The sequence below is a fragment of the Onychostruthus taczanowskii genome, unplaced genomic scaffold, assembly GCF_017590055.1.
Source record: "Onychostruthus taczanowskii isolate IOZ18803 unplaced genomic scaffold, ASM1759005v1 scaffold121, whole genome shotgun sequence".
Classification (NCBI taxonomy): Eukaryota; Metazoa; Chordata; class Aves; order Passeriformes; family Passeridae; genus Onychostruthus; species Onychostruthus taczanowskii.
The window spans coordinates 171,193-315,371 of record NW_024498363.1 but is presented as its reverse complement, the minus strand read 5'-3'; the positions used below and the strand labels follow the sequence as shown (position 1 = coordinate 315,371).

Here is a 144,179-nt window from a genome sequence, read left to right as displayed (position 1 = left end):
TAACTCTCAGTCTTAGAACTAATAACATAGAGAAAAAGAAATCTTTGACTTGCAAAAAGAAAAAGGCTCAGTTGAAATGCTCATTCACTTCCTGAATAATGCATGTGGGACCAAATACTACTTTTTCCTAGCTAATACAGTACCAGTAATGAAGTAAACAAAAACAAGTAGGGAAATAATTCTCCTGACAAGAAGTACAGGAATAACTGCTTTGGAATTTGAGTAATTATCCCACATAACCCTTATGGGTTCTTCCAATTTGTGATACTCTAAGATTCTACTATTTGTGTCACAAAAACTACATTGGTGGGTCCTAAGTTGTTCACAGGCTTTGCACAGGTCTAAGCATAGGAGCAACTTGGAGACTAATTTCACCATTGTCAATATTAAAAACAACCAACCAAACTACAGTGAATGGAGTGAGGAAAAAGAGGAAAACATATTTTCAGATAAAATTAGGCCTTTTCGTGTTTGGACTCATAACTGCTCCTTTCATCAAGAGCAACCTGATTTCTCAAACTGATTTCAACAAACTTGGGGATATTGAAATACTGTCAATTCCTGTGGAATCTTTCTCAAAATTCAGTTAAATCCATCTTTTCCTAAAAAACAAGAGGAATGGAAGCTCAGGATATATTCAAAAACTAGATTTCAGCTCCGAGTAGGGGCTCCAGAAAAGAGTTAAAGCTATTAAGCAGCAGGAGCAACTCAAGGAGCAACTGACATCAAGATGAAAGAGAAAAAGGCTATGTAAAAACAGGCCTTAGCCAAAACTATTTGTTTTGAGATGCAGGTGGGCTAACTGGTCTCCCTTTTCTGTTTGCTCTTACATCCTAAGTTAGTGCAGCAATTGCATTCACTTTTCTTCAGTTTATGCAACATGGTGGTCATTTCACATAACCTTCTATATTACCACAACTACTTCTGATGCAAAAGACACTAACATAGAGTTTAGAAGACCTGCTTAAAACAAACAAAAAAAGCAGTCATAGCAAGAAATATTTTAGCAGAATATTCTTTTTCCACTACACAAACTCATGGATCAAGTTGCAGGTTGGTACATGTGAATAAATACATTCAATGCAAAAAACAACACCCTAGAACTAGCAATTGAGAAAGTGTGCATAATTAACACAGACATCACTATTTTCATACACAGTCCTAAAGACAGCTAATACAATCTGCTGCATCAAAGTTTTCTGTTAACTGAGAGAACTTACCAAAGGAATAAAGAAAAAAGAAAAGATGGCTGCTAAAAAGCATAAAATTGGTCCTCTTAGGATAATCTTTAAGATATGATGTTTATAGAAATTCTGATTTTCAGACTCCTGTATCTGTTGATTAAGTAAGTGTGGGTGACAGAATCCATACGCTACTATCACAGCCTGCAAGGAAAAGAGCATTACTGAACTTATTACATATAAATATATGAAGGATTTCAAACATAACACATAGAACTATAAATCAACATATTTTGAAACACTTTCAAGCTTATTCTTCACTCCCATATGGAAAGTCGGTCCTAGAAACTCTGAGATTTGACAATGCACTGCATGTGAAGATTTTAGTCTCCTCTGCAGTCTGTCATGACCTTTGATCCTTGATGAAGAGGAATGAAGACCTCTGTAATGAGGAATTAAAGCAACAAAGCACTGCACCAGGAGGAAAAGTGCTGCTGGACTTGAGACTGAAAGCCTGTATTCCCTCACCCACTGCTGCATGGCTCAGAAAGACATCAGTGGGAAAACTCAGTTGTTCTCTCCCCAAGACATTTTTACAAAGAGTGGGAAAGGAATTCAGTGAACATTGAGATCAGCTGATTTAGATGAATAAAACAGTTTCACGGGACAGTAAACTTTTGTCTTACATACAGGTACTGTATTATCATAATGGGCACAACTTTGAAAAAGAATGCTATACAAATAACATATTTAGCAATTTATGCCACTCACTAAGAAGCTTAATTTCAGTTCTACATAAGAAAGTCTATGTAAAAGTGAAAAGTAAATGGATAGCTCCAATACCTGTATAAGGCCAATGACAACAGCACAGACACTGAACAGGAAGATGCCAAAAGGTACCCCTGGAAAGGAGGCCATTAAGGAAAACTGGAAAAAATCAACAAGATCATGTACTTAATTAAGAAACAATGCAAGAATAACAGTAGAGAAATAGAAGCAGTCTTCATTCTGTATTGAAAATATTCATAAATCTACATAATAATTTGCATTTCATCATAATTCCATTAAATGCTATTTCTAGCCACAAATAATGCAGGCATCCCAACCAAAGGCATCTGGAGAGATGGTTTTGCTCTGACACTGACATTGCTCTGACTCTGGCACTGTGCTTCCATAATAATTACAGAGTGGCTTGTACCTGAGCATAAAGCTTAACTGGTTTTGGTTGACATGATGTCATAGTTGTGAAAATTCTTGATATTAGAATACCTTTTTGAATCTTTTATTTTGTCAACCTCCACGGCTCCCTGTTGTATTAATTTCTGCAGCTTCTTTAGGGGAGGATAAAAAAGGGAAAAAAAAAAGAAAAGTAGGGTGTAGTGTTAAGGTAGCATGGTCAGCTTTCCAAAAATAATTTCAGCTTTAAGGCAGAATGAAAAGTATGTTCTCTTGCTGATAAAGACTGTCTTACTGACCACAGCTTATTTTTTGCAGACTAAATGTAAGACATATATACCCACAGAGAAACAGGTGCCTGTCTTACACATACAACAGTCAAGATGCATTGTAAGCAACTGTTTTGTTCTGTTAATATAGTATTCACTTGCAAATATTCTTTTGAGGTCATTTGACCAAAACTTGTGCAGATTTTAAACATAAACCCTCAGCTGCCAGAATCAACCTTGCAGAGCAAGTAAGAAATGATACTACAAACTTGGTCTAAATTACAAAAGGAAGACGTCCTACCATATAAGGAGGAGTTTGAAACACAATTTATCTTACCAAAATTCTTATCAGATAACTTGAACCTTCTTTAATACATGTGCTTTTTTAAAAGAAATCATGGGAAGTTTTTTACCATGAGGGTGGTAAAACATTGGCATGGTTGCCCAGTCCCTGGAGACACACAAGGTGAGGCTGCATGAGGCTTTGAGAAATTTCAACTAGTTGAAGATGCTCCTAATCTTTGCAGGGGCTGGACTATAGGACCTTTAATGGCCCCTTCCAATGCAAACTATTCTACGATACTATGACTTTCCATAACTCTAATTTTTGTTTCTAGAATACCCATTTTCTGCCAGGTCTAAAACATGAAGTACTTGAACGTTATAAAATAGCTTCATGAGTTTTAAAGAAGCAACACTTAACTACCATAATAGATTCAGGGTTTATACTGTAAGAACATTTTCCTGGGTTTCTGAATACTTCGTTAAAGTCTTTCCAAATAAATGAAGAAACAAACAATTCAATTTAAACAAATGTCAGATTTTAGAAAATTACTTACTGTATATGGCAAGAAGGTTATGATCATCATACAAGCCTAAAACAGAAAAAAGCATTTTGAAACACTATGTATTTTCTGGACACATCTTCAATGAGGGCATTGCTCGCTTTGTATTTTACAAGGAAATCAAATGCTTGTGCTGCATAATGAAAAATACCCACATTTCTGAAGTTGCTCAGTTTTGACTACAACAAATGGCTGCTTTTGTACAAATCTTCCATGTTCTCTATTCAAATTGTACAAGCTTATTGCAGAAAACCCTACAGTCTTCTGTGTCTACCAATACCCCATGTAAAAGTTTTACTACGGTTTTTAAGACTTCTTTCTAAAGTAGCAATGCTAAATATACCACACCTTCTAAACAGTTGTTTCTGATTTGTCAAGAACATTAACAGCTGATTGTAAATATTTTGCATCTGAAAAAGCAAAATTAAAAAACCCAATCCAACAAACAAAAACATAAAGAAACAAATCGCTGTGAAAGCTACATTACGTAAGAATAAGATGCCTTAGGCTGTTCTTCTAAAATAATTTCCTTTAGTTTTATCTCATGGAGCTCCAACAGTGCTTTTATTAACAAAATTAGAATAACTGTGTGGTTGCATACCTTCAGAGAACAGAGTTTAAAACAACATTGCAAAATACTCAGTTCCCTCAGATGAACTTCAGACTAACCTGATGCAGTTTCTTCTGGTTTACAGTAAAACATTTGCAAGTTAAAAGCAAGTTATCTATCAATCAGTCACAGTGAAACTAAAGATCTTTGTATTTTCCTGACTTGGAAATATGTCAGAGTTATGCTATTTAATGTAGAAACTTTTGGATATTTAGAGACACACTTAAGTGACTGTATCTGCTTGTTAGCCATCCAGCTTGTCTGACAAGACTCACCAGATTTAGAAGAGCCAGGACATCATCTATATGTTCTATCACCTGAAACAACCTGTCAAGGTAAGGCAAAGTAAGGTTATCTTGAACAAGCCAACTCACAAAATATATTTTACAACACTACATATAAATTATACATTTATGATAGTATGGGGAAACCCAATTTCCTTTGCCACAGAATTAATACAAATATTCCAGGTGCCACCAAAACTCATGTAGCTCAAACATGAAAGTAATTTGTTAGAAAAATCTTAAAAGCAAGATACAATCAAGTACAATTATGGAGCAGTTATTAAGAACTTGGTTTCTATATGAATGGCAGAGTATTTTCAAAATTTTAAGGCTTAGAAAAATTTCTCCTGAAGAGACAGCACACAAAGAAAATACAAAGAAAAAGCTTTCCTTGCAAGCATCCCCAGATTTTGTAAATGAAATTCCTAATTCACAAAACTGTGACTTAGAATGAACAGCACCCATCACCCTCCACAAAACCCTGAGACTGTACTCTTTTATACTTTACTCTTTACTTATACAAGCAAAGAAAAGCACTGTGGTAAAGGAATGGATGTGAGGTATCAGCTTCAAATACTGAATTACAGGTTGCACGCCTTTATTGGCGTAGTGACATTTGAAATTTCAAAATTCAAACTAAAACTGCCCTGGTTCCAGTATGATGCCTGCATGCCAACTTCTTTTTACCACCAAGACATAGCAGGTGGGAGTGTCCACAGCTCTCTGAAGTACAGAATCTGCAATATTACAATTGACTTTGTGACAACTATTGCTGAGGACAGAGAGATGAGTTTTAGGCCAGATGTACTATACCAGTTCTTTGATTGTAGAGCATGCAAGTTACAAATTCATGTATTTTCAGCAGAATTAGAATTAGAAGTCTAATTCCATCTAGCCTTCAAGGTAAGATGAAAAGTAACTCTGAAAGATATATAATGCTTGTTTTTCTCTGTATGACTATGGCAGTGGTGTAAGAGTAGCTTTTCACTGCTAAGGGTAGCATTTATTTACATTGATTTTCTAATATTCAACAAAAAACAATTCAGAATTCTGGCAGCAAGACAGAAATACAACAGAGACATGGTTATCTGCTGCACTTTCTAGCTTTTGACTTTAAATTTAAACACTGTGTTCCTACCTTACATGAGCTGCCCATGCCACTGTGACTATTAAAAAGGTCATCAAGTAGACTGCAATTTTTGCTAGAAGAAGTTGCTGAACACTTTCACCTAATTTCTGAAACAGAAAGTGACACCCAAGGAAACAAAATATAAATGTTATGTTACAAAATTATTATCAACATCTGAAAAAGAGATGTACAGTAATGTAATGTATTTTTGGAAAATGCCTCCCAAGAATGCAGTTCCCATTCAACAATCTCTTTAGTACATTGCAGAGAAAATCGTTTATTAGGAACTTGTTAAGTAGGCTGAAATACAGCATTTGATGTATCAACACATTTCATCAAACTGTAAAAGGGCTTCCCAATGCTCTATTCACCTTTACTCATTTATGCATTCTCTCATCACTGTTACTATAGTAATGCATTTCAGAGGACTGGACACAATATGCCTCTTTTACTTTCACAGCACTGACTTCCATAGTAGAAGCATCGCAGAGGCTGCATGTGATGACTGTTAAACAGGAGAAAGGAGAGGGCTTAACCTCAGCAAATTTTGCAAATACCAATACAATGGCTTAAACAGACTCATACAGTATATTTGCTGTGTTACAGATCTCATCTGAGCTCCTTAAACTAAGATTTGGGTCTATTTAAGAGTAGAAAACTAAATAATGATAAAAGAAAAAACCTGTAAACTTTCTCAAATTATTAATGTTTCCTAAATTTCCTGGGTATTCTCAGAATTAATTTATTTTCCATAGTCTTCTTTTTCCAACTTTGTTTATTCAAATTACATTTATTAAGAACGTGACTTTAAAACTAGCATTCAGATTGTGCTATATAAATGGCTTCTCTCAGTGATGGTTTATTACCAAGAAGACCAGATCCTTTCTGAAAGATGTTTTGGTCAGATGGGCAATTCATCTCTCATAGAAAAGTAACTAGTTATAATATATGGCCTGCAACATATAGCTCATTCAGGCTGTATGTCACAACATCTGCATATAACACAAATCCCAACTTAAAAGTTTTACACCCAAAAATCACCAGCTCCTCGCCCTATGCGAAATTTATGTTAGGTTTTATGCTGCTCAATGGCTTCTGCTTTTGAAAGCCTGTAACTCGAAATGAAGCGGGCGTGCTAAACGAGGATGTTACGAGAGGAACGAGGATGTTACATCTACTTGCGAGGACACAAGAAACAACACACGGCACATGATACCTGGTCGGGATGTATTTTTGTGTGAGCCACCGGCAAAATCTGAAATAACAAAATGCTTTATTAGCACATGACGTCCTTTTCCTTGTTGAGCACTTCCCTAAAACCACACACCCTTCAGGAGCAGCTCTGGAAGTCACAGCCGCTCGCGGGCCGTGGCCCGGCCCGCCACGACCGGCGCTGCCGACCCCGCTCCGGGACGCCCGCCGACACATCGCGACAGCGGGGCGGGAGCGGAGCCGGCGGCACCGGCGGCCCCGCGGGGCGCCGGGCGGGCCGGACAAGCACGGCCGCCACCCGGAAAGCCGGGACTAGCCGCGGCTGCCCCAGGCTTCTCCCTCCCTCCCTCCCTCCCTCCCTCCCGCAGCCGGGCGCTCACCATCACGGTGGCGATGATGGACAGCAGCGCGTCGCTGTAGGCCAGCAGCCGGTGCGATGTCTGCGTGCTGCTGCCCGGCTCCGGCCCCATCCCCGGGCCGCGCTCCCGCGCCACGGCCCACGGAGCCGACATGGCCCCGTGCGCTCGGCGGCGGCGGGGGCGGTGCTTCCCCTCGCCTCAGAGGCGCGGGAGCCGCCCGCTGTCCCTGCGGGGCGGAGGAAGGCTGCTCGGAAACAATGCGGTGGATACCCGTGAGTGGTCGTGCCGCTGGGCGCCCAGCGGCTGAAGCGGCAGTCCCGCCTTTAAATGGCCTTGCAGTTCGCCTCTCCGTTTTGCATAACAACATCCTGAATCCAGTGACACTGACAGTGTGTTCTACATAGGACGAGTCAGGAAACATCAACAGAAGAGGAAAAGAAAGCATCACTCCTACAGAAGCAATTGATATTCCTCAAACAAATTCCCTTTTTTAAAATGGGAATAGCATGTCAGCAGTTGAGGGAGGGGATCCTGTCCCTCTGCTCAGCCCTGGTGAGGAACATCTGGAGTGCCGTGTCAAAATCTGAGCTTCTCAGTGCAAGAGAGAGATGGAGCTCCCTGAGCAGGTCCACTGGAGGGCAACAAAGATGGTGAGGGGACTGGAGCATCTCTCTCACCAGGATGAGCTGAAGGGCCTGTTCAGCCTTGAGAAGAGGCAACTGAGAGGGGAACCTCAGGAATGTCTATAAATATCTAATGTGTTGGTGCCAAGACGATGGACATAGCCTCTTCTCTGTGATGCCAGGCAATAAGATGAGAGCCAGCAAGCAGAAAAGCTGCACCTGAGTGTGAGGAATAACTTCTTTACTGTGTAAGTGATCACAAACAGGAGCAGTGTGCCCAGACAGATTGCTGAGTTTCCGTCAGTGAAGATACTCAATAACCATCTGGATGCAATCCTGTGCCATGGGGTCTAGAGCTTGAGCCGGGAGGTTGGACCAGATGACCTGCTGAGATTTCTTCCAACACAATCATTTTGTGATTCTGTGATCTTGTGAAATATAGACCTGTGGAACTACAGGCCAGTCAGTCTCACCTCTGTTCCTAGTGAAATCCCCATGGAAATTATAGTAAGGCATATGGAAAATAAGGAGGTGGTTAGTGACAGCCAGTGTGGCTTCATTAAGGGTAAATCATGCCTGCCAAGTGTGGAGGCCTTCTGCAATGGGGCTATAGAAGTGATCACTGAGGGGAGAGCTGACATCATCTACATGGTCTCGAGCAAAGCATTTGCACCCAATGGCTTAAGTTGGGACATTAAAGACTGACAGTTCCAACCCCCCTGCAGTGGTCAGGGACACCTTTCACTAGACCAATTGCTCAAAACCCCATCCAACCTGACCTTGAACCCCTCAGGAATGGGGCATCCACGGCTTCTGGGCAACCTGTTCCAGTGCCTCACCACCTTTATAGTAAAGAACTTCCTAATACGTAACCTGAACCTACCCTTCCTTTGGTTTAGAGCCATTCACTTTTGACCTGTCACTACATGGCCTTGCCCAAAGTCTCCATCTTTCTTGTAGTCTCTCTTCAGGTGCTGGAAGCCCACCTTCTCTTTTCCAGGTCATGGCAAGCTTATCCACCTCAATTGTCCTGATCCAGGTGGAGCACCTTGCACTTGGTATTGTTAAATCTCATTAGATTCCCATGGGCTCACTTCTCCAGCCTGTCCAGGTCTCTCTGGAAGACTTCTAGGTGTGTCAACCACATCACTCAGCTGGGTATGATCTGCAAATTTGGTAAGAGTACACACAATCCCTTCATCTGTATCACTAATGAAGGTACTGGATAACACTGGTCCCAGTATGGACCCCTGAGGGACACCACTTGTTACTGATGTCCATCAGGAGGACTTTGAGCCATTGACCACTTCCTTCTGGATGGTCAATGGCTCAAAGTCCTGATGACAACTGCTTGTTGTCATCCATGACAACTTCTGATACTATATTTAGACATATTGGAAAAGCATGTATTTCTGTGTGAACCCTTTGTGATCATGTATTTATAGATAATATTGCCAGAGATAAAAGTAATCACTTGAGTATTCATGCTTGTATTTTTGTTAGAATTGTGTCCTTAATTATCCAGATCCTTTCATCACATGTTACAGTTGTTATGACATGATGATTTACAACTGTTAAAACAGATCCATGACAATTGATAAAACGCTCTGATCACTGTCCATCGTAATACAGATGAAATACATGGTGTCTTGGAATGGGTGAAGAAGGATGGAGAGCATCAGTGATGGGATACTCTTTTCAGATGGTCACTCACTGCTGTGGAAATTTTTAGTAGGCTGTTTCATCCTGTGGTTCTGTTACTATTGACTGTTTTACTTTAAAAATAGCCAGGTATGTAAAAGCATGTGGAATGATCTGTCAGCTACACATAATGTCTGGATGGATGAAAATGGAAGGAGGTGTTCAGTAGAGGGATAAGGAATTGCCCTATAGGGATACCCCAAAAAATTGGTTATGTGCAGGTGTGATGGAGGCACTGAGTTGAAGGAGTAACTGCAGCCATGGCACAAATAATGTAGGAATGAGACTTAAAACCATGAGATATGCTGGGAGGTATTCAGTGAAGGGATTATGTGGGCGTGATAGCCACCTGATGGGTACGATAGGTCACCAGGAGAGGCTGGATTACTTTTATTGCTGGATGACCATTATCACTGCAATCAGCAGTAGAAGAAGTGACACTACTGGTTCTGTTCCATTTTGTTTAAATCCCACAGTTTTTCTCTTTGTAGTTCTTAATGTCTTTCATTTATATATTGTGTCTGCCCTCCCCCACTGTTTAAGACAGAAGCAACAGGATACTTGACTACAGTCTCACCTCCAATTATCCCAAAAGTGGAAATGGGCATTTGAAATCCCCTACCATGCAGATCAGCCTACAGGCTGACTCTTCTTCCCAAGAAGAACACCTCTTTAGTAAAATATCTGCCTCCAGCTGCATCAGAGCATGCACCCAGGAGCACCTGGAACAATTGTACATACCTTATACACTTATATTTTCTAGGTCTACTGCCTTTATCACCAGCAATCTAACAGGAATCTACAGCCTGTTTGTTGTGGTCTAGAAATGGTACTCCCCAACTCAGTTTCCCCACCCAGGCTCTTCCAAACCACATGCAGTTGGCTTGGCTTCCCCTCTCTTTTCCCCCTTGAGGAATGGAATTGAGAATTGAAGGAAAAAAAAGTGAAAATTGGGTTGAGAAAAAACTAATTTGCTGGAAACAGCAATGAGATGAGGTATGATAATGAACACTCACAGCAACAATAGCAAAACAAAAGTAAAAAGAAAAGAGGGTAATTTGCGTGCAAAAATGCTCACCTTGGACTAGGAGAATGAATAATGTGTGATAGGTTCCCAACACCATCATACTTTTTGTTCCTCCAAAAACAGATGCTCTTCCTCCTGGAAGTGACAAAGTCCCTTTTCCCCACTGCAGGCAGTGATGTAAGGTGGTACCAAATAACATGATTCTTGGCCATGCCACTTCCTGCTGATCTGGGCTGGAACCAGGACACCATTTTTTCTATAAACCACACTATTGGTTCATTTGTGTTTGTAAAAGTTCTTTTTGAGCTTTTTGAGCAAACTTCCAGCACTGACTTCATGAACCACACTATTCGTGAGTCTGGCACCGCTAATGTGGTGGTAATGGATTTCTGGCGTAACCCACGCTATCTCTGCACCTGGGATCTCACTGAACATGACCAGACTTACGGTGCCTACTCGTATACAGTTAGAAATGAAGCCCAGATGCATCCAGCCCATGCTCTGATCTCCCAGGACCAGCAGGAATGCCAGAGGGTTTATTTTCTGCTGTATTTCTATAACCTTGACACAGCACTCAGAAAAATTTACTTTCTTTGTATGTATTTTTTTTTTTCCTTTTACATTCAAGGTTGGAATTGCAGTATACCCTACTAATGAGTATTTGTTGAATAAGAATATTTTGTAAGATACAACCACAGAATAGGTAAGGTTGGAAGGGATCACTGGAAGATACCTAGTCCAACCTCTCTGCTCCATCAGAGTCCCCTAGAGTACATTACGCAGCATTGTGTCCATATGGCTTATGAATATCTCCAGAGAAAGAGACTCCCCAACCTGTCTGGACAACCTGTTCCAGTACAGTTACTTGCACAGTAGAAAAGTTCTTGCTCATATTCAAGTGGAGCTTCCTGTGCATCAGTTTCTGCCCATTGCATCTTGTCCTATTGCTCAACACCAAGAAAACCTGGATCCATCCTCTGACACCCTCCATTCAGATATTTCTATGCAATGGTAAGATTGCATCTCAATCTTCACTTCTCCAGGCTGAACTGGCTAAACCTTTCCTTTTAAGAGAGATGCTCCTCTCATCATCTCTGTCACCCTCCACTCAACCTGCTCCAGGAGCTCCATGTCTCTCTTGTCCTGAGGAGCCCAGAACTGGATGCAGCACTCCAGATGTACCTCATTAGGGCTGAGCAAAGGGACAGGATCACCTCCCTCAACCTGCTGGCAATGCTCTTCCTAATGCACCCTAGATTCCCAATGGCTTTCTTGGCCCCCAGGATACACTGCTGATTCATGGACTTGCTGTCCACCAGGATCCCCCAGGTCCTTCTCCACAGAGCTGCTCTCCAGCAGATCAGGTGAAGCCTCTGCTGGTGCCTGGTGTTGTTCCTCTGCAGGTGCAGGACTCTGTGTCTGCTTTTGTTGAACTTCAGACTGAACAGCAGACTCTCTGCTGATTCCTCCAGCTTGTTGAGGTCCTTCTGAAGGATTGCATGGCCCTGTGGGGTATTAGCCATTCCTCTGAACTTTGTGTCATCATTGGACTTGCTGAGGAAGCATCTTCCCTTTCATCCAAGTGAACAAGTTAAGAAAAACTGGGCCCAGCATAGAACCTTGGGGGACACCACCAGTAACAGGCTTCCAACCAGACCCTGTGCCACTGATTAAAAACCTTCTGGGATCTGCCATTCAGCCAGATCTCCATCCACTCCACCATCCATTCATCCAGCTTCCTTTTCCTGAGCTTATTTATGAGCACATCAGAGAGAAAGTATTGAAATCCTTGCTGAAGTCACGGTAGAAAAAATCCACTGCTCTCATCCATCCAGGTAGTTGTCCCATTGTAGGAGGCAATCAGGTTGGTCAAACATGATTTTCCTTTAGTGAATCCATGCTAAATACTCCTGATCATCTTCTTGTCATCCACTTGGATAGAGGTATCCTTCAGGATGAGCCATTCCATCACCTTTTCACATGAAACAACATAGAGCACAAGTATTTTAGAATGCAACATAACATGAATTCCTGATGGAGGAACCTGAAATTATTAATTCAAATGTTTTCCTGTGCTTTTTATGAAGTATTTTATGTCAAGTTGTAACTTGACCTCGCCATGTATTTATTACACAGAATTGAAATATTTCCAGGCACACAAATCTCTGTATAGCTAGTATAATTTTCTACTGTATCATAATAAGTTCTGAAACTAAAGAAAGACAATGAAATAGCTAGTAGTTTTCACAGGGCATTTGTGAATAACTATTAACACGGTTTAAAGTCTTGCTCTTTATTGCACTTCTCCCCAAACATTTAAACAATCTTTGTTCTATGGAGAACTGGTGTTTCTTGGTGTTATGTGCAGAAACCTTTTGTTTCTAGGATTTAAAGAAAAAAACAAGGCAAGACAAAACCAAAAGAGGTGAAGATGGTCTTTTTCCTTCAACTAAGTCCTCTTCACATGTCATTTTCCAGAGGGGTGGTTTTCCCTGTTAGTGAGTGGCCTGTTGCAGCACACTAGCTATCACTTGCATTGCCACAGGCTGTACCTTCTCCAATCATTGCAGCTGAGATATGATTTTGCTTTATTTTTTTGAGGCTTTGTCTCATTTGTTTAAGTGCTCTACCTTCATTACTGATTTTATTACCTCACGTATGTCACTACTGGGAAGTCTCCCGAAGTGAAGTCGTGCCTCTTCCTAGCATTGAAGACTTCAGAATGAACACACGTCTCTTGTGAGATGTTTGCTGGTGGTCCGGTAAGGAATGTAGTTTACTTGTGATGGATAGTTGTAAATCCTTCTGTTGTCACTGAAGTTGTACCTGCATTTCAATACTGCCTTTGCTGTTTAACATGCTTAGGTTTTGGAGCATCATTTTCAGAGTGACAAATGATTTAGAGAAGCTGAGCTCACCATGATGTATAGCAGCAGTGTAGAGCTGCTCAGAAGGACAATGTTTTTTGAGACCAGACACAACTGTTGTTATTCCTAGGCAGCTTTTTGATACTGCTGTATTCAGGTGCTCCGGTGTGTTGTTGCCCTGTGTTCTGAAACATGCCAAAGGGAAAAAGTGCTTCCAAATGGGCAGCACTTCTTTGCTTATTTTGGATACTTGAGTCTATCTGTTTCCCACTAGTGTCTGTCCATTGAGACAAAAAATATGAGTCAAAATGAATTGTGAGAACCTGACCATTAACAAATCAAAAATTTATTGAGCTAGGGTATAGTTTTCAGTTTCACAATTAAAGGTAATGAACTTGTAATGAACCCACTGTCTTCATCCCTGTTTCTAGAGAGTGCTGTTTTGTTGTTCTATAGCTCCTGACTTAGCCACCAGTATTGTGGAAGGAGAGAGCAGTTCTTCCACCTGAAGCTGTACTGAACATTTGTTCTCACATAAAGAGATACATTTCTGCACAGTTCACTACTGCAGCTGAGTAAAAAGTATGGATATTATGCCTAGATGAAAACATCCTTTATCCCTACAAATTCAAATAAAATCTGTTTTCTGTGTTAATGTCTTAAAATGCTCTTTAATTAGCACTTAGAATAAGGAGTAAGAATTGAGGCTCAGAGAAGTCTGCAAGAACACTGAACTTTGGATTACTGTGTTCACATTTCTTTCATAATTATACACTTCTGCACAGTTTGGGAGGTTACCACACTGAAGTCTTAGGAAAGAACTCTCTGTACCAGTGCATTGTAAAAGCCACCTTACAGTAGGTAAGATAAGCCTTACCTATTGAACCTTTGGGGAACAAACAATGACATCAGCTGTTTGCATTAAGACATTAACCTTTCCACTTCACCTTCTGCCTTTATATCTTCTGTAGCCCAGTTGCTTTGGTTCTTTCTTACTTGCAGGCCTGCTAAAGATATCAAAACAAGTCAAAAATAGAAAAACTATTTCTTTTTACCTAAGAATCTGTTGCTGAAGGACATTCTGGTAAGTAAAAATGCTGATTGTATCTTTGCTTTTGTTGGCACTCACAGAGAAGAATGCTATCTCATGAAAGTTCAGTGATATCTCCCCCAATGGAGAAATGAAAAAACAAATTAATAATTTAAATAGCCTTTGGATTAGTGTCTTTGTTTGCTTGACTAGAATTGGTCTTATTTGTTTAGCATGCAATATAATCTGACATAGGTAACTAAACTTTTGCTTGAGAAAAGCATGGTTCAGTCTACAGGTAGAAGAGGAGCTGCCATGTGTATTACTGTTGCAATTTAATTTTTTTTATTCTGTAATGAATAAAGTAGCACTTTATGCACATGTATTATAGGTGATCTTTGAACTTTGATTCTCTGGAATGTTTGGAATCTTAAGCATTAATTTGCATCAGAGCTGCATTCCACATACTGCTATTATACTGCTTATGTCTATTTGTCACACTTTTGGTAACACAAGTTACAACAGGTTTAGGATGCATGAAACCATTGTATTTTCCAGGTCTTGAAATGCAAGATAATGCTTCAGCTCTAATTGCTCACTAAATTCAGCTATCTGTCATACAGCTTTATTTGCAATAATATTTATCTAGAAGCTGTGGTAACTGAGTCACTAGAGGAAGTTTGGGCCTCCAAGACACATGGTAATGACTCAAATTTATGGTAAAGGTAGTGCTTTCAAATGGAGCATTTTCATGTTAAGAGTAAAACTAACATAACGTCTTACTTTTTCCATAGTAGAAGAAGAAAAATAAAAAAAAAGTGATGAATAGAGAGCAGTATCCAACACTAAAGGTTTGTGGTGACTTCTTCTTGTGTATCCATATTCTCACTCATTAGAGAGGAATGGCACAACGTGAGACCAGCTATACTATCTGGTCTGCCCTGCCCCTAATGAACAGCCTACCCGCTCTGAGACCTCTGCAGCATATGGCACCATATCTTGAGCTACCACTCGTTTGCTGTAAAACACTGCACTGCATGTTGTAATGGTGCATGTAGGCAATAAAACTTACAAGTGGTTAAAGATTATGCCATTCCTGCTTGAGCCTTGCACTCTTTGGTGGGAATGAGTTTCTCAGTCTTCAGAACTCAGTTTGATACCTCAGGGTATCAAACTGGCCAGGTGATGTGGCATTCATGATGTTATGCTTGCTTGCTCAAATGACTTCTGGGTCTGAAATTATGATTACATGTTGTTTCTGCCTTTCATCTCATGTCCTTGTGTCTTCAAGCAGTGGTACATTTTTATCAGTGAAGGTGAAATACAATTTATGGAACCAATCAGAATTCTTAACCTTTGAGTAGCAATAAATTCCAGGAGGATAATGCTTAAGGCAGGAAATAATGCAGCACAAAGAGCTGAAGACAGGACTTACAGCTATCAAGATAGTGTTTTGGTGTTTTGATTTGCTTTTTTCCAAACCTCTAAATTGTTGGACTTTCTTTGCAAATGATTAAGAAATGCAGTTAGATGCTTACCTTTAACTTGCTTTGGGAAAATCCTAGAAATAAAATGTAAAAAGTGCAGAAATTGCTGATTCATGTTGTGAAAATTATGTCAGTGAAGAAGCAACTTGTGCACTTCCATAAGGAAATCTCATGAAGATATTGAGACCACTGTAGCCTATGTGAATAAAAGGGCCCCATTTATTTTTAGCACTCGTAGTAAAGGTAGTGCTTTCAAATAGAGCATTTCAATGTTAATAGTAAAACTAATATAACATCTTTCTTTTTCCATAGTAAAAGAAAAAAAAAATTGTGATAATATGTATTTGAGTGTGGTGGTATGGATGGCATAATGGTTCATCAAAACTATCAGGTAGTATTTCTCCCTTTTCCTTGCTTTTAGGTTGCAATGAAAGATAATTACAGTTCTCATACTATACTTCTATTTATACTTAAGCCCTGCATTGAATTACAGATTTTTTGGAATACAGAATAACTCTACTCTTCACTTATAATTTCATCCTGATGTTTGGGTGCTTCCTGGCCAGATTATCTGTAAAAGTAAATAAGTAGTTTAAGGTGGACATTTAGTTATGCCTCTTCATTAATTTTCTCTGTGGGCCCTCAAGAGATGCTATTTTCAATTGGCAATTACATGTATAATTATATAGACTGTTACAAGCTATGTGGGTATCTGGCTCACTAATACAGATGGTCTTGTAGATCCAGCTGTGTACCCATGTGGCTGAACATATTTTGGATGGCTTTTTTTTTGTAATGATGGTGGGTGAAAATTAATTCATATACCTCATGTTGGTTTTGCAGATATGCTACCTCTCTCAACTTGTTGTTTTGAAGTAATAACATGGATTGCTTGCACTGCTTCAGTTATCCTGATGAGACAATCCCAATTTGTCCCCTAAATTGTTCATTAACTTTAAACAAACCAAATGTATTGGATATACTCAGGTCTCATGTGGAAAATAGGTCATAGGTGCTAAAGATGGTATGTGTAAAACCTTTTTTTCTCCACTGTTTTTTTCCCAAAACAGAAAGACCAGCACTTCAGAAATATAACTAAAATATGGCAAGGGGCCAATGCTTGACCCTGAGAAAATGTTTGCAGAAGCTTTTCTGAACCTGAATGATAGCAGTGCATAGTTGCAGGAGCAGACTTCAGTATAATGTACCCTTTTGTAGGGATAGCAGTTCCTCTTGTCATCCACAAAAATTGACACATGATATTTCAGAGGTCCACACTGCAGACACAGAAGGGATAAACACTTGCCAAAGGGCAGACCTCTAACAGTTATAAGATGCAGATCAAAACAGGTAATGCACACAGAAAATGCAACACAGAGTTTAAAATAAAAGAGGAGAAGAATGCAAAACTGCAAAACAAAGGTCTTTGCTTAAATACTTCTTCCAAAATTACTGCAAGAGTATTTAATTCTCTTGATATTATCCTGATTATTTCAGATGCCTTTGCAGGTATTTTCACTGTCCCCTCACCAAGGAGGCTGCTGGCCTGTGCAGGTGATAGTAAAATGTCAGAACTGACTTGAGGCGAAAAATCACAACAGGGTAAGATGTACCTTTCAAGATGTAAGTTGATAGAATTGCTTCTTGGCAGATGCCCAAAAACTAGAACTCTCTAAACCACTGAAAATTACTTATTTTATTAAGAAATATATCTTTTTTTTTTCACAAGAAAGAAATGTGATACCTGTCCTAATTTTTTCTTCTAGATGAGCTATGTCATCACATAAGTGATGTTGTTCTAGATGCTCATCTCAGAATTGATCCAGATGCCAAGGTTGCCTGTGGTAAGTACAATACAGATAGAAAAACAGATCAATGAAATACAACATGTAATCAATGTTGATATAATGTCTTTTTTTCCAGAATTCCTCCAGTAGCTGGCTGCCAGTCAGGACTTTCACAGCCAGTAAAGAGCTCAACTGTGGCACTTTGATTCAGAAGAGAAGGAAAAGGAGGAAAAAAGCTGCAAAAATTTGAACAGAATAAAGGAAAGACATAGTACTCCAGTGCAAATTAAAAATTATGAAATGTAAGAAGTACACTAGGTGGTATCATGGAAAAGTAGGTTTGTCAGGGTGGATGTTACTGAGGAATCTAAGAAAATCAGGAAAAACTGAAGTGTGGAAAGATATATGTCAAAGTGCGTGTCTTCACGGAGTAATTGGGGTAATGCCCTTTGTTCACAGAAGGATAATATAATTTGAATTTGATTCTGATTAAGGTGGCTTGCTATTTTGTGTGACTTTCCATTAGCACTATGCACAAATGTTGTCACTTGCAATAGAAGCTGTGAACATGTTCCCAAGTTGGAATGAGCAGGATTACCAGAGAAAATGGGTGCAGAAAGTGAATGTACCTAAAGAGCTTTCCAAATGCAGTGATTGTATTTCTAGAACAAGCCACCGAGGCTGTAGTTACAGCACAGAGGACTAGCTGCATTTCATGTACACAATGATCTAATATTTTTCATCTGAAACATCTCATGTGATCCTTGGTGCACAGATGTGAGTGGTGAGATGTGAGGAGAGAGTTTCTCATACGTGTTAGACTTGATGGAGTTTGTATTTCAATACTTCAGGCAGTTATGCTTCTAAAGCTGCTGAAAAGTTGAAGATGGTAACAGAGGAATGCTGCAAAAATGTCAAGGAAATATATGTGTAAGAGATGTAAGAAATAGGTGTGATATGATTACATAGACCTAGTAGATCATATTGTTGTACCAACTTTTTTGTTATTGTCTGCTATATGTTTTTACATAAAACAGAAGGGTTTGCAGACCAGATGGACTCCTGAAACAAACAACAAAATAAAATATTAAATGATTCTGCACAAAATCTCTAATGAAGTTGCATAGCTTCTTGCTCCAGGATCTTGTTGAAGCTAAAAGTTTTTATGGTTGCCAAGGGCAACTGGGTGAATTACTGTAATAAAAATATATCGAAGACTGGTAACACCATCTGTTAATAAACTATGTTCCTTTGGCTTCAGGAAAACACTGAGCTGAAATTCTTGCATTTGGAGAAATGTAAGCCCTACATACTTGATCTGCTCTTATAGACATCTGCTTTTGGCCAATGTGAAGATAGGATAATTGGCTATGATGGGCCCCAAATGCATGCAGGCTTTTAAATGTTCATATCAGCTGAAGAGAGGAGTCCTTGCACAAAGACCCCTAAGTGTGCTAAGGCTTTACACTGAGTTTCCCCTGTGATTAATCGTTTGTTCACAGAATAATCTGCAGGATCTCTCTGTAAAATAGCATATGTAAAATTCTGAGATTTTACTGACATATTTTCTCCAGAGTGTGTGGCAAAAACTGGAATGATTTTGCTCTGTGGAGGGATCACATCCCAGGCTATAGTAGATTATCAACAAATTTTAAGGAGAACTCTTAAGAGGATAGCATATGATGACTCTTCCAAAGGTGAGTGAGATGCATGGTGCTGATAATACTAATCATGGAGTCAAATGATGTAGGGGCCATTCACTTAAGAATTGGACTTAATAATCCTTATTGGTCACTTCCAGCTCAGAACAGTCTGTGTTTCTCTGTGTTTTCGCAGTGAGATCCTACATTGGGTTTGTTCTGTATGTGGCCAAAGTAATGTTTTTATGGTCTTCTGAAGAATAAAATGAAGTGTGTATCCATGCCTGGGAGAAGACTCACAAATGTTGTTGATATGTATTTCTCACTGATGATATTGAAGGAGCTATTTTAAGGTGGCATATTTGCAGAAGATTTATTCTTGAAAGCGTCAGGTATCTCTTGCTTTTCTGATGCAGAAGAGCTAGTATTTGGACAAATGTCAGAAGGTGGTTACACCTGTAGCTTTGTACAATGTAAGCTTTAAAACTGATGTTCCTTGTCCTTGAGGTGCACAAGCCTCTGACACTGGAAGTTCACACCAAAGGAATTCTTCATGTATTCTTTGTATGCATCCTGAAGGAGTTTCCTTCCAGCAGCTGAACTACTTACATCACCACTCCCCTTCAGTCTTCTCTTTTCATGTATGGTGTGTACTTTTCCCTCTAATTCAATTGAATCCTAGAACATACTACAAGAAAAACTGAATACCGGTTTCTGGTAACATTTTCCAAACTCCTCTCCCAGGTTTAATACCCAGATGGTTTGAACCCTAGTCAAAATAAGCAATGTCATAATAAGCATAACAAGCTTTGGCAGGGTAGCTTGTATGATTACATGTATCCTCTCAGTTTCAAAAATTCAAGTTTGGCTTAATAGCACTAACTTACCCATACCCTGAAACTGTTAAATGGATGTGCTGATTGTCTGCTTCTGTTAGCAATAAAAAATGCAGTATAGGAAGCTTACATGCATAGAATTTAAAAGTTTTAGCCAAGATAACTAGATAATCCTTAAAAACCTTTCTAGCAATTTGTGAACTCTCAGGAATGTATGAGCTAACTTTACAGTAAGACTGGACTATAAGACTTGCACAGTTTTAGTGGCCCTAAAACAACAATGTAAAGAAATCAATCAATCTATCTCCCATGGCAAGACTGATGATGACATTGGAGCAGGGGATCAGTATTTCCAGGCACTTACATCTTTAAGCACAAGCACAAGCATTTACAATTACAATGAACAAGAGCCTTTCCTTAAAAACTATTGTGCAAATTGCAAGAATCAGCAGTTGAGCACTGTGCACTCTCTTAATCACCAGAAGTGTGAACACAGCCTTCACCAGTTTCAAGGTAAGTGTCTTTCCTCATATTCAGTGACCTTAACAGGATAGAGCTACAATTAAGGTTTTTATCAGTCGGTAAGTTTCTGATCTTTCAAGTCCTTTAATCTGGCAAAATTTTCTGTGTCATTTGTGGGGAGAAGACTGAGCAGTCTTGATGAGCTTTATGTTAATGAAACCGTTGCAGTTGGTGTCTTACAAATGTGTAAGGCAGAGCCATTCTGGGGAGCCAGCCACTGTTGTGGCTGTAATTTTTGCACATAAATGTTATTTCGGGCTGGTTGTATGTGAAGGGTATTAACTCTTCATATTACTGCTGTCTCTTGCTAAGCTTGGGTGATTGTGAAGTACTATGAGACAGGTGCAGAATGGAAAGAGAACATGGAGATGGGTGGCTTATTTCCCCATTTTTCAATGTAGTTCCCCAATGCAGGGTTTGATGTTAGGCTGTGCCACTGATGAAACTGAGGAATGGATGCCCTTAGCAGTCCTCATGGCACACAAATTGATTGCAAACATAAGGGCTCTGGAATGAAATGGAACATGGCCCTGGGTCAGACCAGATGGAAAAACACAGGTTTGTAACAGATGCATAAAACAACTCACTTTGTAAGGGTGAGAAACAACAGAAATAATTTACCCTGTCTGCTACTGTATTAGAATTTATGTTTGTCAAAATGGTGCTGTCATTCTTGTGTTCCAAGGTGATGTGAGTTTTCTAAGCTATGTTTGTATGTAGCACATACGTTTATTTACTCTATCACTGTCTGAGCAGGTCTCTTCAAAACAATGCTTCTATTTTCCTTGTTTTCACCTGGAGATAAGGAACATTAACAAATTACCAACAATCAGGTTTGGGTTTTTTTCTGAATAATCACCAGCTGCTGACAGCTGTGTTGCTGCATTCAGTGGATTAGTCACTGAGCCTACTGTAAGAGCGATGCACTTTGGCTGTTTCAAAGACAGTAAGTTCCCTGTTTTCTGGGCTGTGAAACCTGCAGGACAGGAAAGGCAAAGCATACATGTGGTGTTTCCAGTACAGCAAAGTGTTCTACTCTTAATTTATGTTATTTAGTATGGATTAAGTGCACTGAGTGCACTTAATGTATTGCTGCTGTTGTTGCAATACAACATGGATTGTGTCCCTGCCTCTTGCTAGGGGTGTACAGAACATGTCAACAGACTGATATAGGATCTATTCAAGCATGTTTGAAGAGTAGGAAAATAGAGAGAGCACTTTAGTCTGTACGAAAATGGGTACTAAGGATGGAACAATGCCAGTTTATACTTGCATGTGCATAAAAGCCATGTAGAAGAGAGCAAAGGATACAGCCTATCGTAAGATCTACATTGTTCATTTTAGCAGGGCTCTCAAAAATTTATTGCCAATTCACAATTTGAAGTTATGTTAATATAGCAAACCAGACTGATTAACATCAGCTGCTAAAATCATGGGATTTTTGTAGCTTTCATGTTGTTATTTTACTTCTCCATGGCAATGCATGCAATATCCTGTAGTTAACCCTTTCAGTAGTGTTTTTACTTTCTCACAGTGAGTTCAAGCATTGACAGCAATCCATCATTTTTCATCCCATTTCCTTTCATCTGTTTATCTTTAGCTGCAGAAAATAACTGTGAGGTTCATTTCCAACTTTCAGACAAGTGCTTTTGGCCATGAGTGTTCATTTTGGCCCTGAGTGTTCATCGTCCATTTTTTTTTCCTCACTAGGTCCCGAAGGAATATAAGGAATATAATGTTGCACTGGAGCCCATCCAAGTGCACACACTTGTGATTTCAGTAAATCATGCACTGGACATACTGCTACAGCAAATACAGAATGAGCTGATGGTGAAAGTTGTTAAAAAGTCATTCCAGAGAGGTATCTTGATGAGGCCACCATTTATCATCTTCTTCCAAGTGAAAAGTTTGTAGAAGGTGGTCCTAAGGTATGGTACTTTGATAATTAACAGCCTATGCAGACTTGGACTCCACCACACGCTTGTAAATGTCCTCTTGAACTGTATGGCATACCTCTAACCAAAAAGTCTTTGCATTTTTAAGGAAGCTTCTGTTACTTCTACTGGAGCTTTCCTACTGGGCAGCTATACCTACTCCGAGAGCTACACGTACACATTCCTGGATCTTTGTCCTGTTTTCAGAAAGTATTTTAAATAAGGAAAACCAAATTCGTAAGTTATGTGCTAAAATGGCTGGCTTGCAGTATCTCTTCACTTCCACAATAAAAATCACAACCAGAAATAACAATCAATGTGATATCTACACTGAAATTACTCACAAAGCTGAACAAATTTCAAGGAATACTTAACATAGTGAGTATCAACAGTCATTAGAATTTGACATATTTTCTGCTTTCCAGGTGTTGGCACTAGGTAAGAAAGCCACTGCTATGAAATTGTAAAAAGTTACGTTACACAAAACTGTCTGTTTGTGTAAAGTTCAAAAGGATTAAAACTGTGAGGTGTGCTTTTAATCACACCTCATAGTTTTGAATAATGAAGGGATACCACTTTAATTGAGAAATAAATGTTGGCTTTGCTCCCATGTTACTTATTTGGAAATTTGAAAATAGTGTATTAATGCCATTTATCCTCTTTCAGGATGGAATTTCTCAGCCTTCTGGAGTTCATTTATCAGCATGTGGTTGCCAGCTTTACTAATTTGACAGAGAGGCAGTACTTCTCTTGGTTGAGTAAGTTAGATCAACTCATAAAGTTGTAGGAGGCAGACAAAATCCATGCAGGAATCTGGGACCATTATCAGGGGCACAGGAAGGAAGAAAGAAGTGTAGTATCACTTGTGTCACCACTGAACCATTAATGTGAACTGAGCTAGAATTTCTCAGTAGTCTTGTGCTAAAAACATTGAGCTGCAGCTTCACTAAGCCCCTGCTTCCCATTTAGTATGTGAATCTAGGTGAAGCTTGTCAACCCTTAAATTGTATGTGATCTCTTTCTGTCTCTCTTAAGTTCTTGGCCTTCATCAAAGTGCTGCTGAGTGAAGACTTTGACCAGTAACCCAGAGAGAGCATTTCATCATTGCTGATTTGAAGGGAGCATTCTTTTTGTCATTTTTACAGTTGTGCTGCATTGTTAAAGGTTTTCAAAAGTGACTCCAGCACAGATGGCTTAGTACATTTCTGAAGAGTACTCCAGCCACCTAGTGAACTCTTTCATTAAGCAGTTGCATGGGAATGTGAACATTGTGAACAGAGTCATATATATGACAAATAGAAAAGAAAGTTGTACTCAATAACCTAATATGGTATTGGATGAGCTATTGTGTCTTGTGAATAAATTTAGTTGTTTGTCCTTCAGGCTGATTCTGGACTGACTGGCCAGAAGGTCATTCTTGATAGGTACAGAGGCTGGGGAGACCATGGTGGAGGTGCATTCTCTGGAAAAGATCCCTCCCAAGCTGATAGTTCTGCAGCATATGCAGCCCATTGGATTGCAAAACGTCTGGAGAAAGCTGGTCTCTGTGGAAGGGTATTGACCTGAATAAGAGCAACTGTAAAAGTAATACACCAAATTCTGAAACACCAATTCTCTGTCTCAGAGTACATACCACTATCACAGCCTCTCTCCAGTTTCAGAAAATCTTTTTAGGGGCTCCTGGAATTTTTTAGAAGTCTTATGAGGGAAGCCAAAGACATGAGTCAGGATGGTCCTGAAACAAAGACTGTGTTCTCAGTAATGTTCTTTCTCTAGCTCCTTTGTCATCCCGCGTCTAGGTACTTCTTTGCATCATCCTTGCATTTAGCTGTTCTGCACACACCTGTACACCCAGCACTCCAGCCTGGGCTGCACAGCACATTACAGTCATGGGAGCACTTCCTGGATGTAGCTGTTCAACTTGCAGCTTGCAGTATGGTCGTATTGGATGTAATTAATCTGTTTTAAGCTGCACTTGCAATTACCTTAATTTGTTCCTAGTATTCTCCTCTGGTATAGGGTGTGACTAAAAGCAAAATTCAACTGTTTTAGAGCTTAAGACAAGAACAACTTCCATTAGTCTTATGTCCTCAGAGAAAAAACAATGCACTTCCTTGTGCATTAATTTTTTTTGATAACTAAGTCAAAGAAGTAGAAAGAGATATTTTACTGACACCTTGACACTTTCACATGAACAGAATGTGACTATTAAAGTGACATTTGCCTAGGCAATTTGCAATACTTGTTATATAAGTACTTGTTCTGAATAGCTGCTATGTCCTAAGTAAGTAAAATGTAGCAGCAATCTAGGCAATGTTTTGGTACAGTGGTGTGTTTAAATCTTTTTCCTTTCTCTATGGAGCAGAGGAGAAGCCCACTGCATGTGATTATGATTCACAATGTAGTATCCAGACATCGCAATTAGCAACAAAGCTTCTTGCTTCAGATGTTGTGCACATGTTTGACACCTGATAGTTTGCAATCAGTCAATAAAAGGGTTGATTGGGAACAAACCAAGCACAAATCAGTTTTGATTACCAAATTGTTGACCTTTTTTTTTTCCTGAGGGATAGAATACAAACTTCTGATCTCTTTGTATACACATTTTGAGAGTGTTTTTGAAGATCTACATCACTTATTTTTGAGTTAGGTGGGAATGTTGTTATTCCAGTAATTCTCAAGTTCTCTCTTTAAATACCTGAACCTCTTTCTAGACAAGGAAAGAGTAATCTCTTTAACAGCAAATTATGGAGATCTCAGATACTAGCAATGAAGATAAAATAGGAAGACAGGAGACCAAAAAAGCCAATGTCCTTTGAAGTCTTCAAAGGCTGGATTAAAGATTAACAAAAGGAATAATATGTGAAATAGAAATGTAAAATTGATTTCAGCCCATTACTATTTATGTGCTACACTGACACCTTGCTAGCCTTCACTGGGGCTGACAACTAAGCTGGCTGTCCTATGGATGTTATTTTCACGCTAAGCATCTCTCACAACAAAAGGAAAAAATGGATAATAGAGGTAACCGCAGTCTAATTAGATGTATATTAACACAATATTATTCAGTGTTACAAAGAATTTTCAGCTTATTGGTTGATGGCAAATAGATGTCATAATCTCATAAGTAGCTAAGGGGAAGATAGTCACAATTAGAACAGTTTCTATAAAACCAAAACAAAAGGAAAAAACCAAAACCAAGACATAAATATTTGTAGAATTCAGTGTCCAATCTTTAAGGCATTAAATCCTTGTGTCTAGCTGAAACTGAAGGATGAAAAGTGGCAGTAGCTGAGGATGACAGAAAGTACCTCTTTTGTTTTGAAGGAGTATCACCTATGTCTGATATTTGACCAGGCTCTGAGGAGAACATAATTTTCTAACATAAAAGACAAATAGCAAAAGGATATCTCCTAGCTTTTCCTATGGTGACAGGATGTTAGTAAACTCTACCCTGATACATATAATAAGCCTTTCCTTTATCTTAAGCAAAAAGCAAGAAGGACTGTATTAATTGTATTTGGGTTGTATGCTTGTATTCTACAGCTATCATATGCTATCTGTCTCACACCCTCTTGCCATCTCCGTGTTCCATTATGGAACACTGGATAGATGTGAAGAAGAGCAGCTTGAAATTGTCCATAAAAAATTTCATCTATGCCTTGGAGCTATTATAAGGTTTGTGTAATGTTAGTATTTACTATATGGAGTAATTTTTAATGCTCTCTGTTACAGTTTAATTATCTGGCTTATAACCTCAAAAAAGCCATCTTCATCATAAATCTCTAATTTATATAATTTCTGCTCTTCCCTCATCCATGCACCAAGTGCAATATACAAGAACCAATTTATAAATTGGGTCACAAAGTACACAAAGAAAGTTAAGACCAGCCTAAATTACACCATGTATATCTACCAGTAACCCTAGTAGTGAGCTGTGTTGTAATTCATTAGCGAGGTGGTAGTGTGCCTAGTGAAGCAGAATTAAAGTTTAACATTAGATATAGTTAGGCTTTCCAGTCTGTTTACATGGTGCATAAGGCTCCACATCTCTGCCTTATATGAAGGGCAACAGAAACATTAGCTCTTTCTGAAAGAAATGTTGGGCTCTTTGCCTTTCATATTCAGGTGGAAACAATTTGTTAGACAGCTGAAAGGCTTTGGTGCTTCATGTCACAGTTTGGAGTCAACAAAATAACTAAAAAGGAATCCATGTTTCTTAAATGCTCTCTCAAGATTTGAACCACTGCAATGAAACTCTTGCAACTGAACCACTGTATAAATTTAAAATCCAGAACAAGGACAGCCATGAAATGAATGTTCTTGAAGTCAAAATTCACTTGTGATCATAAGTGCCACTGAGGCTACCACGCAACCAGACAGGACATAAGGTCCCAAACCTATTAACAATGCCTTTTGCAGCCCACCATTTCTGGAATATTTCTGGGCCTGAAATAGCAGGTTTTTTAGACAAATACAATCCTTACATTTAAAGTAGCATGGAAATTACTCTTTGAGAAAAGAAAGGATGGAGGCGATGAGCAGATCACTACCTGTCCTAATCGGCAGCTACCAGCCTACAGTCCAGTGAGCTGTAATTTGACCCTAGCATTTTTCACTATTTTTCTCCCATTTGTGACTAACTCATATGATTTTTTATGTAAACTTCAAGACAACAGAACTTCTTGCCTTTTTGTAGTATGGCTTCCTGAGACCTAAGGGTACAGGTTCATCTTCTCAGTCCTAAACAACTTCCTAATCTCTTCACTGATTTTCACCAAACATGATAAACCTGGACCTCTTAGACATTTTTTGAAATACTCAAGTAATGGAGAGAAACACTATCTCTTTCCACTTTTAAGGGAGCAACTACATTGTGAAAATTACTTGTATTTGATTTCTAACTTCCACAGTCTCCTTACAGTTTTAATGCACGCAAATCTATCTAGGACATATTCACAATTAAATCAGCTTTGATTTGGTATCGTGAATAATTTAGGCCTTTGATGTGATCAGATGTTAAAATGGTTGGGGATATTGATGCCATTTCTATTCTGCCAGGGAGGTCGGCTATTGCTCACTCAATTAACTTTGTAGTGAAGTGGATGAAGTGGGTGAGGTAACTTTAGGAGCTCCCTGTGAGAGGAGAGCAGAAATAGCACAAATTGCTGTAATTATTTCAGCCAGAACTTCCACAGCTACATCTTTAGTTAAGGTACTTCAGTTATGTTTAAACAAATCAGTAGAAATACCCATTTCTGAACATTGGTCATTGTACATATGTTATATGTACATATACCTACACCCTACATATACCTAGCTCTTATGTAGTGTTATTTGTTTGCTTTGAACATTATGATTTTATAGTTGTATCTGTGAAAATTGACGAACTCCTATGTTGTGATTCTTTTATTAATTTATAGTCATTCTCTCAAACTTGAATTTTCCATGAATTGGAGTTTGTTGTATAAATTTTCAATTATTTTGGCCACTTCTGAAATGTAATGAAAATCATGTACTTGGAGTACATTATTTTCCTTTCACTTTTCTGGCTGAATGCCTAAAATTCAGAGAGGGTATTCGAAAATATTTAAGGACTGGAGAAGATGAAAATGCTTGAATATCAAAAATAGCAATTCTGGCAAGAAAATTTATCACTTAATTGGTAACTAAGACACAATGTTGGAATGCTGTGACTGCTGTAATAACAGGAAATTTTAATAAACAACTAAGCAATAGGGTACCTCACCCCTGTTAAGAGAAAGGTAAAGGCTCCAGAGGTAAGTATAACCAAATGCAAGTAGCTGATTATATCTTTAGTCTCAAGCAAGTTTTTAAAAGATTCTTCCTTTGCAAAAACTGATCATTCCACTGCTCTGTTGATAGATCAGATCTGAAGTGAGGTCACCATACATCTGTACCTGCACCTTACCTGTCCTGGTACAGTTAACTTGATCTAGCACAGGAATGCTGCAGTCAGTCCTTGTGACCTATACATGAGGCACATTTTTCTTTTAGTTTCACAAAACTAATTTCTGCAATTCTTTTGTGGGCAATTTTCCATTTTTTAAATTTAACAAGTTTTGCTTTTTATCACAGGATCCTGGACCCTATCATTGCCTGAAAATAATCTAGTTTACTTTGCATATGGCCACGTTGGCATAAAATCTATCATTAACCTTTATTAAAATTTGTTCAAATTGGTATTGCCTAAGAAATGGTAATCTAGCTTGCTAATTCTGAAATGTCAGAGTAATATCCACTTTTAGTAATGTCGGAGTACAATGTTTAAATGGCAAGGGATTGCAGAGATGACCACACAGCAAAATGACCTTTTGAAAGAAAGTTCAGTAAATGGGCATATATGTCTCAATTACACCTAGTATCAATTTTACTGTCATAATACTTTACCCTTCCAAAGTGAAACAGTGATGGTTTGGTTCTCATAGAAGAAGACCATTTTGATAAAAAGTCTTATGTTAAATTTAATAAAGAAATTACTTGTACAATTGAGGTGTCTGCTAATAATGGCTTATCATCAAACAAACAAACAAACATGTAAAGGAACACCACCCAAAAAATGCACAGTGTATTTCAGACAGTAAGAACACATACCTGAAACACTTCTTTCACTTTCCTTTCTGGCTTCAAAGTTAAAGACCTTTTCTTCAAGGAATTGGATAGACTCCAAATCTTTCTTTCCCTTGTCATTATTTGGTGTTTCAAGGAAGACAGGAGCACCAGCTGCAGAAGAAATCCCTAACTACAGACTGGAACAGGTACAGTATATATTTAATCTCCAGAGACCCTATCCACAAATTTCAGTCAGTTTTCTAATAACCAGTAAATTAATTTTATTTGTAAGGCTAACTAATTTGCCCTATATAAAATTTTCCTAAAGAGCAAAAAGATAAAGAATATCTTGTTTGAAGCCAGCAAACAGAGAAAAGATACATCTACTTAATTTGTCTAATCCAAAGCTAGAGACAAAACTATTGCTCCACAAAACCAGTGAAGTAATCATTTTAATCATTGGCATATTTTACTATTATCAGAAAAGAATAACTCAAACTGTAAACTTAGCTATAAAGAAAGGGTTCCCAAATCAATAACAGCAGTTATTTAGTGAAATTAGAATGTAGCATTCATACATAGAGATAAATTGAAATAGCCTTATTTCCAAATGCTTCAAATACTGCTTTATTAACCTCATTATTTTAATATCAAATTAACAGGCTCTTATTTGAAATATGCTGCTAGAATATAAGAGTCTCCCAACATATAGCAGGTGATAATCTGCATAAGAAAAATATGTACATCAGAAAAACACAACAGTTCATTTGTATTGCAATAAATACAAAAAGTAACATGAACAAAAAATGTGTGCTGCACAAAATTACCTGGGCGTAACACAGAGATACTACTGGCTGTTCACTTCCCAAATCTTCTGATTCTTGCTGGATTGTGTGAGGCAGAACTAAGCCTAAATCTTTCAAAAGGGCACAGTTTCACTGAAACCTAGGCTAGCCAATTAGGAAAGAAAATGACTGGACAGAAATGCCAGTCTGGCTCTAAGTGTGCCTTGGGTATATTTGTGATCTGAGAAGGAATGGATGGACTCTGCATGCAAATCAAAGATATTAAATTAAGAATGGTCATGCCTCTTGTGTTTGCTTTGTGTGAGGATTAGCTTTATGACTCATTCTTTTGGACTACATCACAAGAGCAATTGCAATAAAAAGTACAAGCATTGAGAAGTATTTAATCTTTCTTCAGAGAGGTACTTCTAAAATAGATTTTTAGCTGTGCTGAACCTAATGAACCCTATCTAGATCTACAGAGACATTATTATGTGTGCCATTTTCTAGTTATATTTTGATTAAAGGTTATATAGAGAAATGCAAAGTAGGATGCTAATTCATTGCTGTTTAATTAGTTTAATCCCTAAGAAGCTGAAAGCAATTACTGGAACAAAAATTAAAGTGCTATCTTTACTACATGCTAATAGAAAAAAGGAACTTTTCATTTAATAATTCCCGAATTTATGGTTCTGCCCTGCCTTGACCTTATGACACAAGAGGAAATCCTTCTTTACCACCTTCCCCGCCCAAAGTTTTTGGCCAGAATGATGGGTGATGCTGTAGAAGAAAGACCATGTGAGAGTTACAAGGGGAAGGCTGGAGCAGAGCATTTTAATCAGGAGCTCAAGCATCCCACTGGAGTACAGTGTGGATGTCAGAATGGGGATGCATACTAGTAACAGATGGCACAACCTTGTTTTCCTCTGCTTTTCAAGAGGAATTGTGTCAGCATATAAATGGATAAGCAATTAAAAAACCCCACACACATCGGCCTCTCAAGCTGCATAAATAAAAATAACACTTTTTTCTGAGCAAGTATTCTTAAAAAATTTAGCACTTTATCACACTTTTGCCTCAGCAGTGAATGAAAATGGGATCAGCCCCTACCACAGCAGAGCCTTCTGGGCTCACTGAATGATCTGCTTGACCTCTCCAGTATTATCCTGGATTTTTAAAACAACAGGTAAGTAAAATATTACCCAAGTATTCTTTTAAACTTTTTAAACCCAGAAAAGCTGCAATCATATCAAGGCTCTCCTATCTTACCTGCAGTAGTGGCAGTGCCAAATCCATCCTGACTTTTTCAAGTGTAACATTCCTGCTGAGTACCCTACATTTTTTCTTATACCTCCTTCATGTGTAACATAGTTACTCCTCATACAATATTCCTGAGAACAAGCTCCCACTGTAAGCTATGACTGACCTATCTGAGCAATTTCAAGCAACAATTTGTTGAGCTTTTATTATCAAACCTCACACTTGGTGCCTACCTGCATATAATTTTTGGACTGGAATTTTGATTATTTGTTTCAAGAGACTTTCTCAACAACCAAATCTCTTGCACAAGCAGTAAAACCATAAAGTTTTAAATATAATCAGTTTCCATGGATGGAATTTTATTAACTAATTTTTATACATTAAAAAGGTACACATTGATAGAGAAACAAGATTCTCAGACAACATATTTAATGGCTTTTCAATCAGGCATGCTGTTGCTGAAACAAAGTTCTGCTGCCATGTCATCCTCAGCTGTTTCTTCTGACTTTGGGACATCTCTTCTGAGCTAAATGTGAGGCTTAGCAGTGAAATAGTCCGGGAATTTTAACATGGCATTAAAGCTCGTTAGCAAAATACCCACAAAACCCCAAACATCTAAAAGAGGTTATTTTAGTGCAGGTCACTCAGTGTGTTACTGAAGTTGCATCAGAAACCTCAGTCTTCATTTAAGCTGAACAAATATGAAGTAGTTGCCTCATATTCCGTCTATGACAGAGTCTTCCATTCAGGAACAAGAAAGCTACTAAAACAAAACCTAGATCTTCAAAACCAGAAAGATTGCTTCTGTCATTCCTTATAGAAATTCCTGTCCTTTTTCCTGTGGCCTTTTATTAATGAGTCTTTGAAGGGGAAGGTGCAGTAAATGATACAAGGGATAGTGAGTGGAACAACATGGTGTAGCAAGCCTAACTAGCAGTGTTTGTTTGTAAAAAAATAATTACAGCATTTGCCTGAACAAAAAAAATCAGCAAAGTCAGAAACCAAAGCAGGACTGAAGGTAAGATGCTTCTGCAGGTAGGATTTCCTGCAAAGAAGTAATGCTGGTGTGAGTTACTGCAACAAAAGAAGTTTTCTTACAGGGAGAATTGAAAGAGAAAAATAGTAGCTGATATCTGCTGCAGATAGAAGGAAGTTCTCTATTATAATCTTTGATTTTTTTTTTTTTTTAATTAAAGGTATGACAACATGGGATCTTCATATAAATCTACTTGCCTTTAAGACTACACTTCTTGACTGATCAAGTATTACACAACAGTGCGGAATCACAAGGGGCCATGCCCCTGTGATTTACACAGTGCATGAAGAAGAGCAAGTTCTTAGTTTTTGGAAGTTGATTGAGAATCAGAACTTCAAAAAATTGAACCAGTCATCTGTGCAGGAGAAAGTAGCCATGGCCACCTGAAGTCTTACAGAATTTGGGGTTTGTCTGGGATTGTCTCAAAGGGATGGCTGCTGGAAAGGTGGAGACAGTATGGACTAAACTTCTGAAAGAGAATCTTGACTATTGGTGTTATTTCTGAAACAAAAGGTTTGGAGGCAAGCCTTTCTTCTAGTGATCTGCTGTCTCAGATCATACAGCAATATTCTGGAAATGGACTGACCAGTTCGGGATCTGCCAAACACACAAGGAAGAGTTAATGTAGCCTGTAAAAATGCAGGCTGACACTGTCTGTGGATATGGATATTCCCAGCATTTGTGTGTGTGTTGGTTTTGCATGGCCTGGTCTTTGGTAGCAGCAGGAGGAATGGAGATGGCTTCTGTGAGAATCTTCTAGAACCTTCCACCATGTCTGGCAGAGCCAATCCCTGATGGCTCTGAAGATGGACATGCTGCTGGCCAAGGCTGAGCCAACTAGAGATGATGGTAATGCCCCTGCGATAACATATTTTAGAAGATATTAAAACAAAAGTAGGGGGTGCAGATTTAATTCTATTTCTAGTCAGAGAAGCGGAGGGGGTGAGAACGTGTGAGGCACCAAGGTCAGTGAAGAAGGCGGGGAAGGAGCTGCTCCAGGCACCGGAGCTGGGATTCCCCTGCAGGCCGTGGTGAAGCAGCTGTGCCCCTGCAGCCATGGGGATCCACGGGGGATGCCGAGATCCGCCCGCAGCCCGTGGGGGAGATGTTCGTGCTGGAGCGGGTGGATGCCTGGAGGAGGCTGTGATCGTGTGGAGAGAAGGGCCCTGCTTCCAGGCGGGAGCAGCCTGTCCTTGGAGGACTGCACCCCGTGGAAGAGTGACCCACACACAGCAGTTTTGGGAGGACTGCGTGCCCGTGGGAGGGGCTCACGTTGCAGCAGTTTTGGGAGGAGCCGTGCTGGAGAAGTTAATGGAGAACTTCTGTGGGAAGCGACCCCACGGTCTCACAAATCTCTTTAATAAAGGCATTGAAAAGGAGAAAGATCTCCTGCCCTATTTATGTCAGCAGCAGAAAACCTCGGGTGATGAACTGATCAAAGCCCCAGTGCCCTGTCTCCCTGTGCTGTCGGTGGAGAGGAGGGAGGGGCTGGGAGAAGAAAAGGTGTTTTTAATAGCTTATTTCACTTATAATTATCCCACTCTGATTGTTTCAGTAATAAACTTACTTTGTATCTATAAGTTGAGCCTGTTTTGCCCTTGGAGTATTTTCTCCTGGTCCTTACCTCAACTCACGAACCGCACGTTAAATTTTTCTGTCCTTTGCCCAGCCGTAGCAGTGGAGGGTGAGCGAGCGGCTCTCGTGGGTGCCTGGCACTCGGCACCCACAGTGTCACACCGCGACAGTGTGACACACGCAGAGCGCTCCCCCACAAGGCCCGCCCCTGCATCCCGGTGCTGGCAGTGGGGGCGCAGGGAAGGCAGCGGGTGATCAGTCATGGTTGCGGGGAAAAGTGTGGGACAGGCGTGGGAAGATCCCGAGGGCAGACGAAGAGGGAAAGGACGGCAGCAATGCTCTGTGGGAAAAGCGCAGGTGCTGCCCAAGCGCCAGCAGTGCTGGCGGACAGGATAACATTTATCTCTTGCCGGCTGCCAACCACGGCGTTAAACTGTGGAAACACACCGCTGCCTGGGAATGGCGACCCTTCCAGGGGATAAGGGCCGCGGGGAGGGCAGGAAGGAGAGCTTCGCGCATTCCTCGCGGCCGGCAGGAGCGGGAGCCCGGGCGAGAGGGAGAGTCGGTGAGGGGACGCCGCAGGAGCGGAGCCGGGCGGGAGCCGGCAGCAGGAGTCGGTGAGGGGACGCCGCAGGAGCGGAGCCGGGCGGGAGCCGGCAGCAGGAGTCGGTGAGGGGACGCCGCAGGACCGGAGCCGGGCGGGAGCCGGAGCTCCTCCCGCGGGGCGGGGCCGCGGCCTGCCGGGAGCGCGTTGTGACGCAGCGTTCCCGGAAGGTGCCCGGAGCTGAGGGAAGAGCGGCCGAGGAGAGGGTAGGGCTCTCGCCGCGGCTGTCCTCGGCGGAGCCCTCCGACTCCATCCCACTCTGCTTCCATCCCTTCCCGTTCCATTGCCTGCCGGGGGCCATGTCGCTGTTCCAGTCCGCCCTGGACTTCCTGGCGGGCCCCGGCTCCCTGGGAGCCGCCAGCCGTGACCAGAACGATTTCGTGGGGCAGACGGTGGAGATGGGCGACATGAAGCTGCGCATCAAGCGGGTCATCGCCGAGGGTAAGAGCGGGCGGCAGGGCGGGGCCGTGCAGGGCGGACCCGGGCGCTGCGGGGTTGGGATGGGCTTTCCCGCGGGCCTCCCGCTCCCGTTTTCCCCGTCTCCTGTTCCTAGACCGGGAGGGTTTCCTCCTTGGCAGGCCGCGCCCGGGTGGGGGCGGGCGGGCGGCGGCCGGGGCCGTTCTGGCCTCTCGGGAAGGGCTGATGGTGTCCGTGCTGTCCGCGCCGAGCCGAGCCGGTGTCCCCAGGCACGGGGGGACGGTGTTCCCAGGCGGGCAGTCGCAGCGGTGCTTGGTATTACTGTCCCGCATCAGGAATAGCCACCGAGGGCCGCTGTGTTGTGTGACCGTTTCTTCGCTTGCTTCGTGGTTTAAAATGCCTTCACCACATAACAGAACTCAGAGGAGTTTGTAGCCTGCCACGGTCTTTATAACCTACCAAGGACCTCGTGAAAATTCTGGATTGCGTGTGGTTTTTTTTTTTTTTTTTTTTTTTTTTTTTTTTATTTTTTTTTTTTTTGTTTTTTTTTTTTTTTAAATCACAATATATAACGTTATGCTAAACATGCAAGGTTGCCTCTGTTGTTTGGGGTTGATTGGAAGACTATGGAATGCAGAAAATGAGTTTGCTTTAAATACGTCTGTCAGGAGGCTGGTTTGACTGTGCACATAGACTTTGCTAGAGTACAGGGAGTTAAATGTCTGGGCAGTTTCCAGTTTAAGTGAAGCTTTGGGTAGGTAGCCTGGCACACAGTTTGTTAATCTGTTTCAGAAAAGATGATACATGCAAATTACTTAGATATTAGAAGAAGTTTGGATTGTCTTAATGCTTGTGATCAGAGGAAATACTTTATTTCCTCCAGCAGAAAAACCATTGAAGGCTACTCTCAAAAGACTAGAATGTGGATTTTTCTATACTACTGCAGTTAAATATTTTATTAACTTTGTAGAGATGGTTGATGTTACGTAGGTTAAATACCTCAAAACTCTATTTAGAGCTCATTTTGGTTGTTGGAGTTCCTTTCTGTAGTTTCTTCTTGTAGTTATCTGATATCTAAGTAGTTTTCTGTTGAAATCTTGGTGATCAGCATAGACGAAAAATTTGGTTAAAATTAGCTACTTCAAACCACTTGCAAGGTACTTATAAAATTTTTGAACTGTAAAACAACAACAACTAGGTCTTCACTGCTTTATCTTCTTAAGAGCCATAATTTGTTGCTTGAATGCTCAAGCACTTTTGGCATATGATCTTAGAGAAAACCTGGCAGTTTCTTTTGTAGTAAGTTGCGTTTTAAATGGTACTAGATGTCATGCCCTCCTGTTCTGTCTTCAACCTTTACTTCCAGCTTCTTTACGGTCAGAGCTGTGACTGCAATGTAAGCACGGAGTAGGATGTGAATGCTAAAAGAACTGTCTATGCTGCTGATATTGTAAAATTATTGCCGGCAGTGACCACAGCAGTTACTGAAGGACAAAGGAAAGTTAAGGCTGGAAGCTGTTTTTGAGGCGTATGTACTATTTGGTTCTTGGTTCTGGAGCAGGTATTTTAATGCTTTACTTTGACAGCAGCCTACTGTTTTCCAGAATATGACACAGGCATTGTAAAATGTCAGGGCAAAGATGCCAAGTTAGATGACTTAAAGCAAATGGAGACATGCTTTAACTCTACAGTTCTTTACAATTTCTCTGTAACCATTGCTTTGTGTTCCATTTTTGTCTCAGTGTTATGGTTTTATTTTAGGTTGTTTTCTTTCCTTATTTTGCTAACTGAAATTGAGCTAGCTGCTTGCTTTTTCTGGAAAATATAATTTTCTAGCCATGTAGCTGGTCTAAAAGAGCCCTTGCAGTATATTGAGTATAAAGGTAAAGTACATGTAAAATACAGAAATCCCAGCCTCTCCTGAGATCTTCAGACTTTAATTTGTCTGTAGTGTATAGTTTAATTTGTTGCTCAAATTGCATTTATTTTTCAACTCTGGACCTGTTGTGGTACCTTGTGGTACCGTCTGATACATGGATCCACAACTGTGGCTTACCTGTATTCCCTTCCATGGTTACATATATGGGATCTGTTTTTCTTCTAGATCAGTTCTTTCATGCCAGATTCCCTTCTGGAAAGTCAGGTGCTGCTTTCTGAATCTGGATTTCAAATCCATGGTGACCAGTGTGTCATCTGCCAATGCAGGCTTTTCTGTGGGCTCGTACGCTCAGCTTTTTAGCTGGTGTGAACATTGCACGCTATCATGTGGTAGCACAGGTTCAGTCGTTCCCCTAGATCACAATTCCTTCCAGCTCTGTAGTGTGCACCAGTGCTGGTACAAATCCATGTTTGGCTGTGCTCTAGGCTGAGAGTTGTTGCACAGGTTGCGTTTTCCTTGTTGATTCACAGGGGTGTTGTGCTGGGGTAGGACTGGGCTGATTGAAAATAGGGTGTGCTGCTGCAGGAGGCTGATAGCAACCTGTGAGGGATGAGCTGGTGATGATCTCTTTTGCTGATACTACCTCTAAATGCAAGAACAGACCAAGTGTGTCACAGACTAGACTGAGAACTTCTAGAATATAGTATCTTGGTTTTTTTCCCTACTTGGACATTTCAGTAGCTCACTGCCAAGATTTTAGAGGACTTTGGTGGGGGCCTTTGCATATAATCCCTACTTGCTCTTGGTATGATAATGGCTTCAGGTGTCACGGCTCTCTTGGATCTTCCTGTTAAGTGCACAGACCCCCACACAATTTTACTTCAGTAAAATAGTTGCAGATTTCCTGCCTAATTAGTGAACAGTGTTGCTTCTTTTGTATGTGAGACTGAACAATTTAGAATAAACCAGATTGTGTGAAAAACGGGGAACAAGCAAGTTCTGTAGCACACGCTTAACAACCATTCTTCACGTGTAATGAAATCTTATGCTTTGAGTAACAAACATTGACAAAAAAGCACACAAGAAGAGAAACATGATGAGAAAAAGAATGCATTATTCAATCTGTTTGATCTGAGTCTAAAGCTTTTAGAATAATGGAAAAAATCATTCCTTAGTCAGAAAGATAGCAATAGGCTACAGACTTAAATGGGTGCAGACTTTAACATTCTTTTTGCACTTAAAAATAGATGTCATAAATTTGAAGCCACATAGGTAGGTGGTCATATCAAATTGTTACCAGCTGTTTTTTGTCAAGGTGAAACTTTTGCAATTAAAGCAACTTTATTTATTTATTTATTTATTTACTTCAGGGCTTCCTCAGTATTTTGAGTGTGAACAGACAGTATTACAATTTGCCAAGCTTATAGGAACAATTCTATGGTCTCTGCAACTACTAGATTCATAGGCTAATGATAACCTAATTAAGTCCAGGTTTTTTGGTGGATTTATTTTGTAAACCTCTAGCAGCACAGGCATGCTTAATGCCAAGTTTCTGTGAACATTGTTAGTTTTATTTGCTGACAGATAAGGGAAAAAAAAGATGATTCCTAAAGAACAACTAAAGCACCTGACCTAGCAGCTGTCCACCTTCCATTCTCTTGACTGTAAACATAGACAATGTTTTCAGCAATGGTGCAGAACAGTTCTATTTTGTAAAGCTGTTGTTTCTTGGCTGTAGCAATTCCTGCTTGCAGGGGAGCTCTCAAAGTTTGAAGATATTCTACCTTTCTGCTTCTCAAGGGTGTGGGAAAATGTACAGATCTTTAAGTTTGGGCTATCCTTCATTCTTGAGGTAATTTCATCATGCTACTAGGATTTGCAGTGGATGCAAATACATGACTGGACTTAGAAAAAAAAGCTTGCGAATCAATGCTTCGCAACAATAACAGAGCAGCTTTTCTATTTTGATACTCTGATAGAAAAGCTTGCAGTTAAAATGCACTGTAACCTACATTCCAGGCTAGAATTACAGTGTTTCAGCCAAGCTAGGGTTGAAACATAAACCACTGAAAGTTGATATGGAAACAAATTTGGTCAGTATTTGGGAGGGGAGTAGACAAGTCATATCAAATAGTTACAAACAGGAAGCTACTCTCACCCTCACCTTCTCATGACTAGTTAAGTGTGTGATGAAACAGTGAGTGAATTACAGTAGCAAGCACTGTTATGATGTGCTTCATGTCCCTATTTTGATGCTTCTCTAGCTGTCATTTTACTCAAGCTGCTTATCAGAAAAAATAATTTTTGAAGATGTGTGAAACAGGGACATGATAAAAAAGAGCAGTTTAAAATCCAACTTGATGTGTAAATACAGTGAAATTATTCAGTATTATGTGATGCCTAGGTCTGACTTGAGGGAGAATCCAAATCTCTTGATTGGAAAAGCACAGGTCTTCAAATCTCTGTAAGAGAGTGATGAAGTACTGACAAGAGCACTGCCTGCGGCCTGTGGTGGTACAAGGATAAGTTGAGAGTGCTTGCTAATAAATAAAGCAAATAAGGTAGAGTTAGTTCCTGATTTTCATGAGATGGTGTGGTGCTCTGTAGTGAGCCTTGATGTGTGAGAGCTTGTGTCTACAGAAAATAAACACAGTTTTCTTCTGCTGTAATTTCTGAACTAGAAAATACTGTCTGAGATGACCTTGGAGGGCTTGGGCTGTCTTCTGAGAATGGGGCTCTGAAATGCCTCAGCAAGGCAAAACCTGTCTCTCTGGGCAATAGCTGAGGTGGGTGTGTACATATCTCTACACTGGTGATCTGTATGGGGGAATACTGAGATGATTTTGCTGATACAGAAGTCCTCAGAAAACTCTCTTAAAACCATCTACAAACATTTACATGAGTTGAAAAAATGAGTGAAAACACCCCAATGTAAATATATTCTTTAGACATCCTTAGAAGTTGTTCTCTTAACTTCCATTTCACCACTTGCCTCAGTTAGATCTGCTGTATGGGTGTTTGTTGAAAGTGTTTTTAAACTATTTTTTCTAAATGTTTGTAAAATATATTGGTCGGGGCCTGGAGTAAACTGTTACGGCAGAGGAGAAATTTTGCCAGTAAACTTGTCCCTACTGAGGGTATATTAAAAATGCTTTAATAGACTGCTTCTTCAAGAGAGCCAGCATCAAACTGTAAATGAAACTGCTTTTAAGAATGAAGCAGTAGGACTAGTTTTACTTTTTGTTTAAGAATTGGTTTTGCTAATAACAGATGGCTTAAAAAAAAAAAAAAAAAAAAAAGAGTTAGAAGTACCTTTACAATGTACTCTAACTCCTTTGGTATCCCAGAAAATCCATGGAATTAAACATTTCTGCTGCAGTAGTAGTAAACCAAACATTACATGTAATGAGCCGAGTTATATGGAGCTGAATTGTGCTCAGGTGAAAGAGTGATAATGACAGAATGGGAAACTTATTTGACACAGATGTTTTGAGAGGGGCATAGTTGTAAAAGGTGAGCTTGTAGGCCTCAGCAGATTTCTGTATCTCTGTAATGCAAGTGCAATGAAGTAGAATTTAATCAGGTATGATACCATTGGCTTATCTCTGAAGATCTGGAAAGTTTAATGAACTCCATTCTGTTTAGCATTTCCATACTTGATAATAAGATGCAATCACTGAAGTAGAAATGTGTATTTTAAATTATGTACAGTCAAACTTCTATCTCAATGAGGTTTGCACAGTGCTCTTGAGCAAAGGGAAGTGTTTGAGAAAATAGTTTTACAAAAGGAGTTGGAAGGGAAATATTTTATAAAATAACACATTGCAATTTGGTAACAATATTACCATTATGTGTGTAATGTGTGCTTCAGTGCTTGAAAATGCTTTTTGACATGACAGTTATCTTAAAATCAGGAGGTGTTTGTTTAGCAGTTATCTTCCTTAGTTATTGCTGGTTTTTATACAAAGTGTTAGCAGTGTAATACCAAAAATTTTAATTTAATTTATCAGTTGATATTGCTGTACTGCATTTTGGTTTTATAAGAACCTTTTTAAAAAAATGGCTTAATAAGACATCTGCACAGGCAGACTTAAACAAAATGCAGGAAAGTAACAAAGTCAGTGTGCTCTTTGCTTATGTACAAGAAAGGAATAGAATATCTGAACTCTTGCTGAATATCAGTAGTGTTGACCAGATGCTGAAACATGTGTGCTTGGTACATTTAGAAATGTATCTAAGTCATGTATTGATTCTCTTAGACTAAATTATGTACTTGAATATTATGTATTAATTATGTACTTGAATATTGAAATTAAAACTGACTTAATGTGCCTTCTTCTTGCAGGGGGTTTTGCTTTTGTCTATGAAGCTCAAGATCTTGGAAGTGGCAAAGATTATGCTTTGAAGGTAATATTAATTTACTTCACTATAGATTTCTAAGGTCTGCTTGATATTTTAGCTTGATATTTTAGTATGACAATTAGTCCTTGATGTATGCCACTGAGCAAGTAACTTGGAAAAATGCAGTATGTTAGTGGTGTTTGTAGCCCACTATTTAGAATGGTTATTCCAGTTAGAACCCTACCCTTCATACTTAGGTGACAGACAGGGGAATTGGTCTTTTAGGTGCTGCTGGTCTTTATTTTTTTATTTAGTGTAGAAAGTCATGATCCAGTCCAAAACATTTTGATGCATGGGTAAAAGAATATTTCATAGTTAACTGAAGTGGAGTACAGGCATCTTTTTCACTCGTCAGGAGCAGATTTAGCCTGCCTTCTGACTTTAAGAGTAAATTTCCTTAGTATTAAAAATAATGCTCCACACTTTGACTCATTGTTTAAACATTTGGCTTGGTACTTTTTTAGAGACACTTCTCTGCATTCTTGGTTTCTAGAGGCTTCTGGTAATCAGCTGTAAACAGGGTATTTGTATGAGGGGTGGGAGAGGTAAGTTGACATTATACCACCAGTAATAACTTTGTTTTTTCCATTTCATTCCATATCCTACAGTAACAAAATATGTGACCAAAGCCATATACTGCATGTGTTCAAAAGGTCCTTTAGAAATATCCCCATTAAAAAAATAACAGGTAAAAGGTGAACCATTACTATACTTCCTCTGATCTGTAAAACCGGTACTTTTGTAGAGAATGCTCAGGCTGCTTGTAGTCAAATGTTGTTTGCAAATCCAGGCAATACTAGAACCAGTAATGCTTAATTTTGCTACTGATTACACGAGTACCATTGAAAAAGCCTGGCTACATAATGTGGAGGAGTTTAGTCTAGAATGAGTTGAAGGTTGTTGCTGAATATTTCAGACAGATGGTGAATCTTTCCATGTTAGGCCACAATGCTGTAGCCAGGAGACTTTAGTGCTTTACATATCAGAACTATCAGAACAGTTACTTTAAAGAGTGTCAAAAGTTGCAGCTGCTCAATTATCACTAAACCTGAATAGTCCAGGTAACTGGAAAACTGGATATTTTTTGTGAGAGAATGTCAGAAGATACAACAAGCCAGTTTTGTTTACTGCCCCATTACAGTTCCTTAGGTTTTTGACTATAGTTTATCCTTCATATTCTGTGACAAAAAAAATCTATGCATTGTTATTCTGTAAGTTTCAGTAACTATATCTTCTCAATTATTTTGGTGTTTTTTTTGACAGCGATTGTTGTCTAATGAAGAGGAAAAGAACAAAGCCATCATTCAGGAAGTTTGTTTTATGGTATCCTTTTTAACATATTTAACTGCCTGAGATTTGTGGGTAACAAAGGATAGCTGTACAGATTGTTTTTCTTCATGCCATGCAGTACCTAAGAGGACTGACATTCTGCAGGTCTGGGTTTGTGGTTTGTCATGAATCTGGTATCATGAATCAACATCCAGAAAGTTCAGTTCTTCAAAAATTGCAGTTATACAGTGTGTGAAAATAATTTTTGTAGCTAGTGTAGAATTTGCCATGTACTTTTAGCAAGAAGTGAAATTCTTATTTGGTCTTTCCTGCAGCCCTGTGAATGTCATCAAGAGATCTTTTGACTTCACATGATATTTAGATTTTAAATAGAATTCCCTCACATGCACTGGATTTGTTGCTCTTTGCTTTTACTCTCAATATTTATTAATTTCTGCATGGGATACATCTGGCTTTAAGAAGTAGTGCTGGCTATTAAGGAATACATTTCAGTGGACTACCTGCATTGGAAACAAGCAGATGTTTCTCAGTGGCCTTGCTGTCCTCTTTATTTTCAGTGATGTCAGATAGTAGGGTATAATGTAATCTCAGTGTGTTTTGAATCCTTGATTTTAGTAAATTCAATATTTTCTTCCTGGCCTGGCTCCTCTTGGACCCTCAGTTTGTTTCAAGAGTCAGCTATTCAGCTGTGGTATGCTGATGCGTTCCCTTCTGAGAGTTCAGCTTCATTTTGAATTAGCAGGCAAACCCACTGATCCTAATTTAAGCTACTCAAATATTTCTTTTTATGACTGCTGATATGTTTGGCAAAATCTTAGCCTAAACACCACTTATGAGAAGTACACTTCCAAGACAGAAAATGTGTAGTGCTATGGTACTCTATCTTCTCTGGCATTATCTTGCCAAGAGTAAAGAGCTCAATGTTCTTTGGATGTTTTTCACAGCTCAGAGCCACTAAAGCAGGTGTACAACAAGATGAAGGGTTACTTGTTGCTGACTTTCTGAGATAAGACTGTGAAGTGCAATTAATTCCTAGAGCTCTGAATAGACAGTTGTGGAGAGATGCATAAGATCAGATTAATATGAATTGTGTGGATCCAACTTGCCCATTTTAATACCTTTGTTCTACTTACAAAGTCTTTGCTTTTCTCTCTTAAAACTTGGTGAATGCATCCTGTAAATAGATAGTGTTTGACTCACAGGCATGAGTGTCAATGTACGCACAGATGAGCATAGTGCAGCGTAACTTCCGCTGACAGGAGCTGAGATCACTTACACTGTACTCCCCATTACATAGCTCAAAAATGATACCTCAGGTTTGTGAACTGAAAGTGAAACATGATAGAGGTTTTAGCATGACAAATTATTACTAATGATGAGAGGGTAAGTTCCTTGCCCTTTTAGGGGTCTAATTGTTTTGAACTCTATTTTAATTACTTAAAATTGAAGCATGGCATGCTTAATACTTCTTTGGGAAAGATAGGAAAGGGTTACAATAGCCCTTTCTTGATCAGCCATCTAGAGAGGCAGCTGATAATTAGAAGATGTCCCTGCTACTCCTTCTAGGCAGTCATTGTCAAAAGACAAAAAGAACTAGCCCTGTTAATGAGTCCAGTTTCTTCCGAGCCATAATCATAAGGATTTAAAAAATTTTTTTAAAACTTTTTATTGAATTACCTTCGATTTCTTTCTCAGATTTCTTACAGCTGAGGCATGTATTTCCCAGTTTGCTTAGGGTATTGATTGCAGCTACTATGCTATCTGTGGTTTTAAGCTAACATTTCAAATGAACTATTGGATGCAATAGTATCAATGAACTTGGGAGTCATCTTCCTTGAACATTTTATCTCCAGAAAAAACTTTCAGGTCATCCCAACATTGTCCAGTTTTGCTCTGCAGCATCTATAGGAAAAGAAGAATCAGACACGGGGCAGGGAGAGTTTCTTCTGCTTACAGAGCTTTGTAAAGGTAAACTTTATTTCTTTTCCCAGCAGTGCACACTTCTTCTGGAAGCTGTTTTGCACAGGTTGCTTGTTAACTTAAAAGCTTGGAATGACTGTAGAAGATAACATGGTTCAGTGGAGCTAAAGTTAGAACTTATCTTTTATAGGATAAAGATCATGGTTTTTTAGGCTACAGTTTAACCTTGTCTTAAATATGAGGTAATCATTAAGTTTTTTGTGTTTGAGACTAGTCAGAGAAAGGAAGGGTAGGAGTAGTTCATTAGAGCACTCTTTCTCTTGTTATTGTAGTCAGTGTGGACTTGCCATTTTCAGAAAATCTATTGAATACAACTCAAGATTGTTTCTTGAGAAGGGTCTATTTGCATCAGTCTTTCAGAATTTGCAGTGTTCTCTGTGTGCTTATGTGAATTTCTCTCACTTCCTGCAGGACAGCTGGTGGAATTCTTAATGAAAGTAGAATCCAAAGGACCTATCTCTTGTGACACAGTTTTGAAGATCTTTTATCAGACCTGCAGAGCGGTGCAGCATATGCATAAGCAGAAGCCTCCTATTATTCATAGAGACTTAAAGGTATGTTACAATATTTAAATAAATAGACTTACAAGCAGTCTATCTGAAACAAGCTGGCAGAAAAGTAGTGTATCATGTTTTACTGATTGAGTTAGCCTGAGTATTTTGGTTTTGATAAAATATTCAGTTACAACTAGTGAAGTGCAGTTGTGGGTTAAGTAGATGTCTTAATAGAAGACATAAAGCTTTGAAGGAGAAGAATATTGAATTGTCTTGAAGGATTACATTGCCATTGAGAATGTATAGTAACCTGTTAATTTTAGAACTGGTAATTTGCATTGTACTTCAGTGCTTGTTTTTAATTTGAATTGTAAAATTTGGTAGGCATAATTCAGGGTAGATTTTGTTTCTTAGGGGGTTTTTGGTTGTTTTTTGTTTAGTTGTTTGGTTTTTTTTTTTGTTTGTTTTGTTTTTGGTTTTTTTTGTTTTGTTTTTTTTTAATTAATTAGTCTTTACTTGGAATCTATAGGCTTATGCTGTAACCAAGTGTTCTATCCTTAAGAGCTTTGGAGATTTGAAAGGACTTACCTGGGTTTGAATTTTGTATTTTGAAGACAGGGATTCACCTTTGCCTGTCCAATATGCCTGTCACTCTTAGATGAAGAAGTCCTCATCATCAGTGAGATTCTGCTGTGCTATGAATATATTTGAATTTTCCTTAGCATAAAAACCTAAGACAGAGGAGATTCTTATTCTTGGATTAGTGTCTAAATTTCACACATGTCTTTCCAACCTGATGTGATTTCATTTAATATAAAACTAGGAAAATTTGTTCCTCCTTAAGTAAGCATGTACTCAATTACTTTGGGGAAAGGAAAATAAGACCACTTCTAGAAGTAAGAGTGTTAATGATTTTAACACTCTCGATGAAAGCTTTAATGTCAGCTATTAGTATAGCCCATAAATATAAACCTAGCTTTGTTGACAGTGCACTCCTTCTCTGTTTTTTTCGCTTGGTACCATTGAACAGACTTTTAGGTTGTGTCAAAGACACGTTAACCGTTCTTCACTGAAATTTCTATATGCCAGCCTCTAGCTTTTGTAGAAAATGTGCATCTCTCTTCCAAAAAAAAAAATAAAGTAAAAAACCTATTTACTAATAAATACACAATTTCTTTCATAGCCAGCTGCGTAGACATTGAGCTAACGCTGTAATTCAGAACTGTTTTTTTCTTCTCAAGGAATGTATCTTCCTGACAGAGCTAAAACGTGGGAAAAGACAGGAATTTGATTTTGTGCTGGTCTCATGTTGCAGAGGCTGCAAAACAAGATTAAATGGTTGTTGTGCTGCAAGAGGCAGAGGCATGACTACAGCCAGGAGCCAAATAGGGATCATTTAACTGTGCTACCCTTGTTAGCAGTCTAAACTAAGGTCAGCAGCGTAGAAAACTATAATTCAGAGTCTTGAGCCAATTAACTTTGACACCTTTTCCTAACTTTATATGAGGTACAAATTTTATTTTTCAGTCCTTTTGTGATTATGACTCCGAGTACATCTGCCCAATACTTCTATTCTTTCCTCAAGTTTCTTCCACATTTCAATCAACAGTACAGTATGTTTGGAATTTATGAATAAGAAAAAGGCAGGAATAATGGATGATAAACTATCTAGGCAGCACATGGTTCTCAAATAACTGTCTCTGCACAGGGTCACAGCTGCTTCTTTATGGGTGTCTCCTAGCAGCCTGCTTCTCTATTAGTACTTCTCTGTTTTTTGCCTATAGCAATCATAACCTTCATCCCACTGCAGCTGAGCTAACAGTGTTCAGTTTTATGCCTGAAAACATTTGGATTCTAAGACACTGCTTGCAGAGTTCTCATCTGAAAAACTGGCCTTTTCTTAGGCTCTAATGAAATGACATTTTTTTTTTTTCTCCCTGAGATTTATTTCTTGCTCTCTGGAATGTTTCCTCTTCATGGTGTGCTTGGTGCTTCCTTTCAAAACTTGGCTCTGTTGCTACCATATAAAACAACAGTAATGTCTGAAATCTTTGTTTTCCTATAAACAATATTTTTGGCTGAAGTGATTAGTTTTTATGTGTATGCACAAGTAAGATGTGTATAAAAGAGCATGTGTGTTAGGATGAAAATGATATTTTTTAAAATCTGTTACTTTACATCTTTTTGAAGGTGGAAAATTTGCTTATTAGTAATCAGGGGACAATTAAACTTTGTGACTTCGGTAGTGCTACAACTATAGCTTACTATCCTGACTACAACTGGTCTGCACAGAAGAGAGCAGTGGTTGAAGAAGAGGTGAGTCTATTTTAATGTGATTTAATTCTAATATCAACAGTGGATTAATTTAACTGTTAATATTAATCTGGTATTAATTTGTGAGATATCTAAGACAACTGAAGATTTTTTCAGGTAGAGCATTATTTATAAAGCTTTGGCTTTGTGTTAGTTTTGCTAGAGTTCAAAAGCTGTCTGCATTTACAATCACAGCTTGTGTTCTGTAGCTACATGTGGAAACACTTCAGCATGGTCAGTGTCCATTCTGCAGTCTGCTTGAAAATAAAAGTGGTTACTAGGGCTTCTTCTAGTTGCACTGGACAAGAAATTGGTTGTGCCACACTGATGTCCACCACCTGATCTGTTTTTCCTCAGTTGAATGATCTGTAAATGAGAGGCAAGTTTGCTCAGCAGAATAGGAGTGGGCATTATTGCAGTGCCTTGGACTACAGTAACCAAATCTAGGATGCAGTGTACTTTTGCAAAGTGCATTTGTTCTTAGTTTAGAGTTGAGAGTAATGCTAGCAAATCTAGTGTAGTACATCAGCAGGAGAAATACACTTAAGTTCATGGGTACAACTTCTGACATTACAAACCCCTGTTTTGCAGTCTGGTATTCTTGGAAAGCATTGCACTGATGAAATGATGATGTTGTACCACTGTTTTGTATAGTCTATGCAAAAAGATGGTATAAAAGGTATTTCCAGGTATTCTTATGACCAGAGTTTCTCTTTGGATTTGTCTGCACTGTCATTAAGCTGACAAAGTGAGAGAGATGCACTGGAGTGTGAATTCACTTATTGGCTAATTGTTGATTTTTGGTATTAGTGCTCCTGTCCATTTTTGCCTCACTTCATGTGCTTTGCTGTTTGGGAGGACTCCTGATGGTCAATGTTGAATCCTACTGTCTTCACGTGACCTTATGTCAAAGCTATTGTGACTACTGCAGGATTCAATTGATGGCTTTTCCTTGACAAGTGTTTCTGAAATAAATTTTAAAAATGAGCGTATTATCCATTCTACATGGAGAGCTGTTTCCTTGGTTGATTGCTGTTAAAGCTCATTGTTCAAGATTGTTTTAATAAATTCTGTCTTCTCCAGATCACAAGGAATACAACACCAATATACAGGACACCAGAAATGATAGACTTGTATTCAAACTTCCCAATTGGTGAAAAGCAGGACATTTGGGTAAGAAGTCTTTTTTTTTTTTGCTGCATCATAGTTGCTCATGTCATAGTGAAACTGATTTTGCAGGCTTTGTGTTAGTTTGTTGATTAAATAACTAAAGCACCGGAATAAATGTAGGATGCTGTCTTAGATCAAAATAAACTTAAGTAGTATGGATTCTGTATCTAAATGTTAAAAGAATGAGATATACTGTGCAAGGTTTTTTCCCGGATCAGACTTGACTTCTATTTGAAAGGCAATGCTGAGCTAACATTCGGTAGAACTGTTGCCTAGTTGGAGCTTGCCACCATAAATCCAGAATACTTAGAGTCCTTAGATTTAAATTCTTGCCTTTCATGTTCTGCCATGCATATAATCCTGTGACAGCCTATTGCTGAGTTCAAAATGGTTATGTCTAGGTATGGAATGTAGCTAAAATACTGACAGATATCAAGAATGAGAGCAATGCAGAGATCATTCATGCTTTGAAAGGATAGTAAGCTGCACACTTTCACTAAAAAATCTATAGTGAGAATTAAAGGTAGATATTAAATCCTCAGGTCTACCTTTTCCAGCTGCATAATGTTGCAGTACTGAGGTACTCCCCAGTAGTGTAGCGCTTAATGACTTGGTTTATGGGATGTTCTTATGAAGGCAGGTGTCAAGCTGTTCAGTTCTTACCTGTATCAGCAGTGTATCAAAAGACAAATTGAGAAAGTGTAATGCTGGTGCTTTAAAAGATTGCATAAACAATCTTGGAACTTCATTCAGTTTATTAAATTAGTTGCAAGATACTGTGGGAACTCTTGTTCAGTTTCTACAGCTGTTGTTGATGTCCTTGTAGCATGTGAAGAAACACAAAATAAAACACATTCTTCTGACCATTTGGTCTCTTCATGTGCATTAAATACTGTCAGCCTGAGCCAGGATTACAGAATGACTAGGTTGGAAGAGGCCTTCAAGATCATCAAGACCAACCTGTGCCCTAACACTTCAACTAAACCATGGCACCAAGTGCCACATCCCATCTTTTTTTAAACACATCCAGGGATGGTGACTCCACCACCTCCCTGGGCAGACAGGCAGCACTTTATCACTCTTTCTGTAAAAAACTTTTTTCTGATATCTAATCTATATTTAAGGGGGTTATTGTGGCCAAAATGCAGGACTTGGCACTTGGACTTATTAAACCTTATCCTGTTAGACCCTGCCCATCCATCCAACCATTCCAGGTCTCTCTGCAGAGCCGTCCTATCTTCCAACACTCGCAGCTTAGTGTCCTCTGCAAATTTACTATGAAAGACTCAACACCCTCATGCATGTAATAAAGAAATCAGTAAAAATATTGAACAGAACTGGCCCCAGCACAGACCCCTAAGGACACCACTGGTGATTGGCTGCCAGCTGGATGCAGCCCTGTTCACCACCACTCTCTGGACCCGGCCATCCAGCCAGTTCCTAACCCATCACAGAGTGCTCCTGTCTAAACTACGGGCTGCCAGCTTTTCCAGGACTGTGCTGTGGGAGACAGTGTCAAAGGCTTTGCTGAAGTCCAAATAGACAACATCCACAACCTTCCCCTCATTCACCAGGTGGGTCACCTGCTTATAAAAGGAGATCAGGTTGGTTAGATGGGACCTGCCCCTCCTAAATCTATGCTGGCTGCATCTGATACCTGGCCATCCTGTAAGTGTTGCATGATGATACTCAGTATAAACTGTTCCATTACCTTACCAGGTACTGAGGTCAGGCTAACTGGCCTATAATTACCAGGATCTTCCTTCCCACGCTTTTTGTGGATGGGTGTCACATTGGCCAGCTTCCAGCCATCTGGAACCTCACCAGTGAGCCAGACTGCTGGTAAATGATGGAGAGTGGCTTCACAAGCTCATCTGCCAGCTCCCTCATCTCCCTGGGATGGATCCCATCTGGGCCCATAGATTTATGAACATCAGTGGCTCAGCAGGCCTCTGACGATTTCCTCCTGGATAACAGGGTGACTATTCTGTTCCCTGACACCATCTGCCAACCCAGGAGGAGAGCTGTCCTGAGCACAAGCCATCTTGTCACTAAAGACTGAGGCAAAGAAGGTGTTAAGCACTTCTGCCTTCTCCTCATCTTCAGTTACTAAGTTCCCTCCTACATCCAGTAGAGAACAAAGGTTGGTCTTACCCTTCCTTTTGCCATTAATATATTTGTAAAAACATTTTTTTATTGTCCTTTACAAAAGTTGCCAAATTGAGTTCAAACTGAACTTTGGCCGCCCTAAGTTTTTTCCTACTACATGCTGTAGCAACCCCATGAAATACTTCCTGAGATACCTGACCCTCCTTCCAAAGATGATGAATCTTCTTTTTATTCCTAAGTTCCTTCGAAACCTCATTGCCCATCCTGGTTTGCCGTGTTAATGTCCAGTCAAAAACAAAACTAGGAATGTGTTCAATAAAATCATCACTCAAAAGGGCAATTGCAGTTTATTTTTTGTTGAAAATAAAATATATGTATATGTTAGTGTTAATATGGTGGTCTCCTTCTGTATTTTAGGAAGATCTGTTTCATTTACCATACCTGAGTTGGAATGTATTGTTCCATATTTTTTACTTTATGCTTTGGGTTCAATAAAAATATAAAAGTATTTTGCAGTAGAATATGGCCCTGTCTCTGGAAGCATAAATGATTTGTAGTTTGTGTCTAGGATAAAAAAACCCAATTTTTCAAAGAAAGCAGGTAGAGTGATTAACACTCTTGAGTCTGTGTATTTATCACTACATGAGCTTAAAAACAAAGGAAGTAATGTCTGTCTTAGAACAGCAGCACAGATGAAAGGTTAGTTATCAACCACATTGACTCCACAGTGGGAATGTGATTAGGTGTCATTTTAAGTCCAGAGTTTCTTAGACTTGCTGTCTGCTTTCTGTACATTTTCTGCCTAAAGATCAGAAAATAAACACTGAATCCAAATGTTTTAGTTACTTGTTTTCAAAATTAATGTGAATTCCTGAACTCAAATTCTACTAAGTGACAGGCTGTTCCTTGTCAAGTGCTTTTTCTCCATGCTTGAAAGGCCCTTCATACCCTCTCACTCTCAAAGATTTTTGAAAAGCAAAATGACTTCAGAAATGTTTGTTAAGGAGCAAAATTTCAAAGCTGGGTTCTCCTAGCCAATATCTAATTAAAAAGTTTTAATGGTCCATGCAAGACATACTGCAGCTTTTAATTCAATGTGAGCTGAACGATCTCTTCAGGTTTCATGTAGTTTAATTTGACTTAATTTTACTTGTGTCTAATATCTGTGTCATCCTGCAGTTGTACTGTAGAACTCTAGTGTGCTGCTTGTTACCTGAAAATAATCCAGGGAAAAATAACTATTTTTATTTGTTTAAATTTGTTTATTTGTTTGTTTGTTTCTTTCTTATCCCCTTAATCCCCAAACACTGTCTGAACCTTTTAAAAACCCCACTGTCATCCTAAGGAAGATTTCAATTAGTTGCTGGTAAAGGCCCAGTAGCAGGTCAAAAGTTACTCCTAGCTATTTTTGATTGTGGTTCTGCTTTTTTCCTTCTGGCTTGTGAGTGCTCAGATGGGTCTGGGTAACTTCTACAGAAGGACTGTGCAGCTTTGGGACAACATCTTGGGAATGAACTCTTCTGTCAGGTGTAGCAGTACTGAGGCTGTGTGAATGGTGTTGGCTTTGAGGACTTGCCTTGCTGCAGCTGAAATTGCCTTCTAGACAAATTGAATGACAGTTGGTGTTTAAAACAGCCAAAATTTATCACAGTTACAATCCTAAGTTACAGGTAAACCAGAGGAAGTTAATAACATTCTCCAGCAATTGAAGCAAAAATCAAATCTGAGAGGCCTCTCTGTTTCCTGTGTGTTCAACTGATTGCCTTGGTACTTTTCTCTCCTGTGTGGCTGTGGGTGCTCTCTCCTGATGTGCAGAGTATCTTGGGCTGCACAGGGAGTAGTTTTGTTTCTCTAACTAAATGATCATCTGCTTTGTGAGTAAGCATTTTGTGGAGGTGTAGATGGTATTTTCTGTACTGCCCTGCTGAATTAGTTGGTGTGGACTGTATGATGGTTCCATGTACACTTTACAAAGAGTCTTTTTCCACAGCCTGACAAAAATGTGCAAGAATATACAGAATTAACAAATGTACTTTATTTCTGGTCCTGGACTGAGAGGCTCTCAAAGTATTTTGGAGTAACTAAATCCCTACACCTCAGAGACATCAATAACTTTCAGACTTTAGAAGCTCTTCTTGGGATAAATTGACAACCAAGTTGGAGATGGTGCACACAGAGGGCTGAAGGTAGTGGGCAGTTTTCTTAGGTAACATCTTCAATGGATTGCTTCATTTGTGAGGGCTATAAAAGTCCAAATGTTTAAGTAACTATACATACTGGCTTTCAGAAGAAACTTAGAGGAGGAATTTTCACAACTCATTATGCCAACAGTTACGTGGAGGCATTGGGTGCTTTATTATCAAACTTTTATAGGTGAAAGTTTGTTTCTTTCTTGAAGAAAGAACATGTTTCTGTTATGATAATATACCTGCCAGCATATTTCATATCTTATTTGAAAACATACATATCAATTCACATTTACTTCAGTAACGGGTTCAGTTATCCTAGCTAATCCTTAACACCTGGGTTATTCAGGTGATTAGAATTCAGAACTGATTTCTGTCTTTGTTAGTTTTTGTCTTCTCAGGTTAAAGAAATCTCAAGTTGGACACAGGAAGGAACTTGGAAGTTCCCAGGATATAGTAGTCTGGGTTTTTGTGGTTTTTGAGCCTTGAATGAACTTGTCTGAAAATGGTCTTAAATTTTATTTGTTCCAAGAGTTGAATAGCTACCTGACTGTAGAGAATAAAAGGACTGTAATTTTGGGCTTATTTTCTTCAAACCTTCATCAGAAGATGCATTTTAGAGAAAGTGTTGTGTGTCTCCCTAGAGTTTTTTAAGCAATTTGCTTAGTACTTACATAGTCACCTAGCTTTTGTATTGCATAACAATGTATCCAAGTTCGACCAAATTCTGTCTTGACAAATAAAATGTGTCTCCTTGCAGCACAGGATTGAGATATGAAATAAAACTTCTGAACGTTTTTTGAAAGAATATTCCTGCTCTTGAACATGTTCAGTATGGCAAGACAACTTATTTTTGTATGCTTTGAAATTCATAAAATGGATTTCTTGTAATGACTTCTACATGATTTTTTAAAAATAGACAGGAATAGTTTTCCCATATGACAGGTGATAGGACTAGAGGAAATGGCCTCAAGTTGCACAAGGGGATGTTTAGGTTGGATATTAGAAAAGATTTCTTCACTGTAAGGATTTTTGGGCACTGGAAGAACTGTCCTGGGCAGTGGTTGAGTTACCATCCATGAAGGCATTCAAAAGATGTGTAGATATGGTACTGAGGGACACGGTTTAGCGGTGGATTTGGCAGAGCTAAGTTAACCTTTGAACTTGAGGATCATAAAGGTCTTTTCCAGCCTCAAGGTCCCCTGCAGGATCCTATGCATAATCCTACACAGTATTTCTGTTTACCTCTGTAGGCTCTGGGCTGTATCCTGTACTTGCTGTGCTTTAGGCAACACCCGTTTGAAGATGGAGCTAAACTTCGCATAGTCAATGGGAAATATGTCATCCCACAAAATGACACCCGCTACTCTGTCTTTCATGATCTCATTCGTAAGTTTACAGTATTATTTTATTGGGTGTCTTTGTGGATACATGTTGTTATTAACGGTTGTTCTACTGATAGTTAAATGTTATTGACATGGGAAGGTGAAAAAGGTAGACTGCAGCAACTTCTTATTTTATTAATAATCTTAATCCATTATAGAAAAATAATGAAATTTTATGTGAAAGTTGCTTTTTTAGTTTCTTTTAAGTGTATTGCATGGTATCTGAATTAGTCCATTGGAACATCTGGTCTTTTGATTTGGTTTCTTTGAACTTGCTTGAAAAATTGTTTGCTTTGGGTTTCAGATAGGTTTCTGGAATTGTTAATTACTGTTCCAGAAATGTATCTGACTGCAATAGTATTAGATACAAAGTTATCTCTCATGTTCTTTCTTAACTGTTCCCAGGTTGCATTCTTTGAAATATTATTGATCCTGTGTAGTGTTGTTTTTTTTCTCATGGATACTATTAAGAGAATTATACTTGGATATTGATTTAGTAATTTCTCCATTCTGTTCAGGTGTTTGCTTATTGCACTGGAATGTATTGAAGAAATTATTATCAGCTGGGAGAAAAGCTTTGAAGTGTTTACATTGTCTGGATCTCCTTTTTTTAGGCTCCACTTTGAAAGTGAACCCAGAGGAGAGATTGTCAATCACTGAACTTGTGAACCAACTGCAGGAGATTGCAGCAGCTAGGAATGTCAATCCTAAATCCCCCATCACAGAGGTAAAAATGTCTCATAAGGAATATAATTGATCAGGCCTCCTTTCTGTCCTCTGCAGTATAGTAAAAGATTTCTGAGCAGGTCCCCTGTTCCTTCATATTTTGAAAATTTTTCACGGATTTATTTTGAAGTTCAGTTGAATTGATTAGTATCACTTGTCGGATCTTTGAAAATATGCCCTTTAAAGAACAGAGACCTTAAAAGAGATTTAGTATTTCTTACTGCTTTTTGAAAATATTTTCATCCTCTTGTTTAGTATGCTAGCACTCTGTTTGACATGCTGTTTTCTATCATAATTAACTTGCACAGAAAAGTTTTGTATATGAAGGCTCTGCTTACACTAACTTGAAACCCACTTAGGCATCTCCTGTTCAATGCTTAATTTGCACTATACTGCAGGTGAGTCAATTAGTGTATCTTAACTTTCTGGCTTTGTCCTGAGGTTTAGTTTGCTTGTTCTCACCAAGGAGCAATAATTTGCCAAGCATAGCAAGTTGGGTAAATTAGCAAGAAAATTCTCATCTGGAGTATTATTCTTCTCAGCTTCTGGAGCAAAACGGAGGCTATGGAAACAATGCTCAGCCTCGGACATCTGTGACATCTGTTTCACAGAGCTCCAAGCCTGCAGGGCAGCTCAACAATTTGTACAATGCAGGTATGTTCAAAAAGAGATACCATTTTAGTATAAAGACAAATGCATATCTTCCATGGGGGGAAAAAAAGTAATTTGGGGATTTTACAAATTTTGCATTAGTACTAGCTATTTGGTATTTATGTCATTGCTTCTAGCCTTATATTTTTTCTTTTTTGCAAGGTTTGATTTTGTGTTGTTATGCAAATATGAATTTCTCAAGTCCATTTCTGTGCAAGATAAAAATTATGTTTCCTATGGAAAATAATTTAAAGTGCGCTATTGACCAGTAGAAGCAGGGGTGTTGACATAAGTGAACTAAAACTTGATAATGGTGTGGTTATGAGAAGCAATAATGGTTTAACGAATGAGAGCTGTAGAGGAAGTGTTCAGGTTATGACAGAGGGGTGAAAATAGCCTATTTTAAACCCTGAAACTTTCTTATTCAATGAGGCGACAATATTTGAAAGTGCATTGTCTAAAGAGCCGCATTTAATAGGAGTTTGAATATAAACTGTTAAAAATCCTCGAGTTTTGTGTTTTAATTGAAACGTTGTTACCTTGTGGCAGAAGGTACTGAAATCAGGACATAGCCTGAGTTTGTGTTCAACACTGAATTTCTGAGGTAAAGAGAGCAACAGTTGCCTTTGCTTTTCAAGAGGAACTATTTAACATCAGATGTGTTACAACATAAAAAGATGGCAGCTATTTTTGGTGTGTTGTTATCACTTGGTGTTAAAACAGGTTTAATGTCTGGATAAATACAGATAGCTTAATAAAGAAATACAGAAGAAATTGTAGGGATTCTGGCTATGGACCATAGTAGTTCAGTAATGCCTGGAATTTGCTGACCTCAAATGTGTTTATTTTAGACTGCAAAAAGCCTGTATGAGGAAGAAATATTTCCGTAAGCACCTGGGTCCACCTCTCTCTTGTTTTCTCTCCTGCTCAAAAAGACTTTGGACCCCCCACCGTGATATTTTGAAGTTCATCTGGCAGTGATAGTAGTCTAAAGCTATTTAGTTTTTCACTTCCAAAAGATCCGTGTCTGACAGCCTCAAAGGGAGAAGGCAGCATTCGGTCTAGTGACTGTCCAGTCAGCACTTTCAGGAACAGCTGTAGCTGGTACTACCTTGAATCCAGCTAATTATGGGAGCATTGTCCAGACTGGACTGCAGGAGAGGGCTGCACTCTAGGGCGTCAGTGGTGAGGAGGAGTTGGGGTTCCATCTGAGAAAAACAGTTGTTGGATTAGCAGAACTAAATGGAATCAACCAAAACATCTCTCCAAAATGACACAATTCAAAGCTTAATATACATACTTAATCTGTAGAAATAGATAATCCAGAGTACATTCAGTTGAAAATATAGTAAAGAAAATAAGCTTGATAGGCTTATTTGCATCTAGTTTTTTACTATTCTTTCTGCATCCATATTAACTATTATATCTGAATATGGAGCACTTTAATGTAGAAGATACCAAGGGACTATTTCGTATTGTATTCAGTTTTCCTTCCAGCTTGAAATTTCTTGCTTGATATTAATTATGATGAACTGTCAATGAGACAAGGGATATCAATTTTCCAGGGGAAATGTTAAAATTGGGTAACATTTATTGCACTAATAATGTGTGTATATCAATGTCTGTGGAAGAATCCAACATCGTATTGCAATTATAATCAAAAGTCTGTCTGGTCATGTTTTGTGTAAGAATGCCTACTGTTTGTTATATACAATCATATTAATAGGTATATTGTGCTGTGATGTTGTGCTATCTGGGATGTTGTACTTGATACTTAAGTTTAACTATGCCAGCTGCATCTGAAGCCCTGCATTAAAATGTGTCTACTGGAGATGATTAAGTCGATCTGCTTATGATAAGCTGCACTTCAGAAACTGGTACTAAAGAAAGGCAATGTTTGCATTGACACTATGAAACATATGCCTTACTTCCAGAATTTTCTGCCTTGTTTACTCATAAATACAGACAGCAAATTAAACAGTGTGTTAGGTATATCACTGGTACTTCCTGACTGCTAGAAGTACTATTTTTTTGCATAGGTCAGAGTTAAGGAGAACTTTGGAACTGTGAGCCTTACAGCAAGGTGTAGCCTGTATGTGCATTCACTTCCTTCCAGCTTTATAGGCAACATGCTTTAAGTCATATCCTGGAATGGGCTCCATAATAAAGTACAATTATTTTTATTCAACTACTCTAGGCCTGACCGTTGCGGAATGTGACCAGACTTATGGAGGGTTCTTTGATATTCTGAGGGGTGGAACAGAGCGATTTTTCACTAATATTAAGGATACCTCTTCTAAAGTTATCCAGTCTGTGGCCAAGTGAGTAAAATAAAAAATACAAAAAATAAAAAATTGTGCTGATAAGAGTTCTAAATGAAGGCACAGGAGTTTACTCCAGAAATGGTAAATTCAGCATATTTGTCCAGGTTTGAGCTGTAGTAGCTGATAGCTACCCTCTGAGATTTTATGTATGATATTAATACAACAGTCATGTACTAGAATTGAGAATGTTGCAGTAAGAGCCTGTTTGTAAGTACTACTTGCCCTACTGTACTTTAAATACTGAAAACCTTTGAGACATGAGCAGGTGGGGGCTGAAGCAGCATGAAGAATTGAATTATTAGATAGGGCCTTCATGAATAAAAGAGGAATTAAAAAGATGGAGTGGTGAAATGTACAAATCAAGGGAATAGGTGTGAGGAGGGAAAATACCTGCAGGAAAATAAGCTCTTCATTTTAGTTTCCAGGTGGAATCCTATGCCTTCAAGACAGTGGGAGAGGCACTCTTTGTCTCCTGTGCCCTGTATTGCATGTATGAATACTCTCATGTTTAGAGGTGTATGTTTTCAGATTTGTATTGTGTGATTATTTTTTTTCTGATCAGGTTGTCAGTCCCATTTCAAATATTTCTAATGCTTCCTTATGATCAATATTAATCAGTCTGTACAATTTATACATTTTTAGCTCATAATAAAATTCTATGCACTGTTAAAATAAGAGCAGGTAAGTCACTACTGAATATGTTGTCTGAATTAGAGCCTCCAAAAGAATACTAAACTGTTTCTCACTGTAGGCTTTGTGATCCTTTAGTTAGGATATCGCGTTACAGCTTGTGAAATGCATTTCTTCATATGTAGGTTTTTTTCAAAATTTTTTCAGGTGTTACTTGTGCATAGTACTGCTCTAAAGTATTTGTAATGATCAGGTAAGTTAGATTTGTAGATACTGCACCTCTGTGTCCACTTCAAGTGTGTTTTTAGCTGTTGGCTCTTACACTTAGTCTGTTAAAACTTCTAAATATGGCTTAGAAAGGCCAGGTCTTCTATTTTTTATAACTGGCAAAAGCTGCACTGCTTTGGTTTGTCCTTAAGTATTCTATAGAAGTAACTAGGATAGTGGCATTAAACTTTCATCCCTGGGAAAACCACATGAACACAGGGCAGGGATGTGTACAAGGGGAACAAACTGTTGCATGATGAAAAGCAGTTTTGACAAAGTTACAAGCCCTACTTTCCGATGGATGTTTATTAGATCGTACTATGTTTTTATTGTACTCTACATGCATCTGAAGTACTCCTACACTTCACTTGCTTATTCTCTTGACTCCACGTGACTTTCTGGGTGCACCTTCATCACTTAGTTATGTTTGAAGGAGTTTTCTCTTCCTGCTCTTGCAAGTGGTTTCTTCCTTAAAGGCTACTGGAAGTTTAATCTTTTTTTTAATTTCATCCTGTGCAGTTTTTCCCTTTTCTAGCGGTGGGTTAGAACTGTCTAAAATAGTCTTTTTAATATGGAATGGCTTGTGCTGTGCCTACGCCTTATTTTTATTTCTCTTACCTTACAGATGTGTGTAGCTTTTTGCTTTGTGTGATTTCCTTTGCTTCCATAGTAAGTGTAGTGGGCAAGGAATCAAACAGTAACTGTACATCCAACCACATCTGCAGAGCTCATCTAGCAACTTCTGAAGTACTGGACAGTGAGTACTTGCTGTCTGAAAAGATTCTGTTCAGTTCTCATGCTCTTCTCCACAACTGTTTGTTTAGATTATGGTGATTGCCCAAAATAAGTCTTACATCTGTCTTATTGTTGAAACTTAGTATGCCTCTTCTCAGTCTCTAGTTAGTGTTCTGTGGCTGAACACAACAGCTTAGTGCACGGCTTGTGGAACTTACTAAATATTAGCCAAAGGAAAACTCATTACTTTTACCTCATATGTTTGAATTACAGTAAGTCACATGTGGATGTTTACTAGAACTGAGTATCTTGAAAATGTAATTGTTTGACCTGATACTAGTTTGTAGCTTTTAGTGTGAGGGTATGTTGTCATATCCAGATAAGATCAATTAGCCAGAGACCTGTTCAAACTACTGAGGAAGGTGGGTTGACAGAGGACTGTCAGACAGGGTATGCTATGTCCCAAGATGGATCATGAGGAGATCAGTCCCTCTCAAATGTTTTGGACTCGGTTGGTTGAATAAGGGTTTTGTTTAAGTGGCTCTTGACCGTCACCTTTGACACAATATGTGAAACTGTCAAATTTTTGTTTAAGTTCTGCGCTATCATAAGCAAATCTTGGTTTTGTGGAGCACCCTCTGTCTCCATACAACTGGGTTTTTCTTTTCTTGCATTATCTGAGTGGATTTAGTCATTGGGCTGAGGAGTGGGGAAAAATAGAGGAAATGCTCCAAGCATGTAGTTCTGCTAGTGAGAATCAGTTATTTTAATACTTACTTTTCCAGTGATTGAAAGACAAATTCTCTCCACTTGTAATTTACCAATATTATTTAGCAGCCCTCAGTTATTTATTATGGCAAGGGTTCTCAGGGTCTCTGCAAGCCCGGCTGCCATAGGTGTCCCAGATAGCAAACTCCTGCTAAGCACAACCTGTCTGGGTCCCTCAGCAAGCTCCCACCTGTAGGCAATCTTAGCAAGCAGCTCAGCTCTTAAGTGAGCTCAGCTCTTTGGTGAATTCAGCTCTTTAGTGATTCCAGCTCTTAGCTTGCTAAGTGCCTCGGCAGATGCAGGAGAGAGATTAGAAGAGTTGTATGCGGTTCCACAGAGGTGTCTTTATTGGCAGCTTCTGCAGAAGGCCACAGTGACAGCTCTTCTGCAGAGCTGGGCAGAAAAAGAGGGGTTTATATAGGGTGTAGACGTTTTGGGAAATAGTCCAATAGTAAGGGTCAAGGCAAAAATGACCTATTGTCATATAGAGAGGTAGCAAGGGTCCGAAGGTGGAAGAGGGGTTTCTTTGGTCCAGTCATCATGACTAGGCATTTCTTATTTAAGCAGCTGACTGCCAGGGAGGCCTTGCAGGCTTGTGGCTGCTACACTGAGTTGTGTAGTTTTCCTTCTTTGTATTGCGTTACATTTTGAATCCTTACTGTATTTAACAGTGAAATGGCAAAACATCAATTAACATGACCAATACTTACTGTTCTATAGGGCCTAAGGTAGGCTTAAGTCCTTTAGTGTTTTACCATTGCTAGCATTTAAAATTCACTGTTCTGCTGAGAGTTCCACCACTGGGCTTTTGCATTCTTAAACTGTGTTTTAATCAAGCTGAATTGTTAATTCTTTGTTTGCATCTGCTATAGGGCATGCCTGTTTCTGTCATATTCATTCTCTGCCTTCACAAGCTTGTTTTGCAGATATAGCTGGTGCAATTGGTGATGTGAGCATACCTCTTCTGCTGTTGCATCTTTGACTACCTTTTCAAAACTCTTCAACCAACATAAGAAGCAGACATTCTGGAAAAATTAAAATGTCTCTTCTTTGTCATGCATTTTCTAACCCCACTTAAGTACTTTTGGAGTCTATAATTTCATTAGGTAGGCTTTTTCCTTCCTACTTATCGTTGCATTTTTGAATTACAGGGTTACTTCCTTTGTCTGCAGACAGACTTCTGTCTTGCTGAATCCAGTCTACAGTGTAAGATTTAAGTATTTTGTTGTTGTGATAAAAAAAAAAAACAAACAAAATTTAATTTTTTCTTTTCTGTAGCTGCCTTTAGGTTAATTCTGATTTCGGTTTCTTATTAGTCCTGATAAAAGATAAAATCTGAAAACTGAAACACACATTTCAGGCTGCTTGGAACAGGAGAGTAAATGAGGACTATCTTCATTGTCCCCCAGATCACCTCAGTTGCAAGTGTCATAACCTCTGTTACAGGTTCAGGTCAGGCATATGCAGTGTGAGAGGACAAAGAGCAATGGGGGTTCAACCCTCTTGTTACAAATTGCCTTAAAAGCAAGTACCAGGGTGGAGATGGGGAAGATATACATTGCTTTATGAAGTGGCACATCTGCACAAACGGGAGCCTTGATTCAGCAGATGTGCCCATATGTGCCTGAAATCTCAGCCTGCAGCTGTGCAGCCACAGCATTTCTCTGTTATGCCCAGAGAACTTTTTTTTTTCCCATTTGTGGAGCTTCTGTGCTCTTTTTTGGGACACCAGTTTTTATGCTTAGTGAGGCCTGCATCCATACAGGTTACAAATGCCCTGTCAAAAAACATAGCTAAATGTTTTAAGGATTGTATCTTCACTGGTATTGAAAGCAGCAGGCAAAACTTGTGATCAGTCTTCCTTTGCTTTGTCAGAACAATCCCTTTTGCAGAAAAGATTATAATGTAGTAATCTAGGAACAATTAGCTGCCTTTTATGCTTGCTTTCTTGGCTTTTAAGGTAATTTTGTTTCTTGTTTAATATTTTATTTCATGGATCTTTGCGTTGCACTAGGTAGTTGCATGATTAATTCAGTTTCCTGAAGCAAAAAACAAATGGGAATAGATTGGTGTGACTTTTAGTGCTATTTTTCTTCCTGGATTTTAAAAAATAAACTGAAAAAAAAAGATGAATGGATTTTTTTTTAACCTTGTAAATGCAGAGATGTCTGTAGGAAGATTGCTTAGTGTTAGGACAGTATTTAATTTAATGGTTTATATGCTGACATGGTAGCTGTGCTGGTTATGGTTAGTCTGTCATTCTTTGTTCTTTATCATCTTCAGTTGTTAGTAAACAGATGGTAGGTACTGTTGTAGAATTTTGTTCTGTATGTTATCTAGTTTATTTTGTGAGTTTAGTTGCTAATTTTAGTTCCATTGTTTTTAATTTGCAGGAGTAGTCTTTTGTTTAATATTACTTATGGTCTTTAGGTGCATCTAGTCTCTGGCAAGAATAGTAATAATGCCAACCATTTACACAGTGAGAAGTTTTTAACATGTAGTTAGAACTTCTTATTTTTGCTTTGATATTTATTCTTCAAAATCAGAATTCATGTCTTACTTGCTTCATTTCATAGAATTAAACAGTAGTTTTGATTGGAAGCAGGATCTGATTCTAACCGCTGAGCAATGGGCAGGGACACCTTCAACTAGACCAGACTAATATCCATCTGCTCTCTTTCAGTTTAAAGCCATTCCTTCATATTCTGTCATTACATGCCCTTGCAAAAAGTCCCTCTCCAGCTTTCTTGTAGGCTCCCATTAGATATTGTAAGGAAATAGCCCCCTGCCTCCATACAGAGACTAGACTAGGCTAGTCCTGTCTCACAGTGAAGTAGTCCCGGTTTTGAATAAGTCTGCATGATCAGAAAAGTGACTAAATGTTGGTGTCATATCATACTTTTTTTTTTTTTTTTTTTTTTTTTTTAACTTAATTAGACCCTTAAAAACACAGGAGTTTCCCAAGTTGGACCACAGGCTGAGAACACTCTATGTATGTTTCTGTTTGCATGCTTTTCTTCTGTTACAACCTGCTAGCAAAACTGCTATCTGAATGAAATTTCTGCTGTTAAGGATATGAAAGGAAAGGCTCTATTTGTGATTTTTAGGTAGAGAGTTTTATCTTGAAATGCACAGGAATGCTTAAACAATGTGGCTAATACATGTTTTTTTCACCTTCTTACTGTTCAAAGAAATCTCAGTTACCATTCTGACATACAACACTCTGCTGAAAACAGTACCTTGTCTTCAGTCTTACTACTGAAATAGCTGTGAAATTTTCAGAATAAAGTTCAGTGAATTCAAGGATATGGTGGTGTTCGGGAGACTTGTGTTGATTTTACAGTTAAGAAGCTTCATTTTAATTAAAACTACACAAAAATTCTGAAGCTTTTTCAATGTAATAGTCACATACTTGGAATACTCTGCTAAATATAAAACTTAAGTTGGCTATGCTGTACTCTGTTGTTGACGTACTATGTGTGTATGGTGAGATCCATGCTCCTAATGTTGGTTTTTAATTTAGACAAATGTAAAAACCAAAGCTTGGCTGAGTGGTGGTGGTAGTAAGAAATCAATTCTGAAAGTCTTCTCGAGGAAATGGGTGTGAGTACTGTTGGTTTTTTGCTCTTAATAATTCTGTGCCAATGTTGCAAGTCGCTGCTTAACCTCGGTGTTACAGTGTTCAAGGGATAATGGTTCTGTGTTCTGCAGCTGTGGTATTAGTTGGTCCTTTACCTTGATACCAAAAAAATTTGATATTAGAATGATTACATGTTTCTTGCTTGAAACAGCTGGATGTAATCAACAAATAGCATTTGATGCTTCTTATCTCTGTAAAGGACTAAGCCATCACAAATTTTAGTAAGCAATTGTTTTTATCTCCGATTGTAAATTTCTGCCTTGATGAGTTTGGCTGCAGCAAGATTAACACCTGAGCTTATGTGATGAAGTATATCCTTCCAAAGGTGCAAAAAGTTTTGAAATTGTTTACCTCCTTATGCAAGGTATCTCAAGGCTGAGGTGTTTTTTTTTTTTGGGTTTTTTTTTGTGGTGGGTTTTTTTGTTTTTTTGTTTTTTTGTTTTTTTGGTTTTTTGTTTTTTTGTTTTTTTAAATGCTATGTCTAGTGAGACTCGAAGTCCCTTGTGGTTTTAGTTTGAGAGTGTGAGTCCTTGTCATTGCTAGGACACTGATTATGTCATTCTGCATAAATATTGTTAAATGGCATTGCATTCAGAAGATTTTTCTTCCCTAATCTAGAATCCTCCTCACTATCCTTGAATATTAAATATACATTTATATATACAATATATATTTTTAATGAATCCCTCTTACCTCCACCATTACTAGCAAGCAGTAAAGAATCAAAACTTAGTGTTCTTTCTTGGTGTTTCAAAATTTGAGTGTAGTATCCTAGGTCTGCTCTTCTAAGCAATGTCCTGAAATTCTGTTGTGATACAGAAGTTTTGTTAGTGCCTCTGAATTAATGAAATATACATCATAGTGTTTTAATGACATTTTGATATTTTGGAGTTAATAGGCTACTGAGATATTTAAGTTAGTGTAAGTCAAATTCACCCATTAGTAGAAATCAAATTCTGTTGGTGAGTTTTGTTCTTATTTTGCCAATCCAGGAGTGAAGACCTGTGTGGTTATACTCAAGGTTGTTGGCCTCCACTGGCTCTCTTCAGTTTTTTTCTCTTTTTCATTCTGCTACATAGCAGATACAATAGAAACAAAAAAGTAATAGTGGTCTTAAATCAGTTAATTTTTTTTTGTTGGCATAATGTGGATGATTAGGTAAAGGTGTGGGAAATTGTAAGTAATCTAAGTATCACTGGGAGATTTTTTGAAAAAGCTGCACTTTTAAACTGTGCACAGTTGTATGAGAGAGAGATGAGTAATGACTAATGCCTTGCTCACTTATGGGAGTTCTGGAAGTGAATTTTTGTAGGAATTATTTAAATGAGGAAGGAGATTGTGGTACTCTCTGTCTTGAGTGCAGGTAGCTCGGGGTGCAGCTGCAGTGGGAGCTGCAGGTTGAGCTCTGGCTGGGAGCCTGAGGCAAGAGGTCAGGAATTGCCAACGTTTGGCACAGCAAAGGGCACAGGGGCTGTGACCCCGGCCGGTGACCAGACACTGGAGGCACTGCAGGAGCCAAGGACTCAGCAGGAAGACCCCACACTTTGTGAGGGTGTAAAAGCGCACTGTTTCCTTTCTTGGGAGTCCCTCCTGGGAGACAGCAATTCCAGCTGTTACTCTGTTGCTGCAGGAGGATTAAATTACTTTGAGCAAACGTAGATCTGGGACTCTGCTATGGGAAGCCTGGGGTGGGACTGGTAAGGAAACCTGGTCTGACTGAGTGGTGTAGCGAGTCAAGTGGGGCACCCATTGGCTCTCCAGCTGCAAAGGGGCTTCAGTCCTGGCAGTGTCAGATCTGGTGGTGGTTCAGGTGTGCTGCCAGAGGCCTTCCTGGATGGCTAGACAGGAAAATGTTCTTAACGCTGTCTCTATGGAATTTGGATATTGGGCAGCATGGCCATCTATGATAGATAGTAACATGCCAGAGTTATGTAATTTAAATTTTGATGTTCAACTAGTAGTCTTTCTTTTAAGCATTGAGATATTTCATTAAAGATATTAATGTATCATCGTTAGATTTTCAAGCTGACACCCTTTAGTGCATTCTTATCAGTAAGAACAGGGGTTAGAGGAGTGAGTTAAAGATTAAAGGTATCTGTACAAAATCCATGGATGGTTTTGGTGCAACTAATATAAATGAGTAACTGCTTAAACACAGTAAACATGCTTAATGCTTAAACATTTTCTGTTCTGAAAGCTCTGTTCTGAAACTCTAGAAATGTGAATGTAACAAGTCTCAGATAGAAATAATGAAACAGTATTCCTGATGCTGGGTGCCACCTGAGATATCTGGCTTACACTTTGAGTGGTTATATGTCCCAGTATTATAACCAATGTCTTCTCTTTCAGTTATGCAAAAGGAGACTTGGATATATCATACATCACTTCCAGGATTGCTGGTATGATATCTATATTTTTGTTAAACATAATTTCTCCTTGCTCTTAATACATGAAAAAATTCACTTGCTGTTTGTTCTGTCTTCAGTGATGTCCTTTCCAGCTGAAGGTGTAGAATCTGCCATCAAAAATAACATAGAAGATGTGCGGCTGTGTCTGGACTCTAAACATCCTGGCCATTATGCTGTGTACAATCTCTCTCCAAGAACATACAGGCCTTCAAGATTCCATAACAGGGTGTGTATAGTTTTTGTGTATTTTTCTGAAAGGCCTTGAAACATAGTGTTTTCATTATACCTTCAGCTTTTTATTGTAAAATAGGTTAAAGTAGGTTCATCAAAAAGATGGCAAAAGGGTAAGTATAAACACAAGGTCAAAGAGTTACCTATATTTTCCTTGTCCTTCTTTTAAAACCAAACTTAACTGGTAGCGGACCAATCTTTAATCTTAAAAAACCTTACTAATATTAAACAGACTGAAGTCTGTTTTTTTTTTTCTAGGATAGTAATACCTTTGAAAACATGCTCATGTACCTTATGTGTTTCAAATTTAAGTGGAGAATACTTCAAGTAATGAAAGTCTTACTAAAATGTCAGTCTCTCCTATATTCTACCATTTTCCTGTGTCAAGGACATGGTGACTGATTTGCATAACCTGTTCACTGGAGTTTCTCCTTGTCCCACTGCATACCATTTGACTACCATATGACTCAGCCATAACTGTCTGATTGTTCTCACCATCTTCAGTATTGTTGTGGCTTACATGAGCCTCCATTATCCTTCCTGGCAATTTCTCTGATACTAATGTGAAGGCATTTGCCTAATTCAGCAACAAGGCATTGAGAACATCTTGTTAGGTACCAAGACACTGGACTTCAGTGTTTGCTCCTGAGTAAAACTCATCTGTCCTGGCTCAACAGTTGGGACTGTTACTGTGTTGTGAGTTGTCCAGCACCTTAACAGTCTGTAGTGATCATGCCCCTTTCACACAATACTGTCTGCCAAGAAGAGAGTCTAGAACCATTATTGGTTACAGAATAATACAGCCTTTTGGGCCTTATTATATCATTATACAGAGACATCCTTAGCATTATTTCAGTTACCAGAGTTGACTTAAAATATTGGGGTGAGATATATTTAATGTATTCTTTCTAATGCTATCACTTCCTTTTGTTTCCTTGTAAACAAGATAAAGTATTATCACACCTGAAAGAAACATGAATTTACTGAAACTGAAAACACCTGAAATTACTGTCTCTTTGGATGAATGCAATCAGCTTTTTTATGTGTTTCTGGTTCAATATGAGGTTCAGGCAGAGGCTATTCAAGATGGAAGGCAAAAAAGCTTGATTGCACAGGAAATCTACTGCATGATTATTTGTAGCAGGTACCTCAAAGCAAAATGTTCAGCAATTCTTTTTAGCTCTAGATTGCTGGAAAGTCTGAGATTGCTGTGGTGAACTGATTTATTCCACATCTGCAAAGTGATCAGTTTCTGTTTATGGAATGATAAATTCTGTGACTGGGAATTTTCTTACCAGTGAATTTTTTTAGTTGTGCAAGTCTGAGGTGTCTATACACCTGGTATTTCTGATGTGTTGGTACTAAGAATAGTAATATGGTCTTGTTTTTGTTAAGGAGTCATAGTAGGTAATAATTAGTTGATACATTACAGGTTCATGACCGCTTTATTGTCTAGGAGTATTAAGGAAGGCAGTTATTTTACTTGGAAACAAACTCTAATTGTATTTGGAACTCTTACCTGCCTGTTGAAATTGAGATGTTTAGCAATACTGACTAACTTTATTGTTCAGTGCTGGATGAGAGCAGCCATGTAGGAATCTAAAGAAGCTTAGGTTGACTTTATTGTTGACAAAAGATGATTATGGCAAACCTTTAAACATGATCAGAGGAGAACAGCTTCTAAAATTCTTTATTATAACACTTTGCTTAGAAGGTATTTATGAAATACCTTCATATGAAGCCAACATATGATTGGTTTCTTGCTGTTTGCTATCTGTATGGATCTTCTACAAATTTCTTTAATCTTGGTTAAAATTAATGGTAGTTTTGAAATTAGCTTATCTGCTAGTTTTGAGTTCTTTTTGGAATAGATTGCTTTGAGAGTTTGGGCACTATCCATAATTCTGCTAATTGTCAGGACACTTGGAGCTGAAAACACAGATAAAGAAACAGAAAGTAATGTTGTTTTTGTTACGTCTTGTAGGAAACCTAGTGTTTCAGTGGAAAGTAAATGGTAAATTAAAAGGAAAAAAGTCAGTACTTTCTGCTTTTTTGAATGCACTTTTGTTAGGCTGTGTTCTGGTCTGAAGCTGCCACTCTTCAATATGATTCTTTTGTGGTGGTGTGATTTAACTTCAGCCAGCAACCAAGCTGTTTGGTTATTCCTCCCTGGTAGAAATGGATGGAGAATCACAAGGTGACAGTGAGAACTTGTGGGTTGAAATAAAAGCAGGTAAAGCAAAAACCACAGGTACAAGCAAAGCAAAACAAGGAATTCATCCACCTTTTCCCATGGGCAGGCAGGTGTACAGGAATGCAGGGCTCCGTCATGCATTGTGATTCCTTCAGAAGACAAACATCATTACTCTGAATGTTTCCCCTTCCATTCTTTTTCCCAAAGATTTATGGGTAGAGCATGATGTCCTATGTTATGGAATATTCCTTTGGTTAGCTGGAGTCACTTGTCCTAGCTGTGTCCCCTCCCAGCTTCTTGTGCACCCCAAGCCTGCTTGCTGGTGAGGTGATGTGAGAGGCAGAAAAGACCTTAACTCTGACTAAGCCATGCTTATCAGTAAAAAAAAAATCCCTGTGTTAACAATACTGGTTCCCTCACAAATACAAAACATAGCCTCATTTATTTACTATGGAGAAAATTACTCCAGGTGAAACCAACACATGCTATTGTTGTCATATTTGAGATACACTGAAGCCCACATTGAATCCTGTGGTGAACAGGCATATAAAGGACTTTTTGCCTTAGCTTTTCTTTGTTTTCTAGTGACTTTACGTAAGATTGCACTAACAAAGGAATGTGGAATTTAAATCTCTTGCAAAGTGATTGTTTCTGAAATGGCCTTATTTTGAAATTAAAATACTAGAGTACAATGAAAAGTTGTAGGAGACTGACTGTTTATTTCAGTCTATTTTCCTGTGCTTGGCACAAATACAGTTTTTTGTGATAATCAGTTCAGGTAATTTATCTCAGAGTAACCCTTAAACTCTTTATCTAGATAGGAAGCCATGTTGCTGGTAGGAAAACTTGGTCTTCAATATCTGGCAATTGCAGCTGAGACTAAAATACAAAAAGCTTAATTTGTAACTTGCTTCCTCAATCCTTAATGTATCTATTCTTAAAGTGTTTTAAGTCCCCCAAGAATCAAGTTTCATATCCTACATCCTTACTGGACAATTGATTTTAAGGATATAGATTCTTAGCAGTGAAGCTGATTTTTTGTTAGTGCTTTGAAGCAGGAATTGTAAATGGAATATTACTGAACCATTCAAGCTCTGAACAAAGGACAAATATTAAAAGAAGCCTAATCTTTCTGTTGTTGGGGTTTTCTATTTTTTGTTCTTAAGTATATGTGCACAAATCATGTTGAAAGCTGTTTTATTTTACTCCTTGCTCTAAGAATATTTCAGGTAGTAATCTGAGTTCTTGATACTTCTTGTGCAGCAGATTTGTGGACAGAACCGTAGTTTTATTGCACTTCAGCCTAAAAAGTGGTGTTTACACTGTGCAACACTGCTTTTCTGGAGTGTCTTTCTTAATTTCAACATGAACATGGCATTCAAGTGTAAAATTGCCTTGTAGACGTTTGCATAACCTAAGTTGTGTATATGTGACAATATTATACTGTTTCTCAAGTCTCTTGTCTCGCTCATTGCAGGTTTCTGAATGTGGCTGGCCAGCAAGACGAGCACCAAATCTTCAGAATCTCTATAGCATATGCAAGAACATGCATTTATGGCTGAAACAAGACCAGAAAAATGTTTGCATTGTGCATTGCCTTGTAAGAAATTGATTTAAGTCTGAAGCGCTTTATTCAATAGAGCTTTAAATTGTGAAGAAGGGTGCTGGTATCCATTCAGTTTGTGATTGTTACTGGCTTTCTTTACTGGATGCCACAGGGTCAATTCCTTCCTGCTGTGTTCGTAGGGAAGTCACTTGCATCAATTTTCTCCTTAGGGAAATTGGTATGGTAATGTAGCCATTGCTTGCATTTAGAGTGGAAGGCAGCATACAGGCAGTATTAAGATAAAGTATCCTTTGGAAGAAAAAAAATCTTTTCTCCTCTTTCAGTATTTGCTCCATTTTTTGTTTTCTGTGTGATAGATGGCTGTACACTGCATATCCCTTTACTGTCCATTTAGAATATAATCTGTAGCCACAGAATTTCAGAAACTGACTGTAAGACTTCCGGTTTACCTGCTTTTGCTGGCAGCAGATTGCTCTGTAGATTTCACTATTCTCCAAACTATTATTAACTTCGATATAACCAAAAAAGGCAATAAAACTGTCTATAGAGACACCTTATGTCAAACATGGTGTAGGGGGAGGAATGAATTTAAGGAATACTTTGCTCAGTATTTGAAAATTAGGTCACTCTTACATTTGTTTAAGAGTATTGCATGTGAATTTTTGTCATTTTTATTTTGCTGCAGAGTAAAAAGCAAAATGTGACTAGTTGACAATACTTGCAATACTGCTGGAAAGCTTTCAAAACCTATCTGGTGATGTGGCATAGCCATCAATAGGGAATATCACTATCAGAGTCAAAACCAGGATTTGTTAATCTGACAAATCATATTTGTGAGTTATGTAGTGTTTTACAAGTAAAAAGCCAGTTCATGTCAGCTCCTGAAAGGCAGTAGAATTTTCAGTGCTGCTGTGGGGTTAGGCATTTAATTCTATATTAATGCAATACTTGTACTACCTCAGTGTCACATGATTGCTGGTCAAGTAGGTGAGAAGCAGATGTGATGAGTTAACACCAGCTTTTGTAACAATCTTTCCCTTGAAGTCTTTTGTTCAAGGTACTTAACTCATTTCTTTTCCTCACTTGTAAGGCAAACTTTTGTATATACCTGGCTTTGTGCCAGATGTGATGTAAAGTGTATACCAGAAATTTAAGAAATGAATGATAAATATTCTGTTCCATGTTGCTAGCCAACAAACCTGGAGAAGTCCTGTTCTGTCAACCATTATCTCTTTCAAATCTTCTGCCTTTTATTATACAGGGGTGTATCTGGGATATGTGTGTAGCAGGGATTCCTGCAGAAAGAAGCTCAGTTTTAATCTCTTTCTCTTTGTTTCTTAGCAGGCTCTTAAAAGTTTTAGACAGAAGTCTAAAGAGTTTAGTGTGGTTTAGTTCTTCTGAGTCTTTGTACTTTTCTTGCAGCAGATGTCCATGGCTGTCAGTAAAAAATAGCAGTGTTCTGGGATTTCAGATAGCAACCAGGAAACAAAGCTCAAAAAATGGGTAGTAGTGACAGTAAGGTAAAGAACATAAATTGAAAATTTCAACTGGTGTTAAGCTAAAGTAGTTATTCACATTTGAACAAGAAAGTAATATGTAATATCTTTTGTATGGTGTAGAAGTTAAATGAAAATCTTTCACACTCAACTGCAAACTTCAAATCAAATAATGGCACTAGACTTTGGACATCATGACATTAAATAATGATAGGATATAGGATACATAACGGGATGTTCTTCAGTGACTTGGATAATGCTTTTTCCACTAGATTTACTAAAAAATCTACTTTTTTTTTTTTTTTTTTTTTTTTACTAGGATGGAAGAGCAGCATCTGCTGTTGTAGTTTGTTCCTTTCTGTGTTTTTGTCGTCTCTTCACTACTGCTGAAGCTGCTGTTTATATGTTCAGTATGAAACGCTGTCCACCTGGCATTTGGCCTTCTCATAAAAGGTACTGTAAGGTACTGTTGAAGCAAGTAGCTATTAAATTCTGAATATGGTAGAAGATGTCTTTGGAAAGATAAATTATTTCAATAATGTCTGTGTTCAAACATCTGGTTTTCCAAGTACTTTGCTGTATCATGAATTAAAGGTAGTTCTGAATTTTCTGAGCCTGTAAGTACCCATCAGAAATGGATCAAGTATTCCCTGTGGTGAAGAAGTGTTAGGAGTGAACACAAGGCTATGCAGAGCTTTTGAATGCTTTCATAATTATAAAATCCTCTTCCACATGTGTAAGACTTATTTCATGTTTCCTAGTTTATTTCAATAGGTTTTATTATGTCAGAACACGGCAAGCTGTGAGGGTATACCAGAAATTATTTTTGTCAATTGGGTAAAAATGCCTAGTGGGCTTTTTCTTTTGGAATGCATGTAGAGGTGACTTGCATATACTTTGAGAAATGTTTTAAACTGTTTGTTTGACTTAATTTGATAGATCTTATAACTGTAAAGGATGAATAACAAGTGACACTGGTAGCAAGGGTGTTTCCTAAAAAAAAGGATTAGATTTTGAAGGATGGGAAATCAAGTATTAGTTCGGTATAAATGGCAAATTATGTTTTTGTATACATTTACTTCATGTATACTTAAGGGGTTCTCCACAAAATAATATATAATAATCGGGACAAATTTAAAGCCTTTAGGAAGATTTGAGTGATCTATTATGTATAAGATACAAAATAAATAGTTTTCCTAGGTTAGTGCTTTAAGACTTTTTGAAATAGTAACTAGTTTATTTTACAAGTCATTATATGTAAAGCTACAGACCCTTTTGTGTCATTCTATCAGATTTGAAAATCTATTTGCTGGAGGTGGTGGTAGATATTCCCACTGTTTCACTGTTAGCAATGCTTAGTGACTGGGTAAGATGTAACTTGCTTATGTGTTCCTTAGAATTTTGTGCTCTGACTAAATGAGTACCATCTGGTTTTGGCAGATACATTGAGTACATGTGTGACATGATGGCTGAAGAACCCATTATTCCTCACAGCAAGCCCATCCTGGTCAGATCAATTGTCATGACTCCTGTTCCGCTTTTCAGTAAGCAGCGTAATGGCTGCAGGCCTTTTTGTGAAGTTTATGTGGGAGATGAGAGAGTAACCACTACCTCCCAGGAATATGACAAAATGAAGTAAGTACAGATTCTGACTTGCTCTGGAATAGCAAGTTACATTTTTCTAGATTCTAGCATTTGCATGTTTCTAGATTCCTCTATCCCCTTTTAACTGGTCTCAAAAGGTGAATTGCGAATGTGGTTGTTAGAGGAGCTGGTCTTGCAGAACAGTGGGTGTGATGGTGGGGTGGCACACTGGACCATGTGAGGCAGTGAGCAAGACCCTCTTCTCGCTCCATGTGAAGTAAGACTGGGAACATTGATCCCTGATGTACTTGTGCTAAGCATAACATCATGTCTCAGTCATGGAAACCATAAGGATCCCCCAGGCATGGCAGCTGCAAGGTGACTGCTTATTAGTCCCTGTACAGCTTTGGTGTCTGCACAATTGCAAATGGTACTAATACTGCTGGATGTGGGTAATCATAGAAATGAAAGAATACTGAAGTCCTTGTAGCTTTTCAGCTATTGAAGGCCTTGAAGAAAGCAGGCTAAATCTAAAGTAATACACTATTTAATCTCTTTTTAAACCAAATTGACTATGGTTATGTTTTTGGGTTTTTTTTTCCTTTAGGGAGTTTAAAATTGAAGATGGGAAGGCAGTAATCCCACTGGGTATAACAGTCCAAGGAGATGTTCTCATTGTGATCTATCATGCCAGGTCAACTCTAGGAGGACGACTACAAGCCAAGGTAATGATAAATTTAAGAGCCTGAATTGAAGATTTGCTTTATTTTTGGTTGCAGTTTTGTAACCTACTAGTTATCTACTGAATACTTTGCTTTATTTACTGTTCTTTGTTCAGAGAAATGTTTGAGGTTTTCATTCACTTGTGAATTCAACCTTTTCAAGCCTTTTGAGTATGTCCACTCCTAATGCTGTACATGTTGATGCTTTTGTAAGTATTTCTGGAAAGTACTTCAGTACTGATAATTGTTATATTTGTAAGGAAAGTCCCCAGCCAATTTTTTTTGAGGCAGCAATTATTATCTGTTAAGTTGCACAGCAAGCCAGAACTTTTTAATTCTGTGCACACAAACTGCAAACAAAGGAAAAATACCACTCAGCAGAAAAGTGGGGTTCCAGAGACTGCCTGTACAAAACAGCCTAGAAAAATCCATGTCGTTTTATAGCCTATTTCTAAAGTCAGGTTCAGTTGTTGTAGCTAATTTTCTTACTTGTCTTTGTTCTACTAGGGAGAATGCATATTTCCTTTTTTAGTTCAACTATGGATGCAAATGCAAGATCACAAAAAACTTGTTAATGAAGCCTGTCTTCATATTTTTTTAAAGGCATGTTCTTTTTTCTCTAGATAAGTTATTCAATTAAACTTGGAAATCCATGTAAAAGATAAGGATAGATAGTGCAAAGTTTAGAGCTTGGAGGTTTGTGGAAATTGATAAGACAGCTTTTCAGACAGTTTTGATACATAGGGACATACATGTGTATTCTTACATACTGTTTACTGAAATTGTTTTCCTGTGTTTTTTTTTTCTGCTTTGTGAGTAAGAAGGTATCAAATCTTGTCATGTTCAACAAGACCTTCCAGAATACCTTAAAACTAAAAACTGAGTGAAATGATTCCTTAGTGTGCAAAAATGACTACTGTATTGTTCAAGGTCGTCAGGAGAAAGGCATAAAACTGGCAAAATTTATCCGAGGTTAGGTTCTACTCCTTGTTTTATTCATGATAGAGTTTCTTTTATGTGGTTTCTTTGGCGTTTATTCACTGATAGAAAAGACTAGAATTTTCTCAGCTGTCAGCTATAGCACATGATGCATCAACACTGTGTGTGATGATCTGGATTTGGAGGTTTGATGGAACAATATTCAATGTGTCCTTAGTTTTATGTGCTGTTAATTGCCCCCTAAAGTACTCTACAGATTTCTTACAGAGATTAACCACCACATTTCAAAATTTCTCCTGTGTTTAGAGCTGGTCATTATGAATGTCATCTTCTTTCTCACAGCTAATTAGAGAGTTCAGCTTATCTTTTAGGAAAGTGATGGTAGGGATGGAAGAATCAGGAAAACTTGCTCCAGTATGTCCATGTCTCTCTTGTACTAAGGAGCCTGGCACTGGGCATTGCAATTACAGATGAGGCTTCACTAGTGCTGAATAGAGGGGAAGGATCAACCCTGCCTTAATCTGTGGCAATGCTTTTTGTATTATTTGGTTTCTGGCTATCAAGTTTGGTAAATACTTATTTACAAGTAAAGCTTTCATAATTCAGGTTTGTTATATTTTCTGGACTACTACTGCGTGACTTATTTGTAAAGACTGGCAAGATTATATCACAGGTGTAGTGACTAATGCCGGGAAACAAATATAGGCTGCATTGATCAGTGAGCTGTAATTTGGATTTGTGCAAGATCAGAAGCTACCTGAATATTCTATAGTAGCATTTTCTGGACACTTGTATTCCCATCAGGCATGGGAAAGTGGTTTTTCTGTGAACAGTTGAGAGATCAAAATGAGTCAGTTCACAAAAGCCCTGTCTGGAATTCTGTCTGGAATGAATGGCTGACTTGAAGTTGCACCAAAAAAAGACTCCTTGCATGCCTTCTGAAGTGTCCTTTTAAATGTGGTACATTTAAAACTGTTTTAAATCTGTTCCTTTGTATGTGACGTACATATATTTCTTGGTTGGCATATTGCACAATGGATTTTTCTGAGCATATGCTATTCAGAAACAAGGGTCATACAATTTTAGCCTCCAGAACAGGATCTGGAAATACTTTAGACTTTAGTCTGTTTTGAGGTTAGTGATGAGACATACCTCACTGAAGGTCTTTTGGTTTGTTAGTGCTAGTAATAGATCGGTTTATGTTCTATCTCAACTGTATTTAAATCTTTCAAGATAAAGTATACTTGTAATTAAATGGAAATTTTTGTAGCAAAGCAAGTACTTCAAAATATTTTAATACGGATAATACTTTGCATTATGTTAAAGGCAGAACACTGTTCATGTGGATTTATAGTTTCCTGTGTCTTGTTTTCAACAGATGGCTTCAATGAAGATGTTTCAGATTCAATTCCATACAGGCTTTGTGCCCCGAAATGCCACTACAGTGAAATTTGCCAAGTATGTTGACACCTTTTTGTAGGAGACTGGAAGAAGTTGTCTTTGAAACCACTTAACCTGCCAAACATCAACATATACTGGGGAGTGCAGGAAGTAGATTACTTTGGTTGCAAAAAGAGTCTTTTGTTTGCTCACCTTAAGGAAATTAAATGTTTTGTTCATGATACGAACAATGTACAAAAATACCACCTGTTTTAAATGGGAAAAGTAAACAAATATAGCATTTTTAATGCCTTATACTAATTGCTTTAGAGTTTTGTTTTGGACTGCAGTAGATTTAATCCAGTTAGCCATCAGTATCAAGAAACTTCTTGTTTGTGTCTTTACAGATATGATCTGGATGCCTGTGACATACAAGAGAAATACCCTGATTTATTTCAAGTCAATCTGGAAGTACAGGTGGAGCCCAGAGATAGGCCCAGCTGTGAACAGCCACCTTGGGATAACATGAATGTGAAGGGACTGAATCCCAAGATACTCTTCTCCACCCGAGAGGAACAGCAAGAGATTTTATCAAAATTTGGTAACGAATCCATTGAAAAACTAGAGAATATGAGAAGGTTTTCAATGTACTTAGTGTTTGAGGCTTTTGTTTAATTTTTGATGTGCCATTAATTGAAAAAAAAGCCAAAAGGGGTTTTTGTAGTATATCAGTTAAAAATATGCATTGTGTGGAGGAGCTTAAGTTATCCTCCAGTAATGAGGATTGTAATTATACCTGTCTTACTTCTACTGTGCTTACATGTGCTTGGTTTCATAGCTTACAAAACTATGAATAGGCCATTTGCAGGGAGGGACTTCTAGCAAATAGAATTGTAACAGTCAGTATTGTAGGCACAATGCCTTGAATGGGATTTATTTGGCTAAACTGGCACCAGTGTAATTTCACTTTAAATTATGTGAGCATTCCTGACAAATGGTGTAGGTAAGAATGTTCTTATCAACATTCTTACGCATAGCCATGTAATATTGTAATTAATTTCCTGCACTTTTCCTAATATGTTCCAGCAGACACTATTTTATTATCTGTATTTATCTTTATCTGTAGATGCCTGCATTAGTTGCAGTTAATGCTGTTCAATATCTTTCTTCTCCTGGTATCGGTGATTAGCTTTGGTGTTTTCATTCAGGTTCTTAAGCCTTCTCTGTGTTTTGAGGATAAAGAAGCATTACGAAGATTACTATGTTGATTTTAGTGATACATGAGATCTTACCCTGTGCTGTTAATGTGGTACATCTCAAGTACATTTCTTTTCATACAAGATAGCTGCTGCTGGCCTTTTTTTCTTTTAAGCAGATATGTGTTGCTTGTATTATGATTTAGGCCATTTTCTATTTAATTTAGGTTAATCCTGCTGTGAACACAACTATCAACTCTCTAAAGCTAAGGTGTTTAGCTTTACATCATCATTGTTGATGGGGCTCTGTAAAAGTTAGTCTTTTCTTAAGTCACTTCCATTTTCTGATTGATACAGGAAATGTAAGGATTTCAAATAACACTGAAAGTATTTCTTAAGATTGGTGGGAAAGGAATAGGATAAAAATAAGTTATGTGAACTGATTTAAAAAAAAAACTTGCAATTAAAATTGAATTTACTCTTTCATTAGTTATGATATTTTATGTTTTCTGAGACAAACTATGTTTTCAGCATCTCTAAGCTACAGCTGAGAATGTGGAAGGAGAGTGAAAAATGCTCTATCAGTTGTGTATTTAAATTTGGACAAATAGGTTTCTCCTATCCATCCATCCATCCATCCATCCATCCATTTTTTTCAAACAGTAGATGAATATTGACTAATTTAGGATGTCTTCTTCATTTGTCTTGAGGAAACTTAGGTTTTGAGAGGTGATACAGCAGTAGGTAACAGTGCAACTGAATCTTACACAAGAATCACTTAATACCTGATTTCAGTAAAATAAGAAATATAAGAAGCACTTAATAGCATCATACAGTGTAACACCCCTTTTTTAACCACTCCATGTTGTTCACTGGCTTTGCATATTCTGGGTTTTTCTACAGCTGCATTTGCGTTTTTCTGTCTGTTATTGCAGATACTGTTCATAGCTCTTTTGTGTTTTAGGGGTTGGTACAAGTGAGTGTTAATTACATTTTCCTACAAATGTATATGGAATGCTTGAGTTTTACTCTATGATTCTGATTTAATGTCCTAGTTCAAAACTGGATTTTACCAGTTTTTGCAGTTGAAAAGCAGTTAATACCAATTTCAGAAATGGTGGGAGCAGGAATTTGCATTTGCAGAGCAATAGATTGGTGATAATTGTCTTCCTACAGCAGTCAGCTTGAAAGACAAGTATCAGCTGCCATGTGGAGGATTGAGAAGTTTCTCTCTAAGGGCTCTGGTTTAAATTCTGTTTTATAGGGAAACCAGAGTTGCCTAGACAGCCAGGTTCAACTGCACAATATGAACCAGAGGCATCCCAGTTGGAGCAGTCTTCAGAAAGTGCACCTACTGATACAGAATCCCCGCACAGTGGTAGTACTGATGCAAACAACTTCTTTCACTCTCTGGACTGGAAAGGTACAGGTTTTCCTTTGAAGTACTGTGTGGTTTATGTTTGTCTTGTGTACTTTCCAGTGAATGCTTAAGCCTTCTTAGGCAGCAAAAGTCTCTAATTCACTAACCACGAGGAAACGGTATTTAAAGAGTGAGCTCTGCAGAATAGCAAGCACTTATTCTGCTTCATTTGGATAAACACCAAGTAAGGGGGTTTGGTGTTGAGTATAACTTAAATGCTGAGCTAAATTTTTCTTTTTCTGTAAAAAACTTAACCTTAAAGGTCTGCAAGGAAGCTTTTCATTCCCACAGCCCCACTTTGGCTGAGGAACAGAGGAAACAAGGTAGACTAGCCAGTGGGGTCCAGATCAGTAAGTAGGACTAAAAAAATATAATTTTATAGCACATCCCTTTTCTGGTTGCTTCTGTGTTGTTAAAAATATCAGCAGCTGCTTATGCTTCTAGTGAGTGCAGCAGTTACTAGGAAATCTTGTAAGCTCTAAGACACATAGTGATCTGAGGTGAATGTCCAAGTCAGTCTCATTTTGAAAAAATTTGTAATGCCTGCCTTTGTGGAGTGGCAAATACGGTAGTCAGCTGCTGCTTTTTCTGCCCTGCCCAAAGAGGTGGCAGGCAGCATGTAGTTCCTTTTTCATCAGTTCTTGTATAAGTTTTGGTTAGTTAGGAATTAACTTCATATGATGTCACCATGAAAGTTTCTCTTACCCTAGTCAGAAGAATAATGCTGGTTATTTAAATTTTTTTTTTTTTCTATTCAAGAAGGAAAAACTCCAGAAAGTGGAATAGAGGACAGTTCATCTAAAAATGATTGTGTTCAGCTGTCTGATGACAGGGAAGAGAGTGATCCTTCAGATGAAGAGTTCCCCACATTTCCAGATGAAGGAAGTGCAGTAATTGTTGGTGAGAAAGACTCTACTCCAGAGGGAGAGTTGCTTTTTGAAGCCAGTTTTGAAACTCCATCTGCGCCATTACAAAAATCTATCCCTGAAGAAAATGTAGACTTGCTGGGACTAGACTCTGATATTTCAGCAGAACAGAAACAACCTATCTCAGAAATAAACTCTTCATCAAGTAATGCTGACTTATTGAACAATCTGTTTGTGAGCAGTGTGTCACAGGTTTCAAGTGAGCCCACTGGAGATCTTCTTGGACAAGGAACAGATTTCTTTTTCAGCAGTCAGCGTCCAGCTGCTACTCAGGGTTCATCTTCAGCAGCAGCTGTGTCTTCAGGTATGTAAATTAGTACTTGTCAGCTGGGCAACACATGAAAACAGCTGCTTGCCTTGTGCTTAGAAAATAAGTACCATGTTTCAAGAGGGTGAATGGTGAAGATATGTCAGTCTGTAGCAAGACTATGAATGGAATAAGTGTTACTTCTGCATGAAGAAGTTCCTGTACATTACCCAGATATTCTGTTATGTTGCCAGTATCCTGTTAACTTTAAAGTCTGGTAAATAGAAAAGTATCAAATTTGAATTTCAAAGGAATTCAGTATCTTAAGGAATTTTAACTTTCCCATATGAATGTTGCATGCTGGATCCTTTTCTAAATCCATAACTTTCCTTGTTAAGGCATAGACTTGTCATAACTTGAACTTTACTTAAAGCAATGGCATTAGATGTGTAGAGCTGTGCTGCTTAGGTCAAATGTCTGTGTGGGATTTTTAACCTCCAGTGTTAATCACATAAGACTGCTGAGCAACTGGAAATCCTGTAGATTATTGTTCAAACCAGGATAATGATATTGCTAAAAGATGTTTTCGTGCTGGTTTTACTGATGTTGTTGGCAAGTTAGTATCCTTAAAGAGAATGCTACATAGTGCTGTCTATTTGGTATTTAAGCAAGGTGTTTTAGTTCAGAGATTCTGTTCGTCTTACCAGTGAATACTCATCTCTCTGTCACTTTTTGGGAGTCACAATTCTCTGCCTAAAGTTAATAGTAAGATTTCTGGGAATATTACTTGCATAAGCTGGGAAGCCACTACAAAGTTTTGTTTATTTGCACAAAGATAATTCATAGGTACTAAAAGCTTTCATCTGTAGACAACTAGAAGTAGTTTTTACAGAGTGTTTAGATGGTTTGAGATGTTTTCTTATTTTGAAGCAAATCACTATTGAACTTTGTTACTGTGGTCAGGGAAGAATAATTGTAATTTACCATTTTTACATAGGTAGAATTCTGTAAAGGGAAACCTTCATTACAATATCTTTGTTTAGCCATGTCTATTGCATGAAATATCTGATCAGTAGTCATGTATGTATCTCATTCTTGTAGTCATTCTCATTTAGTGTATTTCAATGACTTGTATTAAGAGAGATACTTGCAGAAGTGAGAATATTTGGCCACTTGTATTTTGGCTTTGCACAACAAACTTGAAGTTTTGTTTATGTGTGATGCTATAGTAAATTTGCTTGAAATGTCTTTGAGTCCTGTACAGTGTGGTCATTACCTGAGGATGTGCTGGGGTATTACAGCAGGATTATTCCTTCTCTTCAGCTTCTGAGTGAATCTGGCAGGACTCCCTGGGCTCTTGAGGGGTTTTGACCCTAGAGGGCAGCAGGAACAGGAATATCCGAAGCTCTGATTCCAGCTGACTGTCACGTGTTGCTCCATGCTGACTATAAATACTCTTCCAGTTAGTTTTTTCTTCATTGGGATCACTAGAGACCTGCTGAAGTCTTACTTCTATTGGTTTTCATTCTTGGGTTGACGTGTTTTCTGCCCCAGAATCACCAATGCCTTCAAGTCTGAATGGTAGTATAAACATTTTACTTCATATTCTTTTTAATAGTATAATAGTCCATTTTCTCCAAATCTGTTGCAGATTTGGCATTATAGAGTATTTAACAAATGTAGTTCTTCTGTGTGTCAGATGGTCACGCAAACTTTAGATGTGTCTTAAATGGATGAAATTAATGTTGTTGAATTGTATGCAGTCTTGCTGCTTTTTTTAGAAGACATAGCTGTTCATATTATATATAGCTTAGACCCTTTCTGTACCATGTGAAAGTTCGTTCGTCTAGAGGAAGGAATAGGTGTTTACTCTTTGCCACACAAAATTCACAGAAGGCTGCTGCAGTTACTAGCATGAGCTTTGTTTCTTGTCTGTGCCCTAAGAGGAGTATTTTTCAACTTCATTTATTCTACAATTTTTAATGAGATAATTTTGTTTTCTGCTTCTTTTTTAGCTGATCCATTTGACCCATTCACAATGTCATCAAGCTCAGAGAATCAAGCCCTCTCTGGTCCAGACCTCTTCGGGGACTTCCTTAATCCAACCTCAACATCTACAGCTAATACAGTTCCTTCCACACAAAGTTCACTTCCACCTTCTTCCAGCTCAGATTTCTTAAATTTAGGTAAGTGTGATTCTGGTGTTCTGTTTCTCAACAGTTTCTTCTCTTTTATGCATTTGTCTTTCAGCTTAGTGGATTAGTTACTTAATAGATCCACTTGTTGTGATTGCTGTTTTAATTAGCTTTGTACTCTGGAAGTACAGATGCAAATGCACCAAGAAGCAAGTATTTCCTATAAAATGTCATGCTATTATTAATGATAATATGTTAGGATCTGGAGTTTCCTCTCAATGATCTAATAACTGAGGATCCCCAAACATCTGGAAACTTATTTTATAGATGATAGTGTGCTATGTTGACTATATTCAGATTTTAAAGATTTTCTGGAAACCTTGGAAGACAAATGAGCAAGTCAAGTTGTAATATAGCCAGTTCTCGAAGTGCAGGCTGAGGCTAGCTTGCACCTTTCTGACCTGAATGTATTCTGCTAATATACTTACAAAGTACATTATGTAATACTCTAATCTTATTTGTTTCATTTCTCTGATATATTCTTGGCGAAGCCTTTTCCTCATGCATTTATTTTAAAATCTGTTAATCTTTAAGCAAAAATCTTTGTGATATGTTCAGTCTTCCCATCATTCTTTTAGGAGGAACAGGCATTTGCAGAAATGGTGGAGTGGTAGAGCACTCGTGTTTAAGCTTTTTAAAATCTGACTTTCAAAGAAAAGTGTGAGCTCTCTCCATAGGGATTTGAGTTGTTATCAGTCTGTGAAGGCTCTTCTCTGCTGCTCTCTCAGTCCCCTCTTTCTGTATAAGTGCTTCCCACAGGATACAATGTTTTAAGAATACAGGTCTGTGTAGGGTGCAGTCCTTTAGGAAGAGACTGCTGTAGGGATGTGGTTTTCCCAGGCGCTCCAGGTCCTGCCAGGGACCTGCTGCTGTGTCGGCTGCTCTCGGTGGGCTGTGGTTTCATCGAGGACATGTCCACCTGTGTAGGGTCCTCCACAGGCTGCAGTGTGAATATTTGTTCTACTGTGGTCTTTTACACGTGTTGCAGGGCAATCTCTGCTCTGGCATCTGAAGCACCTCCTCCCCTTCCTTCCATACCTACCTTAATGTCTGCAGAGCTGTTTCTGTCATATCTGTCCCTTCTCTTACAGCTGCTGTGCAGCATTTTTAGGGGAAACATGTTTTCCCAAAGACATCTTGTTTGGGAGGCTCAGCTGTGGCTTGTGGTGAGTCTGCTGGAGCTGGCTGTGTCCAATAGAGAAGCCCAGGCCCCTTCTCATGCAGACGCCTACTTACAACATACAGGTAGCTAGGAATGGTGGTATCATGCACCTTTTCCTGAATCCAGAGTGATTTCTTCCCAGGGCTTATTGTATGCACCTTTGACTTGCCCCTCTTTGTTTAGCAGTTTCTCCAGTTGACTCTGCATCTGAATGATGCAGTCTGAGTGTTAGCTACAGATAAACTCAGCAGAAAAAAATACATTATTTGTCTGAGTGAGAAAAGGGCTTCCTCTTTGAAATAAAAGGCTACCCAGCTGATTGCTCGCTCTATATTATTAATCATTATATTCCAGCTGTGGTTGATTCTGCTGGAAAGATTCCATTTGCTGCCTCCTTTGCAATGTTTTTGTTCCGTCCTGTAAGAGCCATATGTTTCAGTTGTGTACTTGTATAGTTGCCAGCTTTATGCCGCTATTGCTCTCCCTGTGTGAGGTTACCAAACATAAATATTTTGCTTAATAGAAGATTTGATCAATACTTGTCTGTGGAGCATTATCTCCTCCAGATTCTGCATCTGGAATGGGGCAACCTGGATGCAGACAGACTTGGGGAATGAGATGCTGGGAGGACCACCATGGAAAGGGACCTGAGGGTCCTGGTCGATGGCAGCCTGAATGACTGAGCAGTGCCAGCTCTGTCTTGGGGTGCATCAGGCACAGCAACACCAGCCAGGCAAAAGAGGGGATTGTCCCACTCTGCTCTGTGCTGGGACTGCCTCACCTCAAGTGCTGGGGGCAGTTTTGGGTGCCAAAGTATGAAAATAGACATTAAGCTATTAGAGACTGTCCAAAGAAGGGCCATGAGTGTGGTAAAGAAGGAATTCTCCCTTAAATGGAAACTGTATGAGGGGCAGCTGAGGTCACTTGGTCTGTTCTCCTGGAGAAGAGGAGATGGAGGGGAGACCTCACTGCAGTCATCAAATTCCTTGAGAGGGGAAGAGAAGGGGCCTACATTGATCTGATCTCTGTGGTGACCAGTGATGGGACCACAGGGAATGGCCTGTAGTTGTATTATCGGAGGTTTAGGTTGGGTATCAGGAAAAGTTTTTTTTTCTCAGAGGCTGGTTGGGCACTGGAACAGTGGGAAGTGGTCACAGCACCAGCCTGACAAGAGTTCCAGAAGTGTTTAGAAAACCCTCTCAGGCACATTATGTGATTCTTGGGGCTGTCCTGTGCAGACCCAGAAGCTGGACTCTGTGATCCTTGTAGTTCCCTTGTAATTCAGCACATTTTATGATCTCAGCCAAAGTCTAACTTACTGGAGGGGCAGGACCTCTCAAGAGGAGATTCTATACCTGATATGCTTAAAGCAGGGTTGCGTAGAGTGGGCTGTTCAAGACCGTTTCCTTTCTGGTTTTTAGCATTTCCAGTGCTATAGACTCTACAGCTGGGCCACCTATGCCAGGTTTGGGGAGATCTTAGAGGAAAGAAAGTAATTTTTAATGGAGTTCCATGTGTTTAAGTTTGTGCCCTATTGCCTGTTGTCCTTTCAGTGGCCAACATGGAGTAGAGTCTGTCTCAGTCTTTTTTTTCTTTCTTCACATTATGTATTTTTACACATTTATAAGAATGTTCCCAGTTCTTTTCTCCAAGTTTAATAGTACCAGAACCCTCATGTCAGAGAGGACACAGAAAAACCTTTTATGTATTAAGTTAAAGTGGGGAAAATAAAATATGGATTTCTGTTCAGTAAATGTTTATCTGCAGCCTTAAGGAGATCACCATCAATAGTCAGCTGTTAATAACATTTGAACAAGTAGAGAAAAAAAAGGAATGTTTTTACATCTGACTTCAATGCTTATTGTTTTGTGCTTAGTCCTTCTGGTTTTACTTGATAGCTTGCACCCTTGTATTAGGATGCCTGCTATTTTAATGTAGTTTCAGGAGCTTTCTGTCAACATAGGAAAAGATACTTAAAGTGTACCCATTTTCTCTTCAGCCTAGTGTTTTACATTGATTTCCTAATATTTCTCTATTGCTATGCAGTCTTTAAAAACAGTTTGGAAGTGGAAGAACTAGGGTGACATATCATACTCCTTTATATTTATTTTTCAAATGAGAGCTTATATGTTTGTTTAGCTGAAATGGTGTATGTATTTGAGCCTTTAGCATTCTATCAGTTACAGGTATCAATTTTATCAAGTAAGTAAGGCATATTGATAGTTATGTTGTTCTTAATGTGAATTTTTGAGTCATGAAAGGACAGCATCACTAGTAACTGGAGAAGAAAGGAAAAATAAGAACATGTTCTCAAATGACATATTCAGAACAACTGTGTTAAGTGAGCAGAAGATAGTGCAAACATAAGGTCATTAAAGAGAGAAAAAAAATTTAAACGAAAAATAAATTAGTAGTAATGGCAGTGACCATTCAAAATAAGCTGCAGTAATGAAATCTGATGACTCTACTGTTAGAGCAGTTTTGTCTAGAATCAAATTTTATGATAGATAAGCTTTGTTTGTTAGTACAGGGTTACTAAACTGCTGTAGATACCCGGAGAAAAGAAGTTTCAGTGAATACAAGTTCAAGATGTAGAGCTTTAACCTTGTATTCACAGATGTTGGCTTAAAATTGAAAATCATAGGAGTTTTAAAATGAAAGATATTTACACAATATCTGATCTTTTAAGGCATGCTGTCCTGTAAAAGGATAATGTTGTGCTGTTGCTGCTAAACAGCTGTGTATTAACAAGGTAACTTAATTTTCTTCTGTGTTTTTTAAGTAGTAGATCATTTTTAATGCAGGTTGAGTCAAGATATACTTACCTCTAAGACAGCAGGAGATTTGGAAGGTGATCAAAAGAAACCTGAGTGATCAGTGTAGCTTCCTCCTGAGGAGAAGTTAGTTTCTGTGAACTTGAGTTCTCAGACAGGCTTTAGATAAGGTTAAAGAAACCTTGCATCATACTAAACCAGCCTCTTGGTTCACAGAAAATCCTGTTGTCTGTGATTAAAGGATTTCCTGTAGACACGACAAGTTAAATAAAGAAAACCTTATGTGAAGTTGTGTGTAGTAAAATGTGGGTCTCTTATTTTGGGAAGCTGGAAAGTGTGATCTGATTACCACCAACTGATTCTTACATGTTAGCTTGGTTTGTACAGTGCTAGTAAAGAACAACGTTCTTTGCCATGACCTCCAGTGGTTCATTGATGTATGGCTAAGGATTATCAATATGCATATTAAAAAACTTGAGACAGCCAGGTTTGGATCTTCATGTTCATGATCTTAATTGCTTCCATTTTTGCGATATTGATTTATAGCCAGAGACACTGCAGTTTAGCAGATAGCTGGGGTCCTGAGTACTGAGACCAATATGTATTGTTTTTCCCATGGTTTCAGAGGCAGGGAGATGAAGCTTGGGTCTGGAGAAAGGGCTGGAAATGGTGGGTACTTCTTGCATTTTATTCTGATGTTTTCCGTCACATGCAGCAGAGAATACTGCTGAAATACAGGCTTCAGCAGATATTTATTGCACAGTATTTGATGTGCTCACTTTGCAGCTGTAAGATCTAATTATAAATGGTCTTAGTAGATTGAGATACTATAGGGGTATTTAATGTGCTTCTAATTATTTCCTTAATGAAGAGAATTTGATATTAATATTTAGAATATAAAGCTGAGATACTGAGACAAGTGAAAGGCTGTGATGTAGTTGAGACTTTGAAAGCCTCAGAATGTTACTGCTTTTGTAAGGATGGCTCAGTTAACCCTATGTCTGTGAAATGTCTTAGACCACCACTAAATTACTGAAATATCCCCACTCCCTGTAGCACTGAGTGTTGTTACAGTATTAAAGTAGTGGTTACATTCAAAAGCTATCCTCCTTCACTGTGAGTCTCCACAAGCTCTGCTCAAGGAGAATGCTCAGAGCTGATATGCAGTTTTGAGTGTTCTGTACATAGCATATCTCATTCTGATGAGGATGGCTCACCTCATAGTTTGTGTGAGTGATAAGTGGGGAATCATTTGAAAGTGTCAGGGATGGCAGTTATAATACCTTTAGATGGGATATGACATTTTCCAGGAGTTAGTGGAGCACCCTTGCGTGCTTTTAAATATGACAATTTCATTTCGACGTCATGGTCTATAGAAAAGTGGTTATTATCCATGCAGCTAGAGATTCTTAACCTTTTCCCACTAAAAAATCACTCTTCCTGTATCCTGCTCTTCACTTGTGTGCATTCATTTGTGTATTACACCTCAGAGAGTGTATTAGTTGGGCAAGAGGCTCCTTTGTCACAAGTAGCCTGGGTTAGGCAAACCTGCATTTTGAAGTGACCTGTCTTCACCTGTGTAACACCCAGACTGCTGACTGATAAAGAGCACCATTCATGGAGCACTGCTGCTTTCCACTTACCAGCTGTGTTGTCAGAAACAGCATCATGCCCTAGATCTGTACCTGAGCTAGTCCTTTGGATTGGGAGACCTAAACTCTTAAATTCACAGCATTGCCTGTGCATGAAAATTCCTTATCTATGAAGTGCGTGAGATGCTTTAAAATAGAAAGGGAGGAATTCCAGTGGTACAACCCTTTTGAGTCTGTTTAAGACTGCGCAACGGTTACCGAGAGATTTAAGCAAGCTGTGTAGCTGACAATGTGATACACATTCTATTGGTATTGGCAAATTATGTACTATTATAATGGTTTTCTTAAACGTGAAAACATTTATTTTTTCTTCTAGGCAATTTGACACCAGAGCCACCTAAAATATCATCATCTACAAGCCACCCAGATCTCTTAAGTGGATGGGATTCTTGGGCAGATTCCTCAACAACCAGCAATGTAGCATCACCACAGCTGAAGCCTGTTTGTGAAGGTATTATGAAATTAAATTTTTCCATTAGAGGACTGCTCCAGACTGGGTCAGTTTAATCACCTGAAACTGTTGAACATGTCTTCATGCATTTTTGCTTTGCTTCTTAAATGCTCTTTTAGTAAAGTACTTGTGTAGTTTTTCAGATTAAAGTTCAAGACACATGAATTAAATTGTTTCAATTCTCTATAGTAATGGTGATTCCTCTAATGGGAGAAGATGTTGTGAAGTAGAATACTGGGGAGGTTTGCATGAAGTGCTGTGCAGATACTACTTTTATTCTTTCTCTCAATTTCCAAGCAGATTAGGTATGTGATGTGTCTTCTTATTATACAGGCCAAGCTTTTACCACCGGAAGCCAGTCCAGTGTGTCTTCAGGTTTGTCTTTTAGCCAGGCGAAAGCTCAGAACTTTGATCCTTTTGCTGATCTTGCCAATCTGGGATCTGGTCTTCCAGGTAAGATCTTACTTTTGATAGACTATATTTACTGCCTCTGCTGTTTAATTTGTTTCTCATACCAATAAATGTTACTGACAGCCTATAAAGGGAAGTGTTTCCTTTTAATTGTCAACATCTAGCTTGACGTATTTGCTGAGACCTGGTGAGTATCAAGAAAAGATTGAATCTTCCAGATATTTTTTTAAATATCCAGAATAATATTTCAGAATATAACTACAGCTGTGATATAAGAAGAGTAAAAATAATTAATGCTTGAGAATTGAGTTGAGAAGGTAAGAGAAACCAGGAGCTGCTGATTCAGTAACTGAGCATGAGGTTTCTTACCTAACATTGATTAATACTGTTCTTGAAGGATTTAAAATGAAAGGAGGATTGAATTAGTTAAATTTTTTTTTAGTTCCAAAGTAACGGTTAATTCAGTACTTTCCTTTGAATTCAGCAGACTTTCATAGCTCTGCTACTCACATCTACCGTGTTAGTAAGATAAGCACAGATCAAGGGCTATACATTGCACACCAGTACCAAAAGCATTATGAGTATCTGTCAGTTTGCAGTGAAGGGCACAAGGAGTTCTGGAAGATAAGACACATTGCAGAGTAACTCTTGCTCCAGGGTGTTTTATTGGCCTGAAACTCGGGAATTTAATCTTGTAGCAATCACAAAAGAGCTGAAGTCCTTGCATTTCAGAGCCCACACTGCCATAACAAATGTGACCAGCTGCCCAGAGTACGTGGAATGATTCAGAGCAGCCTAGTGTTGCTGAATTGAGCAAACCTGCTTTTTCCCTTAGCTTGGAGCTGAAGGAGGTTTTACCCTGTTGCCTTGGCAGTTAGTACTGTGCATTGAATTGAGTGGAATTGTTGTAGAAACACTGGGTAGCATGCAGTGTTTGACTTCTTGATGTTGCTTGGGCATAAGTGCTGCAAAATTCTGCTGTTGAAGCAGTACCAGTGAGGCTGCTTTGCAGTAAAAAATGTTCAAAGATTTTCTAGTGTAATAATTCAGGTTAACATAGGTTGTTAACTTCACAGATAGTGTGACAGTAAAAAAAGTCAGTTTATTCTTGACTTGAAGATATAGGTATAGCCCACACTAAATCAGATTAAAGAAATGAAACTAATTTTAGCAGGGTCAATTCATTACTCTTTCAGTTAGCTTTCAATGGGGAAAATGATTGCATTAAGAAGCAGCCAGATGTCACTGTCCTAGTTAATGTTCTCAGGCATCACAAGAACTGGAATTTTCAAGGCATCACAAGAACTGGAATTCAGTTTTGGAATATAGCTGGAATACCACACTATTTTGTATTTTTCATAAGAGTCTTTTGGCTTCCACATACAAGATGCTGTTCTGGAAGAAAATTTATGAGAGTGCAAACTGCTTAAATATAAATGCTATATAAATCCAAAAGAAATAGCAGCTAAAAGTAGTGAATGCTGGTGTATTAGCATACTGGTAGGATACCAATAGTGTTCTGTGCTGGTTGGTGTTATCACACTCTTCTTTAGGAATGGTCTTCTATCAGAAAGTAGGAGTGTGGTGTTGAAAAGTTTTTGTGAACAGTGAGGCATTGACTTGTCCTACAGGAAGAATTTGTTGGCCTAGAAAAATTCAATAATGAATTTAGAATGCTTGGAAAGAATAGGTGAAAGAGATAATTTGTTACTAGTCCGAGCAAATAACCCTGCATACTGAAAAATTTTTTTTCTGTAAATTTCACGAGTTGTCACTGACTTGAAAAAAAACTGAGTTGACTGCAGTTGAGTGATTTCATGAAAAAACAGTGCATTCCTAGATTTTACTGGGTGTTGTATTGCAATACTGGGTTTTATCAGGTGTGATATTTCAAGATATAGTATGGTGTATGGTACATGGCCCTGGGGAGACATCCTCTTGTGCAAGTTAGAGGTATGAGCAGCCACTTCAAAAGGAGAAAAAAAATAGGAGAAAAGCATCAGGAGAGCTGAAGTGTGAGGAGCCATTTTTGAAAGAGCAAATCAAGTTTGCATTGCTGTGTATACCCAGAGAGGCTTGGCCTGTGCCAAAGGAGGGTGATTACAGTATCTCCTGCAGGCTGCAGTGCTTTTCTTACTCATGTGGAGTATATTCCCTGTGAATGCTGCTATAGAATAATGTTCTCATCTTCCTTAAACAATAGTGCAAGGAATCACTAGAGACTTTGAAAATCTTCTCAGTCTGTTACCATTTTTTTGTAATTAGTTATTTATTATGCACTGCATATTAGCAGAAGTGGGAGGCAGAACTACTGTCACAGCCATATTATCTCCTAGCCTGACATGTGCCTGACCCTTCAGATAAGGGTGCATGTTTTTGCTAAAACGGACATTTGAAACCTTGAGTTGTAAGAGAAGACTTTCAGTAAAGCCTCCAGCTCCTGCTATCCAAGTTACTTCTTAAAAAGGCTCAACTTCATTTTACTCATGCTTCCTGTTACACTGTGAGCTATGTGGTTATATGTTAAGAGCAAACTGTCTTACTTGTATTAAATACGTGGCAGGCATTGAACGGAACAACTAAGTTAGTATTTATTTGTTAGGTTCATCCACTGGTGGACTCTTGGGTAGTGGATTTAGTCAGAAGACTGCTCCATCTCAGAAGCTAGGAAATCAGTGGCAGAAATCCTCCAAACCACCAAGTACTTCATGGCAGTCCCAAACTAAGTCCAGCACAGCAGCTAAGCCCAACTACACAGTAAACTTCAGTGTTATTGGGGGACGAAAAGAAAGAGGAGTCAGAGCCCCAAGCTTTGGTAAGTTTTTTGAATGTGTATTACTTATATTGTCCCATGTGAAGTTAGTTGGGTGGGCTGTTACCTGCAGAAGCTCTTCTACCTTCATATTTTTATTTACGTTTAAGTTGTGTCTAGTAGAAAACAGAAAAACACTTGGTATCCAAATCTGGTATTCTGCCTTTCCAAAGCTATCCCAGTACATAACAGATGAACTGATGATAGCACAGGTAAATGTGAGTTTGAGCATAAAGTCTCAAGGCTATAATTACTCACCCACATGGGAACTGGTTTTTTATCAGTGAGTTTAGAAAGGTAAATTTGATCCATCTGGGGAGAGATGGTTGATAATGTTGCTTCATGTTAGCCTGTTTGTGATACAAAGATAAAGGGATACACTGTTTTTCCTAGCTGAAGAAGAGTAGATTGTCTTGAGAAAGACTGAGGTTAAAATTACTCAAAATTCTTGTTTTTGAAAGAGATGTGGGGACAAGACCAGGTAGAATCATACAGTCTTTTAACACGTTCCAACTGAGTAGGCAAACCTGGAGTTCTAGGGTTAGGCTTGGCCTCTTCTGTAGGAACTTTCTTGAAAAATTCTGTTTTCTGGTGTATTGGTATTAGGATTATGCTTCCCTTAAACTGACTTATAAGTAAGTGTCATGGTTTGACCAGGAAGTGAGGTTCTGGGAAAGCTATGGTCAAACCAATCAGTGGCCAGATTTGAAATTGGCACCTGGTGTGGCCACTGGGGACTTGGATACTCCTCTGAGAACACACAGGGGTTAAAAGCAGAGCATTCCCAGAGAGACTTCCTCTTTGGAGTCCGGCAGGTGAGCGGATCTGATCTCTCCCCTGCCCAGCTGCGTCTGGGTGGGGGAGGGGGAGGCCATGCGGCCCGAGAGAGGGAAAGCCAGAGCCGCTGCAAGATGCAGGGGTGGAGGAGTCCTGGGATGGTTTGGGCAGCCCCCCACCCCCAGGAGAGAATGATAAAGAGACTGTGCAGGCTGGAAATTTGATGTCATGTGCTGGCACCACAGTCAGGGATAAGGCCATGAGGAGAAGCCGAAGGAGTAGAGACTGAGGGGGAGGGTGTGGTGAACCCTCGGCCTTCAGCGAAGGATCTCTGTTCCTGAGCCCCAGGCCCCAGGGGACTGAAATGGGGGGGACAGGCGTCCCAAGTGGTGGGAGGCGGACACTTCTTGGAACTGGGTGAAAAGCATTCTTAAAAAGAACCTAAGGAGTAGTTTGGATCCATGGACAGTGGTGAGAGCACTGGACATGGAAGGAAGGTGGTCACCATGGCAGATTTTCTCTTCGAGCAGCTGCCGTGTGTGACATGGAAGCACAGAAGTTCTACTGTGTTTCCGGAGGAAGCCTATGGTGCAAGAGGGAGGCTTCTCTCTCCTGACGGACTGGTGGTGGTGGGGGGCTTGTGTGAAAGGAGGGTATTGGATTGAGCATTAATATATTAGAGGGGATTTGAATGTTAGAGGACTGGGGGGAGGAGGAGGAGTGTGTTGAAAGTGTTCTGTTGTGGATTGTTGTGTGTGGGGGGGGGTTTTCCCTTTCCTTTTGTGTCTATGCAGATTAATAAAGTGTTGTTTTTTTCCCTCCATTCCCAAGTTAGAGCCTGCTTTGTTCTGTTCCGGGGCCACATCTCACAGTAACCATTTTGGGAAATATACCTTTCATGGGGGCACTGGCACTGTGCCAGAGTCAATCCATGACAGTAAGTGAGCAGCAGGTACTTCCTTAAGCTGTAATTATTCTGTTGGTCCATACCTGGAGAAAGGTGTCAGGATGCAGAGGCAGTCAGTATAGGTTGCAGCACAGGAGAGTCTGTGGAACAAGGCAAAAAAATCAATTGGCATGATGAAATGCTGAAACAGGTTGTTGTAATTCCTCTCCCTTCCACCACAGCTGGACAAGTGCCTAACAAATGTACCTGGTTGTCCCTGCTTTGAGTGGGGATCAGACTAGACAACATCCAGAAGCCTCTTCAGAGTTCAGTTATACTACAGTTCTCTGAAATTTGTTGGTTCTGTAATGAATATTCATGTTGGTATTTTATCCATTCATTATTCTGGATAAGTTTCAACATGCTTAGGTGTTGACTACTTCACATGCTTTCAATTATACTATAGAGTATATGGTTACTTGAAAAACTGCTGCATAGCATTTGAAACTAACTTACAGTGGAAAAATGGAGCCATTTCCAAAATTGTGGGTAGATGTGTGCTCCCTCAAATCTGCTCCATTTTTTTAAAATTGAGGACATGCAAGTTTTTAGTCCCAGGTTAGCATGTTAGGTTGTCTGTCTGCTGGACTGAAAGTTTGTTAAAGATCCCTTTTATTTTTATCCTTTTTAGTTTTGTGGCTTTTGGCGTCACTGAAGGATATATTTATCATGGTAGGGTTAAATGCCATCCAGGTGTATCTAAGGGCAATATATTACCCCTGATAATGCATTCTCCAGGGAAACTTTTCATTTAATGTTTTTTCTCTTTTCATAGGTCAAAAACCAAAAGTTTCAGAAAATGACTTTGAGGATCTCTTATCTAATCAAGGATTTTCAGCGAAATCTGATAAAAAGGGACCAAAGACAATTGCTGAGATGAGAAAACAAGAGATGTCTAAAGATATGGACCCCTTGAAACTCAAGGTTTGTTTAACAGTGATTTTGAGTCAAGTGAAAATCTGATCTTATGCTTAGAACTGCTGATAAAAGAGCAGAAGGATACAATGACCAACAGAGAAACTAAAGGCTAATGGTTTAGAAAAGATGGATTTAGCTGATAATACAAAAATACACTTTAAAAATTATGCCTGTGAGTATAGCTGTCTTCAGGGTGATCATGTACTTTCATTTTCTGGTTAATAACTGCTGCTACTGTCCTAAGAAATTACTAGAAGGTACAATTCTGGAGACAGGATTTATAACTAGTTTGGGATGTGTTTGCTTGCTGTTCAGATTTTTTTGACCCGTTAGTCATTGATAACTTCACATATTAATACACTTCCAGTTTTTTAGTCTTTATGATGCTTCAGAAAAGTTTGTAAATGAACTTTAAAGGAATGCTGAAATTTGTTTTCACAAAGTGTCCTTGCTGAAGAGAGAGTGCGTGGGTACCTTTTAACAGAAATCACCACAAACAGGAATAAGTACAGATATTTAGTTAACATCCTCACTGGTGATAGTAAGAGTTCAATGAAAACACTGTATCCCTATGTTATGGCTTGAGTATATTGCTGTTAAAGTCTGAGCAACATTACTGTAATTGACTTTGGGGATCTCAAAGAGCACTTTAGTCTGCGTACCTCTACATGTTGCTTAAGTAAACATGAATTATTACTAGACATTATCTTTTGTACAAAGCTTGTACAATAGAAGTTTTAAAATATATTTACACTTTTGTACAAATCAAGTAATAATTTGTATGTGTGCCCTGAGTGAGTGCAGTAGGACAGCTGCACTTGAGTCGTGATCATATAGTCTTGCAGAGAGTGAGGATTTTGTCTCTAGAGGCTGAGAATGCTTACAGTGCTGCATTCAGTTCTGTATATTCTGATTTTCCCAGATTCTTGAATGGATTGAAGGAAAGGAGAGAAATATCAGAGCATTAATATCCACTCTACATACAGTGCTTTGGGAAGGGGAAAATAAGTGGAAACCAGTCAGCATGGCAGATTTAGTAACTCCTGAACAAGTAAAGAAGTACTACAGGAAAGCAGTGCTTGTGGTTCATCCTGATAAGGTGAGTTTTTTCCTCTGATCTTCTTTATTATAGGAGGAATACAAACTGCTTTTACCATATGGTACTGGTTACTGGCAAATGCCTTGCTTCTCAATCAGCACCCTAGATGTTCTTCACTGTGCTTCCATTGTCTTCTGAATGTGGTGTCCTTCTGCATTCAGGTGGTACAGAATTATTCTTGCCATCCTGACACAGCACAGAATTCAACAGAGAAGGGTTAACAAATGAAAGATCCCGTGAGGGTTGTACTGAGCACCAAAGTCAGTCATGTTGGGTTCTGACTGTCAGATGGCAGATTTAATGCTGATTAGTAGAATCTGTTTCATTTCTGTGAGCTAGTACTTCAAGTCTTTTAGAACTAGTATGGAGACTCTGAGGCGGCCACAGCAAAACTGGTAGGAAAAACCTGCTGAACCTCATTTACTAAACCATTTTTACTAAAAAAAGTAAACTTACTAGAATAAACAAGTTATCAGATGAAAAATATGTAATGAATATTACATTGCAGCAGACTGTTTAAAAATCCTTTATGCATTCCAATGTATCAAGGTAGCTTCTTGTTGTGAGCTCTTGCATTAGATAGAAAGAGAAGCATTGGATATACCTGGTTTGAATTTTCAGGTTTGCTTTTACTGGTGGTTTAGTGAGCAGTAGTCTAAATCCTATGTTGTCTTGTGGCCATAACAAACATGACATTTTTTGGTTTTTTAGTTCCTCCTCTCCTTCAGAGTTCTTGGGTATGTGACTTCTACCTTTGTTGTGATTTTTTAGGTGTTTTCTGTAAGGCCCCTAATGCTTCAGTGTCAGAACACAGCTCTGTTTAAGGCATATTTGTCTTCCTTTTTCTTTTATTCTGCTACTTACCTGTTATGTGTCAATAAAGTACTGCTGGTGGCAAAAGCTAAGCAGCAGGAGAAGGGGAAGGATACTGGAGGGGGCTCTGGGTCTTCCTTTTTTATTGGAGAGAACCATCTTTTGGGACTGGATGTTTATTAACCACAAGGGCTGGATTGTGTTGGCCCAGAGTCAGAGTAGCTGTGAAACAGGCAGGGAATCAGGAGTGTACCATCTTTGAGTATGGAAACAAACACACAGGACTGTGTCAGTCATGTTGAGTCTTAGCATCATTCATAACCAGCAACAGATTTTCCTCCAGGAAATTTCATTCAAAAGAAGTTGTCTTAAAGAGGACTCAGATTTTATCCTTGTACACTGCTCTTTCAGGAGAGATCTTTCAGGAAGCAATTCTAAAAAATTACTTAATTTGATTAGTAAGTAATAGTAACTGAAACTATTTATGAAAAGAACAGCTTTGAAAATTGTTTTTAGCTAAATTTCAATTACTTATAAATTGTACTGAAAGCTTGAATTTCGATTACATATAAATTGTACTGAAAGCATAAGGAAACCAAGGATTTGGATTTCTTAAAAAATACTCATGGCAAGCTTTGGATAAGGTTGGAAAGAGTTCTCTGTCTGTAAAATTATATTCATAGAGCACTTTATAGCTGTTGAATAAGACAGCAAATGTAAAAGGGGTGGGATCTTTTCTAAAGACCTAATTTCTAATATTTTTGTGCTTATGGTGTGTTCTCTTTGTTTCCAGGCCACAGGACAACCCTACGAGCAATATGCCAAAATGATCTTCATGGAATTGAATGATGCATGGTCAGAGTTTGAAAACCAAGGATCAAAGTCCCTTTTCTGAAACTTCAACTTTCACAGAACTGCTTCCAGAAACTGGAGCTGATCATTGTTATGACTTTATTGCGCCTGAGATTTATGAAGCGCTTTTCCACGATTTCAGCACAGTTTCTAGTTATGCACTTAAATGTGGGGATGTATTTTGTAAGATGTAGAGTACAAAGCATTACATAGATGCATTAAGAAAAAATGCTGCTGAAGAAATCAGTCTGGGAGTAAGGGTTTCTCTTCAGTTTTGTATAAGAAAAATAGAATTTGAATGAAGCTAAGTAATAAGTGATAGGCTCATATTAGTTATAAATCATTCCAACTTAATTTATCTTTGCTGTACCTCTACCGTCCCAAATTTGTCTGCTACTTCGAGTAGTTTTGTGATTAAATTTTGATATTTGGTGCCTGTCGCCTTCTTCCAAGTGCTTTAGTTAGCAGCAGTGAGTTTGCTTGGCTTATCTCAAACCTAAGGGTGTATATTTTCATCTGTATTTTATATAATCAATCTGATAATCATTCTGTAAATAATGTTTTCTGGTAATATCTGTGTTCTTTACAGTAGAATAACAGTTGTTTAGCCAAAAAGACAGCACATGTGGGAAAGTCAGACAGGGTTGTTCTTGATTTTTTTTTTTTTTTTTTTTTAACATATCATGAATCTAAAAAGAAATTTTGACTCTGAGGTCTGCATGTTCCTGGTGTTTTGTTTATTTATTGCAGTAGTCTGACCTGTGCTTATTTTCCTCGTTCTTTAAATGGTGTCTTTTGCTTCTAAATTCAGGGGAATGTTCCTCTCATTGAACTTCAAATACTCTGATAGAAACAATTTTACTCTGAAACTTGAAGTGCAAGCACAAACCTTTTACTGTGCTTTGATTTGTCTGAGTATTATTAAATCACTCATTGTCATCTGGTGAGCATTTAAAGTGCTTTAACAAACATTTTGCTGCATGTTTGCACTTGTGTATTTTTGAGATACTCATGGCATCAGTGCATGTGAAAACATGGTGTGTCTTGGTATACTGTTGAATTTCTGCTCACCTATTTCCATGCACTGCTTAGTGCAAGATGAGTAGAGACACAGCTTGGTAACAAAACTTGCCATGTTTTTCTCATCCCTGTTCAGAAGGCACTTTTTCACTAGTGCTAGGGTGGATGATGCAAACGACCAATGACTGTTATACTCTGTATGATAACAAAATGCAAGTTTCATATCAAGTTTGAAAATGTTGAAAATTAGTGCTGAGCTATTAAATCTTCAGCAGCAGTCTCCTGAAAACAGACAGCTGGGCATTCAAGGGGATATTTTGATCACTTGCCTTTTTTATACATTCTGCATGCTTAACTGAGAGGGAAGCTGTATTGTTAGCAGAGGTAACTGTTCAGCTGAGCAACATCTGGACAGGAAACATGAGATTCTAATGCACCTGAAAGGTACATTGGATGAGATTCTCCACTGCTGCACTAGCCCGAGAGCTGGTGGGTTAGAGACTGCTGAGCACTTGCTATGTCTAGTCTCTAGCTCTGATATAACACAGTTACTTATTAACCTCTGATCAAAAGTTTTGTTTGTGTATATTTGCATATATATTTAGCTGCTGTGATTTTTCTTTTTTTTTTTTTAAGGTGAAGCTAGGATCAGTTATGAATAAGGAAGGTTATATATTATTCATAGCTGCTGTTGTACATCAGTTACTGCTTTGAAGCAGTCTTAAATCTCAGTAGATTTCTTTATAAATGTATGTAACTTGCTGTCTGATTTAAAGTAAGAGTTAATCTTTTTTCCTTTGGATACTTCATTAATTCTTTGTGTATGTGTTCTGCAACCATGGAAATTGAAGGCTTCTGCTGGTAGGATAGATTTGTGGGAGAGCTTTTTACAGTTCTAGGGCAAATGCTGTGTAGGAATAGGTTTAAAAAGACAAACACAGATATATAATGACTTTGATGGTAGTGCTATATCCAACTGAGAGATAAAGCATTTCTAAGGGGGCTGCTTAGAACAGGGAAGGACTGCTTTAAAAACCCATGTTCATTCAGCACGTATAGGCAACTTCATTTTAAGGCATACATTTTTAATTGCTATTTTCTCGAAATATGTGTATAAAAAATTAAAACCTGAGATTTGGGAGGCAAATATCTTCCTCTGCTTTGTATATTTGGTAGCGTTTTCTGGATGATGTCTACATTAAGCTTTTTAAAATTTCTCTACTCTTGCTTGCAAAATTTTCTTGAAACATCAGAGAAGAACCTTTAGATGTGATTTTAAGTTAGCAGGGAAAACATGAGTGCAAGTATTTTACCTGGAACTGAAGATCTCTTGAAATTAGCTCTTTCTTTTAAAAATTATGGAAATTCAAGAAGTTTGGCTATGGATTCTTCCAAGAGCCATTACATAATTACTGAAACTTCAGCCGGGTTGACAGAGCTGCTCAGCTTATTTTATGGCTTAGACAGCTCTGGTTCTGTGGGGAAACTGGTTCATTTCTCTGTCCTACTCCTTTCTACATAATTGAATTTTGCTGCTAAGAATCTGGGACAAGCTTGGCTTGGTAAACTGATAAATCTTGACAATGAAACTATTTTGGGTAGGGTGTTTTGATTTTGGTTTTATTTTTTTAACTGTGCCATTTCTCTGTGTTACATACAAGAATGTGCAAACAATGGGGATTTCATTAAGATTCTGTAAGCAAATTGTGATTTGGAAATTAAAAAAAGTTCAAGTGGTGAATATAAACATAATAAATGGAAGTTTTGTTTTCTGTGCAACACAAAGCAGCATGAGGACCACCAAAGATGTTTCTTAGTGTAAGGTTATATATCAAGTACAAGAAGATGGGAAGAAGGAAGTTAAAGTATATTTCATATACATGTGTATTGAGTCTTACTGTTGCTTTTATAGGAGATGGTAATTTGGAAGAAAAAAGTCCAGCAGTTTTATGAATTCATCTTAAAACAGTAATAATAAATGGTAGACAATCTGGGAATGAGGGCTTTTCAACCTTTTGATTTGTACTTGGTCGTTAATTGTCTGTCTGCTGTATGAACTAGGAGTTCTCAAATGATAACACACATTTTTCACTGTAGTTCTATTCTTAGTGTCCACAAACGGAAAAGCTTTTCTAGCAGGCCTCAGAAAAAAATTATTAATCAGAGACTTGGCTGGATTCTCTCTTTTCTTAAAATGTTTGTTTTCCATTCATGTTAGTTGTTCATTGCACAGTTAAGTTTTGAAGTGTTGAAAGCTGAACTTTAGATCTGCTTCTGCTGGCTGTGAAGCTTGAAGGTGACATCACTGGGTGTTGCCTGCAGGTTGATACTCTGCATGCATGGCGTGTGCTCCAAGGATTTGCACTTGAGGTTCTCTTATGAAGCACCTCCTTGACTCCTGCAGCAAGTCATGGTACCTACTGGCCATGTTGGTTCTTCCTCTGTCTGGTAACAACACCTGACTAATGTCATATATTGTTTGCAGACTACCAGGGCTCACTTCAGAAAACTAAGTAGGCTGAGATGGTTAGTGCAAGATAAAAGGAAAACAGCACAAGATAGATTAAAGGAAGAGTAGAGAAAAACACCAGGGCTCTAAAGTACACCTAAAATACTGTTTTCTAATTCTCTCTTCACTGACCTATTGCTACCTACCTCTGCTAAAAACAGGTGTAGACTAGTAGAGAGAACCTGGTTTGCAGCCTGCTTTTCATTCCTTTTAGAACACTGCTAACTGACTGTAACAGGTTGGAGTACCAAGTCCTTAGCTTGCCCCTGCCAAAGTTTATATAAAGCAGGTTTAAAAAATACATGGGCAGGTTTCCACTAGTTTTTGTTTTTTTTTAATTATGGATTACTTGTGTTACATTGCTGTTAGATCTGGAGAGTCCAGCGAAACAACTTTTAAAAACAGAGATCTGTGAAGAAGAATTGGTGTTAAGAGTGTTTGTGGCTGGAGTCTGCCTAATAGAAACAAGTGAGGTATTTTAACCAGAGGAAATCAGTTGGTGTCTTCAACCTCAGGCATGCCTTTGGTGTTTCCTAGTACTGTCAGAGTTCCTTAGGAGCAGCAAAGAGTGTTCATGGTTGGTTAGACATAAAGTCTGGAAGGAAGAGGTCCTCAGCATTGGGTCGAGTTCAGCTATTTTGCTAATCAGTGGTAGCTTCTTCAGCAAGTACAGAACAGAAAACCTCCAAAAGTGCTGGTGAAGTACATTTCCTTGGCACAGTGGCAGAGTCCATGGTGTTGTACTTTTGAGGGTAACTAGTGCTCATGAAAAATGGCTTGTTTACCTCCATGTTCTTGGTAATTCTGAACAATTCCTCCCATTTTGTCTTGCCAAGCACAGAGCAACAGTTAGTTTGTGAAAGCTAAATGCACAAGGTCAATGTTTTGCACAAACCAAAGCGGAGTTTCAGCATAACGGAAATCTCATCAGGCCTTGGGGCTGATGGGTTCTGTGCACCATTCCACTTCCCGAGGCCAGACTGCAGTTTTGCCAGCAGTGGCAGTGTGTTTGCATACTTGCTGGCCGCTGCACTCACTGCTGTTTCAGGAGTAGCATAAATGTGGAAACCTTGTTGCTCAGCTGTGTCCTTAATTGTCTAACAATTGCAATGTAATGGCTGCTTTGTAAATAAGTTCAAATTAATCTTGTATGACTCAGTTGACGTTTTCTGTCAAGAACTTGCAGGTGATTGACCTGTGAAAGCTGTAAAAGGAATGTATAATTTCCCACCCTTTGAGCCTGTCGCTGGTGCAGAGCAGCTCTTGCACCCAGAAGCTCAATGATGAGGAGCTGAGCTCTGGTTCTGAACTTGATGAATCTTGCAATGCTTGCTTACTCTCTCTTTGGGTGAGCTTATTGTGGACTGCAGCTTAGACTGCATTAAACTTCCAACATATGCTCCAAAAATACAAATTCAGTACTTTTTATGAAGGATACATGTTGTCATAGAAGCTTTTATTACCAAAAGGGGATTAAGAGGCATTGTGGGAATTCCCAAAACTCTAGTGGAATGTACTGTATATTTGATGTAGATTTCTAGAAGTGATTGTCATCTCTCATAAGGTCTTGGTTTGCTCTGAGGTCCTTATTGTATTTACCTGTAGTTGTGATTGTACTTTCAATACCTGTGTTTTTTTCTGATCTGGAGTGTGTGGAAGGACAGAACAGACACTCAGTTCCTGGTTTTGCCATCTTTCAGGAAATGCAATGTACTGTGTAATTTTGCTACTAGTGAAATGGAACTTATACCTATATGTATATAAGGTAAAATGGTCAAATTAAGCCTTGTTTAAAAGTAGATTTAATGTTTGGTACAATGTCCTTGAACAGAATATTTTGCTTTGGAATGTATTACAATTTAACCAGTGATCAATTAAAACAAACAAAATAACTTTGTCTATTTCCTTCTTTACCAAGAGAGAAATGGCCTGAACACCTGAAGCATTTCCACTGTGTCTTCCAGAATAGTCTGCAAATGTTAGAGAAGTGGTTCTTGTTATGTTCAGGTTGACTGAAGGGGCTGAGTGGCTCTTGAGAAGAGTCTCTTCTGTTGGAGAGGGTCGCTGCAGTATGCCCTGGGGTTTGGCAGCTGCGATTTCTAAGTGCCTGTGTTGGGTTGTGTCGTGGGGTGACAGCCTTTATCCCAATATCGTGTGTTGTGTCTGGCAGCTGCGCCTTTTCCTCCCCCGGCCGTCTTGCCGCGGCGGGGCGGGGAGGGAGGGGTGTGAGTGTGACCGGGCACCTTGACTTTTGCCTTTGGCTGCTTGGCTTGGCTGGCTTGCTTGCTTGCTTGCTCCTGCCTCGGCTGCTAGCTGCTTTTTTTGCCTCTTTCTGCTTTCTACGCTGTTTTTTTTTTCTTTTTCTTTCGTTCCCTCTTTCTTCCCCTCCCCCCGAAGATACTGGACCGGCTCCGGACCTGACCTGGGACGTCCAGGACCCCGGGAGTCTACGAGAGAAGCTCAGTGCCCTCCACAGCACTGCCTGGTTTTCTTTTCTTGTGTTGGGGAGGGTTCTTTTGTTATTTGTTAATAAATAGGTTTTGTTTTCCACTGTGCTCCTCTGAGGAATTCCTTCCCGAACCCGGTATTGGGGGAGGGGTGGGTGGAGGTTTTTTTTTTAGGGGGCTGCCTTTTGGAGATTTCCCCTAATTTGTCCTAAACCAGGACAGGTTGAGGGAGTTCTTGCACAGGAGCTCCTGCAGTGCTTTTCCATTGCCCAAGGGAAGTTCTGGCTTAAGTGTATAGCAGTGATCAATGGGAAGAGAACAGGAGCACATGGACATGACTGAGGCAGGAGAGAGGAATATGAGCACCAGTAAGGATGGTGGGGGGGGACACATTTGGCAATGAAGAACTGCAGATGGCAGGAATCTGAGGGAATGTGACATAGCAAATGGTGAGCTTTTGCTGGGAGCGTACTGACAAGGTGCCCAGAAGCATCTTGACTCCATACTCTGCAACAAGAATGGGCAAGCAGGATCTTTCATAGGTGGGAACAAGCCACTTGGTGACATTGAGAAAGTTTCTTTAAAAGTTAAAAGCACAAAACTATGGGATTACCACTGCGGCTTCCCAAGGAGAAGGGTAAAAACTGGCAGGAAATAAGAGAATGGACAGGCATGACCAAATTATCCAGTACCAATGGCTTCTTAGGCAGAAGCCATTGCTACTGGATAATGTTTTTCATATTTTGCTTACTACTTTGAATAATCTGATGGGTTTACAAGAATTTATGATAGATTACTCAGTGCCAAAATGCTGAAAGACCTCTCTCCTTGTATCATGTACAAAACATGCTACCACTTTTGCTGCTGATCAGTTCATTCCTAACACGCAAAGATGCTGAAAAATGTATTGATACCTACTTCGGGTTCTTCACCTCTGCAGCAAAGGAGGATAATGTTAGTCAAGTGCATCTTTCTTTGCTGTATGCAAGGCTTCTGGCTACTCTGATGTGAGTTTAGAAAGACTTGAGTTGGGAGAACACAGCAAATAGAAATCCTGAAGAGTCAACCTACCAAGCATCAGGAATTACACCAGATAAGCAGAATGCCTTGCAAAGAGATAGCATGGCCATAAATTCAATATTAAACAAAGCACACAAAACAGAGTGAATGGGGATTAAAAGGAGGCAGCAGAAACACTCTGTGTACTGTACTGTGCAGAGCAGCCGGTAGCAATCAAAGCCTTCCAAGTCTGCAGTTGTACACACCTGACCTGGCTACTGTAATGTTGGAGATGATCCTGCCTCAGCACTGCCTCCTTTCTAGTACAAACTTACAAGGAACTCCTCATCTCCTTTAATCTGTAAAGCTGCTGGCTGGAGTGTCTTCAGCTCCTAGTCAAAGCTCTGGACACACATGAAATAATGGTGGTGAAGTTTTCTGGTGTATAATGGTGCTGGCAGACCCAGCCATTATTAATTGGTGAACTGCAATGCTGGTTTCCTTGTGCATGGCTCCGCTGAGGAGAAGGACAGCACAATTACTCTGCAGGAGATGGGATTGTCAGTGTGCTGCAGCCCTGACTCCATGCAATGCGTCCAGCACACTTCTAGTGTGCCAGAGGAAATGTGAAAGAACAGCTCATCCAGCTTGCTCAGGAAGCTGATTTAAAGTACAAGCTTTGGTTTGCCATTGCAGGGATGTTGCTGTGTGTGCTATGAAGCAGTGAGTATTCCATAATAGTTGAGTTTGGCACTCCTGCTGGATCTGCTTCTCTCCTGATTCCTACTAGCCTAGTACTGTCAGTCTCATTACAAAGTTCAAAAATGCTGCTGACAGCATTCCTAGAAGCTGTTAGAGAAAGAAGAAGACTTCCCTTTTATCAACAGTTCCAAGATTTCATCTTTCTCTGGTCTTCAGGAGTTTCTAAAGCAATGGATTCACTAGACTTCATGTGGAAACTGACCTCCAGCAAATGAGAACCAGAAACTGTTCTAGAACTAGAAACCAGACCTACAGCAGTTAGCTGCTGTGGCGGCTCTTAGCTCTTCCTTTCTTGCTGCACACCTGCCCCGTCCACATCCTAGCACTGGCTCGCTGTAGAGGTAAATAAGGTGCCAGGTTCTGTTCTAGGGATGTATGAACCACAAGAACTGGACTCCTACACATTTTTTCAATGGATTGAATTAAGGCTGTTGAGCCCAGTGTATACTCTATCTCATTTCACACTGAGATATTTTTATATATTGTGGCTAAATTTGCCTCTCATGACTTTACTGACTCATCATGAAACCAGGGATGAATGTAGGGTTTTTTAAATTGTCATTTTATTACCAATGTTTGTTGTTTTGGTTTTTTTTTTTTTTTTTTTTTTTTTTTTTTTTTTTTTTTTTTTTTTCTCTTTTTTTTTTTTTTTTTTTTTTTTTTCCTCAGCTATCTTCATTATGGGAGCTGCCCTCCCTTTTTCTTCCCTCACTCACTTCTTCTCTAGGCTTTTCTGCTGCTCCTACCACCAGGAGCCTAACACCTATTAGACCTGGAAATTCCTCATCTTCTTCTGCACACACACTGCAGCTGCTGCTGCCCCACACGTGCAAGGTATGAGCCTCTGTCAGATCTCTTTACTTCTTTTTCCATGTGTGGGACATCATGAGGACCACATATCCTGTGGAGGATTGAGTTGCAATTGTTTATCATCTCCAGATGTATAACAGGATGTTTGGGCGTTTCTTATAAAATCTTTCTAGGAATTAATGCAAGGGGGAGAGGCAGAAGGGACATCATTCTGTGCTCTGCTTTTTCTAATGTGGGCAGCTTGTTTTGGCCTGTCCTTGGCCCACAGCTCCTCTCCCAGGTAACCTCTCCTGGTGGGTGGCAACTGCACTGCTCCCCTGAGTAAAATGTACCTGATTTCATGTAGAATTTCTTATCATCAGTAATCATGTTTCTTTATTTTGATTGCCATCTGCTGGCAGAATGATGTGTTCATCACAATTTCACACGTTTCACATACATTTTTTTTTAATACTAAGCATTTTGAATGTGTTTATGTAGTTTGTATGTGCATGTTGCAAAAAAGGGCTGCTTTTGGATGTCTGAATTCACAGGCTGACAATGCCAGAGGCAGAGCTCACAACCTATGAGAACAGATGCTTCACAAAGTGGACAGAAGCAAGTAATCTATGCTGGAGAATGAGGAAGAGGAGACATGCACCACAGGAGTCTTGGAGTTCAGGTGGGGATGGACACACGGACTGGAAACAGCACAAGAGAGCAAAGAGCTGGGCAGCAAGCATCCAGGTAGATCCCGGGGCTGTGCCCTGCATGTGCTCAGCCTGTGGTGAGTAGGTGTGACCTCAGCATAGACACAGTATTTGGAATGCAGGTACTCAGACAGCTGCAGGGAGAGGAGGAAGAACAGACTAAGCACCCAGAGATTCTGGGCGGTGCAAACGGCTGTGCTGTCCTAACACCTGCTCTGAGTAAAGGAGGCTGTAAAATGAGGCCCTGATAGTTCAGCCCTGGGTGCTTCACCCGTGGGGAGATTGTGTGAGGTTCCCAAGTGACTGCAAAGGCTACCTGTCTGCACAGCCCAGCGCTAGACCCAGGGTTAGCATCCTGAACCAGTGCTCTCATGGAAAGGCCCATTTCTCACCGGTGTTTCTGTGCCCCACCACGAATGCCACAAAATTCACCTGGTCAGCATCTTGAACACTCAAAGTCAGCTTCTGAATCAAGTTCTGTCCTGGAATGTTTCCTGTCTGAAAAAAAAATGCCCACAGCTTCAAAGGAAAATTTATGTGCATTTATTAATCCCCGTGCAGGATGGTATAAAACTCAGCCCAAATGACAGCAATTCAAAAGGATGTAATACCAACAAGACCTCTGTTGTATTGTGTTTGTCTGACCTCAAAAACAAAGTCTGAGTTTTACCTGGATGAATGACTGAAAACTGAATCTTTAATATGATCAAGCATCTTGTGTAAGGTAAATAAAATTAGATGAGCTTCAATTTTTAATTCCATTGCTGTGAAGTGTAATGTGTTTGCTTCAAATGAGAAATCATAAATGCTGTTCTTTAATTTCAGTTCTATGCAAATAGTATTAGAAGATTACTCCAGATGCTGGAAGATCAGAATCTGCTGAATTTTTCAGCAGATCTTTAGCATAGACTGGAATTCCTGTTGCTATGATCCATGCTGGCGTTTAATACTTTATATCCTTTTCCACAGACACGCAGAAATGCAAAAAACATTTCCCAAAGACATTTCTCCTGGCAGTGTTCTCGATTTCTGCAGAAGCATCCAAAGAAGGAGATGTTAGAAGACCATGCTCTTATCCAGAATTGTGAAATGAAGCTCCAGTTCTGCAGAGCAGTGGTGTACCTCTGCGTCCCCTAACAGGAAAAAGGCTGCATCAGTTTCAATGACCCCCACTGGACAGTGTACAGGAGAAGGCACACACCTGCCTACTGTGCCAGTTTTGTCCTCCAGCCAGACCCACCCCTGCATTTTCTTCCAGGAAGTCACTCGAGTTCAAGGTAAAGAAAACCAAGTAATTTTTCCTTACCTTTGTCTTAGAAATGGCTCAAGTTTTTCCTCTATATTGCTCTTGTGGGCTGCCACCTGTAGGACTGAGTCCATCTCTGTTGCCCTCTGTAGCATAGGGGTATGGACCTGTGGAAGTGAGTTCCAAGGAGGCCACAGAGATGATCAGAGGGCTGAAGCAGCTTTCCTTTGAAGAGGTCACTCTGAGGTGACCTCCTTGTGGCCTTCTAGCACCTAAAGGGGGCTTATAAAAAGGAGAGAGAGAGGTTTGTGGAAAGAGCATATAATGACCGGACAAGGGGTAGGAGTTTTCCTGGAGCTGAAGAACCTGGACGTGTCCTGGCATCATCTTGGGCACAGCATTGCTCCTGAGCTGGCTTCTCCAAGATAAGGAAAAGAGCAAAAATTTTGTCCTAAAAGGTACAATGCTTTGCTTATAGCACTGGTTACTTCATCAGTATCTTGCCTTATCCCTTCCTGTATATTGTTCATTGGCATTTCACAGCATTTTCCTGGAAAATGCTTTGTGAATGATGGTTACTAATTTTTTTCTTGTTCTTGGGTATTTTTAGGGAGATCTTTGTATGTATCAACCTTGCACATACTGGTAGATTACATGTTCTTGTGTCCTGTGAGTCCAGAGGGTTAATTATACCATGATTATTCAGGTCTGCTGTTCCTTTGTATCTAGCACAATTTCTTAGGAAGGAAGAACAACAGAATTAGCACAAGCTAAACAAAACTTACACTAAAAGACATTTGAGGCAATGTCTCAAAAACAAACAAAAAAAAAAGCTCTAAGCCACAGGACAAGAGCAGGCACTGACATCAGACAACTTTGCTGTTGCAGTTTGCACAGATGGCCAAAATCAAGCAAAGATAAATTTAAGGCCTGATAGCTTGAGGTCTAGTAAAACAATGTGTTGAAGCTCAAGATCTGTTGTTAGTATGACTGAGCCACAAGGTTACAATTTCTAGGTGAGAAAAGGCAAATCCAAGGCCTCTTTGATATGAAAGATACGAAAAGTCAGAAATTCTGTTTTCAGTGATATGTTTGTGGAGGGCAGACACTTAGCAATAGGAGGTCAGTACTTCTGATAACTTAGGCAGCTTCTAAAAAATCCAAAGTTTTTACATTTTAGTGCCTTTAGTACAGGTGCTACAGGCCTATGTATTTCATATTTCCTGATATTTGACTCTGTCTGAAGTAATGTTTGCCCTTGTTTTACACATCCAGTTATCGATGGTGAAGCAATTTATTTTTGGAGCAGTGAGCATGAATAAGAAAGCAGCCCGGCACTCTAGGAAATGTGTGCTGAGGCAGAGCCCTGTTTTCAGGTATGTGGCTTTTGCAGAATTATCTGCTTATCTATCTCTGCAACTCCAATGTCAGAGTCTTCTGAAATAGTGGTGATTTATCTATTTTTCTCACTATGGAATTTTTTGAATTCTGTAGGCGTTCCCCTGGCATTAAATACTGCTGCAGTTGTGCCTCCACTTATCTCTTTAGCTTCAATTCAGGTTTCCACAGCAGTGACTGGCCAGTGCTGTGGGATCCCTGGTTTGGGCAGATGTGTCTCTTTGGGGACACATGGACACCATGTTTCTTGTGTCACCTGGGCTGTGCTCCCAAGCCAGGCCCAGGAGTGGGTCTGCACCAGGCCACAAGCCTTCAAGGAGGACAGAGAGGATTTCTGTGGCATTAGCAAGGTGCAGCTTTCCCAGCAGGAGAGTTTAGTAAGAAAATTATGCTTTTCATTTCTGCTTCTTTCTAAAGGGCAGAATAAATATTGATGTGCTAGTAAGGTCCAGCTGAGCTGTCTGAATAATCCTCTAATAAATTGTACAATAAAGAAGTGAATTCAGTAGGAGATAAGCTGTTTACACTGATCTGTAATTGATCTCTAGCAAATAACACATGCAGTTAGAATCTTTCTTTCTTTTAATATGGACATTTCAGCCCTGGGGACATGGAGGATGAAATGACACAAGCCGTTTCCTGCCCCTCTGCCTGTAATATCATAGTTTGTATAGTCACCAGGACCAGGAGCAGTGGGAGCCATTGCTGGCCAGTTGAAGGCTGAGGTTCTGCATAAGCAGCATGCAGCTACACAGACCAGGGACTGATATCTCAAAATAGCAGAAATACCTCACTAGGCAGAACTGGTTCTGCTCCTGCTGCTGCAGACTTGACACCAGGAGCTGACAAAGGAGCTGGCTCTGCATTGCTGCAGGGGAGCTGTTTGCAGAAGCTTGCTTTAGGGCTAAGAGAGGCTGCTGCAGGAAGAAGGGCAGCTCTGGGGTTCTGGGTGCCTGCTGGGGTATTGGACCTCTGACTTCAGAGCAAATCTTTTGGAAGCAAGGCACGTGATACGTGCTAGGAATCTGCACGCTGCTTCCCCAGGGATCCTGAAATAGTTCCACCCTCTGTCATGTGGTCTGGACCCCTGGGAGTCAGTCTTTGAATGGTTATTCTTTTGGCTCCAGGGCTATCATATCCTGGGCTTTCTGGAAATTTCATACAGTATCTGTGATGCTGAGAGCCTGAAGCATTGGAACAGCTGACCATGAAAATGCAGGTCTAATCATTCAGCATCAGAGAGGGAATCTGCCCTTCTCCAGGGACTCGTGTCAGGCTAACAAACCTTTTTGTACCATGGGACAATGAACTGAATAAAAGGACTTGGGTGCCTTCAACCAGCCCTCTATGATCTCATGCTGTTTCCTCTGATATGCCTCATGCTTGGCCAGGAGGCCAGAGGAACCCGCCTGTCCTGTCCTGGACAGGAAACCCTGTCCCAAATGTCTTGGAGAGGCCTGTCCCTGCTCTTCTTCCTGTCACAGCAGCTACAAGGCAAGGAACACCATGTTCTCCTTACAGTCCAAAGTTGTACTTCTCAAGACTTCTACACACCCTTCTGCAACAGACCCACCTCTGTGTCATACAGCAGCACAAGAGGCCCTACTACTCACCCTGGTTTTTCTTTGGTCACAGAGGGACAGGCACTCACAGGTTTCCCTCCTGCTGCCCAGCCTGTGACAGCCGTGCTGAGCTGTAGGGCATGACACCTTTTACAGCTTCTCACCCTCTGCTGGGTTTGAGGGCGCAGGGTTTGTGCCTAGCAGTGAGCACTGGTTATGCTTTGGCCCCAGAACAGGTTTTATGTGTGCCCTTTGGAGTCCTGGTGCGTGTCCGGGTGAAAGGCTTGTTGGGTTGCAAACGAGCCCTGGGTCGATGCACGCTGTCAGCAGGTGCTCCTGCCATCGCACAGCTCGGTCTGCCTCCTCCAGAGGGCACGGGCTTAACCTGCCGGGGAGCAGAGCCGCAGGGATGCAGAGCACGTTGCCATACGCATGGCCAGTTTCAGTGCTAGGAAGGCTTTATTTAGAGCCTGTGAAATGAGATAAGCCAGACAGCGTTATGTTGGTATCGGTGGACAAAAGAACTGGAAGTAAGGGCTCTGCGTAACAGCAACAACAACAAAAAGATGTATCAAGTCTGATGTTAGATGATTCATAAAATAATTAGCGTTTCCAAGTATGTCCTAATTTCAGACAAAAGTGAAAATACAACAAGATGAGCAGAAAATGATGGGTTATGCTTTTAGAACAAGGCACTTTAATTGAGCCAGATGGGCCCAGATGTTTCCTCACACTCTGACTGAAATGATCACCTATTCAAAAGGATGTGTTGTAGGAGAAACTGTAACAAAGATGCAAGAGGAAATTTTCCACAAGCAATAAATATATTAAGAAGACTTGAGTTAGCTCTTACTGCGCTGGTGAGGCTAATTGTGTGTGAAAATAGGAACATTTCATGCTGACTTAGAGTTCCTTGCTGCTGCTAACACTTCAGCTTGTATTTTGATCCAAGAAAGACATTATAATCACTCTCCTCTCTCATCATATGGTTTTTACTCCAGGTCTCCTTTTGGTCATCTGCTCTTTCTGTTCCTGGTTAATGCAAGCAAATCTCTCCTCTCTGTGCTTCAAGCTTTCCTGATGAGGTTGATAACAGTGGCTGTTTTTCTTCGAACCTGCTTTTAGAGTATCAGTTTGAAGTTGCACCTCAGAGAAATGGTTTTATATGGTTGCAACATTTGACATAATCAACCTAACCAGAGATCTCTAAAGAGTGTTTCACGCTGTAAAGGCCTCCCTTCTTCCCTGCAGATGCATTTGAAGCTGCCAAGGGATTCTGTGTTTGTGAGGAGGTGTAAAGCACGTATGCACTCATGCAGATGTGCCCACACAAGAAAATGGAAATTTAAGACTACAACACTAGGAGACTTTTTGGTATTAGGAAGATATTGAGGCCATCAGTTCTGGAATGGGTCTGGTGATGCTTTATCTGTCTGTCCTGAGTGCTCCCTTGTTCCCTGCACTCCACCTCACCCTCTTGGCTGCAGTCAGTCACAGTGGTATGAGAAAGAAGGCTTGGTTTATTTTTCTGCTCAGGTTCGCTTTATTTTTTGGCTGTGGTGCTCAGGTGCACAGCTGCGTGGAAGCTGTCCTTGGACAGCCCTGGCTGCATAGCTCAGTATCCTGTTACTCAATCCTCTGCTTTGCTGTCCTTGTCCTTCCCTTTAACAGCTCAATCCCCTCTCAGATAAACAGAACATACAAAAATGACACAACAGGGGGGTGGCTGGGAAAGTGAGGAAACCAAGTTCATCACTGTGAAAATGGAAACCTCAGAAGTCTGGGAGTCAATTCTCTTTTTCTAAATGCTCTCAGAGTGAGGAAAAGGAGCCTCTCCCACGTGGCCTAATCTTCAAAGTGCTCCACTGTCAGCCCCTGCACTGGATCTTTGGCTCTTACAGCCCCACCACATACATAGAAGGAGCGATGGGCCTTGGATGACATGGGGGTAGGGCTTCTGTCTCTTCAGAGAGGTTCACTGGGAGCTGTGTACCCCTCCTCCATCAGCTGTATCTCAGTCTAGCTCCGCTGGAAAGGAAGGCAGGGTACAATTTTTTAGTATTTCACTAATTAACATTGCAGAACAATGTTTCTCTCTCAGGCACACCTGACCCAGCTCCTCCACTGTTAGGAACTAGCTCCTGCTCAGGCTGGCAGAGCAAAAACCTCCCATGAGATCCAGTCATTCCTCCTCTTCCTTGCATGATGAAAGTGTTAGTCCCACGGACCTGGGTTTGCTTTACAGCCAAACAGGAGACTGCTCCCAATGACTAACTTAAGGCAGCAGGCTTCTCTCCACGTGCCTCAAACACTGTTGCAGATTTGCAGAGGACCTGCACAAACATAGTGCCCAAGATAGTGCTTGAGGCGTGAGAAGCTGCTGCATCCATCAAACAAACCACGTTCTTATTGGGAAGGGATTCCTAAAAGGAGGGCAATGGAGAGCTGGACAGCAGTACTCACAAACCTTTCTCTGGAGGCTTGTTCCTCCTTAGCTTGGCCCGTTTCCTCTGAGCCCCCAGTGTGCACAATTGGTGTTCTGATTCTTGCTGTGGAGGCCTGTTTGCATCTCAAATTGTCTAGAGCTGTATCAGTAGCATAATAGTCCCTGAGGTGAATTGTCTTATAGGTTCTATTCTTCATATAAGAAAAGCCTAAAGTCACTCTTCAAATCTGTGCTCTGGATCCCTGTATTGTTGATTAACCTCTGAGAGCCCCAGGGGGCAGAGCTCATACACATGTTCAGTTGTTTCAAGCAATGCTAGAAGCACACAGCTGTTAAAAGAATAATCTTATGCAGGTAGTAACTCCTCACCATCCCCTCACACCTGTTACTTAGCTTACAAAATCTCATTTCTGCTGATGGGAATAAAGAGCATTTGTTTTTTCCCCCCATTTTCAGTAGGTTTCTGGATAGGAGTTAGTTGTGCAGAAACAAAAATTACACAATTTCCTGGCCTGATCTTGGTGTAGGAGGCAGTACCCGCCCCACACTCTCCCTGGGCAGCTGCAGCACTGAGTGCATCAGCAAAATACAGCTGGGAGGGAGGTATAAAGGCTCCTTGGGCATTCTCAGGCATTATAGCTGCACAGAGACATAAACCTGCCTTGAAGCAACCCTTGGTAGCTGTTTACCCTGAGCTATTGCTACCACTGGACCTCAGAAATGAGGGAATTTAGGAAACAGATCTCCCCAGGTAACCACCAATCCTTCCTTAAGCTGCTCTGTTACAATGCACAGAAGTACATGAACTGCAGCTCCCAAATGTAGAGTGCTTTTTGCATGCACCCTGGGATGTGGGAACATCATTCCCTCAGCTTCGGCTGAGAAAACCTTACTGATGAGCTGGACAACCTCTCCTTTGTGACTGCATCACAAGCTTTCATTGGTTTTGTTTTTTTTCCCTTGGAAATAGAGGGCAGCGAGCAGATGAAATAAAGACAAATTGCAGTGTTGTGAGTGGTTCCTCAGCAGATTCACAGAAACTCTCCCAGGAGTGCAAAAGCTGTTCTCAGATCTCTGGTTTATGTTGGTATTTGAGCACTTAGCGTATGTGATACTGCAAGAGTCACTGAATCCTAATCAAAGCAACTTTCAAAAAGAGAGAAGCTGCTTGACTATGAATCTGGACACCAGGGGTTCAGGCATTTTGAACCCTGGCATTCAGCAGCTGTTACCTAGACGGGATCCCTCTAGGGGATCTGGTATTTCAGAGAACTCCTTTCAAAGCAAGAGTCAGTTGTTAAACCAGGCACGGGGGAGTCTGAATATTTATTCAACCTTATCTCTGCCCCTTTGAGCGTGACACAGCAGCTCCCTATTGTGAACATCCACCTGCTGTCATGTTACCTGCTTCAGCTTGGACAGGGAGTTGTGTTCACAGAAATCCTAGGAAGCAGTTTTTCCTATGCTGAAGACACCGCACTCTGCTTTCTGGAAGCACAGAAACAGGCAAGAATGTATTTGGGCACTCTAGTTTCTTCCAAATATATGTACATCCCACTACTGCTGATAAAGGAATTGGGTTGCCTCACTGGCTACAAACACAGGTTCTTGCATTTTTTTGCATGCAGAAACAAAAATTCTTTAGTAGTTCTTAATTTCTAAAATCATTTTAGTTCATCATGAGTTGTACAATGGTAAAATCTTCCAGTAAAAATAGATTACCTTTGTTGTTGTCACTGCCTATTTAGGACATGCCTTCTCACATGGGACACATGTCAGAAAACGCAAAAAGAAACTTTGCAAAAACCAAACCAAAACACAAGGTGAAGTCACTTTTATTAATGTGATCTGGCTAGCAGCAATATGGTGTTGAACAAACACAAGCCATTGATAAATGAATGATGACTGGCTCTTGGCCTGTGAAAGGAAATGCCTGCCTTGTCACTGCAGTTGAGATGGCTCCCAATAATGGCTCTGGTTCAGTCCTGGAGGACACTTACAGTATGTGGGATATGGTCAAAATGAAAATGTCATGAGTCCTCATCACCACAGGCAGCTGCACTTTGGTGTGTCCTGGGTTCTGCAGAACCAGGGCTTTTTGCTGCTCCCAAAGTATTGGTGAATCCTCTTTTGTGAGGGCACCCACATAGTTAAAAGGCCTATTCTTTTACCACCTGAAACCCATGCACAGTCTGAGCCCTCTTGTCTCCAAAGGCCCTGGGAAGGAAATTGGCTTTAAATGGATGTTTGAAGGCTGCCAAGCAGTTAGCAGAAGTGGTGTCTTCAAGTCATGCCCACTGCAACCCCTCCTGCACACTGGGCTGGGAAAGTGACCTGCCCGTGTGCTGTCATGGGGTGCCTGTGAACCTGCTAGGAATTATGAGGGGCTCTGCATGTGCTCTTTCGAGGGGCTTTGCAGGGGCCAGGGAGAGTGAGAGGAGAGGATCTGCACTCTCTGGCCTGGAGCAGAGCCCTGAGACAAGGTGGTCTGGCAGCAGTGTATGTGCCCCCCTCCCCCTGTCCCACCATCACAGGGACTTGCAGTATCTGGAAGAAAATATACCTGAGCACCTCTACCAGAAACACATTTCTGAGGGTTCCCCTGAGGAGAAACTCCTGATTTGGGTCAATGCTGCTTTCTGCATCTTGCAAACAACTATTGTAAGGATGTGACCTATTTCTGTGTACCACCTGAAACAAGTCAAGTACCCTCCAAAACATCAGAGAAACTTCTGCCACCCTGGATTATCTGTGCAACAGATCCTGCTCTAACAACAGCATCCTGTCTTCCTCCTTTTTCTCAGGTCTAACAGTTAGTAGGACTCCCATGAGTCCTTCTGTTTCAACAATATGATAATCATTCCCTCTCTGCCCTACTTCTAGGCTTTATGGTATTCAGAAAGGTTAATAGTTCAATTCCTAAAGAGCTGAATACATATTTCTTTTGTATCTGAGGAACTGAATAAAACAGAAGGTGAGTTGTTTTTTTTTTTTTTTTTGAGACTGTATATTGGGAACAATCTAAAACTTGTTATTCTAGTTCCCCTGGTATCCTGCAAAGAAGTTCTACCAGCAAAAAGCATATTTTGCCAGCTGGTGTGTAGCATCTGTTTTGTCTATGGTTAACACACTTTTTAAACAACACTCCTTTGTGAAAACAGAGGATGTAGCATCACTGTGCTGGACAGGAGGGGTGTCAAACTGTCCAGGGAGCTGGTGCAAGAAGGAGGAGCAGTGGGGAGTGCAAGCATGGTCTTGAGAGCCTCTGTGAACATACCCACGGCTGTGCCTTAGAGAGGATGCTGAGTGAAACTTCCCCAAGGACCTCTGGCAACTCTGGCTGAAGCTGAGAGGAGTTACTGAGTGCTGGTATGACATGCGTGCCATGGATCTACCTATCCTACCTGGAAACTGCTGCAAGCTGGAGGGAATTAATTTACTATTGCCTTGATTTCTGTTTATCTGATTATGAGTTTTCTCAAGAGCAGGTTGTTCAGTGCCTGTTCTGACAAAAATCTGTCCCCAGCAAGATTCATCGTATCTTCACACACCATAGTGAGTGTAGCCACAACAGAGAGATGGTCGAAACATCACTTATGTTTGTTCAGACTGAGCAGGAAGGTGGGAAAATGGGGGTCACTCCACCCTAGTGGCTGGATTACTTGCTCTGCTTCCCTTTCATAGGTAAGAAGGAGAGAGGTTAGCACCTAAAGTTCTCACTCCAGTCTCAGCAGGCTTAGCATCAACGTCAGGCAGTTTCATGAGGATGCCGATCATGTGCTATTGTTTTAGCAGATTTCCCAGGTGCTGGTCTCTGGATAAGAACTCAATTCCAGGGGTTAGCTCACGAGAAGGCAGACTTTGCAAAGAAACTGAACTTAGAAATTATGTATTAAAAATGAACAGTGTATTGCAGCAGGAGAATTGAAATTAATGCATTATAAATAATAAATAGAATAAATAGCATGGATTTAAATCCTATAAATATAACAGAAGGGAATACTTGTGTACTGAACATTTTGAAATCTTGAAAATGTTAAAATACCACAGATGGGTAGCCAAACATTGCAGAGACTTCTGATGCAGCTCAATTATTTTAAATTTGGTTTTACAAGAGCTAGCCTGGATTGTAGGCAGTCTGAGGGTAAAAGTAAAAAAAAAAGTCTACGTTACTTCCATAGCTTCTTACTGAAGACCACATTGTCTGATTCCTCTTTCCTCTTTGATCCAGCTTAAACTGAAGGTCTTAACATAATACTCATAATCCTTCAAAGAAATCTAAGGCTCTGAAAGAAATGCAAAAATTTATTGCCTTTGCTACTTTCCTACTTCCCTTTTTTTGTATATGCAGCTTGGGATTAAAAGCAGCTGCTCTTGGTTTTTGTTTGCACAACACCCAAGTCAGCAGATTTGGTCCATCTCTGGGTTTTCTATATTCTGCTGAAAAGCCTGCATTTTCTAGGCAACCATCAAGCTTGCATTCCCGCAGGAATCCAGACTGAATCTGCCTGCCTGAAGACAGCAGCAGGTGCTTTGTTCTTGCACCCTCCTTTCCCTCATGCCACTTCTGAAATGACATAGCTGTCTTTACAAGAGATCTCTGCTTCCATTTGTATCATCTGCACCAGCCTGGAAAGCCGTATATTCCCACTGCTTGTACAAACAGCTACATGGTAGTGCTCACTGTATCCCACGACAGGGGGACTGGAGCCAGATGATCTTTCTTGTCTCTTTCAACTCAAACCATTCTGATGAAATCATTCTGTGATTTTACTGCAGTCCTTAAGCAAAATCTCAGGCACTCAGATGAAAAGAACTGCTTTAAATGGGGGATCACTGCGCCCTGGAGGCTTTGTGAAATAAACTTCTGTTGTATAGCATAGTAAAACAAGAAGCTCTGAAAGCATTTCACCATTGGTGCTATATCATATTGTCCTTTCCTTGATTTCTTGTTTCCTACAAGCTTCAAATGAAGAAATTCTTTCTATCAAGAACATAGAAGAAAGCTGCTGCTTGACCACAGCTCTTGAATTTAGAGATGTGTTGGTGTTCCTTTGCTGGAGCAGTTCTGACTGTTAATAGAGCATTGTGTGCCACGCAGTGCCTGACCCCAAGACTAGCCACATGTAAATAATCAAAACTTCCCGCAGAATGAAGTTCTGCTCATTCTGAGTGAAAAAGCAGGTCCTTCATTAACTTCATTGCCTTTTGCTCATGCTATTTTTATGAGAGTAGTCCCCAGATGGCACTGTTTGGTCACTTAATGTGATTATTTCTTGTCTGCTTTTTTAAACATTCATATGCAATGTAGTCGTTGAAGAAACACTACAGATTCTCTCCATACAGAAGGAAGGGACTGCTTCCTAGGAGCCATGGCTTGATGGTGGGATTATTTATTTCTTCTTGTTTTTAGAGTCTCCCTCACAGAAACGGCTTCACTCTTTTTGAATGTCAGTGTTCCACAATTCTCTGCTCTCCAGGAGCCCTTTCCTCCTACAACATATCTCTCTTGCCTTAGAATTTCTTCAAGTATTGCAGGCAGCAAGAAGCTGACAGCAAGGCCCTGCTGTACTTGCTAGGTGGCATATCCTGAAGCATCATACTCACAACCTGCCATCCTTCTTTGCAGCTCCAGGTTCCCATCCTTATACTCTCAGGGGTGTTTATGTTTCTTTCCTTTTTTTAATGTCTTTTTTTATGACTGCTTCCATTTTTACATTCCACACCTCATTCCAAACTTCAACTACTTATTGGAAAACCAAGGTGACTTTGATACATTTTTCTCCAGACAGAATTTCAAGCTGGTAAGGGACTTCTAAACTGTAAATAACTACTAAGATTGCTACTGCTATGATTTGAGAAAAAGCCAAAGAATAATTTTTCTTGTTGCACTCAGTGCTCAGGAAGGGGACCCAGAACCAGATAAAAACAGGGTAACACAATGGACAGAAATAGCAGGGGAAGGATGCCATCCATAGTGGCAGTGAAACCTGTTCTTGGGTGGAAAGAATTAAGTTCCTCATCTAGTAAGGGAAATTATGAGCTTCAGAAGGAAAGAATGTGTCTATTCAGTAAAATCATGTTAACACAACAAAGTGAGTGAGACAGATTTATAGGTACTCTGCTTGGGATTCAGAGGAATAGCTGATTAATAGAAGTCAAAGGTGCTGACTGCAATAGCCCATTTAGAGATAGGACTGATCTGTGTGCTCATTGAAAGCTTTCAAAATTTATTAAAATGGACACAAAACTACTGGTTTTTTTTTTTTTCCTTTTTCTACTGTTAGAGCACTGGTGAACTTTGAACATCCTCAAAAAGCTCAGCTGGGTCCATGTTGCTGAGACCCAAGCCTCATTCTCCATGTACATTTTGAGAACACAGGCACTGAGAACAGCCTAAGTAAGGGAGAAATCTTGCTTAAGCTTTGTTTCATTTGATGGATATGCCAGAAGCTGTCTTGGAAATGGGAAAAAAAAAAAAAAAAAAAAAAAAAAAAAAAAAAAAAAAAGCTCAGACAAGGAAACTTTTTCAGTTTACTAGTGCAGATAAGATTAACAGCCTGCAATTAGATGTAAGCAGTTCTTGACTTATTTACTCTAGAAATAGGGTTTACAGGCTTATAATGTCTATATGTGTCACTGTCAGTCCATCTTAACACTTTATTCCCCTTATCAACTACAAAGAAACATGCAGAGAGGCAGCAATATTGTATGACTTGAGGACACAGGGGCTGAGTAAGGTAGAGAGGACCTGGAAGGCTGGAAGTAATATTGAGCCCCTCAAAATTTGGGCGTCTCAAGATCTGAATCAAACACTTCACAATTTTTTTTGTTGTGGTCAATCAGTAGATATAGCTAGGCAGTTATGACTAAGCAATTGCATTGTGAACATTATAAGCTTGGCTAGTGTTTGTTTTAGGGAAAAGGGAAGACAATCCCAAGATGAATGGCCTGTCTGAATGACAGCCACCAGCAGTAAGGTCAGGACTGAGCAGTCACTGGGAGAGAGTTAATTCCAGCAGTGGACCATCAACTCAGTGAGCACCTACTCCAAACAGACCCCAGAGTCAGACAGAGGGAAGAACTGCACCTGCAGACTAATTAGCATGGCAAATAGGGGGTTGAGTACCAATTAGTTAAAGTCACGTAACCTGTGAGCAATGAATGCTGATGCTTTGTTTGTTAAAATGTACAAATGCTGTAAAGTTTTGATGACTAGGGAGCCAGTCTTTTGTGGGCTACCACCCTGCTCCCTCCTTTGCACAAACCTGAATAACAGGTAGAAATACCTCGCCTGGGTGTGTGAGTTGGTGCTATGCAACAGGGAAGGAGCTGGAGGTTGGCGCAAGAGAAGCACTAAAGCAAAATTCTGCCTTATTAGACCTTACGGATCCATGAGACATCATAATTGGCTCAATTCGGTGGGGCAAACAAGAGGTCCAGCCATATAACGAAATTAAACTCTGGAAAATCTAGATGGTTTTGTTTTTCTGCCTGGCGCTCTAATCTTGGCCTGGCTGCAGGGGTCAGGTGTGAACACAGGTAATGGAAATGTGGTAATGCAGATAGTCTGTCTAAGGATCTTACTTACCTTGGGTGACACTGCACCAGGCATGGCCCCCTGTGACCATTCAGGCCGGTCAAGTTCCCTCTGATCCCCTATGCTCCTTCACGGGGTGGGCAACAGCTGACAGCTCCCCACCTAGAAAACACACCACTCTGCCATTGCAGAAGCAAGCTGGGAAAACCCCCAAATCAATGGTCTTGAAGAGCTAGTTGATTCAGGGCATGGATGAGAGAGGGCCCAGGTGTGATGTCTGTGACCCATGAAGGAGCAGCTAGATTTTTCCCACAGGGCAGGAAATGGGTACATCTGCATGGCAGGCTGTTACTCTGTGATAAAGCTATCAGAACAAGAAATCCTAGGTACACAGCACTGGAAAAAAATTATCCTGAAACTACAAACACTTGAAAACCTTTTTCAGAATTTACTGATACCAGGGCTTGATGCTGATTAATTACCCTCAGTGACTAAAGACAGCTAAGTTGCTGTTTCTTCCCTCCTCACAAACACTTTTGCTTTGGATAATTTACCAGCTGACAGTTTCCTGTTTTCCTGACCTCCCTGCAGCCACTAACACATCTTATTAAGGCCCTTGTACAGTTTCAGCTTCTCCCTTGGCGATGACTTGGCTATCCAGCGTGAAATTTGACAAAGTGCACACTTCAGCTAGCAAGCGCACCAACAGCCTGCACTCTCAACACCTGCCAGCCTTCCTCACTCTCTGCTTTCTTAGCCCAGACAGCTGAAGAGCGTCTGAGCATTAAGATGAGCAGGCTTATGATGCTGCTTGGTACAGCACAGCAATTCCCTGCAGTGAAAAGCAACACATAAAGATCTCTCTCCTGGAAACAAGTGCATGAGGAAACATCAGAGAAGGTGGTTTCTGAAACAAGAAGTGCTTATGTTATATTTTGGTATTTTTTAACACAGTGTAGTGTTTAGCTAGTAAAAAATACCTAGGCCTAAGGTAAATAAACGCAGTGTCATTGAACACCTGGCACCTGCAGGTGAATCACTTAAAAATGAAGGCTTCAGCTTAGAGAAGGGAAAGATGTGAGGCAAGAAGTCTAAGAAGATAAAAAAAATGCTTTACTAGGATATTTTAGGAAGGTAATTTTAGTAAAGTCATATGTCATGGAAGAATGTAGCTACATTTCCTATTTTATCATTGTAATTGTTTATCACCATTGATCGCAGGAACACAGGAAGAGAGGATTTCTGCAGCATGAGAAATTCTCAGTAGGATAAAGACCATGTGACTAAAGAAAGCCCTATAGCACTAGGCATATCAGGCAAGCAAGGAGGATTGGAGGGAGTCGAAGTCATCACCTGCATGCTGAGTATAATGCACTAATGTCATGGAGAAGCAGTAGCTAAGGAGAAAAAGAGACAGTCGGATTTCTTGCAGCTGCAGGGAGGAGTTGCTGGATTCCCTGGTAACCAAGATGCAAACATTTGCTTGTTTTGCACATGTTTCTGGATGTGATGCTTTGGCACCTGATAGGGAGTCAGGTTACACAACAGGCAGTTTCCTTGATAGGGGAACTGACAATGTCTGTTTGCTGTTTCAAATCACCATTAAATCTGGAAAAACCTAGTATCACTGGATTCCCTGTTCATTACCTCTCCAAAAAATAGCTAAGGCTGTCAGGAAGAGCAGGAGAGAGATAGGAAAGAATGTGGGATTAAAGGAGGGTAAAAGATAAGCAAGATAAGTGGGTAAAATTGTAGGGAGGAGAGATTATGGTTAGTTTTCATGTGTCATGAAAAGATGTTGCTTCAGCTGAGCCCTGATTTGGCTCCATCTCTCAGTGCCTGCTCTGAAGCTAGATGACTGGCATTACTCCAACTTGTGGAGTCTGCTGACATTTGGGGGAAGTTTCAGACATTAATACTACCAGAATCAGTCCACCTTAAGTGGTTTTGGAAGTTTTCCTTGAGGTTTTACTCTTTTTCATTCATGTTTTAACCAGTTAATTTAGACTGAATGAAAAACTTACCTTGGGTCGGCATCCCATGATCTGTTCTAATCAGCAGCAGATATGGGGTTCATGCTCAGTGACCCCAGTTTATGGCTGCAGCTCTGAAAGAACCTGCCTGGGTGAGTGCACAAAAGCAGCTCTAAAGCCAGGGCTTTCTTAAGCAGGAATGACTAGCTACATCTCTGCACAACCCTGTGTAGAGGAAGAGGGATGCATATATTGCTACTAAACCGTGCAAGATTTGAGTGCAAGGCTCTGGGGGGAAACTAACAAGCAGCTTCTTTCTCCAGTTAGTTCTTGCTCTGCAGCTTTGCTTCCCCTTCAGAAGCAAGTAACCTCATACTGCGGCAAGTAACAAGTGTACAGAAACAAACCAGGCTTTGGCTCCCTACAGCTCACCAGCTCAGGGGTTATCAGGGGTTATCTTCTTCAGTGATCCCTAGTAGCCTCAATCTCAAATCCCATAAGCTCTTCAAGCAGGGTTTCCAAAATAGCTAAATCTGAAGGCAGACTTTGGTGCATGTGTGCACACTTGTGTGTGTGTGCGCACAAAGACAGACAATCAATTATTTGATGTGGATAAAGTTATTGAATTATTTCTTAACATATTTTTTCCTAACTGAAGAAAGTCCTGTTTCGTCTCAGATTTCAGAAGCTGGGTTCACAATGCAGGGCTTTTGCTTTGTCTTTTGCCTCAGCAATTACAAATCTCTGGAGGTTTTGCAGTGTACCAGAATGGAGGAGGGAGAGTCACACTTCAGCAGACAGTCTTTTATAACCTTTTCTGATGTTTTACTGTGTCTTAAATACAGCAGAGACCTGACATACATTCAAATTGCCATGTACTGAAGATTGGAAAAATGATAGGAGATAAAAAATTACTATGTGTCCTTCTGAATTTCTAACTACATCACAGTGCTTTCAGAGTGTCAGATCACCTTGGGAAGTCTCGTTTTTTATTACAGTTTCACTTAATTTTGAATTAATTCTTCCCCACACCCCTTGCATGTAAAAATGATTGCTTTTGCTTCTACATGCCAATTTTGCTACTGTCCATACTCCTGCTCCACTTGTGTATTCTCCAATAAATATTAAATGTATTAGGGACAAGTTTAAGAAGCATCACTGATTACAGAAAAGAGATGTTTTGTTTAAATGCCTTGTTTAAACCATTGGCATGAGGTGTTCACATATCTGACATTGTCAGTGTCAGAAGAGATGTGCAAGAGATGTGCATAAACACACATTCAGATGTGAAATCCTGTTAAATTGGGCCCAGAGAGGAGAATAACACAGGCAGTTCAAAAAGCAAGGCGGTGAGCTGCAGATACCCAGAACTTATCAACAGCAGGTAAACAGGCCTGAGAGCAAAACTACAAGGGATTATTCAAAATAAAGCTAAGTAAAAGAATGGAAAATTTGAAAAAAAAAAAAAAAAACAACATGAGAAAACTGACTGCATATTGTCTGTATTTGAAACTAAGGAAAAGGGAAGATAGGGCCTGTTTCTCTAGTCAAATTGTGAAACATAAGAAATGAAAGAATCAGGAGAGAAGGAGCTGGGGAAGCAGACATGCTGAGTGCTGACCAACAGGCAGTGTTTCATTAAGTGGTGGCAGAGGACACAGAGACTGTTGGAAGGGGGCGTGCTCTTCCCCCATTGGACATACCAATTTTTTATCTTATCTAGTTTTTACTAGTTGACTCAGTAAAGAAAAGCCTGAGGGATGCCAGAGTGACTAACAATATCACCTGGCTGCTTTAAATGCTGGTGGCAAAGAAACTCACCAAAATGTGCTCCTACCAGTTCCTACATTTGCCTCTTGAAGACAATGCTTGGTTGGCTTTCAGTCTGCTAATTTCTCAGCAGATTTGGAAAATGCCTCTAGAGATGCTTTGCACAGAGCACTAAATTCCTTCTTCTTCCTCAACACACAGAGATGTAAATTTGCTTGAGTGGCTCTTCACAACAGCAGCAGTAGCAACATGCTCTCCTGCAGGGAAAGATGCAAATTAATCTCTGTCCTGGATTGCCAAGCAAATTGTATTCTATTTGCCATCTGTATGGCAGTTGTCTTCTGTTAAGTGGGCAGTTTTCCTTATCTCTTCCACACCCACTCCTCACTCTGGAGAGACATCTGCTGATAACAGGCTATGGAACGTCACTGCCATGACTGATAACAACTACAGCACCCCATTGTGAGATGCCCCGCCCAGAGGGAGGAGCCAAGCATTCCTACCCAGGTATAATCTGGAGATTCTGGAATGCCAGGACAGGTTCTCCACTGGATTTCCCAGAGGAACAGCAGATGTCTCTTCCACTGGATCTTTAGAGGAAGGCTACACCTTTCTACAGGATCCCTGCTCCAACAGAACCACATCTGACACTGCAGGAGGACTGCAGCCACAATTCCAATTGGACTGCTACCAACACCCTGTCCACCAGGGTGTCAGGTTGTGTTCTGACTCTGTTGGTGTTGTTTTAGTTTACTGCATTGTTTATTTTATCTTTTTATTTTCTTCCCTAATAAAGAACTGTTATTCCTGCTCCCATATTTTTGCCTGAGAGCCCCTTAATTTCAATTTTACAATTGAGAGGGAGGGGGTTTACATTTTTCTACTTCAGGGGAGGCTCCTGCCTTCCTTAGCAGACACCTGTCTTTCAAAACTCCCACAGGGATGGGTTGTGCTGTGTTCTAAAATGTTTGCTGGCTCTGATGAAACAAAAGCCTTCTGAATCACATGAAGTGCACTATAATGCACCTTTCCAGACATTCTGGCACGAACCTTTAACCTTCCAAAGGCTATTTAAGTCAGCCAGTACCCCTCGACATAAATTGGTGCATGCAACACTGATTGTGTGCTTACAAACTGGGAAGCACACCAACACTTCTTCTGAATGCTCACGAAATCACCAGCTCTCAGGGCATAAATGTGTTATGCACAACAGAGGAGGTTATACCCAAGAGGCTGTAAAAGGGCCACAGCAGCGCACAGCAGTGATTGTCAATATCTTATGTTGTAACATGCTTGTAGACTCACAGACAGACAGATTTAAAGTCTTGTACAACACTCAGGATTCTCCCTGTATTTGACCCCTGCAGTTAAGTGCTACAGTAATGGATTTGAAAGCATGTTGCTGCAAGAACTTGCCAAATGGTGATGGTACTCAGTAAACACACAGCGATAGGTCCCAGGGAGTGTGAATCACATGCTAGATACTGTTTTTATGTCTGTAGAGAAATCCTTTTTCTGAATGCAAAAATTCTGGTCTGCTGTGGGAATTTGAAGGTTTGAATGCGGGAGAAAGATGCAGTTTGGGGAATTTCCACTTATTGAAAGGGAAAGTAAGCTTTACACATGAAATAAAAAGAAGGCATACATTTCTTAGATGTTCTTCTTCTGTTTTGTGATGAATAAACATTGCCTACATTAGGTTGGTTTATATTTGTTAGGCAACCTTTCCTAGTTTCTGGTTGGAGAGTCTCACAAATTCGAAAAATACCCATAAAAAAAGCAACCAATACAGTTTCTCAATACAGTACAAATAATGTAACTTTAAGGCATATTACCTAAATCCATTTTAATGTTTGAATACAATGGACCAAAGTTGGTTTTTGCCATGTCCTACTGTTTCAAGCAACATTCCTTGTATATTTTTTTCTGAATTTCATTGCACTTCCCATAATCAGCTGAAGTTAATTACTGAATACTAACTTTCCTGGGCCCTCAGAGTTGTGCTTCTGCAAAGAAACAAGTGAATAGTGTCCACAAAAATACAATTTCTTTAAAAAATATTGGTTTTGGATCATCTCAAGAAATGAAAATGCTATCAGTATTCTCAGTAGAGGCATGAAGTGGTAAAAGTGGCCAGAAAAAGCACTGCATAAGTAGCATAGTGCGCAGAGATGCTCATACGTAAAGAGCATGAATCCACAGGACTCAAGCTCCTTGATTTTTTCTCTGTATTTGGAGACCCTACGAAAGGCCAAATACAAAGCTGTTATCCTCAACCCACTCACACATGCTTCTCACGTCACAGCAACTTTGCCTTGTGGCAGGAGTTGCAAAGCCCAGAATTAACGGCTGGACAGTGAAAGTGGCAGTAAAACCACAAGTTGACCAACTGCAGCAGGAAAACATTTCTCAAAGCACGGTACAACGCATTTGGCCTGAGTTTACACAAAACAGATCATGCTTTGTGCTGAGGGAAAAGACCCAGCAGGAAAATCAGCCTGGGGTCTGCTCACATGGTTCTCGCAGGGTCACACGGGAGCACAGGCACACAGCTGTGGGTGATGGCTGCAAACAGGTGCCATGCCAGCAGCAGACTGTGGCAGTGCAGCTTTGTCCTGAATGACCACAGCCAGACACATCCCGGTGTGGAAGTGCAGCTGGCAGGCTGCTGTGCTGGGAAGGTCAGGGAAAACGTGCCACTCACAGGCAAAGCCAAGGACTTGTGTACACTGCAGAAACATGTGCCACATCTTCCCAGCACAGTGCTGGGCCATACATAAACTGCCTGGGTAGAAATGAGGAGCAGTTTTCTCTGGGACATCAAAATTTTGATGCTATCTTCCTATTTCAGTATACATAGACCAGTATAAACTCTGCTTCACTTTGCAGAGTGTCTTTGGTTTCCTTTTCAGAAAATTTAAATTTAAAACTTACTTCTCCTCATCTTCTGACATTATCTGCCTGCCATAGTCCATTGCAACGGAAAGCCTGAGAAACACCATTATTCAGTTTTATTAAGAAGTGTGTGTTTGCGTGGGGAAAGATTCTGCTTGCCAAACACCCGCAGCAGCCACTGTCCAGGACTCCTTCCTCACCTGCCAAGCATTCTTTGCTGCAGCAATCCATCGAACCTCCTTTCCGCTCCCGCCGGGGAAGGCGGGGTGGGGAAGCGGGGTGGGATGAGGGGCTGGAGCGCGGGCTGGGGGTGTGGGACGCGCGACCGTGACGCGGGAGTGGCAAGCGGGGGCTGGAATGCAGAGATGAGACACGGAACGGGATGTGGGCCCCAGAGGCGAACGGCGGAGGTGGGACGAGGGGCTCGGGGGTGGGCCCAGGAGGGGGGACGCAGGCCCAGGAGGCGGGTCCGGAGGCGGGATGCGGGATGCGGGAGCGGAAGCGGGTCCGGAGGCGGGATGCGGGGGCCGGGAGCCGGAGGCGGGTCCGGAGGCGGGATGCGGGGGCCGGGGGCGGGGCCGGGAGGAGGGCTGTGGGGGCGGAACGAGGGGCTGTACTTCCGGTTCGGTGTTGCCCTTACCCTCTCGCTCAGGGGCTGCCAGCCGCTGGCCAATAGCGAGGCTTGGCGGAAGAGCGTGTGGTCGCTGGTTGGCGGGCGGCGGGCCGGAGGCGGGGCTAGGCGGGCGGGGCGGGGCGCCGCGCCGCAGGTGCCGCCGCGGAGAACCGGCGCAGCGCCGGCTGGGGCGGGCCGGGTCGGTGCTGCTGTCGCCGGTGCCGAACCAGGATGCGGCTGCGCTCGGGCGTGTTCGCCTCCTCCTGCCTCCTCTTGCAGGCCTTGGGCGTCGCGCTGTTCCTCCGCGGCTTCTTCCCGGTGCCCGTCAGGTCCGTGCCCCGCAGAGAGGCCCGCGCGGACCCGCCCGCCGAGCCGGCCCCGCCCGGCCCAGGTAACGCGAGCCGCTGCCGGGCGCGCCCCGTCCCTCGGTGTCGCGGAACATCTTGCTGTAGCGCCCTCGTCTTTCCAGACCGGTTTCCCGAGTAGTTTAGGACTGAACTGGTTTTCACGTAGTTATGGATCACAGGCAGGAGTACCTGCTCGCAGTCGAAAAGCCTCAGGCGTCAGCTGTCACTTTTTGGAAGGGTGTGTTTTCCTGTCGTTTTGTTTCCCTCTCCCTGACTGATGGATCCGTGATACCCGGTCCTGTTCAAGGGCAGGTTGCTTGCATTCAATGGTGCCGCCTTAGCTAAAACGCCTCGCGCGTTTCCTGTGATCATTCGCTGGCTGTGCTGTGCCCGAGATTCATTGTTTCTGTGGTGTGTGAATGTCGTAATGCCACCTCAATGAGACTTTTAACACCTCAGTAATGACAAAGCAACTGTAGTGATGCAGGTTGCAATATGTACAGTATTGCCATCCATCACCATTTCTGTGAAATCACTGTCTTTACAAGTCCTGCTCCGTTCCAGAGCTGAATTGTGAAAACAGAATTTTCAAGAATCTTTTTAAGGAGCCTGTAGAGGACATGCTAATAAAGTAGTTGTTTCATATGTTCAGTCACAAATTGTACTAAAGTAATGTGAAGAGGACTGTGTACTTGAGGGACTGTTTTTCACCAGTTTGGAGCTTGTGGGATGAAACTTCAGGTTCACTTGGCAGCTGGATAGAGTAATATTTTGCTCATACAAAACTCTTGATTGGGACACCAAGTTATGGCTAACTTTTTGGAGCAGGACTGTAACTGCCAAACTGGGTCTTCAGCTGCTTGATATTTACTGTTAATTCTTCTGAAGTGTGCGATGTTATGGCTGTAGGGACAGGCTTAAATTGCAAGACACAGTGGAGAGAACAGAAGGTTGTGTGGTTTAGAGTGTGGTGTGCTGGTACTGGTTAAGCAGGAACACTGAAAGAATCTAATCTGGTAACAGACTGAATGGTTTCTGCTGAAAGGCAGGTTGATTTTCAGCTGGAGTTTAACAAGACTATCACTATATATTTGTTAGGCTGCTGTGAGTGAAATATTGCATTCATGCGTGATTATTAGCAGAAGACTTATGTAGAAGGAGACTGGGTGGGAAGGAGATGTCAGACAATTTGGTTTTGAAAGGACTGTTTTGTGTTGCAGAGTGGAAGTGTGTGCCACAGGGCTCTATAAGCAGTTTAAATTTAGGCATGTCACCAGCAAGGCTAGGTGTGCTAGGCGAAAATTGAGTGACAGTAGGAGAATACTTTCGGTAGTACTTGGTTACAATGTGCTTGCAGAGTTATGTCTGGATGATAATGTCTAAAGGCAGGGTATTGCTTACTAAACCATGATGCAGAAAGCTTTCAACCTACTTTAGACCTATTCAGAAAACAATATTTCTCCAGTGCTTCTTTAACTCCTGAATGTTTCATTTTGTGAGTCCTGACTGCTTTTGAGTGCATGCTGTCTTGCCTGTTAGAAGGCTGTGATACTGAATGCTTGCAGCACACTATTGTAACAAGATCTTGGTAAGAAAACCTGTGGTTTTCTTCACAGAAGTTCAAGTTCATTCATAGAGTAACTGTTTTCTAAGTAACCCTGGCAGAGATAAATAAGCGTGCTGCACGGCAAGACCTGGACAATGTGTTGCTTTAGCTATCTTACAGTAGGTATTTTCACATGGCTCGTAAATGACTCCAAATTCATTTGAACTTCTCAGCGCTTTGACTTTCTGATAAATCACACTGCAGGAGGAGGTTAGGAGTAGGGCATATGTGTTTGTGATGTGAACATTTTTGGTGTGCAGCAAGCTTTCTTTCACTAAGCAGTGGATAGGGGAAAGATGTAACTAACAGAACATTTGATGGTGCCATCTTGTTTTTCATGGAGAGCCAAAGCATACCTGATAAGTTGATAATTCAAGTCCCGGAAAAAAACAAAATTATAAATTTAGTTAGAATTGCTAGCAGTCAGCATTTTGTTGTTGAGATTTCCTTCTTCTCCCTGCTGTGCCCTGCTCCCCCATTTCTTGATCTGGAAAAATTGCTAGCAGTAACTACTCTGTGAATGTCAGTTATCACAGTCGCGTATCTGTGTACCCCAAAAGAAAATTTCTCAGGTTGTTTTTGATGTTGCTGTGTTAGGCACAGCATTATCTGCAACGTTTCCAAATTGTCAACCGCTTTTGCAGAAAAAAAAACTTTGCTATAAAGGATTGTAAACCCCCTAACTTTATATAACGCATTTACTGAGCAGTTGATTCAACACAATGGTGTCTGGGTAGAGGCCTGCGGGTAGGCTACATTCTGCTTCCATTTTGCCCTTCTATGTTTTTTCCTGATAGAGAAATGTGACCTGTAGAGGTTGGAGCAAAAATGCTGCTGTAAGACCATGAATGTCACCATGTGGACCAAGTTCAATGCAGATGAAGAGTTGCTGTGGCCAGAATTAAGTCCATGCAAGAGAAAGAGGTGGGCTTGAAGGCATGGCATTGCCTACTACTTGATGCACAGCAGCATTTTTTTGTTGCCACCTCTATGTTCAGGGAATTCTGGAGTTGCATTTTGGCCCTGCAGCTGCCATCACTGAGCTAGCCTGTCATACAGTCTTCTACCTTGAAGGTAGTGAATGTGCATAAATCTATTTCATACAAGTTTCAGTGAAACTATCTCTTTCTTCGTAATCTTCCTTTTATCTTATGGTGAGATTTCATACAGAGGCATTGTTTTTGTTGTGATGTGCAAGACTGGGTATTAGCACAGGTGAATGCTTTGTTGTTTTTCTAACAGAAGTTGTCTGTCAGATACAATTAGTTCAACTTTACTGAAGTAAAAAGAGAGAAGGTAGCAACCATTCCTTCTTATTACTTTGAACACTCTCAGTTTCAAAACTTTTCCTCAGTTTTCTCAATTGCATGTGACGCATTCCTTTCACATCATGTTTTACTTTCTAGAGGTGGTATTGGAGTTGTTGTGTTATTCCTGTGCTGGATGGCTTGAAAACTCATCTTCTTCGTATTATTTCTCAGGTTTGCTGTTTGCAGCTGCTTGTTTCTGGGTGTAGAATTAGTAAAGAAGTTGAAAGTACTCATTTATGTGGTGAAGTTGTTCTTTAACTTCTGTCTTGCCTTTGGTAAAATTTGTTGATGACTTTTATATGCCCTGTTTTTGTTGTTTAGGAATGGTTTCTAACTGGACCAAGATTCCTCCACCACTTTTCAAAAAAGTTGTCATTGTGCTGATAGATGCTTTGAGAGATGACTTCGTGTTTGGATCCAAAGGTAAACAGTTCATGCCGTATACTACTCAAGTTGTTGAAAAAGGGACTTCCTACAGTTTCATTGCTGAAGCCAAGCCACCCACTGTGACTATGCCTCGAATTAAGGTAAGAGGGATTTTTTTTCTATTATTTCATTGGAGAAGCTTTTGAAGTATGAGTTCTTTCATGTGCTTGGAGTTGGCATAGAGGACGTGTGTGGTGTTAGTGCAATCTATGGCTGAATGTCTCTTTGCTGTAGTAGTGTGTGTGGTAGACTCCTGATTTGCCATGGGCAATAGGTTAAGGACAGGTAAGGCCCTAGTCCGGGCTTAAATGATTGACATAGCCTTTTTATTTGTAATCATGGGAAGGCGGTAGTCTCTTAGTTGTCCAGTTTTCCATTGTCTTCTATCTAGGAATATTTTTATTGTATTTCTCTGTGTTCTTGTAACTTCTGAGAGAAAATCCAGTTTAGTATAAAATTGTTTTGTCACAGAGATGTTTCTAAAGAGCTTAAAAAGGAAATTCTGCCAAGTTCCAGGTAAATAAAAGATGAATTTTGTTGGTGTCATCAAAATACTGGATCATCCAGGCTTGTTAACGGTAGATCTAAGTAACACCTCTGTGCACTGAAGAGGCTGAAGGAATGATCATTGGTAGGTCAACTAGCAGGAAAGTGAGGGAGAGACAGTCTGGTAACTCTTTATACATGGACTGCAGTGCTTCTTCTAGAAGTTTCTTACTTACTGTTTTGAAGGTACTGTTGTTGTTAATGTTGAGTCAATTTACTTACACCTAATTTGTCTTTTGGCAGTTTAATGACCAGTAAATGAAACAAACATCAACTGTTTCTTTGATGAAAAGACTGAAAGTCTTTTTTCTGTCCATTAATTGAGAAAGTAATATTTTTGTACTTTCTGTAAAGCCGTCATAGACATCAACTAGCACTGTGTTGTGGCAGATGAAGTTATGTGGCAAGACAGCTTGTGTTTTTTACTTTGTTATATTTCCTTACCAAAAAATATGATTTGTCTGCCATCTTACTTATTGTTTCCTCCCATTGGTACTGTCTTCTGAGCACTGGAAGTTTCCTGTTTAATGTGTCTCTTTTCTCCTGTTTTAGGCTTTGGTGACAGGCAGCATACCTGGTTTCATCGATGTTGTTGTGAACCTCAATTCTCCAGCTCTCTTGGATGACAATCTGATATGGCAGGCAAAAACAGCTGGGAAAAGAATAATATTTTATGGTGATGATACTTGGGTCAAATTGTTCCCAAAGCACTTCGTAGAATACGATGGAACAACATCGTTTTTTGTGTCAGACTTCACAGAGGTGAGAGGTTTTGTAGAACCCCAAGTTAAATGAAGTGAGTACAAACAGTGTCAGTTTCTGCGAATGAGTGAGTAAAGCTACCCTTGTTTGAAATATTCACCTGGCAATTAAATAGAAATTGAATTTGTATGTCATTTTGGTGTGGGTGCTGTGAAGCTACACATTTGAATCCCTCATGCACATGCTGTAAAAAGTGTTAGGATGATACAGTAATCATGAATGTATTACTCTATAACTTAAGTAAACATGCAGTTTTCTCACAAAACTTGTGGTTGGAAGTTAGACTAGTTGCTTTGTTTAAAAATTCTACTGTCCACATTTTCAGTGTACTATCAGATATTTTTAGTTAGTGCAGTCTTGAAGAGGTCCATTAATATATTAGCTTGGTCTCTTAAAGGTATACTTTTATAGTATTGCATCACTTTTGTAATTGCAATGGGAGCAGTGTTTCTTTATGTTGTAAAAGAGGGAGCATGGAAAGTAAGTGAAACAAATTCTGATAGTTCTTACTCTGGGCACATTAGAAGAGTAAATGCTTTGACAAATTTACTGAATTTTTGAACCTTTATGATTTGTAAAACCTCAAGCCATTGACCTGCTGCTACTGACTGAAGTATTTTATTATTTAAGGAAGTTAGAAAGGTCTAATGTGAATTGGAAGACATGTTTAATTGGTTATGTTGATAAGACTTGCAAAAGCTTCTACCTTGGGTAAAAAGTACAAATGTTCTACTAGATCTGTGGTTATGTGGCTCACAAACTCTTTATGCAGTCCTTATGCTGTCTTAATATAGTCTATTAAACACACAGCTTTTTATAGTCTTTCGGTAGTTATATACAGACTCAACAAATTAGTATCACATGGGAAATATTGTAAGGATTTTTAATAACTGAAGAGAGTATATTAAAAATGCATTGTCAATCTAAGCAGGAAAACAGTTGAGTTAGGCCCCAAATAGCACTTTTCAAACAGTTTTTCTTTCTCATTATGTTGTCAGTTCTTTTACTCATAGCAAGTACCATTTTCTTGTGTTTGCACACTAGCAAAAATGCAGTTCAGAGATTAGGGTTTGTTGTACTTCGGACTTTCCCATCGCTAAACTGAGACATTTTGTTGTACTTGTGATACATTGTATCACATGTGAGTGATAATACGGAGTGTGCAGGGTGAAAGTGATTGAAAAGTTCTTGGAACAGTTTTTAAAAGTTTCTGTGGAAGCTTGGCAACCCATTTGCCTTGTCTGCATGTAATCTGGTGTGTCCTTACCAGAAAAGATTACATGGGGTGAAGAATCTATTTTGTTAGACAAATATATTTGACTGCCTGACATTGAACTAATCAATTTTTTTTCTTATTAACATTGCGCATGTAATCTCATCAACTTCTATAGAATTTTCATGGGTAGTGTAGTTAATTTTTTTGTGCTTTTTAAAAGAGGGAAGTTTTTTTAACCTTGTAGTTGTTTTCCTTTTCTTTGAGGTTGATGATAATGTGACCAGACATTTGGATAGAGTGTTAAAGAGAGAAGACTGGGATCTCCTAATACTACATTATCTGGGGTTGGACCATATCGGTCATATGACTGGGCCAAACAGCCCATTAGTGGGACCAAAACTTCGTGAAATGGATAACATACTGAAGAAGATTCATATTTCCCTTCTTTCAAAGGTAGTACAGCTTCTTGGGTCAATGTCTGTTAGTTGTGGACTGACGTTAAAATGCTTGCTGGTTGTTGTTGGTAGCTTTTTTATTCACAGACTGAAGGGTGTATTCTGTTCTTTGCCTTCCTGGGCTATTTTCCAGTGTAGCATTTTTAAGGATTTGGTGGCTGACCTTAGTAACATTTGCTAACAGCATCTTCTGGGCAGCTGTGGGAAATAACATCCCCTTGATGTGCAGGAAGATGAGAGGAATGCCTGCCAAAATTCTCATCACTTGTGAATTAAAATGGTTGTTGGTGTGCTTTCTAGTAATGAAATTCTGCAGAAGGAATAATGGGCACATGTAGCTAATAGCTCTGATGTCCAGGATTATGAAGGCAAACAGAACTCTTAGATATTTGATAAATTCAAATGGAAGTAGTGGTCTTAATATTTTTTTTTTTTTTTTTTTTTTTAATGGTAAATGTAGCTCATCTGAATCTGTTTTTAGATTTGTAAATACCAGTCATCAATTACCCAAGCAGTCTAGATACTGAAATACCAAGTCCTAGTTCTAGGTGGCCTGAAGCTCTTTTTATTGTTTGTTTTTGGATACTGCAATTCAGAATAGCTGATCATGAAATTTTAATGGTATTTTTGGTCAAGTGGATACTATTACCTGAAAAGTAAGGTTAAATCCTGTGTGTGAAAGTTCTATGAATGTTACAGTTGTTTTGCTGCATTTTAGTATCTTTGCTTTTGCCATTTATATTCAAGTCTTTATCTCTGTTTTAGAATACAGATATAATAAAAGCACTTTATTTTTTGGATACAGTATGTACTGGTAATAACTAGAGGTGATACAAAAGTACTTTGTTGTTGAATGGCTATTAATTTTCTGCCACTGATTTGTTAGCTCAAAATTCTTGGACATGTCTCACTTAAGTTTCTGTTTCTCTATTCAGAAACATGCACCTCATTCAACATCATTCTTTGACAATCATTAACAGTTAGTCTTCATTGACAGTCAGATTTAAATCCCAAATCAGTCAGATTTCAATCCCTAAAGCTCTTGGGAAGCTAGAGACTATTAGAAACAGGATTATTTTTTTATATTTAATTGACATTTTGTTAGTATTTACAATATTAATAATTCAGCATTTGTATTGAAACTTAGTGAAGCTGAACAAATGAAGAGGGGGAATATTTCTGTGTTAATGATACTCTTCTGGGACTCCTGATTTTCTTCTCATGGTGTGATAGCCTTTATTTCATCTTTCAGAGAGTTTCTTGTAACTCTGTAAATTCAGGGTTTTTTAAAAAAAAGCTTTTTTTGTGCCTTTTTTTTTTTTTTTTTTGCTAAGATACTGACAAGTGTGTTAGATGTGAATATGCCTTAACTTTTTAAAATTACTATTACTGAGTTACACTTAATTGCAGTGATTATCTGCCCCAGGGCGAGCAAGTTTCTGAACTGAAGTTAGTGTTGAGACATACTCATGTTTGAAAATGATGAAGATAGTGAAATTTTAGAAATGAATTGTGTTTATATGGTAATTCAGATTTTTTTCCTGTGATTTGCAGGAGGAAGCTTCTCTTCCCAGTTTGTTAGTTGTTTGTGGGGACCATGGAATGTCTGAAACAGGAAGTCATGGTGGTTCTTCAGAAGGAGAAGTGCGCACACCACTACTGTTTATCAGCTCTGCTTTTGGGAAGAGAAGTGGTACGGATCAAAGAAGCATGATATTTTTTAGAACTGTCTTAGTTTCAGATGGAATAGAGTTAATTTTCTACTTAGTGGCTGGTACAGGACTGTTTTCTGGATTAAGTATGAGAATAATGTTGATAACAGACTGGTGTTTTAGTGTTTACTCTGAATCAAGGACTTTTCTGTTTCCCATGCTCTGCCATTGAGCAGATGCAAAGGGAGCCATTAAGGAGCATAGCAAAGACATCTGACCTGAACTGGCCAAAGGGATATTTCATACCATGGAACATCATCCCTAGTGTATAAACTGGGGCTGCCAGTCACTGCTTGGGGATGGACTGGACATCGGTCAGCAGGGGGTGACAAATTTTATTGTGAATCACTCGTTTCTCTTGGGTTTTATTCTTCCCCCTGTCTTCTTTTCATTACTATTATTATTATTATAATATTTAATTTTGTTTCAGTTATTAAACTGTTATAGCCTCAACCCAGGAGGTTTACCTTTTCTTTCTCCTCCCCACCAGGATGGGGGTTGTGGGTGAGTGAGTGGCTGTGTGGTACTTGGTGTAAGGCTCCAGTAGAAGATACCAGCGCATAGTGTACTCTAATGGGAACACTACTACTGCATATAACTGTAACAAGAATAGCAATAATAATTATGTGTAGATTATAATTATTATTGTAAGGGAAAAGGGGGAGAGAGAGGAATAAAACGCAAGAGAAACATGTGACGCACAATGCAATTGCTCACCACCTGCTGACTGGTGCCCAGCCCACCTTCAAGCAGCAATCCACAGCCCTCAGTCAATTCCCTCCAGTTTGTGTACTGGCTATGATGCTCTATGCTATGGAGTATTCCTTCAGCCAGTTCAGGTCAGCTGCCCCAACTGTGTTCCCTCCCAGCTTCTCATGCTCACTGGCAGAGCACAGGAAGTAGAAAAGTTCTTGATTTAGAGTAAGCCTCCTTACCATCAGTGTGTTATCAACATTATTCTCATACTGAATCCAAAACATAGCCCCTGTACTAGATACTAGGAAGAAAATTAACTCTGTCCCAGTTGAAACCAGGACAAGAACACACTGGCAACTCTTAATTTATATTATACTAGAATTATTTTTGAAAAGTGCTTTGGTTTGTTGTACAGTTATTTGGGAAAGCCCATTCTGTGTGATCTAAAACTCTGGTTTCAGCCAAAGTTAGCATCTGTATCTTGGTGAAACCGAGAATCATGAATCAAGCTTTGTAACCAGTGAGAGAACTGTGTGTTTCTGAGACAATAATCTTTTACAGCACTGTCCTATCCGAATGCTGAGCGCTAATGAGACCTGTTGTCAGGATACTGGGCTAAGGGTAAATGAATGGGTGTAGATCCAAAATCCTATTCGAAGTGGGTTGAAACTGTGTCTTTTGTGGCCAGAATATTTCCTTGGCCTCCATTCTTCTCTCTCAGACAGCTAGGATAAAAGAATGAATGACAATTTCTCACAGAGTCCACCAGGAGGAGGAAGAAAGCCCTTGGGAGACTAGAGACTATTGGAAATAGGATTATGTTTAACATTAAATTTATCTGACCCTTGGGAAAGGGTGAGAGGTGATGGCGTTGACAACATACTATTGATTGCAAAGTCTTAAGGATAGAAATGGACCATGAGTATGTTTATTGTATAGGCTGGTTAATTTTATATCACTGATTTGAGTTCACATGGTTCTGAAGCTTATTTTCTACTTGTAGATAATGATAAAAAATAAAAACTAGATAGTTAAAGGCAAGAGGCAATAAAGAAATGGAGTGGTTGAGAATCTTTAGTCTACTTTGTAGAGTTGTGCTTAAACAAACTCCTTGACTAAGTGGATTGGTAGGGTGTAGTTATACCAGGAGTGAATATTTTCCCCAAAATAATACTCCCTTCTGCTTTTCATTCTGCCACTTGCTCATTTCCATATGATTTATTTTCTTCTAAAACCTGTGTGCAGAACCTTGATTTATTTATCTTGCTGGAGGTTTCTGCAGCACAGTGGAGGTAGATTTTCCTGTAATCTGTGAAGTTGTTATTAAGCTATTACGTTATGCAATAGAAAACACTGCTTGAGAAGTCCTTGACCTCTTCTCACATCTGTAAACAAAAGAAAGTCAAGAGTGGATCAAAGCTCCTGGCTAAGTTTTTATTTTATGAATTTCACTAGCATGTGTTGACAACCAGGCCACAAGAGTACAGATTCTGTAAATGCAGTCTGCTGTTCACTGGAATTAGTTTCTATAAGGTTTAACCTGAATGAGCAGTTTTTACAATACAGTGAAATATACCTATTTACCTGTCTTTTGGGATAGAGTTTGTGATTTCTAATGCCTTTGTAAATATCCAGGAGTTTACTTTTCATTGGTACAGTAATCAGGATTCTAGTGACTACTCCTTATGATCCTACTGTAAACAAAATGTACTGTGGTTAATTTGGTAGACCTCAAAATAGTAATTCTGTGGGCTTTTTACATTTAGTATGCTGTCAGAGTATTACTTGTATAGTCTTCTACAGAGATGTGTCACCCATGATTGGCTAAACGTGTTTGGTAGTTTGGCTTTTTTTGCCAGTTAAGAACTTGCCTTTAAAGATAAAATCTGAAAACTGCTGACATACAGGCACTCATGCAAAGAGGCTTTATGGATTATAGATGGCATTCTGTACAAGTATGGGATTAATCTGAGCTAGATGAGAAATGAGGCAAATTTTAATGCTCTTTAAAGCAGCCTTGAGAGGAATTAAGACTATATAGAATTCTTTCTATACTGCATTTAAGTCAAAACACTCAGTGCTTGAAGTTACAAAGAGGATGAAATAAAAGCATGTAGAAAAACACTGTTACCTAACTAGTTCTGCACAAAAAGAAACAGCTGGCAAAACAATCTTAAACAGAAGGTTCCTTATGTTAATAAAATCATTCATATCTGCAGATTTCTGTGGGACTGAAGGCTAACCCTGATAACTGCAGTAAATTAATGGAATCTTACATAGGACTCTTTAAAAATCACTGGGTTTGCCTGCATGTAGCCATGGATTTAGAGCCTCAACATTCTTTACCTGATGTCTAATTCTGTTTTCCTAGCGACCTGATATTAATTAAATCTTGAGCTTTTGTCATTATATCGAGATGCTTCTGGAATGCAGTCAACATTATTTTCGGTTCTCATTCTTTGTTCATATATTAAATTGGCCTACTGTAGTGCTTTCTATTATTTCTAATGTAAAAGTTATGAAATCCTCTCAGGATGTAGGCTGCAACTTGATATTAAGGTGATGTTCTGGACCATCTGTTTTCTTACTTGTATAACATTTATGTTGTGTTTACAGTAGTTGTTAGCATTGAAGAGTGTGCTGGCTAAGAATTTAATAAATATTGGATTTACAGCAGCAGATGATAGCAGCTGAAAAAGATCAGTCAGCTCTCTGTAGACCACTTAAAATAGCTGATCTAACACCAATGAAACAATTTTCAAACTAATAAGGTGCCAGCTGTCTCTGGAGAAATAGAATGGGCTTCTTATTGAAATACTTCTTTTCCTCTCTCTTTTTTTTTCTCTTTTTTTTTTGTTCATTCTAGCTCCTCTAGCCCAACCTGAACATGTGCAGCAAACAGATTTAGCCAGCACACTGGCAATAGGTCTTGGCCTACCAATTTCAAGAAACAGTGTTGGGAACCTTATATTACCAGTTGTTGGAGGCAAGACAATGAGAGAACAGCTACGTTTTGTGCACTTGAATGGGTTCCAGCTTAGCAGATTGCTGCAAGAGAATACACCTGCATATGAAAAAGGTAAATTAGCTAAAAAAATGTTACAGATATATTAAAAGGAGATTGTTTATGAAACAGTTTGGACTTTTAAATTTAATAGTATGGCATTGCACTGCAAGTTAGCTATTCTTTTGAGAGCAGTATTCAGAACAGTTGCACTGAATTCAATCTTTACTGCAACCTACTTTGAGACACTGCTTCTGAATAGTTTTCTTAATGACTACTAATATTCCTATTTGGCAAAAGAGCAAAAATAATGATGGAGTAAGATTAAAGTAAAATTGCCAGTGTAGTTAAATCTCAGTGGTTTCATAACTGCTCTATGTGAGGTGTTCTATATAGGGCACTGACTCTGAGCTATTTGGAGAATTAACACAATGGACTGAATTTTCTAGTTTAAATAAAAAGATGCTTCAAGTAAAGCTGGGAGATAATTTAGGGTAAGTTATCATTTTATTTCATTTTTATGTAATAAATTCTCTTGGAATGAGAACGTAGAGAACAGCTTATTAAAAATTCATGGGGTGTGTGTGTGTGTACTTGGAGGAAAGAATAAAAAACAAGTAGAAAAAATAAACCAAACCTAGCAAAATGTGGTATTTCATTAGGAAGCATGATACAAACCGCAGTATAAATAATGAAGTTAATATGATAATTTTGTGAAAAAAAATTGAGTCAGAGGGTGAAGGAGAATATTTTACCATTGACATTAGAAGATGTTGTCTTAAAGTGACTGTGAAGCTTGTCAATTGATTTGTAATCTGTTGAATTATTAAAATAACTAGATGAGAATGCAGAACTGTTTTACAGCTAGGAATAATTAAAGTGGATAGCAATGTAGATTTTAGCAGAATGATTGTTCTAGGTCAAGAATCAATTATCTTTCAACATCACAGCTTCTAATCATAATTAAACCTTGTCCAGGAATCTCAACAGAACAAATTCTACTTGTATCAACAACATGCCTATAGCAGGACCCATGCTCCATCTCTTCTGACATTTTTTTTCTGCACAGATTTCTTCACTTAACCCAGTTGTGTCAAGTGAGGAACTTGCCCTGTTGAGGGGTTTCAGGATATGACTGTGTTGCTGAAAATGCCATCACAAAATTCCACCTGACAGTATTTCTGCAAACACTGATGAAGCAGGCTGGAGTTTCTACCAGCTTCTTGTTTGTATCTTCGTTTTAATGTTATTTTTTGTCTGGGAACAGCTCAATTTCAACTTGTAGCTTTCATCTGAGTAATTAAAGTCAAAATTGCCAAGGATAAAAATGTGAGAATTTTTTATGGTGCTTGCTTGTTGACTGCAAACTTACTAGAGGTGCTACCATACTGGAAAGAGTTTGGGAGGCAAAGCATCCACAATGACTTTCTCTCCTTTCAGTAATGGAAAGTCTCAATAACATGGTGCAAATCAAGGTCCAAGTCATGGTAGCTTTTGTTACAGAGTCTTAATGTCAATTTCCCCTGTTTCTGTTGACTTCTTAGAGGGATCTTGCTTTTCTTAGAGTGTCCTAGATGTGCAAGGCTATAGGTTAATGCTTGGCTCTGTTCAGTTAAGACTGGCAGGGAAACTGTACATTCTGTTTGTTTAGTGTTGTTTGATTGATGTGGATACTTCAGGCCTAGAAATACTAAAGACAAAGTCACTAACTCGGTGACTAATATATGTAGCTCAGGATCATGCATGGATGGCCATTTGTTTTGCGTGGCTTTCAAGTGAAGATAAATGCCATCCCACTATACCAGTACAGGCACATACACATATGTCAGGATTCCTCTAGAAGGAGGTTACCTTGCAGAGAAGTTATTATATTCAGTAATCTGATTCATGTTCAATAAGTTTGCCTGCTTCTTAAAAAAGGTAAAAAGGAGGATCCTGGGAACTGCTTAACCAGTCAACCTCATCTCTGTGCTTGGTAAGATCACAAAACATCTTCCTGGAAGACATATTAAAACATAGGGAAGACAGAAAGGTTATTGGAAATGACTGACACTACTTTGCCATTGGCAGATTGTGCCTGACTAATTTTGTGTCCTTCTATGATGGAGTAAATGCATCAGTGGATAAAAGATGTGTCATCTACTTAGACTTCTGTGAGGCCTTTGGTAAGGCCTCCCTGAACATTTCTGCTGCTGTTGTTAGAGTGATATGGTTTGACAAATGGACTCTCTAATGAATAAGAAATTGGCTGCATGTCTGTAAAGTCGGTGGCTTAATGTCTAATTGGAAACCAGTACTGAGTGGTGATGTAGTGAAAGATGTCTCCATTAACAGGGCTGGCGATGAACGAGAGAATCTTAAAAGCAGCTTCCAGCCTGAATGATTTTACAATTCTAAGATATTAAGTTGGGAATGTGAGGAGGGAAAATTGATCTTTATGTAAGAGAGTGACAGGCATGTAGCTGTGCCTGGGAGTGGATGATGAAATAGCTGAGAACTTCTGGGTCAGGATTAGTGCACAGACCAACATGGGCAATATTTTATGGGTATCTAGGGCAGACGTATTGTAAGAAATTCCTAGCTTTTCAGACAACTAGAGGGAGTCTTACTTTCACTATCCATGGTGCTTATGTGGTGCTTCAGCCATCCTGTTGCATTTCAGACTAGATAACCGGACAGTGAGATGGACTGAAAAGTGGCTCACCTTCTGGGCTCATGTGAATGTGATCAGCAGCATGAAGTCCCCCTGAAGGCCATTGTGATCAGCCACAGGGCATGACCCAAGCCAGAACTATTCAACATCATCATTAGTGATCTGGCCAGTGGGACAAAGTGGTGTCTTTGCAAGGGAAGGACACAAAGAAATCTGGGAGAAGTGCTTGATGCAATAGGTGGGTCTCTTGCCACTCAGAAGCACTTTGACAGGCTGGAGAAATGGGCTGACAGGAACTTCTTAAGGTTCAGAAAAGGAAAATGCCAAATCCTACACCTGGGAAGAAGTAATCCCAATGTATCGTAGCAAACTGGGTTTTGACTGACTGGAAATAGCTGGAAGAACCACCACGGTGTGACTAAGGACACCAAGTTGATTATCAGGCAGCAGAGCACCCTTGTAAAAGGCAGGGCAATAGCATCCAAGGTGGCATGAGGATGACAGTCATCAGTTGGTCAGTCCTGCCTCTTCTATCAGCTGTGGTGAGCAGGCATCAGGAGTCTTGGGTCTGGTGCTGGGTGTCTCAGTACCATAATTTTGTGGATATAACATAGTAAGTGCAGTGCATGGTCATGAAGGTGATGAAGGGATTGGAATGTTTGTCATATGAGGAGGGCCTGGAGGTGCTAGGACTATTTAGAGGGGTCTTATCAATGTAGGTAATATATGATGGGAGAGAATAAACAAGATGGGACCAGAGTCCAGTTGGTGGTCCTCACAAAAAATCTGGAGGAAGCCTTTTTAGGTAAGATTTGTCAAACACTGGAATGAGTTGGCAAGAAAGGTTGTGGAGGCTTCATACCTGTAAATGTTCAAGACCTGACTGGACACAGATCTGAGCAATCTTCTTTAACTCACCCTACTCAGAACCTTTTAATCTGTATTTGTAGAACATCTGAACACTCATCTGAGTTGTACTGACAGCTCTTGGGCTATAGAATTTCTGAATTCCACAGACAAGGACTTCTGCCAGGTTTTTTTGAGTGAAAGAAGCCCCAAAAGACAGTTGGAGTCAGTCATTTGCTTAGTTGGACATCACTGATATTGAAACTGCTGCTGTAGTTTCAAGCTTTCCAATGTGGATTCTCCTCTAATAGCAACTAGTGGATCATCACATTTCAGTTCAATGCTAAGAGAAATGCCTTTTACTGGAACTTCAGTTTAAAGTGAAAGATATACTTGAAAATGCTTGCAAGGATAGCATAAGTCTTGCTGCTTTAAAAAAAAAAAAAAAAAAAAAAAAGACTGTTGAGATGAAAACCAGCAAGCTCTGCTGAAGAGGAAAACCTGGCATTCCTGTCCAGTGCTGTAATTTACAGCACAGGGGTTAGAGCACCAGCTGTTGGGACCATGAGGATGATGGCTGAGTCAGGAAAAAACTCACCCATTTTAAGCTATATCATAGCTATACTTTCATTTTTGGTGGAATATTAGTTTCCTTCTTGACACAATGTGATGAAGTCAGCTGTCAGTTGAGCTGAATCACTGTCAGGTGGGAAGGCAGAATGATTTTAACAAGCTGTTTGAAAAAGAAGCCATGGATTTCCCTGAATTCGACTGCTCCAATGTTAAGAGCAAACTGTAATAATACATGAAAATTTCTTTTCATCTTCAAGTGTGTTTTAAATATACCTATTAATAAATAAAGAGCAGAATGAAGGTAGGTTGAGTAACTCCCCCCCAGTGTTTGTTCATATAAGCACACATTTTAAAACTAAGAGGTTGCACAGCATTTAATTGGACTCGGGCTTTGCTTTATTAAGGTTCAAAAGAATCCTCACACTTAAACATATCATCAAGTAAATTAAATTTTACATG

The 144,179-nt window shown here is 39.7% G+C and overlaps 3 protein-coding genes across 6 annotated transcripts in view; 2 read left to right on the top strand and 1 right to left on the bottom strand.

Annotated features, from left to right (window-relative positions):
- The window catches only part of TMEM175 (transmembrane protein 175), an 11,922-nt gene extending 4,671 nt beyond the window's left edge, over nucleotides 1-7,251 (bottom strand). The window contains exons 1-7 of the mRNA XM_041395950.1: nucleotides 7,087-7,251; nucleotides 6,711-6,749; nucleotides 5,504-5,601; nucleotides 4,357-4,408; nucleotides 3,466-3,501; nucleotides 2,025-2,108; nucleotides 1,221-1,385 (exon numbers count right to left, since the gene is read on the bottom strand). Coding sequence (XP_041251884.1) covers nucleotides 1,221-1,385; nucleotides 2,025-2,108; nucleotides 3,466-3,501; nucleotides 4,357-4,408; nucleotides 5,504-5,601; nucleotides 6,711-6,749; nucleotides 7,087-7,218 — 606 coding nt within the window. The 5' untranslated portion in view covers nucleotides 7,219-7,251. The remainder of the gene's footprint in view (nucleotides 1-1,220; nucleotides 1,386-2,024; nucleotides 2,109-3,465; nucleotides 3,502-4,356; nucleotides 4,409-5,503; nucleotides 5,602-6,710; nucleotides 6,750-7,086) is intronic.
- Nucleotides 7,252-34,352: 27,101 nt separating this feature from the next.
- Nucleotides 34,353-102,310, top strand: GAK (cyclin G associated kinase). 3 transcript variants are annotated; one of them, XM_041395901.1, is made up of 28 exons: nucleotides 34,353-34,793; nucleotides 40,994-41,055; nucleotides 42,313-42,372; nucleotides 44,193-44,307; nucleotides 44,731-44,873; nucleotides 47,004-47,129; nucleotides 48,210-48,299; nucleotides 53,845-53,980; nucleotides 54,591-54,703; nucleotides 55,245-55,356; nucleotides 57,551-57,674; nucleotides 66,067-66,116; nucleotides 66,203-66,351; nucleotides 70,028-70,150; nucleotides 71,933-72,066; nucleotides 73,054-73,248; nucleotides 73,805-73,922; nucleotides 76,237-76,316; nucleotides 76,646-76,839; nucleotides 78,699-78,857; nucleotides 79,617-80,084; nucleotides 82,043-82,213; nucleotides 88,127-88,261; nucleotides 88,595-88,714; nucleotides 91,275-91,487; nucleotides 93,983-94,131; nucleotides 95,048-95,224; nucleotides 96,831-102,310. In XM_041395901.1, the coding sequence occupies exons 1-28, from the start codon at nucleotides 34,652-34,654 to the stop codon at nucleotides 96,930-96,932; spliced, it is 3,960 nt and encodes a 1,319-aa protein (XP_041251835.1). In that variant the 5' UTR covers nucleotides 34,353-34,651; the 3' UTR covers nucleotides 96,933-102,310. The 3 variants fall into 3 exon arrangements, with proteins under 3 accessions (XP_041251835.1, XP_041251834.1, XP_041251836.1); XM_041395900.1 differs by having other exon boundaries at nucleotides 79,614-80,084; XM_041395902.1 differs by lacking the exon at nucleotides 91,275-91,487 and having other exon boundaries at nucleotides 79,614-80,084.
- Nucleotides 102,311-127,293: 24,983 nt separating this feature from the next.
- PIGG (phosphatidylinositol glycan anchor biosynthesis class G) overlaps nucleotides 127,294-144,179 on the top strand; it is a 74,427-nt gene continuing 57,541 nt past the window's right edge. Inside the window, exons 1-6 of one of the 2 annotated variants that reach the window (XM_041395942.1) lie at nucleotides 127,294-127,365; nucleotides 131,153-131,358; nucleotides 132,356-132,565; nucleotides 134,046-134,234; nucleotides 135,791-135,929; nucleotides 139,511-139,723. In XM_041395942.1, the coding sequence (XP_041251876.1) occupies nucleotides 127,338-127,365; nucleotides 131,153-131,358; nucleotides 132,356-132,565; nucleotides 134,046-134,234; nucleotides 135,791-135,929; nucleotides 139,511-139,723 (985 nt within the window). In that variant the 5' untranslated portion in view covers nucleotides 127,294-127,337. Of the gene's footprint in view, nucleotides 127,366-127,715; nucleotides 127,960-131,152; nucleotides 131,359-132,355; nucleotides 132,566-134,045; nucleotides 134,235-135,790; nucleotides 135,930-139,510; nucleotides 139,724-144,179 lie in introns of those variants that run through there. The other variant, XM_041395941.1, reaches the window with a different exon arrangement.

Coding starts and splice junctions, on each gene's coding strand:
- GAK (XM_041395900.1), top strand. CDS start 34,652: ATGTCGCTGTTCCAGTCCGCCCTGGACTTCCTGGCGGGCCCCGGCTCC. Junction 44,874..47,003: donor TTATTCATAGAGACTTAAAG/GTATGTTACAAT, acceptor ATCTTTTTGAAG/GTGGAAAATTTGCTTATTAG. Junction 95,225..96,830: donor TTGTGGTTCATCCTGATAAG/GTGAGTTTTTTC, acceptor CTTTGTTTCCAG/GCCACAGGACAACCCTACGA.